At 49.0% G+C, this 121,896-nt stretch overlaps 2 protein-coding genes and 2 long non-coding RNA genes across 5 annotated transcripts; 1 reads left to right on the forward strand and 3 right to left on the reverse strand.

Annotated features, from left to right (window-relative positions):
- Positions 1 to 2,296: 2,296 nt before the first annotated feature.
- LOC142826090 (uncharacterized) lies at positions 2,297 to 9,574 on the reverse strand. The gene is made up of 3 exons (XR_012900368.2): positions 7,079 to 9,574; positions 3,840 to 3,903; positions 2,297 to 3,241 (listed from the first exon to the last, which is right to left on the reverse strand). It is a non-coding gene; the product is annotated as an uncharacterized LOC142826090 (long non-coding RNA).
- Positions 9,575 to 49,258: 39,684 nt separating this feature from the next.
- Positions 49,259 to 75,131, reverse strand: COLGALT1 (collagen beta(1-O)galactosyltransferase 1). Its single transcript, XM_075902456.2, has 12 exons — positions 74,920 to 75,131; positions 70,690 to 70,800; positions 68,901 to 69,018; positions 60,093 to 60,227; positions 59,736 to 59,940; positions 58,494 to 58,613; positions 56,890 to 56,966; positions 56,559 to 56,665; positions 55,800 to 55,932; positions 54,170 to 54,297; positions 53,255 to 53,461; positions 49,259 to 51,713 (listed from the first exon to the last, which is right to left on the reverse strand). Exons 1-12 carry the CDS (start codon positions 75,129 to 75,131, stop codon positions 51,446 to 51,448), a joined length of 1,821 nt encoding a protein of 606 aa, XP_075758571.1. The 3' UTR covers positions 49,259 to 51,445.
- A 195-nt stretch (positions 75,132 to 75,326) lies between these two features.
- Positions 75,327 to 105,503, forward strand: LOC112547350 (uncharacterized). Of its 2 annotated transcripts, none has more exons than XR_016348171.1 (3): positions 75,327 to 75,439; positions 87,859 to 88,054; positions 100,472 to 105,503. It is a non-coding gene; the product is annotated as an uncharacterized LOC112547350 (long non-coding RNA). The 2 variants fall into 2 exon arrangements; XR_016348172.1 differs by lacking the exon at positions 100,472 to 105,503 and adding an exon at positions 89,501 to 93,422.
- NIBAN3 (niban apoptosis regulator 3) lies at positions 77,030 to 117,410 on the reverse strand. The gene is given in 17 exon segments (XM_014578201.4): positions 77,030 to 78,200; positions 78,203 to 78,355; positions 78,358 to 78,419; positions 78,421 to 78,592; positions 81,653 to 81,764; positions 82,871 to 82,978; positions 83,204 to 83,320; positions 83,448 to 83,606; positions 84,256 to 84,443; positions 84,844 to 85,006; positions 85,528 to 85,632; positions 85,726 to 85,841; positions 87,606 to 87,773; positions 88,869 to 88,983; positions 89,431 to 89,562; positions 95,121 to 95,251; positions 116,847 to 117,410. Coding segments are annotated over 17 exon segments (2,391 nt in total). The 5' UTR covers positions 116,902 to 117,410; the 3' UTR covers positions 77,030 to 77,865.
- Between the last annotated feature and the right edge of the window lie 4,486 nt (positions 117,411 to 121,896).

The raw sequence follows: 121,896 nt of genomic DNA on the forward strand, positions 1-121,896 counted from the left end.
ACTTTGCTACCTTCAGAGGGTCCCTTATCCCGCATCTCTAACACAGGACGTAGGCCCATCCCTGAGGCAGATGGTGTGGGCAGAGGGGGGTGGGATCAAGCCCACCATTCTGTGCTCCCCAGACAAATCCCTGCCCTATCCCTGAGTTCACTGGAGATCTCACTCTGTCTCCCTGCCTTCAGTGGGTCCCTTCTCCTGCCTTCCTAATGTGGGAGCCAGCTCCATCCCTGGGGGGGGGTCTATGTTGGCTGTTTGGCCGCTCCCAGGGTGGGTGGGATGGGCCCACGAGCCTGCCCTGCCAGGTGAAAGGGTCTCAGATAGCCTCAAGCAGCAGCTCCCAGAAGTAATTGCTGACCAGAAGCCCTGCCTGAAGTGGCTCTGAGTGGCCTTAAATGCAATTCTGCATCCAATCAGTGTGGAGCTTTAGTTTGAAATCGCTAAGTGCTTTTTGAAATAAGCCTGCAGTGTAACCATACCCTAAGGGTATGTCTTCACCGCAAGTTTCGTTCGGAGAAAGCTATTCTGGAAGATATCTTCTGGAAAAGCTGATTTTGGAAATAGCACATCTACATTAGGGGAGCTTATCTCAGACTAATTTTGAGGCTTCCCAGTAGTGTGGACGCTCTATCTCGATTTAGCGCCCCAGGATGCACTGGAAAGGACTAACTTTAGAATGAGGTGCTATTTTGACATAGCAGCAGTGGAGCATCCACTCGCTCACCCGCTGCTGAAAAAGCTTTTTCAGAAGAGGCGTTTTTCCGACACTGGTAAACCTCATTCCATGAGGAATAAGCCCTCCATTGTTTCAATTTTCTTTTGAAATAACGCAATTGCTGTGTGGATGCTACTGTTGTTCTGCCAGAATAATGTCCCTTATTCCAGAAAAATGGTACAGTGTAGACACACCCTTAGGGTATGTCTACACTGCAGCACTAATTGGAACTAACTTAATTCAAATTAGTTAACTCGAACTAAGCTAATTCAAATTAGTGCATCTAGACCTAAAAACTAATTCGAATTAGCATTTTGCTAATTTGAAATAGCATATCCACATTGAGTGGACCCTGAACCGAAGTTAAGGCTGGCCAGAACCAGTGCTTCCAGGGCATCAGGTTAGGACTTAGAGTGTGGAGCTGCTAGCCGAGGATTGTGCTTAAAGGAACCCGACCCCCACCCTGGACAGACAGTTCTCAGGGTTCCCCACTTGCTTGTCTACCTCGATGAGGGACAGCAAAGCAGTCCTGTCTTGGAGGCACATCAAAGCACTTGGCCATCAACCTGGCTGCACTTGCCGCAGGCTGCCATCCAAGGGGATCAATTGGGAGGCTGTCAGGATCCAGGAGGCCCTGCAGGAGAGCTTCCACCCCGAGGAGCCCGCAGAGTCACCCCAGTGCTCCCCATCGGGGGCTCATGCCCCATTCCTCCCTAACCTCCTTCCACTTACCCTTCCCTAGCCCCCTTCCTGATGTAAAAAATAAATGACACGTGTGTTGTTAAATAAAGAGAGTTTCTATTTTTGAAAACTGAGGGGTGGGGATTAACCTCTGGGGAGACTGGGAAAAGGTGGTGGGAGAGGGGAGGTGGAAACCTGGGAGGAGGGAGCTGGAAGGGGGAAGCCAGGGGAAGGAGGAGGAGGGGAAGTATAAAACTATGGTATGCCATATCTTCAGTACTGTGGTCTCCTCACCTCAAAAAAGATATTTTGGCTTTGGAAAGGGTTCAGAAAAGGGCAACTACAATGATTAGGGGTTTGGAACAGGTCCCATATGAAGAGAGGCTAAAGAGACTGGGACTTTTCAGCTTAGAAAATAGGAGACTGAGGGGGATATGATAGAGGTCTATAAAATCATGAGTGGTATGGAGAGGGTGAATAAAGAAAAGTTCTTCATTAGTTCTCATAATAGAAGGACTAGAGGACACCAAATGAAATGAATGCAAGGAGTGGTATTCCCTGAGCAGCAGCCACGGCCTCCCTGAAGCCCAGACAGTGTGCAGGCCACCATCCTGCCCCCCTCCCCATGGCCAAGCAGCACAGACAAGTGCCAGGCCACAGTTGGGGTTCCCGCAGGTTGCTAAGAAGCCTGAAGCTGTGTGGCAATTCCCAGGGTCCCAAACCCCTGCCTGTACCTGGCATCAGTGTCTGTAGGAGCAGGTGGTTCCTCGCAGCCATGCGGGTGCAGGGGTAGGACGTCCCTCCCTGAGGTCGGACGTCCCTCCCTGAGGTCAGCCGTGTGTGTGTCCCCCTCCCCCCAGGATGTGATCAGCATGACATGTCACAGTACTGCACCATCCGCTTTGCTCCCGCCTCCACTGCCCTGTGTGTGATGGACCCTCACAGCACTCACCTGATGTTCCCTCCCCGGTGCCCAAAGTTGTCTGGGCAGGAACAATAGAGATGAAAGGTCTGGCAGGAGTGTCCACCAGGGCTTCTACCCGGAGGCCTTTATTTTCGACAAAAAATCTTCCCCGCGTCCACACTTCCCTTTTTTTGACAGATCTCTGTCAAAAATAGTGTTATTCCTCATAAAACGTAAAATGAGATTTACCGCTGTCAACAAAACCGCCGCATTCTGTTGATTTACTGTCGACAGAACGCGGCGGCTGTCTAGACACAGGTACAGATTTTTCGAACAATCCCTGTAGTCTAGACACACCCCGAGTGTCAGAGTTGCTGCATTACAGAATTGTGCATGCATTGCCAAAAGTGGCCATCGAGTGTCACTGTTGCTCTGTTGTGGCATTTTTACACTAGGCAGTTAGGAGTTATGAAATAACAGGCTAATGACTCCTGTTTGTGATGAGGAATAACCCTCATGTAGAAATTGTTATTTTGAAATGTCTTCAGTATATATGCTCAGCTGTTCTTATTTAGAAATAACTACTCCCCAGAGTCATTCAAAGTAATTACTCCCCAGTGCTTCCTGAGACTCTAAATCAATGTAGTACGTCAACATTAGGGGAGCCTGACTCAGACTAATTTCAAGGCTTCCCTGTAGTTTGGATGTTCTATTTCAAAGTAGTTAGCTTATTCTGACATAAGTGTGCAGCGTAGACATTATTCAAAATAATTTTAAAAGATTCAAGGTATAACTGCCTAACTAAGTACTGAGGGAAAACTGCAAATTTCCATTTGCTCTTAGTCTGCATTGCGCTAGCTGGCTTCCAGCCCTAGTGATGGGCTCAAGGCTTTAGTCTCTGCCACAAGTCAGCCATTCTTTCATGAATCCAATGCCACTGAGAACTGAAAAGAGAATGAGAGGAGACTTGTAAACTCAACCACCACTAGTGGTCAAAACACAGACATAAACATGTGCATCACCTAACTGCTGGTCACTGGAGACCCCTTCTTTATTCCTCTCCGGCCTATCCAGGTCCTAAAATGCTCATAATTTATAAGAAACTATGACCATCTCCACTTCACCACACCCTCAGTCCACTATACCCACACCCTACCCAGAATACTCTGGTCCTCTGAGGGACGTGATGATTGAGCAAGCAACTGGAGAACAATGTGATGATGTCCAGTGATTACACGGACAGATGCTCTGTAGTTTGTCGTCCCTCCCTCCACATCGCTGTATTTGAAGGGCAGCGACCCACGTGCAGCTACTTACAGAGAGGAAAGGACAATCCCAGACAATTACCAGCCACGGGCAGAGCTCTGCCTTCCCCAGGATCTGTCCCATGGAAATCACAAGCATCTCTGCTCGCAAGGAGGCACCTCGCTGCACAGACACTGGCTGAAGATAATTTCACAAAACATACACCAGCTCCTACACCGTCACGAGAGAGCTCCTCAGCTCCACTGTCAATAGGAACAACAGGTGACTCAGACTCACTTCAGGCAGATGCCCCTCATCTAGCTGGATCTCCAGAGTGGCTCCGATTGCCTACAGCAGGCCTCTGCAACAGCAAATAACCCACGGAAGAAGTATCACTGCCAAAAATGCTACAGCTGCATGAGAGCGTCCAGTACCTGCCTCTCTCTCCAACCCTTTCTACAACATGGCTGTTCCGCTACAAGACACAGACTGAACACCGATGGGTCAGTTGGCTGTAGCTCCCCGCTGACATCAGGATTATGCCAAGAGACCCACTCATCTTCCATGCACTTGAGTCCAAGCCAGTAAGAATGCAAACACACCTCACATGCCGCTTCCTCTCTTTTTTCTGTTGTGTTGGCTAACACGGATTCATATGCTCTTGTGTTGCCCAAACGTCCAGTTTTGTGAGACCCCTTTTTAACTCATTCCTACCAGCTTTGGATTAGGGATGTTAAAGACGAGTCTATCCCCATAAGCAAATGCTTATGGGATAGTTGTCTGTTGACTAGTCAGCTAGTCGATTCCCCACACCTTGCTGCCTCTCTGAGATTGAAGTACTCCTTCCCCCCTGCCCCCGCTTTCTAAGTGGCAGCACTGCATGGCTGAGCTGGGGATCAGCTGTGCGGCAGCTGCCCCTTTGAAAAGCCACCTCCACACGTTTAAAGGGGCAGACATGGACCCAGGGGTCAGCTGAGAACTCCCTAGTTGATCCACAGCTCTGCGTAGCATTTCCCCAGCTAGCCCCAGGTTCCACACGGCATGACCTGGGGCTCCTCATGGCATGCAGCACGGCATGGAGCCTGGGGTCAGTGGGGGACTCAGAGTCCCCAGCTGAACCCAAGCTCCATTACTTTGAAATGCACAAGAGTCCCTGCTGGGCTCTTGTACTTTTCAAAGGAGGAATGGGGAAGTGCCTATCGACTTTGATTTAGTCACTATTTATCCCTTTAGTCTCTCCTTTTTCAAGAACATTTGTGAGACGTTTAATAGCAGTGGTCCAAATGCAGATCCCAAAAGCATAACACTCATTCCTACTCTCCCCGTCATAGTCACCAGGCTGCTGGTCAGTCCTCATGGTTAAGGGGTTATCCTAGCCAGATATTTGGTCAGCCAATAACAATGCAGGTAGGGATTTCAAACTGGGAACAAAGGAATTTTTAACTTTTTCCTCCTCTGTCTGAGGCAGAGTGGGTTCTTCCAGGTAACAGGGAGCTGCGAGGCTGTCTCGCTCTCTCTAAGAAAAGTCTTTTCACAATATGTAAGTAGGGCAAAGTTTAATTAATCTATCATGTTTTTAATTGTTTTATGGTTTGGGAATTTCAAATTGATGTTAAAAGTGTTTTTTTTCCTCTTTTGTAATGAAGCTTTCTAACCCACAGAATTGTCTCTGGCTACGTCTAGACTGGCATGATTTTCCGGAAATGGTTTTAACGGAAAAGTTTTCCGTTAAAAGCATTTTTGGAAAAGAGCTTCTAGATTGGCACAAACGCTTTTCCGCAAAAGCATGCTTTTCCGCAAAAAAGCCCTGATCGCCATTTTCGTGATCGGGGCTTTTTTGTGGAAAACAAAGCTGAGCTGTCTATACTGGCCCTTTTGCGCAAAAGTTTTGCGCAAAACGACTTTTGCCCGAATGGGAGCAGCATAGTTTTCCGCAAGAACACTGACAATCTTACATGAGATCGTCAGTGCTTTTCCGGAAAAGCAAGCAGCCAGTGTAGACAGCTGGCAAGTTATTCTGGAAAAGCGCCTGAATTTCCAGAATAAGTTGCCAGTATAGACACAGCCTCTGAGTATACAAATTGGTGGCCCTTACCATCTAGCTACCTTAACTATACTTGCAACGGTAGTATTGTTTTGATAATAAAAAGTTTGTTTTCTTTTCTAATTAACCTGCTATAGGTTTATTTTGGTGTCCTAGTTTTATCTGTAAGCTCTCTGTCTGACTGTCTGGGAGTCAGCTAGCACAGACTGCAGCTTATTTTTCTCTTTTCTTTTTCAAGCTCTGAGGGGAAAAAGAGCTTGAGGTACCCCTGAGGTTTTAGGGAGGAGTTTCCCAAGTGATCTCATCCCTAGTTTTCTTGGACTACTTGGGTGATGGCAGTGGATATTCCCTAAAATTTGGGTTTTAGGATTTTGGGGGGAAGTTTTTGTACCAAAGCCTGGAGAGATCAGGTTTTGGGGTACTTTTGCGGGCCCCTGCTCCTGCATTTGTTGTGCCAGAGTGGGTTACCCCCCCCATCTTTTATGGGGAGTACCCAGCAATGTTTTTATGAGGATCTAACAATACTTCAACTGCTTGAATGTCCGTCCATTTGTTATAAAGAACGAGAGGGGCGGGGTGATTTAAGCATAATAAAGTCCATGCCCCAAAGACAAAGCCGCATCAGCTCAAACTCTGTTGCATTTAAGAACTGCCTCTGGAGTTAGGACATGGGCTTTAAGCACACCTCATGTATGAAATCCAGGGTTTCAAACTCAGGAGGGGGGCTACTGCCCTCCTACCCCATTTCTCTACCCAATTCTACACCCATAGGACCAAGGGCACCTACCCCCCTCAAACAATGGTGCCCTTGGCCTTATGGGTGGAGAAAGGGCAGGGTTAGGAGTGCACATTGCCATGGGCTGGGGGTGTTAAAAGGAAGAGAAAGGAGGGGTTGAGGGATCCACTGGATGGACGGGTGGACTGGAAGGATCAAGAGCGTGTTGGGTTGGGGGCCGTTAGGGAGGAGGAGGAGGGTGGGTGAGGGGGTCCTTATGTGTTGAAAGATGAATGGGGCGAAGGTAGGGTGAGGGTTGAGGTGAGCTGGGAAGGTGGCTGTGACGGACCGGGCCAGGTCTTGGCACAGCTGAGGGCGTCCGCTCAGGGCGAATTGCTCAAAACTCGGGGCTCCTTACAGCCCCAGACTGGAAGCCTTTCCCAAATAGGCCATAAACCGGTCACACTGAGTGCTTTAGCGGCCAATCTGGCCAGCCAGAAGCCTCACGAGCAAAACCCCTCAGACACCCCAGCTCTCCCTGTGCCACAATTAGCCCCGGGCCTGCACACAGGTGAGGGGGTTGTAGAACCCAATCTCACCTTCCCTGAACGGGTCTTTCCGGTCCCAAAGAACCAGCCACAAATCCCCGGTCAGTTTACACTTTGGATCTTACCCACAAGATCACGCTGGGCCAATCCTTTAGAATCTAAAATCTAAAGGTTTATTAATAAAAGAAAGAAAAGCATGAGAGTAAGGTTGTTAAGGAGAATACATTACATGCACCAGTCACCGAGTTCTCGATGCAGGCTCTCAGCAGAGATGTTATAACTGCTATCTTAAAGGTCTCTGGTGTTCATCCTATGTCAGGATGGGTCAGCAACCCTCCTCGGCTCTCTGTTCCTTGCAAGGCTGCATCTAGGATCAGTAGCAGAATTGAAGACAAGATGAAGTCCGCCTCATGGCACTTGTATATTTCCCCGGTACCTTCCAAGTGGAGCAGGTCACATGGTCGAATGACTTAGCTCTGTTTCATATGTCAGCAGCCATTTTGCCCTGGCTGGGTTGCATGTTCCCAGACACAGTCCTCAGGTGAGTATTGGGCACCTTGAGAGCCATTGTCCCTGGACCAGTGCTAATTAGCATACTCATTCAACGGACAATCCTCCTTTACAACAGGCAGTGCAGGCCAATATCAGCACAGACTCCATATTCATAACTCCACACACAGATATCATACAAGTACATGAGTGGCATATACAGAATCAGTAGAACATGAGCTTTCATTTGACATCTCGCATGGCCCCCTTTGTATAGACTTTGGAGCAAACACCTCCCCCCAATTGGTGCAACAGTGATCTGGCTGCTCCCCTTAAAATCCAGTAACGTGACACCCAGACAAAAGACCAGAGCCTCTGCTTTCCTATTCCTTTGAGGCCACTCCCTACCACCCACTGCTCCGACTTAAGGACAAAAGCAATTGTGTAACTGTTTAACTTCAAAAATATCTCACCAAATGTAGTGATTGGGCAACAAAATAGCAAATGAAATTTGATGTGAATAAGTATAAAGTAACGCACATTGGAAAAAAATAACCCCAACTATACATGCCATATGATGAGGGCTAATTTAGCTACAACTAATCAGGAAACATATCTTGGAGTTATCGTGGATAGTTCTCTGAAAATGCAGTATGCGGTCAAAAAAGCAAATAGGATGCTAGTAATTATTAAAAAAGGAATAGAAAATAAGATGAAGAATATCTTAATGCCCCTATATAAAACTTCTGTACACAGTGTTCAAGATGTGGGCATACTATATGTGGTCTCCTCACCTCAAAAAAGATACTGTACTTTGGCATTAGAAAAGGTTCAGAAAAGGGCAACTAAAATGAAGTATAAAACTATGGTACGCCATATCTTCAGTACTGTGTACAGATGTGGTCTCCTCACCTCAAAAAAGATATTTTGGCCTTGGAAAGGATTCAGAAAAGGGCAACTACAATGATTAGTGGTTTGGAACAGGTCCCATATGAAGAGAGGCTAAAGAGACTAGGACTTTTCAGCTTAGAAAAGAGGAGACTGAGGGGGATATGACAGAGGTCTATAAAATCATGAGTGGTGTGGAGAAGGTGAAGATAGAAAAGTTCTTTACTTGTTCCCATAATATAAGAACTAGAGGACACCAAATGAAATGAATGGGTAGCAGGCTTAAACCTAATGAAAGAAAGTTCTTCACACAGCGCACAGTCAACCTGTGGAACTCCTTGCCAGAGGATGCTGTGAAGGCTAGGACTATAACAGAGTTTTAAAAAAAACTAGATAAATTCATGGAGGTTACATCCATAAAAGGCTATTAGCCTGGGGGAAGGAAGAAATGGTGCCCCTGGCCTCTGTTTGTCAAAGGCTGGAGATGGATGGCAGGAGACAAATTGCTTGATCATTGTCTTTGGTCCACCCCCTCTGGGGCACCTGGCACTGGCCACTGTTGGCAGACAGGCTACTGAGCTAGATGGCCTTTTGGTCTGACCCAGTATAGCCATTCTTATGTTCTTATCAGTATCAGAAGTGCACCGATGGATACGGAGCACGTAGCTCCGCGGGATCTGGTGCTTCTGGGGCGATGACTTAAAAGCCAGCTCCCCACGCGCACAGGCTCTCACCTGCCCCCAGCCCTTGCTGACTCTGTATTAGAGACAGCAAGGGGGAGGGAAGCGTGTGTAGTTGTCAGGATTAACCGATAAGCCCAGGCTTATCAGTTAATCGTATACACGACTATACGCTAATATCCCATTCACCGACTGTCACTGTTAGCATTTCTGTAACGCAGTAAGTGCACTGCCGGGAGCAGGTACGCCTTGAGAGGCCTCCAAGCTTACCCAGTACATGGAGAGACCTTTTCTCAAAGGCCCAGCTTCTGATGGGTTTGGTCCTCCTTCTGGGATGCCACCGGATGTGCTGGGATTTCACTGAGACTACTTGCTCCACTAGCCTTGCCTGCCTCTCCCTGTTTTGCTGACTTAGGCTCTCTGGCCTCTGGGCCAGGCTGGGATGCACCAAGTGTAGAAACACAGAGTCTGCAAACAGCTCTATACAGTAAGGCTTAGCTAGAAAATCGTCCAGCACTCAATTGCAGTTCCCCTCCGGAAAGTACACCCAAAATAATATTATCTGACGCGGGAGAGAAATCACTACAATGCAAGCTCATACGTTTGCCCATCCCCTCAATGAGGAGTAACATACGCACAACTTCTCCCGCTCCCCTCCTGCTGTTAGAAATTACACAAAACTACATTTGTTTTATTAAAATCTAGCTTTAACAGTTGAGAGATTGCTGTTGTTTATCAAAACAAAAGAAAGCACGCATACCGTGTATGGGTGTAGGCATGGATGCAGGAAGGGCAGCATTAGGAGTACAGGTTGCCATGGGATGTGGGTGTAGAAAGGAAGAGAAGGCGGGTGGGACCCAATGGATGGGAGGATGGACTGGAAGGGTCTGGAGTGTGGAATGGCATGGGATGGGGGGTTGTTGAGAAGGAAGAGTAGAGTGGTTGAGGGAGTCCTTACATGCGGAAGGAGGGCTGGGGGGAAGGTAGTGATGGGGGTCACATGGCAGGCGGGATGGGAGTGTGGGGGAGGGACTGTGGGTTTGGAAGGGAAGAAACGGGGCTGAAGGGTCCTATAGATGGGGGAAAGGTAGGGATAGGGATAGAGTGTGGGATGGAGAGTGTTCTAGGGAGGAACCGATTCCTCTGCAAGGGTGGCCGAAAAAGCCCAGCGTTAGCTCCCACTCACTAAGGTCTGTGGCTGTGCGAATGCTATCCTTTAGCCCTTTCCCCCCCTCTCGCCTATGTATCGGGTCCTCTACAAGAACACTGAGTCAGTCAGCCATGACGTACCACCGCTCTCCCTTGCGCGACTGGCGTACCTGCAGAATTCCCGTTGGCTCCTGAACCCTTAACCCTTGGAGATGATCACCTGGAATGCCTGCAAGTGTGCTGTACAAGGACAGGGCAGAAGTAGAGCAAGGACAAAGACACAGACAGAAACAGACAGACAGAACGTATTGGCCAATACGAGAGAGCAACAAGAGAGAAACACATGAGAGGCAGCCAGAAACCTTACCACCTTGCGTCTTCCTCCTCGAGCCAAGCGTCTGCTGAGAAGGACACCGTGTTCCAGAGAAACCAGCACCCCTGACAAACGGGAGCCCTGTTTCTCCCACTACCAAGGAAGCACCTCGGGAACCTCCGCTCGGACTCGCTGTCTAAGCAAACGTGACTTCCCTCCCTAGACTCGAGTGAGCCGTAAGTTGAGGGATTTCCAGACCCGACACTTATCTCCCGGTCAGCGATGGCTGCTCCGCTCCCAGCCGGACGGTTCTCGCCTCGCTTCGACCAAGCTCCCGAGCTCGCTGTTCTCGTTTCCGTTCCATCCCCAGACGGGAGGACACCGGGACGGTTGACTTCTTATCGCTCGCTACCGAACACAGCAGAGGGGAAAAAACAAACAAACAACTTAGCTTTTCAGTCCGCAAGGACGCGGCATCGCTTGTCCTCCCACCATCGGCCACCCCCGCCCGCTGCCGCTACAGGAACGGGGAGTGAAAGGAGGCCTTGAATCTCTATCCACGCTCAGTTGAACCGCCTACTGCCCCTTCACCAATCCCCAAGCCACCAGGCTCCGTGCCCCAGTAGGAAGCTCTCTGCCTCAGAAGAAACATGCTGCGAGGACGCTTGAAGATTTCAAAGCACGCACCTCTTACTCACACAGAGCCATGGGAAGGCCGAACGCTGAGGACCCTTCACGTGTTCCGAGAATCACGTCCAGGCAGCTCAAGTCCATCTCGGACGGTATCTTCTCAGCCCACGGCCCCGCACCGATTCCTCGGCAAGGGTGGCCGAAAAAGCCCAGCGTTAGCTCCCACTCACTAAGGTCTGTGGCTGTGAGAATTCTATCCTTTAGCTCTTTCCCCCCCTCTCGCCTATGTATCGGGTCCTCTACAAGAACACTGAGTCAGTCAGCCATGACGTACCACCGCTCTCCCTTGTGCGACTGGCGTACCTGCAGAATTCCCGTTGGCTCCTGAACCCTTAACCCTTGGAGATGATCACCTGGAATGCCTGCAAGTGTGCTGTACAAGGACAGGGCAGAAGTAGAGCAAGGACAAAGACACAGACAGAAACAGACAGACAGAACGTATTGGCCAATACGAGAGAGCAACAAGAGAGAAACACATGAGAGGCAGCCAGAAACCTTACCACCTTGCGTCTTCCTCCTCGAGCCAAGCGTCTGCTGAGAAGGACACCGTGTTCCAGAGAAACCAGCACCCCTGACAAACGGGAGCCCTGTTTCTCCCACTACCAAAGAAGCACCTCGGGAACCTCCGCTCGGACTCGCTGTCTAAGCAAACGTGACTTCCCTCCCTAGACTCGAGTGAGCCGTAAGTTGAGGGATTTCCAGACCCGACACTTATCTCCCGGTCAGCGATGGCTGCTCTGCTCCCAGCCGGACGGTTCTCGCCTCGCTTCGACCAAGCTCCCGAGCTCGCTGTTCTCGTTTCCGTTCCATCCCCAGACGGGAGGACACCGGGAGGGTTGACTTCTTATCGCTCGCTACCGAACACAGCAGAGGGGAAAAAACAAACAAACAACTTAGCTTTTCAGTCCGCAAGGACGCGGCATCGCTTGTCCTCCCACCATCGGCCACCCCCGCCCGCTGCCGCTACAGGAACGGGGAGAGAACGGAGGCCTTGAATATCTATCCACGCTCTGTTGAACCGCCTACTGCCCCTTCACCAGTCCCCAAGCCACCAGGCTCCGTGCCCCAGCAGGAAGCTCTCTGCCTCAGAAGCAACATACTGCCAGGACGCTTGAAGATTTCAAAGCACGCACCTCTTATTCACACAGAGCCATGGGAAGGCCGAACGCTGAGGACCCTTCACGTGTTCCGAAGATCACGTCCACGCAGCTCAAGTCCATCACGGACGGTATCTTCTCAGCCCACGGCCCCGCACCGATTCCTCTGCAAGGGTGGCCGAAAAAGCCCAGCGTTAGCTCCCACTCACTAAGGTCTGTGGCTGTGCGAATGCTATCCTTTAGCCCTTTCCCCCCCTCTCGCCTAAGTATCGGGTCCTCTACAAGAACACTGAGTCAGTCAGCCATGACGTACCACCGCTCTCCCTTGCGCGACTGGCGTACCTGCAGAATTCCCGTTGGCTCCTGAACCCTTAACCCTTGGAGATGATCACCTGGAATGCCTGCAAGTGTGCTGTACAAGGACAGGGCAGAAGTAGAGCAAGGACAAAGACACAGACAGAAACAGACAGACAGAACGTATTGGCCAATACGAGAGAGCAACAAGAGAGAAACACATGAGAGGCAGCCAGAAACCTTACCAACTTGCGTCTTCCTCCTCGAGCCAAGCGTCTGCTGAGAAGGACACCGTGTTCCAGAGAAACCAGCACCCCTGACAAACGGGAGCCCTGTTTCTCCCACTACCAAGGAAGCACCTCGGGAACCTCCGCTCGGACTCGCTGTCTAAGCAAACGTGACTTCCCTCCCTAGACTCGAGTGAGCCGTAAGTTGAGGGATTTCCAGACCCGACACTTATCTCCCGGTCAGCGATGGCTGCTCCGCTCCCAGCCGGACGGTTCTCGCCTCGCTTCGACCAAGCTCCCGAGCTCGCTGTTCTCGTTTCCGTTCCATCCCCAGACGGGAGGACACCGGGAGGGTTGACTTCTTATCGCTCGCTACCGAACACAGCAGAGGGGAAAAAACAAACAAACAACTTAGCTTTTCAGTCCGCAAGGACGCGGCATCGCTTCTCCTCCCACCATCGGCCACCCCCGCCCGCTGCCACTCCAGGAACGCGGAGAGAACGGAGGCCTTGAATATCTATCCACGCTCTGTTGAACCGCCTACTGCCCCTTCACCAGTCCCCAAGCCACCAGGCTCCGTGCCCCAGCAGGAAGCTCTCTGCCTCAGAAGCAACATACTGCCAGGACGCTTGAAGATTTCAAAGCACGCACCTCTTATTCACACAGAGCCATGGGAAGGCCGAACGCTGAGGACCCTTTACGTGTTCCGAGAATCACGTCCAGGCAGCTCAAGTCCATCACGGACGGTATCTTCTCAGCCCACGGCCCCGCACCGATTCCTCTGCAAGGGTGGCCGAAAAAGCCCAGCATTAGCTCTCACTCACTAAGGTCTGTGGCTGTGCGAATGCTATCCTTTAGCCCTTTCCCCCCCTCTCGCCTATGTATCGGGTCCTCTACAAGAACACTGAGTCAGTCAGCCATGACGTACCACCGCTCTCCCTTGCGCGACTGGCGTACCTGCAGAATTCCCGTTGGCTCCTGAACCCTTAACCCTTGGAGATGATCACCTGGAATGCCTGCAAGTGTGCTGTACAAGGACAGGGCAGAAGTAGAGCAAGGACAAAGACACAGACAGAAACAGACAGACAGAACGTATTGGCCAATACGAGAGAGCAACAAGAGAGAAACACATGAGAGGCAGCCAGAAACCTTACCACCTTGCGTCTTCCTCCTCGAGCCAAGCGTCTGCTGAGAAGGACACCGTGTTCCAGAGAAACCAGCACCCCTGACAAACGGGAGCCCTGTTTCTCCCACTACCAAGGAAGCACCTCGGGAACCTCCGCTCGGACTCGCTGTCTAAGCAAACGTGACTTCCCTCCCTAGACTCGAGTGAGCCGTAAGTTGAGGGATTTCCAGACCCGACACTTATCTCCCGGTCAGCGATGGCTGCTCTGCTCCCAGCCGGACGGTTCTCGCCTCGCTTCGACCAAGCTCCCGAGCTCGCTGTTCTCGTTTCCGTTCCATCCCCAGACGGGAGGACACCGGGAGGGTTGACTTCTTATCGCTCGCTACCGAACACAGCAGAGGGGAAAAAACAAACAAACAACTTAGCTTTTCAGTCCGCAAGGACGCGGCATCGCTTCTCCTCCCACCATCGGCCACCCCCGCCCGCTGCCACTCCAGGAACGTGGAGAGAACGGAGGCCTTGAATATCTATCCACGCTCTGTTGAACCGCCTACTGCCCCTTCACCAGTCCCCAAGCCACCAGGCTCCGTGCCCCAGCAGGAAGCTCTCTGCCTCAGAAGCAACATACTGCCAGGACGCTTGAAGATTTCAAAGCACGCACCTCTTATTCACACAGAGCCATGGGAAGGCCGAACGCTGAGGACCCTTTACGTGTTCCGAAGATCACGTCCACGCAGCTCAAGTCCATCACGGATGGTATCTTCTCAGCCCACGGCCCCGCACCGATTCCTCTGCAAGGGTGGCCGAAAAAGCCCAGCGTTAGCTCTCACTCACTAAGGTCTGTGGCTGTGCGAATGCTATCCTTTAGCCCTTTCCCCCCCTCTCGCCTAAGTATCGGGTCCTCTACAAGAACACTGAGTCAGTCAGCCATGACGCACCACCGCTCTCCATTGCACGACTGGCGTACCTGCAGAATTCCCGTTGGCTCCTGAGCCCTTAACCCTTGGAGATGCTCCCTGGAATGCCTGCAAGTGTGCTGTACAAGGACACGGCAGAAGCAGAGCAAGGACAAAGACACAGACAGAAACAGACAGACAGAACGTATTGGCCAATACGAGAGAGCAACAAAAGAGAAACACATAAGAGACAGCCAGAAACCTTACCACCTTGCGTCTTCCTCCTCGAGCCAAGCGTCTGCTGAGAAGGACACCGTGTTCCAGAGAAACCAGCACCCCTGACAAACGGGAGACCTGTTTCTCCCACTACCAAGGAGGCACCTCGGGAACCTCCGCTCGGACTCGCTGTCTAAGCAAACGTGACTTCCCTCCCTAAACTCGAGTGAGCCGTAAGTTGAGGGATTTCCAGACCCGACACTTATCTCCCGGTCAGCGATGGCTGCTCCGCTCCCAGCCGGACGGTTCTCGCCTCGCTTCGACCAAGCTCCAGAGCTCGCTGTTCTCGTTTCCGTTCCATGCCCAGACGGGAGGACACCGGGACGGTTGACTTCTTATCGCTCGCTACCGACATAGCAGAGGGGAAAAAACAAACAAACAACTTAGCATTTCAGTCCGCAAGGACGCGGCATCGCTTCTCCTCCCACCATCGCACCACAGCCTCCCACCATCGGCCACCACCTCCCGTTGCCGCTACAGGAACGGGGAGTGAAAGGAGGCCTTGAATCTCTATCCACGCTCAGTTGAACCGCCTACTGCCCCTTCACCAATCCCCAAGCCACCAGGCTCCGTGCCCCAGCAGGAAGCTCTCTGCCTCAGAAGAAACATGCTGCCAGGACGCTTGAAGATTTCAAAGCAAGCACCTCTTACTCACACAGAGCCATGGGAAGGCCGAACGCTGAGGACCCTTCACGTGTTCCGAGAATCACGTCCAGGCAGCTCAAGTCCATCTCGGACGGTATCTTCTCAGCCCACGGCCCCGCACCGATTCCTCTGCAAGGGTGGCCGAAAAAGCCCAGCGTTAGCTCCCACTCACTAAGGTCTGTGGCTGTGCGAATGCTATCCTTTAGCCCTTTCCCCCCCTCTCGCCTATGTATCGGGTCCTCTACAAGAACACTGAGTCAGTCAGCCATGACGTACCACCGCTCTCCCTTGCGCGACTGGCGTACCTGCAGAATTCCCGTTGGCTCCTGAACCCTTAACCCTTGGAGATGATCACCTGGAATGCCTGCAAGTGTGCTGTACAAGGACAGGGCAGAAGTAGAGCAAGGACAAAGACACAGACAGAAACAGACAGACAGAACGTATTGGCCAATACGAGAGAGCAACAAGAGAGAAACACATGAGAGGCAGCCAGAAACCTTACCACCTTGCGTCTTCCTCCTCGAGCCAAGCGTCTGCTGAGAAGGACACCGTGTTCCAGAGAAACCAGCACCCCTGTCAAACGGGAGCCCTGTTTCTCCCACTACCAAGGAAGCACCTCGGGAACCTCCGCTCTGACTCGCTGTCTAAGCAAACGTGACTTCCCTCCCTAGACTCGAGTGAGCCGTAAGTTGAGGGATTTCCAGACCCGACACTTATCTCCCGGTCAGCGATGGCTGCTCCGCTCCCAGCCGGACGGTTCTCGCCTCGCTTCGACCAAGCTCCCGAGCTCGCTGTTCTCGTTTCCGTTCCATCCCCAGACGGGAGGACACCGGGAGGGTTGACTTCTTATCGCTCGCTACCGAACACAGCAGAGGGGAAAAAACAAACAAACAACTTAGCTTTTCAGTCCGCAAGGACGCGGCATCGCTTGTCCTCCCACCATCGGCCACCCCCGCCCGCTGCCGCTACAGGAACGGGGAGTGAAAGGAGGCCTTGAATCTCTATCCACGCTCAGTTGAACCGCCTACTGCCCCTTCACCAATCCCCAAGCCACCAGGCTCCGTGCCCCAGTAGGAAGCTCTCTGCCTCAGAAGAAACATGCTGCGAGGACGCTTGAAGATTTCAAAGCACGCACCTCTTACTCACACAGAGCCATGGGAAGGCCGAACGCTGAGGACCCTTCACGTGTTCCGAGAATCACGTCCAGGCAGCTCAAGTCCATCTCGGACGGTATCTTCTCAGCCCACGGCCCCGCACCGATTCCTCGGCAAGGGTGGCCGAAAAAGCCCAGCGTTAGCTCCCACTCACTAAGGTCTGTGGCTGTGAGAATTCTATCCTTTAGCTCTTTCCCCCCCTCTCGCCTATGTATCGGGTCCTCTACAAGAACACTGAGTCAGTCAGCCATGACGTACCACCGCTCTCCCTTGTGCGACTGGCGTACCTGCAGAATTCCCGTTGGCTCCTGAACCCTTAACCCTTGGAGATGATCACCTGGAATGCCTGCAAGTGTGCTGTACAAGGACAGGGCAGAAGTAGAGCAAGGACAAAGACACAGACAGAAACAGACAGACAGAACGTATTGGCCAATACGAGAGAGCAACAAGAGAGAAACACATGAGAGGCAGCCAGAAACCTTACCACCTTGCGTCTTCCTCCTCGAGCCAAGCGTCTGCTGAGAAGGACACCGTGTTCCAGAGAAACCAGCACCCCTGACAAACGGGAGCCCTGTTTCTCCCACTACCAAAGAAGCACCTCGGGAACCTCCGCTCGGACTCGCTGTCTAAGCAAACGTGACTTCCCTCCCTAGACTCGAGTGAGCCGTAAGTTGAGGGATTTCCAGACCCGACACTTATCTCCCGGTCAGCGATGGCTGCTCTGCTCCCAGCCAGACGGTTCTCGCCTCGCTTCGACCAAGCTCCCGAGCTCGCTGTTCTCGTTTCCGTTCCATCCCCAGACGGGAGGACACCGGGAGGGTTGACTTCTTATCGCTCGCTACCGAACACAGCAGAGGGGAAAAAACAAACAAACAACTTAGCTTTTCAGTCCGCAAGGACGCGGCATCGCTTGTCCTCCCACCATCGGCCACCCCCGCCCGCTGCCGCTACAGGAACGGGGAGAGAACGGAGGCCTTGAATATCTATCCACGCTCTGTTGAACCGCCTACTGCCCCTTCACCAGTCCCCAAGCCACCAGGCTCCGTGCCCCAGCAGGAAGCTCTCTGCCTCAGAAGCAACATACTGCCAGGACGCTTGAAGATTTCAAAGCACGCACCTCTTATTCACACAGAGCCATGGGAAGGCCGAACGCTGAGGACCCTTCACGTGTTCCGAAGATCACGTCCACGCAGCTCAAGTCCATCACGGACGGTATCTTCTCAGCCCACGGCCCCGCACCGATTCCTCTGCAAGGGTGGCCGAAAAAGCCCAGCATTAGCTCTCACTCACTAAGGTCTGTGGCTGTGCGAATGCTATCCTTTAGCCCTTTCCCCCCCTCTCGCCTATGTATCGGGTCCTCTACAAGAACACTGAGTCAGTCAGCCATGACGTACCACCGCTCTCCCTTGCGCGACTGGCGTACCTGCAGAATTCCCGTTGGCTCCTGAACCCTTAACCCTTGGAGATGATCACCTGGAATGCCTGCAAGTGTGCTGTACAAGGACAGGGCAGAAGTAGAGCAAGGACAAAGACACAGACAGAAACAGACAGACAGAACGTATTGGCCAATACGAGAGAGCAACAAGAGAGAAACACATGAGAGGCAGCCAGAAACCTTACCACCTTGCGTCTTCCTCCTCGAGCCAAGCGTCTGCTGAGAAGGACACCGTGTTCCAGAGAAACCAGCACCCCTGACAAACGGGAGCCCTGTTTCTCCCACTACCAAGGAAGCACCTCGGGAACCTCCGCTCGGACTCGCTGTCTAAGCAAACGTGACTTCCCTCCCTAGACTCGAGTGAGCCGTAAGTTGAGGGATTTCCAGACCCGACACTTATCTCCCGGTCAGCGATGGCTGCTCTGCTCCCAGCCGGACGGTTCTCGCCTCGCTTCGACCAAGCTCCCGAGCTCGCTGTTCTCGTTTCCGTTCCATCCCCAGACGGGAGGACACCGGGAGGGTTGACTTCTTATCGCTCGCTACCGAACACAGCAGAGGGGAAAAAACAAACAAACAACTTAGCTTTTCAGTCCGCAAGGACGCGGCATCGCTTCTCCTCCCACCATCGGCCACCCCCGCCCGCTGCCACTCCAGGAACGTGGAGAGAACGGAGGCCTTGAATATCTATCCACGCTCTGTTGAACCGCCTACTGCCCCTTCACCAGTCCCCAAGCCACCAGGCTCCGTGCCCCAGCAGGAAGCTCTCTGCCTCAGAAGCAACATACTGCCAGGACGCTTGAAGATTTCAAAGCACGCACCTCTTATTCACACAGAGCCATGGGAAGGCCGAACGCTGAGGACCCTTTACGTGTTCCGAAGATCACGTCCACGCAGCTCAAGTCCATCACGGATGGTATCTTCTCAGCCCACGGCCCCGCACCGATTCCTCTGCAAGGGTGGCCGAAAAAGCCCAGCGTTAGCTCTCACTCACTAAGGTCTGTGGCTGTGCGAATGCTATCCTTTAGCCCTTTCCCCCCCTCTCGCCTAAGTATCGGGTCCTCTACAAGAACACTGAGTCAGTCAGCCATGACGCACCACCGCTCTCCATTGCACGACTGGCGTACCTGCAGAATTCCCGTTGGCTCCTGAGCCCTTAACCCTTGGAGATGCTCCCTGGAATGCCTGCAAGTGTGCTGTACAAGGACACGGCAGAAGCAGAGCAAGGACAAAGACACAGACAGAAACAGACAGACAGAACGTATTGGCCAATACGAGAGAGCAACAAAAGAGAAACACATAAGAGACAGCCAGAAACCTTACCACCTTGCGTCTTCCTCCTCGAGCCAAGCGTCTGCTGAGAAGGACACCGTGTTCCAGAGAAACCAGCACCCCTGACAAACGGGAGACCTGTTTCTCCCACTACCAAGGAGGCACCTCGGGAACCTCCGCTCGGACTCGCTGTCTAAGCAAACGTGACTTCCCTCCCTAAACTCGAGTGAGCCGTAAGTTGAGGGATTTCCAGACCCGACACTTATCTCCCGGTCAGCGATGGCTGCTCCGCTCCCAGCCGGACGGTTCTCGCCTCGCTTCGACCAAGCTCCAGAGCTCGCTGTTCTCGTTTCCGTTCCATGCCCAGACGGGAGGACACCGGGACGGTTGACTTCTTATCGCTCGCTACCGACATAGCAGAGGGGAAAAAACAAACAAACAACTTAGCATTTCAGTCCGCAAGGACGCGGCATCGCTTCTCCTCCCACCATCGCACCACAGCCTCCCACCATCGGCCACCACCTCCCGTTGCCGCTACAGGAACGGGGAGTGAAAGGAGGCCTTGAATCTCTATCCACGCTCAGTTGAACCGCCTACTGCCCCTTCACCAATCCCCAAGCCACCAGGCTCCGTGCCCCAGCAGGAAGCTCTCTGCCTCAGAAGAAACATGCTGCCAGGACGCTTGAAGATTTCAAAGCAAGCACCTCTTACTCACACAGAGCCATGGGAAGGCCGAACGCTGAGGACCCTTCACGTGTTCCGAGAATCACGTCCAGGCAGCTCAAGTCCATCTCGGACGGTATCTTCTCAGCCCACGGCCCCGCACCGATTCCTCTGCAAGGGTGGCCGAAAAAGCCCAGCGTTAGCTCCCACTCACTAAGGTCTGTGGCTGTGCGAATGCTATCCTTTAGCCCTTTCCCCCCCTCTCGCCTATGTATCGGGTCCTCTACAAGAACACTGAGTCAGTCAGCCATGACGTACCACCGCTCTCCCTTGCGCGACTGGCGTACCTGCAGAATTCCCGTTGGCTCCTGAACCCTTAACCCTTGGAGATGATCACCTGGAATGCCTGCAAGTGTGCTGTACAAGGACAGGGCAGAAGTAGAGCAAGGACAAAGACACAGACAGAAACAGACAGACAGAACGTATTGGCCAATACGAGAGAGCAACAAGAGAGAAACACATGAGAGGCAGCCAGAAACCTTACCACCTTGCGTCTTCCTCCTCGAGCCAAGCGTCTGCTGAGAAGGACACCGTGTTCCAGAGAAACCAGCACCCCTGTCAAACGGGAGCCCTGTTTCTCCCACTACCAAGGAAGCACCTCGGGAACCTCCGCTCTGACTCGCTGTCTAAGCAAACGTGACTTCCCTCCCTAGACTCGAGTGAGCCGTAAGTTGAGGGATTTCCAGACCCGACACTTATCTCCCGGTCAGCGATGGCTGCTCCGCTCCCAGCCGGACGGTTCTCGCCTCGCTTCGACCAAGCTCCCGAGCTCGCTGTTCTCGTTTCCGTTCCATCCCCAGACGGGAGGACACCGGGAGGGTTGACTTCTTATCGCTCGCTACCGAACACAGCAGAGGGGAAAAAACAAACAAACAACTTAGCTTTTCAGTCCGCAAGGACGCGGCATCGCTTGTCCTCCCACCATCGGCCACCCCCGCCCGCTGCCGCTACAGGAACGGGGAGTGAAAGGAGGCCTTGAATCTCTATCCACGCTCAGTTGAACCGCCTACTGCCCCTTCACCAATCCCCAAGCCACCAGGCTCCGTGCCCCAGTAGGAAGCTCTCTGCCTCAGAAGAAACATGCTGCGAGGACGCTTGAAGATTTCAAAGCACGCACCTCTTACTCACACAGAGCCATGGGAAGGCCGAACGCTGAGGACCCTTCACGTGTTCCGAGAATCACGTCCAGGCAGCTCAAGTCCATCTCGGACGGTATCTTCTCAGCCCACGGCCCCGCACCGATTCCTCGGCAAGGGTGGCCGAAAAAGCCCAGCGTTAGCTCCCACTCACTAAGGTCTGTGGCTGTGAGAATTCTATCCTTTAGCTCTTTCCCCCCCTCTCGCCTATGTATCGGGTCCTCTACAAGAACACTGAGTCAGTCAGCCATGACGTACCACCGCTCTCCCTTGTGCGACTGGCGTACCTGCAGAATTCCCGTTGGCTCCTGAACCCTTAACCCTTGGAGATGATCACCTGGAATGCCTGCAAGTGTGCTGTACAAGGACAGGGCAGAAGTAGAGCAAGGACAAAGACACAGACAGAAACAGACAGACAGAACGTATTGGCCAATACGAGAGAGCAACAAGAGAGAAACACATGAGAGGCAGCCAGAAACCTTACCACCTTGCGTCTTCCTCCTCGAGCCAAGCGTCTGCTGAGAAGGACACCGTGTTCCAGAGAAACCAGCACCCCTGACAAACGGGAGCCCTGTTTCTCCCACTACCAAAGAAGCACCTCGGGAACCTCCGCTCGGACTCGCTGTCTAAGCAAACGTGACTTCCCTCCCTAGACTCGAGTGAGCCGTAAGTTGAGGGATTTCCAGACCCGACACTTATCTCCCGGTCAGCGATGGCTGCTCTGCTCCCAGCCAGACGGTTCTCGCCTCGCTTCGACCAAGCTCCCGAGCTCGCTGTTCTCGTTTCCGTTCCATCCCCAGACGGGAGGACACCGGGAGGGTTGACTTCTTATCGCTCGCTACCGAACACAGCAGAGGGGAAAAAACAAACAAACAACTTAGCTTTTCAGTCCGCAAGGACGCGGCATCGCTTCTCCTCCCACCATCGGCCACCCCCGCCCGCTGCCACTCCAGGAACGTGGAGAGAACGGAGGCCTTGAATATCTATCCACGCTCTGTTGAACCGCCTACTGCCCCTTCACCAGTCCCCAAGCCACCAGGCTCCGTGCCCCAGCAGGAAGCTCTCTGCCTCAGAAGCAACATACTGCCAGGACGCTTGAAGATTTCAAAGCACGCACCTCTTATTCACACAGAGCCATGGGAAGGCCGAACGCTGAGGACCCTTTACGTGTTCCGAAGATCACGTCCACGCAGCTCAAGTCCATCACGGATGGTATCTTCTCAGCCCACGGCCCCGCACCGATTCCTCTGCAAGGGTGGCCGAAAAAGCCCAGCGTTAGCTCTCACTCACTAAGGTCTGTGGCTGTGCGAATGCTATCCTTTAGCCCTTTCCCCCCCTCTCGCCTAAGTATCGGGTCCTCTACAAGAACACTGAGTCAGTCAGCCATGACGCACCACCGCTCTCCATTGCACGACTGGCGTACCTGCAGAATTCCCGTTGGCTCCTGAGCCCTTAACCCTTGGAGATGCTCCCTGGAATGCCTGCAAGTGTGCTGTACAAGGACACGGCAGAAGCAGAGCAAGGACAAAGACACAGACAGAAACAGACAGACAGAACGTATTGGCCAATACGAGAGAGCAACAAAAGAGAAACACATAAGAGACAGCCAGAAACCTTACCACCTTGCGTCTTCCTCCTCGAGCCAAGCGTCTGCTGAGAAGGACACCGTGTTCCAGAGAAACCAGCACCCCTGACAAACGGGAGACCTGTTTCTCCCACTACCAAGGAGGCACCTCGGGAACCTCCGCTCGGACTCGCTGTCTAAGCAAACGTGACTTCCCTCCCTAAACTCGAGTGAGCCGTAAGTTGAGGGATTTCCAGACCCGACACTTATCTCCCGGTCAGCGATGGCTGCTCCGCTCCCAGCCGGACGGTTCTCGCCTCGCTTCGACCAAGCTCCAGAGCTCGCTGTTCTCGTTTCCGTTCCATGCCCAGACGGGAGGACACCGGGACGGTTGACTTCTTATCGCTCGCTACCGAACACAGCAGAGGGGAAAAAACAAACAAACAACTTAGCATTTCAGTCTGCAAGGACGCGGCATCGCTTCTCCTCCCACCATCGCACCACAGCCTCCCACCATCGGCCACCACCTCCCGTTGCCGCTACAGGAACGGGGAGTGAAAGGAGGCCTTGAATCTCTATCCACGCTCAGTTGAACCGCCTACTGCCCCTTCACCAATCCCCAAGCCACCAGGCTCCGTGCCCCAGCAGGAAGCTCTCTGCCTCAGAAGAAACATGCTGCCAGGACGCTTGAAGATTTCAAAGCAAGCACCTCTTACTCACACAGAGCCATGGGAAGGCCGAACGCTGAGGACCCTTCACGTGTTCCGAGAATCACGTCCAGGCAGCTCAAGTCCATCTCGGACGGTATCTTCTCAGCCCACGGCCCCGCACCGATTCCTCTGCAAGGGTGGCCGAAAAAGCCCAGCGTTAGCTCCCACTCACTAAGGTCTGTGGCTGTGCGAATGCTATCCTTTAGCCCTTTCCCCCCCTCTCGCCTATGTATCGGGTCCTCTACAAGAACACTGAGTCAGTCAGCCATGACGTACCACCGCTCTCCCTTGCGCGTCTGGCGTACCTGCAGAATTCCCGTTGGCTCCTGAACCCTTAACCCTTGGAGATGATCACCTGGAATGCCTGCAAGTGTGCTGTACAAGGACAGGGCAGAAGTAGAGCAAGGACAAAGACACAGACAGAAACAGACAGACAGAACGTATTGGCCAATACGAGAGAGCAACAAGAGAGAAACACATGAGAGGCAGCCAGAAACCTTACCACCTTGCGTCTTCCTCCTCGAGCCAAGCGTCTGCTGAGAAGGACACCGTGTTCCAGAGAAACCAGCACCCCTGACAAACGGGAGCCCTGTTTCTCCCACTACCAAGGAAGCACCTCGGGAACCTCCGCTCTGACTCGCTGTCTAAGCAAACGTGACTTCCCTCCCTAGACTCGAGTGAGCCGTAAGTTGAGGGATTTCCAGACCCGACACTTATCTCCCGGTCAGCGATGGCTGCTCCGCTCCCAGCCGGACGGTTCTCGCCTCGCTTCGACCAAGCTCCCGAGCTCGCTGTTCTCGTTTCCGTTCCATCCCCAGACGGGAGGACACCGGGAGGGTTGACTTCTTATCGCTCGCTACCGAACACAGCAGAGGGGAAAAAACAAACAAACAACTTAGCTTTTCAGTCCGCAAGGACGCGGCATCGCTTGTCCTCCCACCATCGGCCACCCCCGCCCGCTGCCACTCCAGGAACGCGGAGAGAACGGAGGCCTTGAATATCTATCCACGCTCTGTTGAACCGCCTACTGCCCCTTCACCAGTCCCCAAGCCACCAGGCTCCGTGCCCCAGCAGGAAGCTCTCTGCCTCAGAAGCAACATACTGCCAGGACGCTTGAAGATTTCAAAGCACGCACCTCTTATTCACACAGAGCCATGGGAAGGCCGAACGCTGAGGACCCTTTACGTGTTCCGAGAATCACGTCCAGGCAGCTCAAGTCCATCACGGACGGTATCTTCTCAGCCCACGGCCCCGCACCGATTCCTCTGCAAGGGTGGCCGAAAAAGCCCAGCGTTAGCTCTCACTCACTAAGGTCTGTGGCTGTGCGAATGCTATCCTTTAGCCCTTTCCCCCCCTCTCGCCTAAGTATCGGGTCCTCTACAAGAACACTGAGTCAGTCAGCCATGACGTACCACCGCTCTCCCTTGCGCGACTGGCGTACCTGCAGAATTCCCGTTGGCTCCTGAACCCTTAACCCTTGGAGATGATCACCTGGAATGCCTGCAAGTGTGCTGTACAAGGACAGGGCAGAAGTAGAGCAAGGACAAAGACACAGACAGAAACAGACAGACAGAACGTATTGGCCAATACGAGAGAGCAACAAGAGAGAAACACGAGAGGCAGCCAGAAACCTTACCACCTTGCGTCTTCCTCCTCGAGCCAAGCGTCTGCTGAGAAGGACACCGTGTTCCAGAGAAACCAGCACCCCTGACAAACGGGAGCCCTGTTTCTCCCACTACCAAAGAAGCACCTCGGGAACCTCCGCTCGGACTCGCTGTCTAAGCAAACGTGACTTCCCTCCCTAGACTCGAGTGAGCCGTAAGTTGAGGGATTTCCAGACCCGACACTTATCTCCCGGTCAGCGATGGCTGCTCTGCTCCCAGCCGGACGGTTCTCGCCTCGCTTCGACCAAGCTCCCGAGCTCGCTGTTCTCGTTTCCGTTCCATCCCCAGACGGGAGGACACCGGGAGGGTTGACTTCTTATCGCTCGCTACCGAACACAGCAGAGGGGAAAAAACAAACAAACAACTTAGCTTTTCAGTCCGCAAGGACGCGGCATCGCTTGTCCTCCCACCATCGGCCACCCCCGCCCGCTGCCGCTACAGGAACGGGGAGAGAACGGAGGCCTTGAATATCTATCCACGCTCTGTTGAACCGCCTACTGCCCCTTCACCAGTCCCCAAGCCACCAGGCTCCGTGCCCCAGCAGGAAGCTCTCTGCCTCAGAAGCAACATACTGCCAGGACGCTTGAAGATTTCAAAGCACGCACCTCTTATTCACACAGAGCCATGGGAAGGCCGAACGCTGAGGACCCTTCACGTGTTCCGAAGATCACGTCCACGCAGCTCAAGTCCATCACGGACGGTATCTTCTCAGCCCACGGCCCCGCACCGATTCCTCTGCAAGGGTGGCCGAAAAAGCCCAGCGTTAGCTCCCACTCACTAAGGTCTGTGGCTGTGCGAATGCTATCCTTTAGCCCTTTCCCCCCCTCTCGCCTAAGTATCGGGTCCTCTACAAGAACACTGAGTCAGTCAGCCATGACGTACCACCGCTCTCCCTTGCGCGACTGGCGTACCTGCAGAATTCCCGTTGGCTCCTGAACCCTTAACCCTTGGAGATGATCACCTGGAATGCCTGCAAGTGTGCTGTACAAGGACAGGGCAGAAGTAGAGCAAGGACAAAGACACAGACAGAAACAGACAGACAGAACGTATTGGCCAATACGAGAGAGCAACAAGAGAGAAACACATGAGAGGCAGCCAGAAACCTTACCAACTTGCGTCTTCCTCCTCGAGCCAAGCGTCTGCTGAGAAGGACACCGTGTTCCAGAGAAACCAGCACCCCTGACAAACGGGAGCCCTGTTTCTCCCACTACCAAGGAAGCACCTCGGGAACCTCCGCTCGGACTCGCTGTCTAAGCAAACGTGACTTCCCTCCCTAGACTCGAGTGAGCCGTAAGTTGAGGGATTTCCAGACCCGACACTTATCTCCCGGTCAGCGATGGCTGCTCCGCTCCCAGCCGGACGGTTCTCGCCTCGCTTCGACCAAGCTCCCGAGCTCGCTGTTCTCGTTTCCGTTCCATCCCCAGACGGGAGGACACCGGGAGGGTTGACTTCTTATCGCTCGCTACCGAACACAGCAGAGGGGAAAAAACAAACAAACAACTTAGCTTTTCAGTCCGCAAGGACGCGGCATCGCTTCTCCTCCCACCATCGGCCACCCCCGCCCGCTGCCACTCCAGGAACGCGGAGAGAACGGAGGCCTTGAATATCTATCCACGCTCTGTTGAACCGCCTACTGCCCCTTCACCAGTCCCCAAGCCACCAGGCTCCGTGCCCCAGCAGGAAGCTCTCTGCCTCAGAAGCAACATACTGCCAGGACGCTTGAAGATTTCAAAGCACGCACCTCTTATTCACACAGAGCCATGGGAAGGCCGAACGCTGAGGACCCTTTACGTGTTCCGAGAATCACGTCCAGGCAGCTCAAGTCCATCACGGACGGTATCTTCTCAGCCCACGGCCCCGCACCGATTCCTCTGCAAGGGTGGCCGAAAAAGCCCAGCATTAGCTCTCACTCACTAAGGTCTGTGGCTGTGCGAATGCTATCCTTTAGCCCTTTCCCCCCCTCTCGCCTATGTATCGGGTCCTCTACAAGAACACTGAGTCAGTCAGCCATGACGTACCACCGCTCTCCCTTGCGCGACTGGCGTACCTGCAGAATTCCCGTTGGCTCCTGAGCCCTTAACCCTTGGAGATCATCACCTGGAATGCCTGCAAGTGTGCTGTACAAGGACAGGGCAGAAGTAGAGCAAGGACAAAGACACAGACAGAAACAGACAGACAGAACGTATTGGCCAATACGAGAGAGCAACAAGAGAGAAACACATGAGAGGCAGCCAGAAACCTTACCACCTTGCGTCTTCCTCCTCGAGCCAAGCGTCTGCTGAGAAGGACACCGTGTTCCAGAGAAACCAGCACCCCTGACAAACGGGAGCCCTGTTTCTCCCACTACCAAGGAAGCACCTCGGGAACCTCCGCTCGGACTCGCTGTCTAAGCAAACGTGACTTCCCTCCCTAGACTCGAGTGAGCCGTAAGTTGAGGGATTTCCAGACCCGACACTTATCTCCCGGTCAGCGATGGCTGCTCTGCTCCCAGCCGGACGGTTCTCGCCTCGCTTCGACCAAGCTCCAGAGCTCGCTGTTCTCGTTTCCGTTCCATGCCCAGACGGGAGGACACCGGGACGGTTGACTTCTTATCGCTCGCTACCGAACACAGCAGAGGGGAAAAAACAAACAAACAACTTAGCATTTCAGTCTGCAAGGACGCGGCATCGCTTCTCCTCCCACCATCGCACCACAGCCTCCCACCATCGGCCACCACCTCCCGTTGCCGCTACAGGAACGGGGAGTGAAAGGAGGCCTTGAATCTCTATCCACGCTCAGTTGAACCGCCTACTGCCCCTTCACCAATCCCCAAGCCACCAGGCTCCGTGCCCCAGCAGGAAGCTCTCTGCCTCAGAAGAAACATGCTGCCAGGACGCTTGAAGATTTCAAAGCACGCACCTCTTACTCACACAGAGCCATGGGAAGGCCGAACGCTGAGGACCCTTCACGTGTTCCGAGAATCACGTCCAGGCAGCTCAAGTCCATCTCGGACGGTATCTTCTCAGCCCACGGCCCCGCACCGATTCCTCTGCAAGGGTGGCCGAAAAAGCCCAGCGTTAGCTCCCACTCACTAAGGTCTGTGGCTGTGCGAATGCTATCCTTTAGCCCTTTCCCCCCCTCTCACCTATGTATCCGGTCCTCTACAAGAACACTGAGTCAGTCAGCCATGACGCACCACCGCTCTCCCTTGCGCGACTGGCATACCTGCAGAATTACCATTGGCTCCTGAGCACTTAACTCTTGGAGATGCTCACCTGGAATGCCTGCAAGTGTGCTGTAAAGGGACACGGGAGAAGCAGAGAAAGGACAAAGACACAGACAGAAACAGACAGACAGAACGTATTGGCCAATACTAGAGAGCAACAAGAGAGAAACACATAAGAGGCATTCAGAAACCTTACCACCTTGCGTCTTCCTCCTCGAGCCAAGCGTCTGCTGAGAAGGACACCGTGTTCCAGAGAAACCAGCACCCGTGACAAACGGAAGCCCTGTTTCTCCCACTACCAAGGAAGCACCTCCGGAACCTCCACTCGGACTCGCTGTCTAAGCAAACGTGACTTCCCTTCCTAGAACCGAGTGGGCCGTAAGCCGAGAGATTTCCAGACTCGACACTTATCTCCCGGTCAGCGATGGCTGCTCCGCTCCCAGCCGGACGGTTCTCGCCTCGCTTCGACCAAGCTCCCGAGCTCGCTGTTCTCGTTTCCGTTCCATCCCCAGACGGGAGGACACTGGGAGGGTTGACTTCTTATCGCTCGCTACCGAACACAGCAGAGGGGAAAAAACAAACAAACAACTTAGCTTTTTAGTCCGCAAGGACGCGGCATCGCTTCTCCTCCCACCATCGCACCACAGCCTCCCACCATCGGCCACCACCTCCCGTTGCCGCTACAGGAACGGGGAGTGAAAGGAGGCCTTGAATCTCTATCTACGCTCAGTTGAACAGCCTACTGCCCCTTCACCAATCCCCAAGCCACCAGGCTCCGTGCCCCAGCAGGAAGCTCTCTGCCTCAGAAGAAACATGCTGCCAGGACGCTGGAAGATTTCAAAGCACGCACCTCTGACTCACACAGAGCCATGGGAAGGCTGAACGCTAAGGACCCTTCACGTGTTCCGAGAATCACGTCCAGGCAGCTCAAGTCCATCTCGGACGGTATCTTCTCAGCCCACGGCGCCCGCACTGATTCCTCTGCATGGGCGGCAGAAAAAGCTCAGCATGAGCTCTCACTCACTAAGTTCTGTGGCTGCGGGAATTCTTGCCTTTAGCCCCATGGTCACCAACCAATAGATCACGATCTACCGGTAGATGTTGAGGCTGTAAGAGTAGCTCTTCAGCCCTCTCTGAATTGCGTGCGTGCGCAGTACATTTACATTAGATTTCCTCATTTGAGGAGCAGCTACTCACCGAGCAACAACACAGGTGAGTAGCTGCAAGGAATGGTGGGAGCTGGGAGGTCTGGAGGGCTGAAACACCCCAGCCAGCTGACTGTGGCTTTCAGCAGAAAGAGGCTGCCCCGCGCTCCAGCTGATCGGCGGCTTCTCCTCTGCCCCTGCCCACGTGGGGCTTGGTGCACCCTGGCTGAGCGCCATGACCAGCTCTCTGGGCAGCCGCTTCTCTTCACTCCAGCCTGGCTGCCCTGCGGTCAGTCCGGAGGGAGCGCGGGTCGGAGGCTTCCCTCCGTGGCTGGTGTAGGGAACTACCTGCCACCAACCTTGTTTCCTCTCCTCTGCCCCAAACCTGTCCCCCGCCCTCCTGGCCCCGTTCCCTCTCCCTTGCCCCCCCCCACGCCGCTGTCTAACCCTTCCCCACTCTGCAGAAACTTGTCCCACGGCATCCTGCCCCCCCTGCAGGAAACGGTTCCCTCTGGCACCCTGTCTCCTACTGCAGAAACCTGTCCCCCGCCTTCCCCACTACAGAAACCTGTCCCCCCCAGCACCCTGTCTCCTACTGCAGAAACCTGTCCCCCTGCCTTCCCCACTACAGAAACCTGTCCCCCCCCAGCACCCTGTCCCCTGCTGCAGAAACCTGTCCTGGCACCCTGCCCCCTCTCCCCTGCCCCCACTGGCACCTTGTTCCCTGTCCCAGAACCCACTAGCACCCCTCCCCAGTATTGTCCCCTGCTCCCAAAGGACTTTTCTATGGGTCAGTGACCCCTGACTCAAGGCAGGTTCCCTGCCATTCTCATAAATAAAGACAATGCAGAAACTTTTTGTGCTTAACATAGTATTTTATTTAAAAAATGGAGCTTGGCCAACAAACCCCCAATTGGAGCCAAGCCCCCATCTGGCCACAAACACTCCTGCACTCCCCCTTCCCCAGACCCTAGATCTGAGCCTATGAAACACTGGAACCCCCTGCCCTGAGCCCTTCACATACCCCAACCCAAATTCCTGCACCCTCACATCCACAAGCCTGTGACTTGCTTAGTATCCCAACACCGCCCAGCCTGGAGCCCCCTCCCCGAGCCAGTGTCCCCTTCTCCACCTCCTCCTCCATCCAGATTTCCTCCCAGAGCTTGCACCTCTTACCCCTTCCCACACCCAAATCCCTCATTCCCACCGCAGAGACTACACATCCTGTCTCAACCCAGCGGGGGTACGGCTAGACTGCAGGAGTTTTTCAGGATTCTGGAGATATCTCAGAAAAACTCTTCTGCATCCAGGGTTGCGTTTGTTCTTCCGCTTTTTTAGTGGAAGAGCAATCAGGCTCTTTCGGTCACCCCTATATTCCTCTTTCCCCAAGGAATAAGGTGGCTTCCAAAAGAAGGGTTTTTTTTTCTGACATTTGGTCCAGTCGAGACAGGCCAAATGTTGGAAAAAGCTCATTCTACAGAAGAATTGTTTTTTTAAAGAAAAGTAGCAGTATAAGGATTGGGGACAGCAAGTGATGGAGAGGAGGAGAATAGAGAGAGCGGGGCTTCAAGGAAGGGGCAGGGCATTAAATCTTGGCTTGCTCTGTCATTTAAAAGTGATCTTGGGTGTAAAAAGGTTGGAGACCACTGCTTTAGACCCCCCCCCCCTCCGCCCCTCTGTATCGGGTCCATTACAACAATACTGAGTCAGTCTGCCATGACGCACCACTGGTCTCCCGTGCTCTCCCTTGCGCGACTGGAGTACCTGCACAATTCCCCTTAGCTCCTGGGCCCTTAACCCGTGGAGATGCTCACCTGGAATGCCTGTACGTGTCCTGTACAAGGACACGGCAGAAGCAGAGCAAGGACAAAGACACAGACAGACAGAACGTACTGGCCAATACGAGAGAGCAACAAGAGAGAAACACATGAGAGGCAGTTTGCGTGGGAGGGGAGGGGTTGAATACACTTGGTGGTCAGGGAAGGGGGTGCAGGTTGAGGAAGGGGTGTTGAATGGACTGGGGGTGGGAAAGGGAGTGCAGGTTAGGCAGGGGCTGTTGTATGGACTGGGGGTGGGAGAAGAGGGTTGCAGGTTGGGCAGAGGGTGTACAATGGCCGGTGGGAGGGGAAGGTAGTGCAGATTGGGCAGGGGGTGTTGTATGGACTGGGGGGTGGGGGAAGAGGGTTGCAGGTTGGGCAGGGGGTGTAGAATGGACTGGGGGTGGGGAAGGGAGTGCAGATTGGGCAGGGGGTGTTGTATGGACTGGAGGGGTGGGGGAAGAGGGTTGCAGATTGGGCAGGGGGTGTTGTATGGACTGGGGGGTGGGGGAAGAGGGTTGCAGGTTGGGCAGGGGGTGTAGAATGGACTGGGGGTGGGGAAGGGAGTGCAGGTTGGGCAGGTGGTGTTGTATGGACTGGGGGGTGGGGAAAGGGGTGCAGATTGGGAAGGGGGTGCAGAATGGACTGGGGGGTGGGGGAAGAGGGTTGCAGATTGGGCGGGGGTGTAGAATGGACTGGGGGGTGGGGAAAGGGGTGCAGATTGGGCAGGGGGTGCAGAATGGACTGGGGGTGGGGAAGGGAGTGCAGGTTGGGCTGGGAGTGTGGAATGCACTGAGGTGGGAGAAGGGGGTGCAGGTCAGGCAGGGGGTGCAGAATGGACTGGGGGTGGGGGAAGAGGGTTGCAGATTGGGCAGGGGGTGTAGAATGGACTGGGGGGTGGGGAAAGGGGTGCAGATTGGGCAGGGGGTGCAGAATGGACTGGGGGTGGGGAAGGGGGTGCAGGTTGGGCTGGGAGTGTGGAATGCACTGAGGTGGGAGAAGGGGGTGCAGGTCGGGCGGGGGGTGCAGAATGGACTGGGGGTGGGGGAAGAGGGTTGCAAATTGGGCAGGGGGTGTAGAATGGACTGGGGGGTGGGGAAAGGGGTGCAGATTGGGCAGGGGGTGCAGAATGGACTGGGGTGGGGAAGGGGGTGCAGGTTGGGCTGGGAGTGTGGAATGCACTGAGGTGGGAGAAGGGGGTGCAGGTCGGGCGGGGGGTGCAGAATGGACTGGGGGTGGGAAAAGGGGTGCAGAATGGACTGGGGGTGGGGGAAGAGGGTTGCAGATTGGGCAGGGGGTGCAGAATGGACTGGGAGGTGGGGAAGGGAGTGCAGGTTGGGCTGGGAGTGAGGAATGCACTGAGGTGGGAGAAGGGGTGCAGGTCAGGCGGGGGGTGCAGAATGGACTGGGGGTGGGGGAAGAGGGTTGCAGATTGGGCAGGGGGTGTAGAATGGACTGGGGGGTGGGGAAAGGGGTGCAGATTGGGCAGGGGGTGCAGAATGGACTGGGGGTGGGGAAGGGGGTGCAGGTTGGGCTGGGAGTGTGGAATGCACTGAGGTGGGAGAAGGGGGTGCAGGTCGGGCGGGGGGTGCAGAATGGACTGGGGGTGGGGGAAGAGGGTTGCAGATTGGGCAGGGGGTGTAGAATGGACTGGGGGGTGGGGAAAGGGGTGCAGATTGGGCAGGGGGTGCAGAATGGACTGGGGTGGGGAAGGGGGTGCAGGTTGGGCTGGGAGTGTGGAATGCACTGAGGTGGGAGAAGGGGGTGCAGGTCGGGCGGGGGGTGCAGAATGGACTGGGGGTGGGAAAAGGGGTGCAGAATGGACTGGGGGTGGGGGAAGAGGGTTGCAGATTGGGCAGGGGGTGCAGAATGGACTGGGAGGTGGGGAAGGGAGTGCAGGTTGGGCTGGGAGTGAGGAATGCACTGAGGTGGGAGAAGGGGTGCAGGTCAGGCGGGGGGTGCAGAATGGACTGGGCGGTGGGGAAAGGGGTGCAGATTGTGCAGGGGTGCATAATGGACTGGGGGTGGGGAAGGGGGTGCAGGTTGGGCAGGGGGTGCAGAATGGATTGGGAGGTGGGGAAGGGGGTGCAGGTTGGGCTGGGAGTGAGGAATGCACTGAGATGGGAGAAGGGGTGCAGGTCGGGCGGGGGGTGCAGAATGGACTGGGCGGTGGGGAAAGGGGGTGCAGATTGTGCAGGGGGTGCATAATGGACTGGGGGTGGGGAAGGGGGTGCAGGTTGGGCTGGGGGTGTGGAATGCACTGAGGTGGGAGAAGGGGGTGCAGGTCGGGCGGGGGGTGGGGCGGGCAGACGTGAGCAGGGCCTGAGTAGCGCTGCGGGGACGTCCTGAGATGCAGGTGGGGGCGGAGAGAAGCTGGAACAGGCTGGGCGGGGCTATGCCGGGGGGCGGGGCTATGATAGGGGCGGGGCGGACGGCGACATGCCCCGGGAGGCCGCACTATGAGAACTACAAGTCCCAGGATGCGTCGCTGACACGTGGAGTGACACGAACGCGGGACCAACCGCGTCGCTCCCTCGTCAATGCCCCGTTGTGATGTCACTTCCGCTGCACCCGCCCAACCGAACAGCGCCGAGCCTGCGCTGGCCCTGCAATGGCCGATGGGAGCTGCGGACTGGGGCACTCAGTTTCCCACAAGCCACTGCGGATACTTTCCCTACTCCCCCTCATCCCGCCCCTCCCCATTGCTGGGCGGGGCTCCTGCCTCAGAGACTCCAGCGTCCGCCGGTGATGCCCCGCCCCCACTCGGGAGAGGAGACCCCGCGGCAAACCATCCCTCCCCCAAACTCCTCCCCGCCCCGTGCAGTCTGCTCTCCCCCACCAAACTCCTCTCCGCCCCGTGCAGTCTGCTCCCCTCTCCCGACCAAGCTCCTCCCCGCCCCATGCAGTGTGCTCCCCCCTCCACCATACTCCTCTCCACACATTGCAGTCTGCTCCCCCCCACCAAACTCCTCTCCGCCCCATGCAGTCTGCTCTCCCCCACCAAACTCCTCTCCGCCCCATGCAGTCTGCTCCCCCCACCACCAAATTTCCCAGCCGGCTTGTGCGGGGACGGGCAGCGGGACAGGCTGATGCTGCTGTTGCCTTCGAAAGTGCAGCGGGGAGCGTGAGGCGCGTTGGGGGGGGGCTGGCTCTGCTGCGTCCCGTTCACAAGCCCAGAGGGGCCGCGCGAGGGTTTTCCGGAGACCCCGAGGAGTTTCCTGCCGCTCACTTCTGTGTCCCAGCTGAGTTCCTGCCGGTCAGTGGCCCCGCCCGCAGACCAGGCCCCGCCCCTGCCTGGGACCCGTTTGTGTGCGACACAAACCCACGTGTCACTCGCTGGACCATTCAGTGCGCCAGCCTGACGGGAGCCGATAGGATGTGCCCCGCGTTCCATCATTTGCATGCACCACACCAAAGCAATGACGTCACTAGCAGTGCGCTGCTGTTCGTAGGTGGCAGCGGCGTCTTCGCACCAAGCCGGGCCACGAAGCAGCGGGCGCAGCGCTGGGGGCGGAGCTACAGGGGAGCGGCCCGGCCCGGCCGGGTGGGGTGCACACTCTGGTGCCCAAGGGCTGAGATCCGGGCGGGGCAGCATCATGCTCTGACCTCGCTGCCACCTCCCGCCGCCACTCCCTTGGGGCCGGGTTGCACAGTCCAAAAGCCGCTACCGCTCCTATGGTGCCACGAGGCCGCAGTGGCAGGAGGAGGCTCTCTCATATCTCCCAGCAGCAAAGGGGGGGGGGGGGAGAGAGGGAAGGAGTACTTCCAAATGGCAGAGTCCTCTGGGCTACGTCTACACTGGCCCCTTTTCCGAAAGGGGCATGCTAATTTCACAGGTCCTACTTTGAAGTAGGAATAAGAGATCCTCCGGAAAAGGACTTTTTTCCGGAGGATCGGGGCCAGTGTAGACGTTCTTTTCCGGCTTTTCTAAAAGCCGGAAAAAAGCGGCGGACATTTTTATTTAAATGCCACGGGGGATATTTAAATCCCCTGCGGATTTCCCTATTACGACCTGTGAAATTAGCATGCCCCTTTCGGAAAAGGGGCCAGTGTAGACGAGCCCCTGGAGTTTCCACTACATGCCTCTGACGAAGTGGGTCTTTGCCCAGGAAAGCTGATGTTCCAATAAATCATAAGGTGCCACAGGACTTCTCTTTTTTTTAGGGATGTTAGATATTGGGTAATTGAATACTCATGTAACCACAGCGACTGTTAGCAGTTACACAACTATTAAATAGTCCCCGAGGGCAGGGGCGGCAGCCAGTGCACTCTGGCTCCATTCCAGGGAGCCCCCTGGCCATTGCTGCTGCCTCACTGTGGGATGGCAGGCGGGGTTGGTCCACAAGGGCAGCTAGTTTCAAAACCAGCTTCCTATGCAAACCAGCTGCCTGTAGCCCCACATGGCTGCCTCTGATACAAAGGTAACAGCACAGGATGGCAGCAGTTCCTGTCCACCAGGCATCCAAACGGCTGGTAGACAGAGGCTGCTTGCCAGATCAGCCTCTGCCCACAGGGAGCTTGGCCCCCCTGTGGACATAAGCTGCTGCCGCTTGGGCTCCATGGAATGTGGAGCAGCTTGCCCCCGCCTCTGATACAGGCAGCAGCATGGGCAGGCAGCTCTGCGAAGCCAGCACCACCTCCTGCCCCCTCTTGCCTCTAGAAGACAGGTGGATCCATGAAGCCACCACACACAGTGCTCATGCATATCAGCTCCCACCTGCCTCCTCCCACCATACCACTTCCTCTGTATCAGAGGCAGCAGCACAGAGGTGGGGGAGCAGGCCAATCCAATACTTGTGGGGCACATGTCACGAATCATGGCTAGTGTGAATGATTGGCATGACTGAATTAACAGTAAGTGAGCTGAAGAGAGGCCATACTAAGGTTCGAGTCAGTGCCCTGGAGGATTATGGTCTTGTTTACAACTTTGGGAGAAAGCACTGTGTGAAAGAAAAGACTGTGTGCGCCGAGGAGACAAAACAGTATAGGAGGAGGCAATGTTCCCAGAAAAGAAGGAGACACAAAGGAGAGACCTAGTCAAGGACATTCTCTTGTTTGTCACTTGTGGTGAGGCAAACAGAATTGGGTGATGCAAGCAGGGCACCTCAAGGCTGCTAAATTGGGTTAGAGATTAGATTTTAGACTGTTAACTATTCAAATTAAACATTGTTTTTAACCTGCCTTTTAATTGCTAAGTACTAGCAATTACTGTGATGCTGTTGCAAAAAAAGCAAATATGATTCTAGGTTGTATCAACAGGTGTGTTGTAAGCAAAACTCGTGAAGTCATTCTGCCGCTCTACTCTGCACTAGTTAGGCCTCAGCTGGAGTACTGTGTCCAGTTCTGGGCGCCACATTTCACGAAAGATGTGGAGAAATTGGAAAGGGTACAGAGAAGAGCGACAAGAATGATTAAAGGTTTAGAGAACATGACCTATGAAGCCAGGCTTCATGAACTGGGCTTGTTTAGTTTGGAAAAAAGAAGATTAAGGGGGGACATGATAGCGGTTTTCAAATATCTAAAAGGGTGTCACAAGGAGGAAGGAGAAAATTTGTTCCTCTTGGTTTCTGAGGACAGGACGAGGTGTAATGGGCTTAAAGTGCAGCAGGGGAGGTTTAGATTGGACATTAGGAAAAAATTCCTAACTGTCAGGGTGGTCAAATATTGGAATAAATTGCCAAGGGAGGTGGTGGAATCTCCCTCTCTGGAGATATTTAAGAACAGGTTAGATAGACATCTGTCAGGGATGGTGTAGACGGAGCTTGATCCTGCCTTGAGGGCGGGGGGCTGGACTCGATGACCTCTCGAGGTCCCTTCCAGTCCTATTATTCTATAATTCTAGACAGATATATCACTTTTATAACTGCTCCTGAATTGCTTGCAATAAAACTTTTAAAGGTATATTTGAGCTACTGTGGATTTTTTCTTCTGTGAAGCTGACCCAATGCGCCTTGTAGTGTGGCATGATCAACTGTACAACCGTGCCCTCTTGTGACAAGCTGATTTAAAAGCTGGCTCCCCACAGGCATCAGCTCACGCCCCCTGGCAGCGGATGAGAGGGGAGAATGCGTATAATCGACAGGATTAACCAATAACTTTAGGCTTATTGGTTAATTGTGTAGTCGTCTGTACATTGACATTCCTAGAGAAAACCACTAAATCTGTGTGGAGAAATCCCTGGGGAGTGGGTCTGGCCCACAAAAGCTCATCATCTAATAAACCATCTTGTTAGTCTTTAAAGTGCTACATAGTCCTGTATTTTGTTTCAGCTACACCAGACTAACACGGCTACATCTCTATCACTATGTGATATTATACTTTGTATTAAGATCTTGTCCTTTTAGATATATCTTTAAGTGTTCTTATAGAATCTCTGTAACATTTCTCCTATAACTTTGTATTTATATAGATCTTGTAAGAAAAAAATGCCTTTTGAGCTGTCCCCTTTCCTTGATTGCCCTGTTGAAATGAATGAGGTGTGAACGGAGAATGAAAGGTGAGCACCTCCAGCCAGAGCTGGAGCCTTGGTATAGCTGCTTCTGGGGCGGGGCCCCCTGCAACTCTGTCCCCACCTCCCCCACTGCTCTTCCTCTCTCACTGCCCTCTGAGCCCCGTGCCAGCTCCCCCACCTTTGCTTCCCCACATGTTGCTGGCTCCCTGGCTCCCACTCCCTGCAAATGGGGGGAGAAGCCTGGGACAGACCTTGCCCTGCACACAGCCTGCCCCAGGATGTGCGCTCCCTAGAGGGAGGAAGGGCCAAGTCTCACCTTCTACTCACGAGGGGGTGAGGCGCTGCCTGGGACAAGGCCCTGGGTCCTTATAAGGTGTGTGGGGGGGGAACCACTCTGGTGTCACTATGATGGGAGAGAGTCTCTGGGAACAGTGCCACTGGTGGGTAAACCTGTCCCACCCAGCCCCGTTCTCCCTCTGCCTGTCTCCCTCTGCCAATCGACTCCGGGCCCTGTTCCCAGGGGACGTGATTGGAGCACGTACCTGGGCACCTTCCGGTCACGGTTCCCAGTCGGTTGCTGTCAGGCCATGGACTGAGCAACATTACTTCCAGTCCGTGGGACGGCGCACATGCGGTGCCGGCATGACGTGAGGCCGCTCCTTGTTGCCCTGCGCCGGACACGAGAGAAGCAGCTACCACGCGACAGTTAGAGCCTCGTGCTGTAATGGGCTGCAGCAGTTTCACTCTTCCTTGCCTCTCCTGTTGCATGCTCCAGCTGGGATGGGACGGGTGTCGCTCTCCAGGAGCGACCTCTGCCAGGGCACCGTCTGACTGAAACACGTCAGACGCACATGCCCATGCAACAGTCACACGCCCCACCAAAAGCTCACACGCAGGGATGCGTGCACACGCACAAACAGGAATTAACAGGTTAACATGCCTGAGAGCCCACTCATGCGTGCACAAACACATGTGTGGATACTCATGCACTTGCTCAGATGCACACACATGCGTCTGCACAATGTGCCTGCAGCCAGGCATGCACGCACGCACACGTGCAACTGGACACTAGCACATGTGTGCATGTACGTAGACATCCAGGGACACACACACTCGCACTCAAACATATGCACGTGAGCATGCAAGTCAAGTAACAGTAGCCTAGAAAGACGCAACAATTTCAAACTCAAAAGCCAAAGATTAGATCAATTAGAAGAGAACCATTCCCATAAGGCACTTCTCTGTGCAGCTGCAAGACAAAGTCTTTATTTCAATCCCAGTTTTGACAACTCTCAGCATGCGTAACGCTGGGTCAATTAGCAGCCTACTCACTTAATGGGTCTAGGTTCATATGGAAAACTAAGTATCGCCAGCCAGGAGACTGGGGGAGGGAAGGGGGGGGGGAATAACGACATTTTTAAAACTACAAAATTAGGTGTTCTGTTTCTGCAACTTTGGTAGTTCATATTTTCAAGTTCTTCCATCACAAGCCAGAGGGCCTTTTCTCAGGGACCCATGCCACGCTTGCAAACGTCTGTGTGGCCCTCCCTTGATACTTACCTTGAGCCAATTGCTATTTGCTCTGCTTCCACAGATCCCTGTCTGGTTTCCATCTGCTGACAGGGTCTCGGGGGATGGCTCCTTTCGGTCTCGCTTAGGCCACCTCAGGTGTGTGGAAAGGACAGACACATGCGTCACCTGGCTGCTGCTCGCTGGAGCCCAGTGTTCCCTCTAAAATTTCCTCTCCAGGAGCGGAGTGAATTGTGTCTCATGCTCCAAGATCGAGGTCACGTGCCCTTCTTCGGATGCCTGCCACCCACGCGAAGACATGTCTTGTCTGTGTTTTTAAAACGTTCTGGAAGAAAGAGTACTAACACAAGTGAGAATTAACAAGGTGCGTGACTGTAAATATTTGTTTGATATGAAGTCAAATAAAAGGAAAATTAATACTGCAACATTTTCAGTGGCCAACTTCCTCTCCCCTCCCCTCCCTCCTCCAGCTGGCCTAGATGATCTCTCCGGGTCCCTTATGGTAAAACCCGCCCTGGGACCCTGTGCTGAGGTGACAAGTTCTTCACAAGATACTGGGTATATAAACTTTCCTCCTTTAACATACACATATCAATGTTGTCTCCTCAGGATTGTCTTGAAAAACTGTATGTTTGCAGACTCCAGCCACACGAGCTGATCTTAGCTCACATGACCACTAGATACAGGGTTTTGGTCATTCTTAGGAACTAAGATTCCTAATTTCCTTTTAGCAGCTATTCCCTAGTGTTCGATTGCGCTATAGTTGTAGTTCAATAGAGGAGAGGAGGAACAAGATTAGCACACTTTCCTAGTTGGAAATCCAAGGAGAAGAAAGGGGAGAATTGCAAATCAAGACGCTCTTAAGGTATCTGAAAGCTACTTTGGTCTGGGCAGGTACTCAGTGGTACCAAGGCAGACTTTTCTGTGTCTCGGTTGTCTAATGCCACACTAAAACAAGTCTACCACACCGAACGAAAGAGCGGACAATTACATGAAAGGGAAAAAAGGTGGCTTGGAAGAGAATTTGCTTCCGGACAAAAACAAGAGACTGCGGTGGTTAAAGAAGAATGGGAGGCATACCTGTGCATAAACCAATTCACCAGAAACCTTCTGAACAACCAGTTCAGTCACATGTCCTACAGGGACAAGCACCTTAATGACGGTAGCCCTGACATTTTATTTTGCAGACGATTCTACTTGTGGAAGGGCTGCTGGAGTGAAACTTGAGGTCCAGCAGGAGGAAAGTTTGATTTTCTAGTACCAAATAGAAACAAATAATAGAACAAAAAGGCTAAAAGATGCCTAAAGGCAGAGATAGGGTCCAGAATGACTTAAACAAATTGGAGGATTGGGCCACAAGAAATCTGATGAGGTTCAACAAGGACAAGTGTAGAGTCCTGCACTTGGGACGGAAGAATCCCAAGCATAGTTACAAGCTGGGGACCAACCAGTTAAGTAGTAGTTCTGCAGAAAGGGACCTGGGGGTTACAGTGGATGAGAAGCTGGATATGAGTCAACAGTGTGCCCTTGTAGCCAAGAAGGCTAATGGCATATTAGGTTGCATTAAGAGGAGCATTGCCAGTAGATCCAGAGATGTCATTATTCCCCTTTGGTGAGGCCACATCTGGAGTACTGTGTCCAGTTCTGGGCCCCCCACTACAGAAGGAATGTGGACACATTGGAGAGGGTCCAGCAGAGGACAACCAAAATGATTAGGGGGCTGGAGCAATTGATCTATGAAGAGAGGCTGAGGGATTTAGGTTTCTTCAGTCTGAAGAAGAGACCATGAGGGGGAATTTGATAGTAGCCTTCAACTTCCTTATAAGGACACAGAAACCCAAGGCAACCTGTTCTCCAAACTCTCACTTTCAGACGGGGTGGGGAACCTTATTCGGGGAGGGGGAGAGGCACACACTAGTAGGGTGGTCAGATGGTTTCAGCAAAAAAAAAAAAAAGCACCAGGAAAATTTTTGTTGAGGAAAAAAAACCAACCAACCAACCAAACAAAAAAAACCCACCAGGAACATTTTTGTTGAGCAAAATCCAGTTGTGACCCCTTTAATTAGTCAGCCAATCTCCCCACCTCCGGCTTATTTCTGCTGGGCGCCGAGTCAGGAAAAGCTCATTACTTAGAAGGTGGGTGGGGAACCTAAGGCCTGGGTGCTTGGGGTTCCGTCCACTGTTGCTCCCCTCCCCACCCCGCGGGGCTGGAGCGCACAAATCGACTGGTCTGGGCCCTGCAATGCTCTGGCCGGCCAGGGGAATGTTTCTCCGCTCAGCTGGGGGCCAAGCAGGGTTTTGTCTCTCACTTGTTTGCCCCCCCCAACTGATTTTGGCCCCTGACTCCCCAAAGATCCTCCCGTGAATTCTCAGCCACTCCACCCCCCTCTCCCCACACGCCCCCCACCCACGATGCTCTCGGCCTCTGCAGGAGGCACAGCCGGGCACTGGGCAGCACTGCGGGCAGCCAGAGCCAGGAGCATCCCCCCCCCACAGCGCTCCCCGCCGAACTGCCCTCCGCCCCCGGGAGACACGCCCGAGCCCCCGGACACAGGGGGAGATTCAGCGGGCACCCGGCCCCGCCCCGCGGGGAGCAGGGCTCAGGCCGCCCCGCCCCCCCGTGTGCGTGCCCCGCCCGTGGGAACCACCCCCCGAGGGCGCGCGGCTCCCCGGCGGACTCTCCCGCGCCCCGCTGGCCTGCACCCCGCCAGACACCCACGTGACTGGAGCCCGGGTCAGCTCCCGCGCCCCAAAGGGGGGGCCACAGCCCCGTTCCCCCGGCACCACGTGGGGGGGGCGACACGCGGCCGGGGAGGGGGGATTACAGGGGCGCTGCTCCCTGGGGAGGCTGCAGCGCCGGGGAGGGGGGGGCAAAAATCGCCCCCCCGGCCGCCCCGCCGATGTCCAGCCTGGGGCCCGAAGAGAAGCAGGCGGCGGCGGCGGCGACGCTGGGCGGGAGGGGGCTACACGTCACTGCCAGCTCTTGCCCCGCCCCCCCAGGCTCCGCCCCTCAGCGCCGCCCGCCCCTGCGTTCTCCCGCGCGCTGGCCCCTCCCCCTCCCTCCCAGTGCCAATCACCCCCGGCCCCTCCCCCTCCCTGCTGCCCCCTAGTGCCAAGCGCCCCCGGCCCCTCCCCCTCCTGCCCTGTCAGTGCTAACCACCCCCCAGCTTCTCCCCCTCCCAGCTGCCCCCCCAGTGCCAAGCAACCCCCTGGCCCCTACCCCTCCTGCCCTGTCAGTGCTAACCACCCCCCAGCCTCTCCCCCTCCCAGCTGCCCCCCCAGTGCCAAGCAACCCCCTGGCACCTCCCCCTCCTGCCCTGTCAGTCCCAAGCACCCCCCAGCCCCTCTCCCCCTCCTGCCCTGTCAGTGCCAAGCACCCCTAGCCCCTCCCCCTCCTGCACCGTCTGTGCCAAGCACCCCCGGCCCTCACCCCCCTCCTCCCTGTCAGTGCCAAGCACCCCTTGGCCCCTCCCCCCCGCCCTGTCAGTGCCAAGCACCCCTCGGTCCCTACACCTCCCTGCTGCCACCCCAGTGCCAAGCACCCCCTGTCCCCTCCCTGTAGTAAAAACTAAGGCTACGTCTACACTGGCCCCTTTTCCGGAAGGGGCATGTAAATTTCAGCAGTCGTCGTAGGGAAATCCGCGGGGGATTTAAATATCCCCCGCGGCATTTAAATAAAAATGTCCGCCGCTTTTTTCCGGCTTTTAAAAAAGCCGGAAAAGAGCGTCTAGACTGGCCCCGATCCTCCGGAAAAAGTGCCCTTTTCCGGAGGCTCTTATTCTTACTTTGAAGTAGGAATAAGAGCCTCCGGAAAAGGGCACTTTTTCCGGAGGATCGGGGCCAGTCTAGACGCTCTTTTCCGGCTTTTTTAAAAGCCGGAAAAAAGCGGCGGACATTTTTATTTAAATGCCGCGGGGGATATTTAAATCCCCCGCGGATTTCCCTACGACGACTGCTGAAATTTACATGCCCCTTCCGGAAAAGGGGCCAGTGTAGACGTAGCCTATGTGTGCTTCTTCCCCTCCATTGCTTAAGCTTAAAACCCTAACCCCTAACCCTTGGCCCTAGGCCCTTAACCCTCACCCTCAACCCTAAACCACAACCGCAACCCCACCCCTAACCCTACCCTTAACCCTAACTACAACCCCTAACCCCTTAACCCTAAACCCTAACCCTTAACCCTAAACCCTACCCCTAATCCCTAATCCCAACCCCTAACCCTAACCCTTAACCCTAAACCCTAAACCCTACCCCTAACCCCTAATCCCAACCCCTAAACCCTAACCCTAAAACCTTAACCCCAACCCTAACCCTAAACCCAACCCTAAACCCTAACCCCTAAACCCTAAGGGTATGTCTACACTACCCTCCTAGTTCGAACTTGGAGGGTAATGTAGGCATACCGCACTTGCAAATGAAGCCCGGGATTTGAATTTCCCAGGCTTCATTTGCATAAGCGGGGCTCCGCCATTTTTAAATCCCTGCTTCTTCGAACCCTGTGCCGCGCGGCTACACGCGGCACGAACTAGGTAGTTCGAACTAGGCTTCCTAGTTCAAACTACCGTTACTCCTCATTCCACGAGGAGTAACGGTAGTTCGAACTAGGAAGCCTAGTTTGAACTACCTAGTTCGTGCCGCGTGTAGCCGCGCGGCACAGGGTTCGAACAAGCGGGGATTTAAAAATGGCGGAGCCCCGCTTATGCAAATGAAGCCCGGGAAATTCAAATCCCGGGCTTCATTTGCAAGTGCGGTATGCCTACATTACCCCGCTAGTTCGAACTAGCGGGGTAATGTAGACATATCCTAACACCCTAATCCCTGGCTTTAGCCCTAACCCTGGCCCTAACCCTAAACCTAAACCCTAATCCTGGCCCTAACCCTAAACGCTACCCCTGATGCCTAACCCTAAACCCCTTAACCAGTTAACCCTAACCCCTTACCCCAACCCCAAACCCTACCCCTAAACCCTAACCCCTAAACCTAATCCCAAACCTCAAACCCTAAACTCTAACCCCTAAACTCCAACCCCAACCCCTTAACCCTAAACCTACCCCAACCCTTAACCCTAACCCTAAACCCTGAACCCTAAACCCAACCCTAACCCTAAACAATAACCCTAACCCCTAAACCCAAACCCAACCCCCTAAACCCCAACCCTAAACCTTCAACCCTAACACCTTAACCCTACCCCTTACCCCTAACCCTTAACCCCAAACCCTTAACCCCAACCCCTAACCCTAAACCCTTAACCCCAACCCTAAACCCAACCCCAACCCTAACCCTAAACCCTAACCCCAACTCCAACCCCAACCCTAAACCCTAACCCTAAACCCTTAACCCCAACCCTAACCCCCAAACCCTACCCCTAACCTCTTAACCCTAAACCCTAATCCTTACTCTAAACCCTAACCCTAAACCCTCACCCTAAACCCTTATCCCTAAACCCTAACCCCCGGTCCTGGCCCTAACCCTAACCCCTAACCCCACCCCTAACTCCTAACCCCTAACCGCAACCCTAATGCCTTAACCCTAACCCTTAAACCCTACCCCTAACCTCTAACCCTAAACCTAACCCCAACCCTTAACCCTACCCCTAAATCTAATCATAAACCCTACCCTTAACTCCTATACCCTAAACCCTAACCCTTAACCCTAACCCACAACCCCAAACCCAACCCTAACTTTAATCCTTACCCCTAATCCTAACCCTTAACCCTAAAGCCAACCCTAACCCTCACCCTAACTCTAAAGCCAACCCTAACCTCAACCCCTAACCCTAAACCTAAGCCCTAGTCCCACCCCTTACGCCTAAACTCCTAATCCTTAACCATTAACCCTAATGCTAACCCTAAAACGCTCTCTAAACACTAACCCTAACCGTAAACCCTAACCCTTAGCCCTAACCCTACCCCCCCCCAACCCTAAACCTACACTTAAAACCCCTAACTCTACCCCTACCCCTGAACCCTAATCCCGGTCCTAAACCTACCCCCTACCCCTAAACCTAACCCCTAAACCCTAACTCTACCCCCCCAACTGATTGTATGTGTTGTACGTATGTGGCGCCCCAGAGGTCCACTGATTGTATGTGTTGTACCTAGCGATGTTTCCAGTTTGTCAACCTCGCGGAGCCCTGGCGATGTCTCGCGGAACCTCACTGCCCTAAGCAGTGAAGGCTGTTCCCCTACATTTCTCACTCTTCCACTTTTTCTCCTTGATCTAACACCTGCTAAGTGTCCTTAGTTCCTGGATCCTGCTGTAAGATCTCTACAGAGATGGAGGAAAAGGATATCTGCCCTTAAGCAGGGTACATATGCTTTCCAGTGAAGGAAAAGGCTTCTTCCTACTTGTTTAGTAGTCTGCGATATTTTAAAAAAAAGTTTGAGACAGTACAAATAGAAAAACAGAGCTTTCTGCATTATTACAAGTATCACAGGGGTGTCCGTATTATAGTCCATATCTGCAAAAAAATAACAAGGAATCCTGTGGCACCTTAAAGACTAACAGATGTATTTGGACATAAGATTTTCTCAGACAACAATTCTTCCACATCATCCATCTTTAAATTCTCGCTCCCTTTTTGTTCCTTTCTTGCCACACTGCCATATCATTAATTTGTCATAGCATCATAGCATAAGGCTGTGAAAGCTTTACAGCAGAGGTGGGGAACCTAAGGCCTGGGGGCTGGATTCAGCTCCCCCCGCCCAGGCTGAGGGTCCCTCTCCCCTGCATTGGAGAGCCCATGCTGGCACTTCAGCCCCCCTGCTGCCGCCCCGCAGGGCTGGAGCACACAAAAATCTGCTAGCCTGGGCCACACTAAGGTCTGATATATGAGGGGAAAGTGGGAAGTGTCTTTTTCCTTCTCAGGCAGGGGCCCCATGAGTGAGGATTTGTTTTGGTTTTTTTTTTTTTTTTGCTTCTCAGTTGTGTGCAGCTGCCAGATGATTTTTCTGTGGGCCTATGGCCCCCAACCTAGTAAAGGTTTCCCACCACTGCTTTACAGAGCTGAATAATGCAGCACTTTGTAGCCATGGAACCCCCTTGTTCAAATGACCCTGAAGTAGGAAAAGAATTTAACTTCTCAGAGAACTGTTTCTTCCACTGCACAACTTTAAAGTCTTCATGCTGCATATTTCATACAATGAAAACTTTACAGAGCTCAGTGACACACTTACAACAATAGCCAGGATGAGCAACTTGCTATGAAATTCTTCTGTACTTTAAAATCCAAAGTTATTACTACAATTAATAATTCATTAAGTTATCCAAAATCTAAAGTCATTCGGTTCCCTTCCTTGCACTCCTAGGCAGCCTCTGCTATGGATCCCACAGACTGAGCCCTTTTTGAGTCCCTGACAGATGGTAAAGTAAACAAGTAGAAGTTTGATTCTCTTCATAGAACTGTTTCAGAGACTTCCAGTATTCCTCACACTCTATCCCGTTCTGCTCTGTCCAGTGCCTCTAAACCAGGGGTGGGCAATAATTTTTGCCCGGGGGCCACTTCAAAAATTTTTTAAGTAGCCCTGGGCCACAGCCTAAACAGGAAGGGGCAGGGCATCTCACCTCAGACCATGATTGGTCTGGCGGTGGGGGAGCCCCTTTGCCCCCCTCTTCCCACTAGGCACGCTCCAATCAGAGTCTGGGGGCAGGGGAGCGCAGGAAGCCTCCTCCTGCCCTGTGAGGAGCACGTGGCACTTTGAAGTGCCATGGGCTCCTCACAGGGCAGGGTGAAGGAAGCTTCACACAACTCCCCTGCCCCCCAGGCCTTAATTGGCCTGGGGGCAGGGAAGCAGCAGGGCCTCCACGGGCCAGATCCAGGCCACGGAGGCCCTTTTGCCCACCCCTGCTCTAAACTCATATGTTTAGCTGTTTCTAAAGCGTGATAGTATTACTCTATCATTAACCCTAATCTTCAGAGTTTTCGGGGGCCATGGCTCCCTCTGGACAGTGTCACTTTCCAGAGCCCAGAATTATTGCCCAAGCTGAAACGAAACAGTGCATTTCCCTTTCTGGCATGGACTCAGTATTTGCTTAGTATCCAGTACCAAAGAATGCCATAAGCATATACATGGAGAAAAGCTTTCAGGGTTAGGGTTGAGGGACAATTGTGTAGCCATTGAACCTGAGTAATTAACAAACATGGAGTCAAACTTGGCCCCAGGTAGAAACCAGATTTTTTTGATGGGTCGTAATAGTACTATCTGCCTCTATCACACGGCTTTTAAAGATTTTGGGTAAGTGCAATATGAGTACAGCAGAAAATTCAGCAGGTGTTCAAAGTATGAAAAGGAGCTAAAGTACACATACAAATGCTTGCTTGGGGGAGGGGAATGGAAATTCATGTCTATTCATCTTTCAAACTGCAAGTGCTTTGGGACAGTGCCTTCGTTACCCATAAATTGCCAGCACAGATTTGCGTATCATATATTTTCCTGGGACTGTGAGTTCAGCTCCCCGTCTTCTTCCCAGCTTGCCACAAACACAGCTTCCAATTTGGAAGAGGTAGATGAGGACCCCAGAGCTGTAGTTCTTAGTGCAAACACCCCACTGATATGCATGGAGTAGTTCTTTCCTTTCTGAGCCATGGTTCTCCGGCTCTTTGCAGACTTGGGCACATATAGGCACCAGTTCTGCCTACTTATTTTTCCCTTTGATATTTTCATTCCTTCTGCTCCTTGTTTCCCACCCCTTTCTCTTTTTTCCTTCTCCCCTCTCCCCTATTTATTTTAGGTCTGCACATCCTAAACTCATAACTCCAGTCATCTGAAGAAGTGGGCTCTGCCCACAAAAATTCATACCACCATCTAGATGTTGTTAGTCTATGAAGTGCTACCAGACTGTGGTGGCGCATTGGGTACAGCACCCCGTTCACAGCAAGATGAGACTCCGCCAGCCAGTAGAATAGAGAGGGTTTATTGCTTCTCCAGGATATAACACAGCATATATGCGATGTGGAAATAAGTCAGGGGCTGCCAGTCTTAGACCCCCTGGGGTAGGGGTGCACAAGCCCCTGAACTCCCAGCACTCTGCTTAGTCTGTTCTCTTCATGTTTTCCCAGCCAAGACTGCCCCTTCTCCAAGCCACACCCTTCCTTTGTTCAGACCCCTTCCCTGGACAGCTAAGAACCCGGTTGGGCCATGGGTGACCCCCTGTTGGGCAGTGCACACAGATGCAGGCCAGTAGGGGTCACCCACAGCCCAAGCATAGCAACCAGTAAGTGGACAGGACTCCCACTGCTCACACAGACCTTTTGTTGTTTTTTAAGTTTATCCTGGTCAGACTAACTCGGCTACCCCCTGAAATCACCGTATTGAGTTATGGTAACATCACATTTTCAAATTCTTCCATCATATGGGCTAGAAGGTTACGTTGTGGCTGTTGATATTTGATGAAGCCTGAAGGGCTGTTCTAATCAAGCAATTCCAGAGCCAGGTCCCTAGGGAAAGTCCCACAGTAACTATGCTTAAACCTTCCCCTGTATGTATGTTCCATGCAGCAGAGTAAGGGCTGCCAAGCTCACGCAGAATACAAATGCCCTGCTAGCAATGCCAGGGCTGTCAGGAGCATAGTGGGAGCAGCTTATTCCCTCTATTCCTGGCCTAGCACCAGGACTGACATTCTAGCTTCAATCCTGTGTGCAAAGAAAGTGCCTTCTCTCAAGCTCTAGTGCCCTCATCTCCTTAATGATGAACAATACAGGGTTGACAGGTTAGAGCGGGATCAGGGGTCAGGCATCCCTATACCACCCCAGTACTCTAGCCCCTGTTCCCTGCCTCCAGAGCTCCATTTGTCCCACAGCTTGCCAGGGTTGCATAAATACCAATTTTCACAGTAGATTTAACATTTTCCACAGTAACAGATTTAATTGCTAACAAGTCAATTACAAAACCAAAGCATACAAGACAAGACACAGAGCACCTTGTGTTTCTATTCTGTTTTGTTCCAGTAAGGAATAGACACAACTGTACATTCTTTTTATTATTGCATCTGCAAAGAAACCTTACATAAATAATGGTACAATGATTTGAACATGTACATATGCATAGTTAATTAACTTTAGGAAAAATTATCAGAGCTGACATTAGCAAAAGTTAGTGGATGCAACTGGCCACCAAAAAATGTGTTGCGAGAAACCCTGTTTTGGCTATGCAGAATATAGACTTTGGTCCTGTTGGCATTTCATCAGTCTAACCCTCAGCCGTAATCACGCAGATGAAACAGGGATTAGAGGGCCAGACACAATAAATTACTCACTGAAAGTCTCCCCCTGAAGGAGAAAAATAGATACAGGTGAAAGCAGGCAGTCACTCTGTCTTCCTGCAAGACAACACAGCTTCTTTCCTAGAGGATCCCTCAAGCCAACATTGTGGAAGCTGCACTGGAAACTGGAAGCACTTTGCTAGAAGTAGATCTAATGCTACTTCAGGATGAATCTGACTGGAAACACCAAGCACGGGTTGAGGATTCATAGCCTCTCTTCTGGTCACAGCTACGAATGCACCCACCCCAGCAATGGCTATACCTTTAATAGTCTATGGAAAGTCAGTGTTCTCATGTCAGCTCCTAGGACAGGGACTCAGAATGGTCAGTACCAGACCTCCCTCAGCACAAACCATGAAGTGACAGGACCACAGAGACCAGGCTCTTCTAATTTCTAGGGCTCCTCCCAGTCATGGGTTACACAGCCCAAGGAAGCTTGTACCACTGCTGCCTAATTAATCAATAGAAGATTTCATGTTCTAGGACTATAAAGCCAGCCAGAGATAAAAATACAAGTTTGTGTTCACAGGAGGGAAGCTCTTGCTCTGCTCCTTCCCTTACATTCTGGACTGTTTGTGAAGGAGATAGTTGAAGTTTTTATCAGAGTAGGACCTGGCACCATCTCACTCTTTCTCCCTGCATAAATGCAAGGGACTATTTAAGGGTCATAAAACAGGGATCCCAGAAATCCATCTGCTGAGGGAGAATGTGGAATTTGTGTTTTTACATTTTGAGATAAAAACCTAAATTTTAATGGAAGTACAACTCTCATTTTTTCCATATGCACAACTTCCCCCTCCTGTGGTTGAGTTTTGAATGCACTTGACATTCACATAGCTAAAACATACTGCAATAAACTGCTTGTGGCATACAGAGATTACTCAGTGTATAGCGGGGTCATGTTTCAATGCATTTCCAATTTCACATTACCCTGTACCCATAATTTATGCAAATATGTTGAAAACTTTAAAAGTCAAATCTCCCTTAAATACCATCTCACTGAGTTTGATAAGGACAAACTGAATGTTAAGGACAACATTCTGCTCTGTATTGTATGCAGCAACAATGCAGAAGATGTTCTAAAGCAGACAATTGTAGAACAGAGTAAACTTTAAACTGAATCAAAAGAAATGAAGAAAGCTGAAACAGCAGAGCGATTGACAACAGTAAAACATTTTACAACTATACATATATCAATAAACATTGTGTTCAACTGATATCTATATTGTGGCTAGGGAAGCTAAAGTTCAGCATCTATTTTAAAAATCTAAGCCTCCCCCCGCAATTTATTCGAGAATTTTGTGTTTAAAAAAACAACATAGAAAACTAAGATCCCTGCTCATGATACCCCTTACTACTGCAGACACACATGGCAACAGAGGCAGGAAGACCAATGTCTTATCAAATACCAATTTCCTAAACCAAAGAATAAAACCCCATTACAACGAGCCACTGTGTAAGGATCTATGCTGTACCGGAGTAGTGGCTGATTTGATGGACAGAGCAAACCTGACTTTCATCAGCATCCCCTCACAGAGTTTTGCAATAGCAGAGGCCAGCAGAACTTCAGCCATAACCCTCACTGGCTTTTGTCATCTAAGTGACTTTCTCATTATATTTTTGGACATAGAATGAAGCCTCAGTAATCTCTATGGAAGGACGTTGCTATACCTTTTTTCCTGCTTTGTATCCCTGCCCCAACACATACGTTTCCTGATCACCATCAGTCCCTTCATCCATTCACTAGAAAGGGCCTGATCTGGTCATAGCTCATCCCGGGCTGTACTGTCAAGAGGTGACTGGAGCACGTCTGAGTTCTTGGCTTCCTTGCTGAGTTCCTGCTGTTCTTTCATTTTCTGGGATTTGGCACGGTCCCAGTCAGTTTTTACTCTCTCATTATTCCAAACCACAGAGGTCTCAGTGTCACTGATGTAGCCATCATCGCCAGTGTAATGTGTTGGATAAACCAGCAGTGGTTCCACCGAAAAGGCCAGCAAATTCCGATTTTCAAAGTGTTCCATGTATTCAGAGCTATTTAGAAAAAAAAGGGGGGGGGATGGTCATGTCTTCTATGCTTACCCTACAATTCATCTTCAGCCTCCCACCACAGTGCATTAATCCCTCTAAGTACCCTGTTTTGCTCCAGATACCCCTCATCCTCCTACCGCTCACTGTAGCATTCAAACCACATACCAGCTTACTGAAACTTCTCCCCCACAATCCCTCCAGCCCTCTCCAAAGAAAGGGACATTCATCTTTCAAGAACTTTTGTCTTTCCCTAAAAGGACAGCAGCTGTGGAACACATGGCAGATCTTACAATTCCTACTAAATAAGTATTTTAGAGCCCTCTGCAAACCTCTAAGTAGCTCCAGCCTCCTGGGGCATAGTCAGGCTGCAGAACACAGACTCTGCCATGTGGGAACAAGCCTAGGGCAGTCAGGGAAACACACTGCTTGGACGAGGCAGCATTGAGCAAGACGCTCTTAAGGTGTGAAGTCAGCTCTCACTGACAGGGCTGGGTGGCCCACTTGATCATCAGTCCCTTCATACAAGAACAGTCATACTGGATTAGACTAAAGATCCATCTAGCCCTGTAATCTATCTTCTGAGACAGGAGCCAGTGCCAGGTGCCCCAGAAATCACAGTAAGGTGATCAAGCCAGCCAACTAACAATAGGCTTCAGCACACTTGAGTCCTTACTGCCTATGAGTGAGTGAGAGATCCATTCAAGCAGTCTCAGGAACTCCAATAGCCCATCCTAGAGCCAACCAAAGTTTCTGGCATTTAAACAAATGGATTTTTTGTCAAATATATAAAACACTGCAGGAAGTGTCTTCTTTTTACACAAGTTTCTCAGGTATTCATCAAAAAAACGATCGTGACGAAGACAAGGAGTTCCGATAGTTCAAAAATACCCAAAGAACTTTAAGAAAAATATCAAGAAAAATACTAGTTATCATTCTAATTTTTCATGGGAACAATAACTATTTTGAAACCAGTTCTAGTTACAAACTTCCTGCAACAAGTTCTCATGCTGCTTCCAGGAACAAACAGGATAAATGCTGTATTCTCAAGTGCACTCCATACGCTACTACTGGGATATGCACGGCTTCATTGTCAAGTCCAGAATAGGGATGTGAAAATTTAACCATTTACACAGTTAACTCATGAGCCTTGGCTCATTGGTTAATGTGCATGGTTACATGCAGGAGTAGCGGAGGTGGGAGCCAGTGCATGTGGGAAGCTGGTTTTAAGACAGTTCCCTGCACAGACTGGATCCCACCTGCCCTTCCCAGCATGTAACCGCTGAAAATTTCAGCAGTTACATGATTATAATTATATGCATTTTAACATCCCTAGTTCAGAACACAGGGGGTTTTCTCTGGTAAGCGCGATCTACAACTAATGCTGAAACAGCAGCAAAGAGTGTGTTTGTTCAAAGTTCTGTTTTCAACAGGCTTCTCAATTCAGAATATGGTGCTCCAGGAGCCCCTTCACACACTGCCCATCCTATAGGTTGATACACGCTTCTTCCCCCAGCACTAGGCCCCAGGATGCACTGCAGACTCACACAGGGTGTTTATCAAACATGACCGGAAGGAATTCATCCACAGGCAACATCTTGGAGAGTGGCTCAGCTGCCAGCAGCTTCTGGGCACCCTGTAGTGAAATCACATAGGCTAGAGTCCAGTAGGAATAATCTGCCTCCACCAGATTCCGCACATGAGGCACAGACTTCTCTGGATGCTCCACCTGCATTCGTTTCCTTCCAATGTAACTGGGGGAAGATAGACAGCAGCACAAGGATGAGTCTTTTGAAAAGTTATGCTCTAGCTAAAGCAGGAGATAGAGCCTCATGCAGGAAAAGATGGGTGGAATTCCCCTTGACTGTTTTGCTGGAAGTCAGATTAGATGATCGTCAGAGTCCCTGCTGGCCTTAAAAATATCTATCAACTCCTCATGCATGGAATCAGTGACCACAGGTGGAGAGCAGAAGTGGCAAATGCCCTTGTAGCACAGGGAAGCCACTTCCAGCATAAAAATAAAGCCACTTCCTGGTTAACATGGCATGTGATCCTTGCTGATGCTGTGCTTGTGGCACAGGAAATCTTATGTAGTAATCAGCGGGTGCGCCTATGATCTGAACAGAGCACAGCTCAGCATTCTCAGCAGCACCCAGGCTGAGCCTGAGAGTTGTAATAGGGAAATCAGTGATCTCTATTCCCAGCTATCACTGTTTCAACCTTTCTTTATTCAATGCTCTTTCCAAAGTCATTTCTTCCTAATGCTTACATTAGGCAAGTTAATAATAATCAAAAGGGCATATTCCCTCCCACTGTGGAATTCCCAGGGTTAGGGTCCCCCTTTACTCTTCTCTCTTTTGGATTGCAAGCTCTTCGGGGCAGGATTTATGTATTGTACAACATAAAGAGCTCAGGGATGCCTTGTAGAACATCTATATAGTATTTTAATCTTCTGCACTTACATCAGGTCCCAATCCAGACCTTCTTCTTCCAGGTCATACATCAGATTCATCAGCCGTCGTTTAAAGAATATTTCAAACCGCAGGTCATCCTCAAACACAATTGATTTCTCCAATCCTCGCTCCACAATCTAGCAATTTGGCAGAACAGAATTGCCACAGCCAAATCAGAGAACCATAAACTCCTGTTCTCCTTCACCCCACTCCCCATGACATGTAATTTATCACCTCCTTTTACAGCACAGGTATCTATTGACTTCTAGTGCTGAGGAATTAGCTCTCTCTTGCCTCCCAACCTCTTCAAATATATTCTCTTTTACCACCTCTAGGCATACCTAGCCATCATTCATGAGTAAGATTCAGATTTTTTGTTATTTTTAGTAAGTCATGGACAGGTTGTGGATAATTAACAAATTCATGGAAGTCTATTGCCTGTTTGCAGCTTTTGCTAAAAATAATGGGGGGAGGCCTGCTTGCAGGGGAGGGACAACTGAAGCCCAAGCTGGGAAGGGAGAGCACCCGAGCTCTGATGCAGCATCCCCTGCCACCTGTATAGGCTGAGAACTGTGGGCCTCTCCACTGTGGCTGAAGAGGAAAACATCATGGAGGTCTCTGAAAGTCATGGAAACTGAGACCTCCATGACAGAAACAACTGGTGAGGGGAAGCTCAGAGACCCCCAGCCATGTAACTACTCCCTCTGGTCTAAGGAAGGGCTGAAAAAAACCCTCCACTCCAGGCCTCAACTCTCCACCCCTACTCTGCCCCCTGCCCCATTCCCTTTCCATACCTTTTCCCCAATAGAGACTACTCAGGAGACTAGGACGGATGGGGATCTGAAACCTGCAACAGGGGTTTGCTCCCTCTCCCTGCACTCACTGGCAGTGGTGGGAGGAAGCAGAGCAATGCAGCTCCAGCTGCATCACTCCACTTCCTGCTGGTGGATGCAAGGGCGTCCTGCCCCATCTCCTGGAGTGGTGCACCGGAAGAGCAGAGCGAGCTGGTTTGCCTTGCTCCACTTCCCCCACTACTGCTGGTGAGTGTATGGAGCTAGACCTATGCTGCAGATGCTAGTCTCCTCTTCCCTCTGCATTATTCCTCCATCCAGCTGCTGGCCAGCCCTTCCCGTCCACGGTATTGTGTGGGGGGCAGAAGGGGGCACAAGGGATCACACACACACCGCCCCATCACCTTTACTCCATGATATAATCTTATCCATAACAATGAATGAGAACTGCAAGACTTTTCTCAACATGTAGAGTACAAATATCCCTACTGTGGCTCACACAGTAACCCAAACGCCAGCACAAGGCACTACCTCTAAACTTCTCTCACCCAGCTGAAATAACAGTATCAGCAAATGAGTTCCTGCTCCCTGCAGGGATGATGAGAGTCCTTGGACGGCCCTAAGCATCAGCCATCCCCACCTCCTGCCCCCACGACTCTATGTCTCTACTTATCCTTCATATTACAGAAAACCCTGCTGAGCAGCGGGAATTCTGGCAATGGGAGTATCATAGCTGGAACAGAAATCCAAAAGTTCCTGGCCTGGCTATTGCATCCAAAGAAAAGAAGTGCCCTGAAGGGGTCAGAGGCACCAAGATCCTAGGAACTCTCCTGAGAGTATAGACTTACCTCCTTCCAGATCTTGTAGTGACTAAGGAAGCAGCCCAGCTCCCCTTTGGTAAGTGGACGGCCATGATATGGGTCCTTATATCCTGGCAGCATCTGAATCCCCATGGCTTCCACCTGACTGCTGTTCATGGCTCTGCAGACAAACACAGTGCAGCTAATGCCTCCTTGTCAGCATGAAGCAGCACCTGGCTTTGCTCTGCTAATGCTCACAAATGCAGCTTCCCTCCTCAAGGAATCATCTCCAGGCCACTTTATTGTAGGCCTCTCTCTTTGCAGAACTGATGATGGGAAACAGAAGATGCTCATTCTCATAGCCAGTTTACAAAGAATAGAGACATGCAGGTCATTACAACAGCTGTTCTGGTACCAGCTCAGGGCACTACACAATTATTATCTTGTTTCCTCACCCTGATGTGGCTTGTGTGCATAGGCACAGAAGATATTACTAGATGAACTATATAGGTTATTTACTCAACAGCCTCTTTGTCCATTCACAGGGTGGGATAAAGGGAGGCAAAGCCATACCATCCACAAGGGCCTTCATACGATAGAGGACTTTGCATTAAGTGACTAGGAAACACTGACACCCACAGCATCTAGCTCCTCCTCCTCTTCACCAAGCTCTGCTTCCCCCTCATTTCCGAGAGACAGCATTAGCGCCTCCTCTATAAGTCCGCCTCCAAGAATCCCCATTGGCATATCCTAGATCCTTATTATCAGGTGTTGGACTGGACATGTGTGTTATCTGGGTGCACTCACTTTCCATCTACAGCCTCAATGATTTTGCAGTCAATCTGCTGCTCATACAGCGTCCGCAGCATTCTCTCTCGTCGATCAGCCCTGTGCTTTAAGTTAATCATGAAAACCTGAGGAAATAAAACCCATGGCAATGAATCTGCAGGAATGTTTCTACCAAACCCTGGCAGGCAAGAATTCAACTGCAACCTTGGTGCATCCTGCACTGAATACAAGGGAAGAGATACCCTTCAGCACTGCAGCTCAGGCATTAGAGTCTGCAAGCTCAGCTTGTGCAAACTAAACGACATCTCATCTCAGTAACATGCCCGCATGGAGCAGAGTTCTGACTCACCTCATCAAAGCCCATCTTGTCAGGGATCTTGGGCAGGATGGACAGGTATTGTGAAGATTCTACTGGGGAGTTCTTCACTAAGGGAAAACCGAGATGATGAATGTAAATGGGTTTCTGTAAGATATTGTTGTCCAGACTCAAAGCAGAAAGAACCTCTCCTAGTGCACATTACTCCAAATGGGGGCACAGCTAGTGCACTGGGAACAGACCTCCAAACAAAATTACCACAAAGTAGCCAGTTACCAACAATCTACTGGGACTTGAGAAACAAAAGGATCCTCTAATTTTCTATTCCACAACTGATCTCCTACATCCCTTCTTGCTACTAGTCTTCCACCAGCGCCCAGCATGGATGCTTATGCTTATCAGTCCTGTTGACTGACATGCTCCACTGTCTTATTTATTATTTTCTTTAGGCTTTTCATCTTGTAGGAAGAGGTTCCCCAAAAGGAAAAGTTAAAGAGTGAGTTAAAAGCATTCAGGCAATTACAGAATGTTTGCAGGCAGATTTGAATAGGAAACTGCTGTCTTTACAGAAATATTCTGTCTCTAAAGGTAAGGAGAATACCAGTTTGTGCAGCTGAAGATAGCTGTGTGCAGCCAAGCGGGAGGGGAACCAGAGAAATAAACCTTTGGCACCAAATTCTCAGATTTGTAAAAGCTATTTTAAAAAACAGTTATCTTGTGACCTGGGCAACCCCTCTTGCATTACTCAAAGGTATAATATTAAAATGGCCAGGAATCAGCCCCCATGTGCTGATAGTGAAGTATGTGACTTTTCCCTTTAGTAAAAGAATCTTTGTGCAGCCAAGACTGATACAAAGAGATACTGTGAGTCTACCTAGGAATGTACCCAGGGGAGAAAGTATGGAGTCCAGCACTCTTCCTATTACTGTAAACAGCACAGTTCAGAGCACTTCACACACAACTGTGTAGGTGAGCACTGCCAGTGCTTCTTTTGTTAAAAAAAAAAAATCTGGTTACTCCAAGGGAAAGTTGTTGAACTCTGAAGGTGTTGGTACTGCGTCTGGAGGTGCCGGTACTGAATACCGGGCAGTACCATTACAAAGAAAGCACTGAGCACTGCCATACAGATCCTGCAGACACCAGAGGCCAAGGAGGGCGGGTAGGGGGGGAGAAATTGAAATAGGCGCCTATGTGGCAAGCTGCAATGACAGGAGACGAGAGGCCTCAGAGGTTAATGGAAAAAGCTACAGAGTGAAGTCAGAAAGAAACACTCTCTGTTTTTAAGTAGGCAGACAGCAACCACAGGAGCTGAACAAGTTACCCAAATGTCAACAGGCAAGACACCATGCTGCTCTCCCATTGCCTGTAGCAGACATGAGCTGCTCCAAGCATGACCAAGGGTGTTGTGGAATCACTTGAGGTAGAGCTTCCATAGAAACTACCATTCTAGACATTCTGCTTTAACAGTTCTTCACCATCTTTTCCTCCTTCTGTCCAGCCAGCAGGTTTGGGGAAACTGTTGCTGAATCCCCAGGACAGAGGCAGGTCCCAAATTCAAACAGTCAGAAGTAAGAGGGAATAAGGAAAACCATCCAAGCTTATGCATATTCTGGCTTCTGCTGGAATTCAGCCCTTACCCATGATCTCCAGCTGCACGTGCATGAAGCTTTCCACCTCATCCCGCATGGTGCTGTGGGCTCTCAGTGGCACTGGCAAGAAGCCATAAATCTCTTTGTTGCATACAAACATCTGGATTTCTGAAGTTAAAACACACAGTGAACAGATACTAGTAGATCACTGCTCAAAACCCACTTTTGCATTACATTGGTGTGACCAGAGAAGCAACTAAAAGCAATTCTTTAAATAGACCAACACTAGTAAAAGTTTGCCAGATTTCCCAGCAGCAAGTTTGAAAACCAGAAACAAAATCCTCCATAAGCCTAGAAGAGACAGAGACTACATTTTCTCTCTCTCTCTCTCTCTCTCTCTCTCTCTCTCCCTCCCCATTTGTATGCATTTGTCTTGTTTGGTGTTAAAAGAAATACTACTTTCAAAGGTGCATCCAGAGCATCTAAACCAGGGGTGGGGAACCTTTTTTGGGTCAGGGGACGCTGATCCACAGAAAAAAAAAAATCAATCCAGGGCTGCACACCAATGAGAAGCAAAAAAACCAACCAACCAACCAACTCCTCATTGATGTGGCCCCTAAATTAGGAGAAAGACACTCTCCATATTCCCCTTACACAGCAGAGCTGGGGGGAGGGGGGCAGCCAAGTAGAATGTGTGTGCTCCAGCCTCTGGGGCCAGATCCAGGCAAGCCATGAGCCGCATTTGGCCCCCAGGCCTGAAATTCCCCATTCCTGATCTAAACCAGTGGTAGGCAGCCTGCACCAGCAGACTTCTCTCATGGGCCACAAAACAGTTTACATTGAGCACGTGCAGGCACCACCCCACATCACCTAGTGGCTGCCATTCCTGGACAATATGATCTGCGGGAAGCAGCACCCAGCATGTCCCTATGATCTGCTACTCCCTACAGTTCCCATTGGCCAGGAAAAGCAAACACGGTCAGTGGGAAATGCAGGAGACCATGTCCACAGATGGTCAATGTAAGCAAACTGTCCTGTGATCCACTAGCAGATTTTCCTGTTGGGCCACAGGTTACCCACCACTAATCTACATTAATGTTTTCTTTTCTCTCACTACCCCACTATCATTCAATACCATCCTTTTGACTAATCCTCACCAACACAGCAGACAACCTCATCCCGCTGCAGAAAACAATGACTGAAGGCTTCGCATATGTCAATCCACAGCAGAGCTACTCACCCAGAGTATGCTAGCAAGAAGCCCATGAGCAGCAATATCCATTAACTCACCTGCCTGCTTGCAGGAAAATGCAAAGACAATGATGTCATCAAAAGACCAGGTGTAGTCTGGGTGTGGTGGGTAGAAGGCAAGGTCCCGGGAGGCCTCTTTCCGCAGGTCAATCAGGAAAGTGGAGTGCACCATGGGGACAGCAAAGCATCCACGGCGCTCTCGTTTTCGAATGGGAATGTAGGCAGGAGTGCGTTTGTAATAACCCTACAAAGGAGAAAAAGAGATTCTTGCAGGAGTCCTTATGAGAGGGGGCAGCAGGGAGCTGCTTATGCATGCAATGGATCCTGTGGGCAAAGTCCTGCTGTACATAGGGCTTGGGAAAGGAACACAGGTCAAAAGCTCAGGCTTCCTCCTACCTGTGAGGTCATTCCACACCAGAAGTTAGAATAGGCAGCACGAGAGTCCAACATGGGTGCCACAACAGTTTTGTTTTCTGCCATCAGCAGACCCAGAGTGTCTGGGTTTGTCAGGAGATTATCTGCATCCACAAACTGCAAACAGGAAAGAGAGACAACAAGCAGAGTCAATTCTAATACAGACAATCCAGTCCCGATACCAGCCAGGTGCTCTCTACCTCAAGCTGTTGCTGTATAAATCCTTCAGAGGGGTAAGCCAAGTTAGTCTGTAACTGGAAAAATTTTAAAAATGAATAGTCTAGGAGCTCCTTAAGACTAACAAAACATGTTTATGGTACCATGAGCTTTCATGGGTACAACTCACTTCTTCATATGAATGGAGTATTAAAAGTCCAGTTCCAAAATAAATAGGAGATGGGGGGGGGGGGGGGGAAGAAAGGAGGAAAAAATAGCGAATTAGAGTGTTCATGTTACAATAAGAACAATTTACACCTTTTCTAAGTACCCACTGTTTGGTTGGCTAAGTCTTTAGGATGTGGAAGGTACTTAGGAATAAGAGATCCTCCGGAATAGGGCTTTATTCCGGAGGATCGGGCCAGTCTAGATGCTCTTTTCCGGCTTTTCTACAAGCCGGAAAAAAGCGGCGGACATCTTTATTTAAATCCCGCGGGGGATATTTAAATCCCCCGCGGATTTCCCTATTACGAAGTTTAAAATTAGCATGCCCCTTTCGGAAAAGGGGCCGGTGTAGACGTAGCCAGTGTGTGTGTCTGTAGTACACACTCATGTCCTGACCCAACACATGTGCGTGTGGAGTGGGTGGTGGTGTTAACACTTTGTAAGTAGTAAAAAAAGTAATTTTGGTTTTTGACTGGTCTGTGCATTTCATAACTTTCATTTCTCTCTTACGCTTAAATTTAATTATTTGAGTAGTGAGTTCTAAAATGCCTAATCTGTCATGGCTGGAGTAATTGTCCCTATGGTAACTGCTGCTCCTGGAAATGGCTGGCATGTCCCTGCAGCCCGAGAGAGGCAGAGCAGGGGTTCTTCACATGCTGTCTTTGCCTGCAGACACCACTCCTATTGCTCTCATTGATAAATAATGGGGAACTGAGGCCAGTGGAAGCTGTGGGCTCAGTGCCTGTAGATGGGGGGCGGCACATGGCACCATGGAGCCATTGCTGTACATGCCAGCTGCATTTAGGAGTGGTGCAGGGCAAGGGCAGGAATGAGCCATCTCAGTTAAATGATGCCCAAATACAGCCTGCTCCCTGAACCCGTCCCAGCCCTGAACTTCCTCCTATACCCAACCTCCCACCCCAGATGTGAGACCCACTGCACCCAAACTCCTTTCCAGAGCTTGCACCCTGAAACCCTTCCTAGACCCCAATCCTCCACCCTGAGATAAGCCTGGAGCCCCTCTCACACGCCAAACCCCTTGGCCCAACCCCAGTCCCCCCACCCCAACCCCCTAATCCAGCCTGGTGAAAGTGAGTGAGGATGGGAAATGAAGGGAGATGGAGCGAGCAGGGTGAGGCTTCAGAGAAGGAGTGAAGCAGAGGTACCAGGGCTGTTTGCAGGGATAGGTTCCCAGATTATTATGATGGAAGTGTGCTACGCAGTTACTGGAAATAATTTGTTTGAGCTTAGAGGGTTGCCTGTAGGCAAGGACTGGCCTTTCCCCCCAAGGCCTGTGCAAGCGAGGGGTCATTTTCCAGGACAGGTTGTAGATTGTTGAGAATGCATTAGAGGGGCTTAAGTTGTGGGCTGTAGGGGTACATCTAGACTACAGGTTTTTGTCGACAGAGGCTTTGTCGACAGATACAGATGTTATGTTGACAGAACTCGGCGGTAGTGTAGATACAGGTATACTTTTGTCGACAAAACCGTGTAATCTAGACACATCCTAGGTGATGACAAGTGGAATTCTGTTTTTTCTTCTTGGCCGGTATTGAAAGAGTTCGCGTCTGGGTACTCTTCTGGTTCTGTTGATCTGTGTTTTCACTTCTCCGCGTGGGTATTTCAGTTTTAATAATGCTCTATATAGATCCTGTAGGTGTCTGTCTGTCTATGGGACTGGAGCAAATCAGGCTGTATCTTAGGGTTTGGCTATAAACAAACTGAGAAATGTGACTTGGATGGAAGCTGGAGTCATGAAGGTAAGTGTAGTGGTTGGTAGATTTCTGGTATAAGTTGGTGGATATATGTCTGTCAAATGCCAGCAATGGCCCTCTGCCATGTATATTGGCCAAACTGGACAGTCTCTATGGCAGTGGCCTTCAACCTTTTTAAGCACAAGTTCACTTTTCCAATTTAAGTGCAAGGTAAGATCACCTCAAATCCAAATTTTCTTGCCCCACTTCCTTCCCACCCTTTCTGATTATGAATATGTATATAACCTGTGGAATACATGTGAGGTGTGAGTGAGAAATAACCAATCCAAGGCAGTTTAGGATCTCTGACTTTTAAGGCCAACAACAACCCTGAAAGCAAATAAATTAACTGAGAAGAGGCCAGTAGAGCTCGCTCTCTCTCTTGGACAAGATGTAACATCACAGCAGAAACCTGAGACCGGCCCAGAGAAAGTAAAGCCTCCTGCAGATCTGAAGGGACATTACGGTTGAGTCTCTGGGAAGCTGATGCCTGATCAGCACTCCAACCACCAGCTAAATCAGAAGTAATCTACACTGCACTTGCAGCCTGCCTCCAAACTACCAGCCTGAATGTATTGTGTGGGCGTATGAGAATCACCTTACTCTTAAGGATCTGTACCGATAAACACCACCAAAAACAATACTGCTTCAGCCCACCCTCCGTCTGGGTTTGTTCCTCAGCAGGTCTAAGGAAGTGCAACAACATCTACACAAGCAATATAATCACTGGACCCAAGCTCATCAGCCACTACATCAGGGGCTCATTTAACTGCATATCCACTAATGTGATCTACGCTATCAAATGCCAGCAATGTCCCTCTGCCACGTACATTGGCCAAACTAGACAGTATCTATGGGAAAGAATTGATGGACACTAATCAGATATCCAAAAAGGAGGGGGTAGGCCTGACCTCAGCAAGCAGGCTTTAAAAGCCAGAGGCAGAGCAACCAGGGGAGCGAAGCAGACAGGGGCGTTTGAAAGATGGAGGCCTACTACGGTCAAGAAGACCCGCAACACTGGTGCCAGCACTGCTTCTGTCTCCTCCATATGCACTTGTAGCCAGACAGGCCACCTGACCATGGATGTCTCTACCCAGATCCTGGTGTGGTTTTGCAGGGACTGTGGCTTGCAATTCCCACTTACTGATATCCAGGCTAGGGGGACCATCCAGTGTGAAAGGTGCCCGCTGGTGGAAACTCTCAGGCAGCTGGTGGAAGAGCTACAGAAGGTGGCTAGATTGAGGCGCAACTGAACCCACAAGCAATTCCTGGATAGTATTCATGTGGTGACAGCTGAGGTAGCTGTCCCAGGACACAAGACTGCTGACACCACTGGTGGAGGAGGAGATGACTAAAGGTGGACACTGGCAGCGGGTTACTTCTGACAACAGGCAATGCTCCACCCCTGCTCCCATCCCTCTCACCATGGTACTAGGAAACTGTTATGCTCTTCTTGATACAGGAGATAAGGATACACCCCCTACAGCAGAGGAGGAGAAGCCTCGTACCCCCAAGGCTGGGAGACCTGCTGCCACCACTGAGAGGAAGAAACGTAGGGTAGTGGTGGTCAGAGACTCTCTTCTGATGGGGACGGAGGCACCCATCTGTCACCCTGACATGTCATCTTGGAAGGTATGCTGCCTGCCGGGTGCCCATATCTGAGACATTACGGCGGTATTGTCACGGATTATCCGGCCCTCTGACTACTACTCCATGCTACTCATCCATGTGGGCACTAAGGATACTGCAAGGTGTGACAGTGAGAGGATCAAGAGTGACTACAGGGTTCTGGGAGTATGGGTAAAGGAGTTCAGAGCGCAGGTGGTATTCTCTTCGGTCCTTCCTGTCAAAGGCAGGGGCCCTGGCAGAGACACGTGCATGCTGGAGGTGAATGCCTGGCTGCGAAGATGGTGTCACCAGGAGGGTTTTGGCTTCCTTGACCATGGGATGCTATTCCAGGAAGGACTGCTAAGTAGGGATAGGGTTCACCTTTCGAGGAAGGGGAAGACTGTATTTGGATACAGACTGGCTAACCTAGTGAAGAGGGCTTTAAACTAGGTTCGACGGGGACAGGTGACTAAAGCCCACAGGTAAGTGAAGAACATGGAGACCTGGGAGATAAGTCGGAAATGGAAGGGAGTGTGGGCTATAATAGCAGAGAAAAAGGAGTTGCAAGGCAGAACTGGGAGGCAAGATCAAATCCGTATCTAGGATGCCTATATACGAATGCAAGAAGTATGGGTAATAAGCAGGAAGAACTGGAAGTGCTAATAAATAAATACAACTATGAAATTGTTGGTATCACAGAGACTTGGCGGGATAATACACGATTGACAGGGCTTGACAAATCCGCTTATCTACTCGCCCATGGCGAGTAGTTGCAGCCAGTCGCCCCATTCACCGGCGGTTCGTGCATGTTGAGTGCAGTGCAGTTCAGATCTCACACATGCGCAGTGCAGGGCTGGCGAGTGGTTTTCACCACGATCGAGCCCTGACAATTGGAATATTGGTATAGAAGGGTACAGCTTACTCAGGAAGGATAGGCAGGGGAAAAAAGGGAGGAGATATTGCCTTATATATTAAAAATGTATACACCTGGACCGAGGTAGAGATGGATGTAGGAGACTGATGTGTTGAGAGTCTCTGGGTTAGGCTAAAAAACAAAGGTGATGTCATGCTAGGGGTCTACTACAGGCCACCTATCCCAGTGGAAGAGGCTTTAAAAAAAAAAAAAAAAAAAAAAAACTAAATATCATCCAAAGCGCAGGTGGTGGTGATGGGGGACTTCAACTATCCAGACATATGTTGAGAAACTAATACGGCAGGGCACAGACTATCCAATAAGTTCTTGGACTGCACTGAAGACTTTTTATTTCAGAAGGTTGAAAAAGCAACTGGGAGGAAGCTGTTCTAGATTTGATTTTAACAAATAGGGAGGAACTAGTTGAGAAATTGAAAGTGGAAGGCAGCTTGGGTGAAAGTGATCATGAAATCAGAGTTCATGACTCTACGGAACGGTAGGAGGGTGAACAGCAAAATAGAGACAATGGATTTCAGGAAGACAGATTTTGGTAAGCTCAGAGAGCTGGTAGGTAAGGTCCCATGGGAAGCAAGATTAAGGGGAAAAACAAATGAAGAGAGTTGGCAGTTTTTCAAAGGGACATTATTAAGGGCCCAAAAGCAAGCTATTCTACTATGTAGGAAATATGGCAGAAGACCACCTTGGCTTAACCAGGAGACCTTGCATGATCTAAAAATAAAAAAGGAGTCATATAAAAAGTGGAAACTAGGACGAATTACAAAGGATGAATACAAGTTTGATGACGCGTCGGGGTTCCCCCGACTCCTGCACCCTCGCAGTGGCACGAACAGACTCCACCAGCCAGTAGGATTGAGGGAGTTTATTGCTTCTCCAAGGATGCAGCACAGCACAGATGTAATCTAGTTACAGGGCCAGGCCTAGGATGCCTCAGCCCCCCTTGAGATGGGGGGGAAGACTGGGCCCCTAAATCCCAGGCCCCCTTGTTTAGGCTGCTTCCTCCATGATTCCAGACAGAAACTGACTCTCTTCTAGCCCTGCTCCCCCAGACAGGAGCTGGTCTCCGCCTTTCTCCCTTTGTCTCTCTCCCTGGGAGGCAACCTGTCGGACAGGTTGTGAGACCCTTGCCTAGTGACTCATCCGCTGTCCTGTTGGGCCGTGCTACAAACAGCCGCCAGTGGAGGTCACCTACTGCCCAAACCCAGCAACCAGCAAGGCACCACCATACCACACTGGGTTATAGAGCAGACAGCACGCCTCCACTACTTCACAACAAGTAAACAATACAGTATGCAAGGGCAAGATTAGAAAGGCAAAGGCACAAAACAAGCTCAAACTAGCTACAGACATAAAGGGAAACAAGACGACATTCTATAAATATATTAGAAGCAAGAGGAAGACCAAGGACAGGGTAGGCCCACTTCTCAGTGAGGAAGGAGAAACAGTAACAGGAAACTTGGAAATGGCAGAGATGTTTAATGACTTCTTTGTTTCAGTCTTCATCAAGAAGTCTGATGAAGGAATGCCTAACACAGTGAACACTAGTGGGAAGGGGGTAGGTTAAGAAGATAAATTTTTTTTAAAAAGAACAAGTTAAAAATCACTTAGAAAGTTAGATGTCTGCAAATCACCAGGGCCTGATGAAATGCATCCTACAATACTCAAGGAGCTGATAGAGGAAGTATCTGAGCCTTTAGCTAGCATCTTTGAAAAGTCATGAAAGACAGGAGAGATTCCAGAATATTGGAAAAGGGAAAATATAGTGCCCATCTATAAAAAGGAAAATAAGAACAACCCAGGAAACTACAGACCAGTCAGTTTAATTTCTGTGCCAGAAAAGATAATGGAACAAGTAATTAATTAAAGAATTAATCTGCAGACACCTGGATGTTAATAAGATGATTGGTAACAGCCAGCATGGATTTGTAAAGAACGAATCATGTCAAACCACTCTGACAAGAAAATGAGTCCTATGGATAAGGGACAAGTGGTAAACGTGGTATACCTAGACTTTAGTAAGGCATTTGATATGGTCTCACAATAATAATTCTTATCTATAAACTCGGCAAATACAACTTAGATGGGGCTACTATAAGGTGGATGTGTAACTGGCTAGATAATAACTACTCTCTGAGAATAGTTAACTGCTGGAAAGGCATAACAAGCAGGGTTCCGCAGGGGTCTGTTTTGGGACCGGTTCTGTTCAGTGTCTTCATCAACGATTTAGATATTGGCATAAAGAAGACGCTTATTAAGTTTGCAGATTATACGAAGCTGGGAGGGGTTGCAATTGCTTTGGAGGATAGGGTCATAATTCAAAATGATCTGGACAAACTGGAGAAATGGTCTGAGGTAAATAGAATGCAGTTTAATAAGGACAAATGCAAAGTCCTCCACTTAAGAAGGAACCATCAGTTTCACACATACAGAATGGGAAGCGACTGTCTAGGAAGGAGTACTACAGAAAGGGATCTAGGGGTCATAGTGGACCACAAGCTAAATATAAGTCAACAGAGTGACACTGTTGCAAAAAAAGCCAACATGATTCTGGGATGCATTAACAAGTTGTGATCAAAATATGAGAAGTCATTCTTCCACTCAGCTATGCTGTCTACATTGTTCTTTGGCTTCCCCACCAACCAAACCAGTACCCCTACACGTCAAAAGGCAAATATATATTTTTACATTTCACATGAAATTTGAAAATTAAATTTTTTTTATGGTAGTGTCTTCAATCTTTTTATACCCAAGATCACTTTTTAAATGTCAGGGCAAGCCCGAAGATCCCACCCCTTTCTAGAGGCCCCACCCTCTCCCTTTCCCTCCTCTCCATCATTTGCTGTCCCCAGCCCTTACTCACTCTCACTGGGTTGAGATGGAATGAGCAGGCTCTGAGGTGGGAATGAGGATTTGGGTGTGGGAAGGGGTGAAAGGTGCAAGCTCTGGGTGCAGGAAGAGGCGGAGAAGAGGCTTCTGGCTCAGGGAAGGGGCTGTTGGGGTGCTGAGCAAACAGGTTTGTGGATGTGAGGGTGCAGTTCAGGGCAGGGGTGTTGGGAGTATGATGGGCTCAGGACGCAGATTTGCAGTGTGTGGATTGTGCAGCAGTGTTGTAGCAGAAGACTGAGGATGTGAGACGCTCAGGATATGGCTGGACCATGAATGCTCCTAGACCAAAGAGCCCACGAGCCTAACGGTAGGAGGACCAACAGCCCAGCCAGGGGCAGCGGGGCCAGAGCCCCACAAAAGTGCAGACGCCAGTCAACCCCAGCAGCCTGCAGCAGCATGGGGCTGGAGGCTGAAGAAGCCTGGCTGACCGCAGCAGTGCAAAGCGAATGCTGGAGAATCTTAGCTGCCTGCAGCAGCACATGGTTGGAGATCCGAGAACCCCAGCAACCTATGGCAGCACAGGGCCAGGGGCTGGTTAATCCCCGGCAACCTCTGGCAGCGCAGGGCTAGGGACTGGAGAAGCCCAGGACATCCATGACAACCCAGGGCTGGGAGCCAGCAGCAGCAGGCTGGGCAGCCTGGCTGGGGAGGCATAGAGGGAGCCAGAGGCATGGGGCCAGTGGCAGGGGACACCTCCCCTGGTCTGGAAAATTCTCTTATTCAGGACCATTCTGGTCCCAATATTGCCAGATCAGGGAGATCCAACCTCTATATATTTGTTAGTCTCTAAGGCAGCAGGGTGGGGGGCGGGGGGGAACCTAAGGCCCAGAAGCAGCCCCCAGCTTCCCTGGAACCGGCCCCCAAGGCTCAGAGCTCTTCCCCAGCACTTCAGCCCCTCTACTGCCCCTCAGAAGGCCTGAAGCACACAAAATTTACTAGCCTGGGCCTTCCTAGGCTCTGGTGTATGAGGGGAATGTGGAGAATGTCTTTCTGCTTCTCAGTCGGGGAACATGACAATGAGGGTTTGTTTGGGGGTGTTTTTGCTTCTCACTTGTGTGTTGCCCCTGACTGATTTTTCTGTGGGTCAGTGGCCCCTGACTCAAAAAGGTTCCCCAATCCTCCTCTAAGGTGCCACAGGACTACTCGTTTTCAGAGTGCACTTGATTTGAAAACTGAAAATCACTGGACCACAGTACCAAAGGGTCTCATAAGGCAGGGAGATTTTCTTACCAAGATGTAGTCAGCCCACATGTCCCTGGCAGATTTCAAGGCTGCTTGTCTGAGCTTCATCACATGCTCATAGCGAGAATTTGACCAGTGCTTTGGTCCTTCCTCATCCGGATAGGACCTGCCAGGAATTAAGCCATAATTAAAGTTGTAGCTGCATTCCACCTTCCCTACAAGTTACATGACATGGATATGCGGAACTAAAAGGATAGCTGGAATGAACTGAGCACAAGTGTCATAATTGAGAGGTGAAAGGCAAGCTAACTGCAGAAACCACCTTGCCCTCTTTTAGGCACAATGCAGCCCAAGCCGCCTTCTATCAAAGAACTAAGGGTATGTCTATACTAGCTCGTTAATTCGAGCTGGGTAGGCAAATCAGGCAACCGGAGTTGCCTACCTAGCTCGAATTAACGAGCTAGTGTAGACATACCCTAATAGACTTCCTATTTGGTTAGGGAGTCTTCTCCATAGACAACAGCAAGATTTCTGCTCAGTAATGTCATGGAGGCCCTTAAGACTCTAAGAAAAGGGAAGGTATTCGATAGACGTATTTTATTGGTCTGCATGGACCCAATTCAATGCCTGGGCTAACACTGCACATAGAGGATATTCTGTAAGCGACTGATATAGCAGTCGATTGTTCTCACCCACCAGTTTATGAGCATCTCTGAACAATCCAATATCAAACAGCAGCCAATCAAATCCACCACAAACAGTGATTCATATCAGAGCCCTGACCTGCTCTCCAGCACACTGATCCCAAGTGACAAGGACCCTGAATCTTTTACCACAAGACAGATCAGATAAGGAAGCATTTAATGCTGTCTCCTCAGGGCCTGCAGGTTTTGAAAAGGGCAAACTGATTTTTTTCCATATATATTAAATAAATAAGAACAGTGAAGAATTTATATGGGCCTCAAAAGCATTTGGAGACTCGATCTGTTCAGTAATTTACAGACGGGTCTGCAAGGCTGTATGACCGCGATGGGCCTCTAATAGTTACAAAGCAGAGCAGCTTGACTTTCCTAATTGGAGCAAATGTTGCATTAACTATCTTCCCATCCCTGCCAACCATTCCCCCATCAGAGAGCATGTCCGAGAGACCAAGGGAGGCCACTGGTGGAGAGGGAGTCAGGGCATTTCATGAGGACAAAGGTGGCTCAGTCATTCTCTCATCCCCACTTAGGCTATGTCTACACTGCATGCGCATTCTTGAGCAAGTAAATGTACAGTATGGCATCAGAACAGAGAGCTTCTTGTGCAAGAGTTATTCCTCTTCCCACAAGGAATAAGAGCTCTTGCGCAAGAAGGCAGTGTGGACGGGCAAAATGGCCATCAGAGCTTTCTTGCGCAAGAGAATGTCTACACTGCCATGGACGCTCTTACGCAAAAGCACATCTCTTGCGCAAAAGCACCTGGCTGTGTGGATACACTGTTGCGCAAGAACTCTTGCGCAAAACAGTTCTTGTGCATGAAGCCTGAAGTGTAAATGTAGCCATAGAGTCCAGTGAGGCCAAGATGAAACTTAACAAAAATAGTCATATGCCTCAAAGAAACAAGGATTATCAACAAACTCTATCTTCTTTCTGGTCTAGGGCCAGCCTTTCACAGACCCAGGCTAGGTCCTTTCCAGCATCTCCCCTCCTTTAACCAAGAAGCCAACCTTTTAATTTACCCTTCTGCTGAGGAAATAAATAAACTTGAGCAGCTGTCTCTCTTCCCAGTGAATGCAGATTCATCAGCAGGTAAAGTTAGCCAGGTGCCGGTAACAGTCTCTCAAGCAGGGTCTCACCTGGGCTCCTCCATGGGCCTCCATTCCACAGAGTGATAGAAGGTCTGCACATTTATCAGCCACTCTCGTAGCACAGCTGTCGTGTTGTCAACATTGTGGTCTGTTGCCACCCTGAAAAAACCCCCCAACAGTGACACTAAGTAGGGGCATTCTGGCCCTTTCCCCCATGCCCTGCAAGGGAAACTGGAGCAATGTAGGGATGTAATAGTGTAGTTGATTAGAATCATAGAACTGGAAAAGTCCTCAGAAGGTCATCAAGTCCAGCCCCCTGCTCTAGGCAGGACCAAGCCCAACTAAATCAACCCAGCCAGGGCTTTGTCAATCCAAGACTTAATCTCTAGGGATGGAGACTCCACTACTTCCCTAGGTAGCCCATTCCAGTGCTTCACCACTCTCCTAGTGAAACAGTTTTTCCTAATATCCAACCTAGACCTCCCCCACTGTAACTTGAGACCATTGCTCCTTGTTCTGCCCACCACTGAAAACAGCCTTTCTCCAGCATCTTTGGAACCTCCCTTCAGGAAGCTGAAAGCTGCTGTCAAATCTCCCCTCACTCTTCACTTCTGCATACTAAATAGACCCAACTCCCTCAGCCTCTCCTCATAGGTCATATGCTCCAGCCCCCTAATCATTTTGGTTGCCCTCCGCTGGACCCTCTCCAATGCGTCCACATCCTTTTCGTAGTGGGGGGCCCAGAACTGGACACAATACTCCAGATGTGGCCTCACCAGAGCCGAATAAAGGGGAATAATGACATCTCTGGATCTGCTGGCAATGCTCCTCTTAATGCAACCTAATATGCCATTAGCCTTCTTGGCTACAAGGGCGCACTGTTGACTCATATCCAGCTTCTCATCCACTATAATCCCCAGGTCCTTTTCTGCAGAACTACTACTTAGCTGGTTGGTCCCCAGCCTGTAACAATGCTTGGGATTCTTCCGTCCCAAGTGCAGGACTCTGCACTTGTCCTTGTTGAACCTCATCAGATTAAAGCTTATAGGTTCATGCTATAGACTACACACATTCCTCTCTCCCCCTCTTCCTGCCAGTAAATTTTTTAGTAGGCTGGCCAGCAGCCTGGCTCAGTCCCGGCTTGTGACAGGCTCGGGACCTACCCTTGCTGCTGCTCTGCATTTAAAGTGTATTAGGAGCTGGGAGGTCAGGCAGCCTGGCTCACACTGTGTCCAGGAGCTCCGACGCCCCCAGACAGGGACTACTGCAACCTTCTCAGAGGCAGCAGCACAGGGCAACAGGCAGCCAGTCCGCTTGGGGAGCTGGTTTTTAAATTGGCTCCCCTCGCAGACCAGCTCCTGCCTGGCACCCCGAACTACTGCCTCGGATACCCCGGCTGCTGCCCCTGCCCCCAGGGACTATAAAATACTTGACTAACTGATGAAATTTCATGAGGTTAGTCAATTAACCAACTTAACATCCCTATTCCTTTTAAAAAAAAAAAATAATGGAGATTACCTATCTCCTAGAACTGGAAGGGACCTTGAAAGGTCATTGAGTCCAGTCCCCTGCCTTCTCAGCAGGACCAAGTACCATCCCCGATGAATTTTTGCCCCAAATCCCTAAATGGCCCCTGCAAGGATTGAACTCATAACCCTGGGTTCAGCAGCCCTGCCCATGATGACTGGGGCTAGCCACAAACAAAGGCTGCTCCAATAGCACCCCTCTGTGGGGGATCACAGCAGGGAACAAGGGCTGCTGGACTCAGTTTGGCTCATGCCAGGTCCAGGACCTTTTCCCACTATGACTCTGAAGTTTAAGTGTAGTAGGAGCCGGGCTGTCTGCCTGCCCAGCTCTTACTATATTTAAGCTGCAGAGCAACAGCGGGCAGTAGCTTGGTGCAAGCTGTGACTGAAGCTTCCTCTGTTATCAACTAATCATGTAGTAGATAGAATCCCTAGTTTGCAGTAACTCCTTGGCTGCGTCTAGACTGGCATGATTTTGCGGAAATACTTTTAACGGAAAAACTTTTCCGTTAAAAGTATTTCTGCAAAAGAGTGTCTAGATTGGCACGGATGCTTTTGCGCAAAAAGTGCCTTTGCGCAAAAGCATCCGTGCCCAGTATAGATGCGCTTTTGCGCAAGAAAGCTCCGATGGCCATTTTAGCCATCGGGCTTTCTTGCGCAAAAAATTAAGGTGCCTGTCTACACTGGCCCTCTTGCACAAGTATTCTTGCACAAGAGGGCTTATCCCTGAGCGGGAGCATCAAAGTATTTGCGCAAGAAGCACTGATTTTGTACATTACAAAGTCAGTGCTCTTGCGCAAATTCAAGTGGCCAGTGTAGACAGCTGGCAAGTTTTTGCGCAAAATCTTGCCAGTCTAGATGCACCCCTTTTGTTTCCTTCTGTTGTAGGGCAAACACCAGTGGGAATTTCAGAGCAGGTACCTTCCCTGCTGGCAACACCACCTGCCCAGCTCATCCATGTAACAGCCATGTTCTACTCATGTCTAGTGGCACTGAGCCCTGGCTAGACGCACATGAAACCGTTAAAGCCCAGACACTATGGTGGCAAGTGTTTCACAGGGGCCAAAGTGGATTTAAAGTGCTAACTGGCAGCCTAGAAAAGGTAACTGAACCATCATAAGAACATAATAGTATGATAGTGGTTGAACAGGAAACAGCCTGGGGTCTCGCTGGACTTCTGCCTGTTCTCAAGACAGGCCCCAGCAAAGTGCAAGTGAAAGCAGGTGAAGATAGTCACTTGCGTCTCACCAGCTCCCAAAGTCACTGCAGGGCCCCTAGTGCAGCAAGGGGAGAAAATCCAAGGTGGACCCAAGCCACGCCAGCCATAGGCATTGAGTTACATGAGACCATGGTGCCCAGACACCAGGAATAGCCCTGGCCCAGGGCCCCTGATCCACCAACATTTGAGTCTGGGTCTCTTCCCCAGTCCAGTCTGCCAGCCTGCACACATCCCTAGACTTGCCTGCTGCCCGCATGCAGCGACATCGCCCTATCCCAAGAGCTGTAAGTGCCAGCAGCTGTGTAGAGTGAGCAGGCAGGAAACTGCTCTAGCCTCACTGTGCTGCCAATGGTAGTCGTAGTGGTGATGGCGGGGGTCCCCCAGGTAAATCTAAATCACTCAGGAGCAGCAGGCAGGCTGTAGAGACATAGGGAAGAAGGGGGAACTTGCAGGGCAGCAGAGTAGAGAGCCCAACCCCTCACGAGTGACTGCCAGAGAGAATGTCTCAGATACACAGCCCATCCTAATGTATTCTCTACTCCCTCCCAGAGTTTACACTCTCCCCCCACACTTCTTCTGGCCCCAAATTCCCAGAGCCTACAACCTTTGCCCCCTCCTGCACCCAAACGTCCTCCCAGAGTCTTCGCTTCTTTCTGAATGCCAATCCTCTGTCCCACCCAGAGCCTGAACCCCAGCTGCCCTTCTTCACCCACATTCCCTCAGAGTCAGTTCCCAACCTTTTCCAAATGGGTACTCATTTTTACAATTCAGGAAGACTTGGTGACCCAAAGCAATTAAAAAATGGGGAGAAAAGAGAGGGCAGAGCCACCTGGGAAGACACTTGGCAACCCTTTTTAAATGTAATGGCGACCCATATTTGGGTCCTGACCCATAGATTGGGAAACCCTGGTCTAACCCCTCCTGCCTCCCACCCAAGCTCCCTTCCAGAGACTTAAGCAGGTGGGGGGGACAAGGAATTTGGGAGGGGGAAGGACCCAGGATCGGGGCATGCTAATTTATGCCAACCTACTGCTGCTGCCTGAGCAGGGGACAAGGAGAGGCAGGAAGGAGCCAGCCAGGCCCCATGGATGGGGCGAGGCAAGGGACAGGTATGGGCGGGGAGGAGCCAGGCAGGCCCCAGGAGCAGGAGAGGGAGGAACCAGACAGGGCTCAGACAGGGTGGGGCAGGAAAGGATAGGGAGGAGCCAGGCAGGCCCCAGGAGCAGGGCAGGGGACAAGTAGATGGAGGAGAAGCCAGGCAAGCCCTAGGTAAAGGGTGGGGCATGGAGAAGCAAGGGGACAGGTAGGAGGGGGAGGAGCCAGACAGGCCCTGGGGGGGCGGGGCAGGGAGGAGCCAGGCAGGCCCCGGGGGGCGGGGCCGGGGCCAAGCACGTGCAAAGAGGAGCCAGGCAGGCCCCGGGGGGGCGGGGCAGGGAGGAGCCAGGCAGGTCCCGGGGGGGCAGGGCCCGGGCCGGGGCCAAGCACGTGCAAAGAGGAGCCAGGCAGACCCGAGGGCCGCTGCGGGGCTCTCACCACAGCGCCGTCCGCTCCTTCGGGTGCCGCAGCCGCTCCAGCGCCCCCAGCGCCGCGGGCAGCGAGTGCGCCGCGTTGCGGGCCAGCAGCGCCACCAGCACCCGCGGCGCCTGCAGCGGCGACTCCGGGCTCCAGCGCTCCTCGGGGAAGTAGGCGCCGCCCGGGCCCAGCAGCAGCAGCAGCAGCAGCGCGAGCCCGGCAGCCGGCGCCATGGCGCGGGTGGGCGCTCTGTACACGGCCCCTCCGACGGAAACGGCGCTTAAAGGAGACGAGCTGGCACGAGCCGCAGTCCCTGCCCGCGGCACCTCCCCTTTAATGGCCGTTCTTACACGCCGACCGGAAAAGTTCCAGACACGTCCGAGCCGAGTCTTAAAGGGACGTGGCCATCCCCGCCCCTGTAGGTGTCCCGCCCAGCCGTTGCCGTGGGCACCGGAGCCGGCGTGCGAGTGCTGGGTCCCAGCCCCGGCCTGGGCGCTGCGTTACCCCCAGGCCGGCCAGCAGCGGCGCGCTCTGTCCAGCCGTAAGGAAATGCGCCCGTGGGACCGGCCGCTGGGAGGAGCAGCCCCGGGTGCTGGGTCTAGGCCTGCTCCCTGCAGGAACGGGCTCCTGGAAAACTGCTCCGCCGTCCCGGGCAGCGCCTCTGCCGTGCACAGCACCGCTGTGGGGAGACGGAGCGTGGGCTGGGGGGGACTCCGGCCCCGCGCTGCCTGCAGGCCAGTCCTCACCCCTTAGCCGAACAGCGGAATAACCCATTGGGTAGTCAACCACTATAGTGCCTGGGGCCCCTTGCCACTCCTTGCTGCTGCCTCCAATGAAAGCAGCAGCGTGGGGTGCCCAGCAGGAGCTGGTCTGCGAGGGGAGCCAGTTTAAAAACCAGCACCCCTCACCGACTGTGGCTGCCTGTCGCCCCATGCTGCTGCCTCGGATACAGAGGCAGCAGCAGCCCTGATCCAGGGGAGAGTGGTCTGTGCTCCCAGACCCGGTGTGAGCCAGAACTGAGCTGGGCTGCCTGCCAGCCTCGCTCCTAATCACTTGTGTGCGTACAAGGTGTGCTGGATGTGCCCAGGCACACCCTAGTGTCTTAGAAAACCAGACACCTGGCAACCCTATCAGACAGTACGGTTTTTTGGGGCTCTGTCCTTTAAAAAAATCCAGAAAATACCAGACATGTGCAATGTCCGGTATTTTCTGGTTTTCCGACTGGGCACCCGGAAGCCTGGTGGGGGGAGTAGCTGGGAGGTGGAGGGCCATTGGTGCTGGGAGCCCTGGTTGGCATGTGAGGAGGAGGGGCAACCCGGTCCGTGCTCCTGCGTGCTGGTCAAGCGCATGGTGGAGCCGCAGCTGGACTGACTCGCACTTCACCTGGACCATGTGGGGGGCGGGAATGCCCTGGGATCTTCACTGCCTGGGTCAGTCCCACTCCCCGCTGGCTGATATGCTCCTCCCTCCCCATCCCCTCCTGGCCAGCCGGTTGGTTCTCCCCAACTTCTCCTCCCAATCTTCCCTGGCCAGCCCTGCTGCACCCGCCGCCAGCCCTGCTTCCGGCAGCCAGTTCTCCCCTCCTCTCCTGATCTTCCCCGGCCAGCCCCACTGCACGCCCCCGCCAGTGCTGCTTCCAGTGGCCAGTTCTCCCCTCCTCCTCCTGAGCTCCCCCAGCCAGCCCTGCTCCCGCTGGCTGCCCCCCTTTCCTCCCGATCTCCCCCGGCCAGCCCTGCTCCGCCCTCCCCCCACCGACCAGCTCTGCTTCCTGTCGGCCACCCCTCCCCTGGCCAGCCCCGCTTCCCTCCCGGCCAGTCCCTCCCTCCTCCCCGTCCCATGAAGTGTGTCTGGTATTTTTTTAAGACTACCTGGTAACCCTATAATGTCTCCAAAAAAAGTAGCTTTGCATTTTAATTTAATTGCATGATACGCTCTTTTAGTTTTAAAGTATGGATTTCTGTATTATGCAATAAGCGCCAAATTGCACATGTAAAAAGCAAACTAAGTAGTACAATGTCCCATACTTAAGTTTGTATTTTTTAAGTAAAGTTTAGTTGTTAATTTAAAAAAAAATAAGTTTAGTTAAGTTTTAGTTTCTTTAGTTTGTTTGATTAATAAAAATAATGTCCTTTGATTGAGTATTAATGTTCACCTTAAAAAAAAAAAAAATTCCTGGGTGCACACCCTAATGAAATGTGCTGCGCACACCTATGCTCCTAATACACTTTAAATACAGAGCTGCAGCAGGGGTAGGTCCCGGACTCATCACAAACCAGGACTGAACCAAGTTGCTGGCCAGCCTGCTAAAAATTCTTCTTGGGCAAGTGTGGGGGGGGGGGGGGGGGAGGAAATACATGTAGGCTGTGTCTACACTGGCCACTTATTCCAGAAAATCAGCCGCTTTTCCGGAATAACTTGCCAGCTGTCTACACTGGCCCCTTGAATTTCTGGAAAAGCACTGACGATCTACTGTAAAATCATCAGTGCTTTTCCGGAAAAACTATGTTGCTCCCGTTTGGGCAAAAGTCCTTTTCTGGAAAACTGTTCTGGAAAAGGGCCAGTGTAGACAGCACAGATTTCTTTTTCCGCCAAAAAGCCCCGATCGCGAAAATGACGATCGGGGCTTTTTTGCGGAAAAGCGCGTCTACATTGACACAGACGCTTTTCCGGAAAAGCATCCTGCCAATGTAGACGCGCTTTTTCCGGAAATACTTATAATGGAAAACTGTTCCGTTTTAAGCATTTCCGGAAAATCATGCCAGTGTAGATGTAGCCGTAATGTATGGCATTAATCTATAAGATTTTGCTTATCGGTTAATTGACATTATTACATCTCGAATCCAAGTATCTAGATCATGTGGAGAGGAAGCATCATCACCATGTTGATGCTGTGATGGGTCTGTAGGTATACCAACACTAGCCAAGACTGGAGGGGCCTGAGTCAGAGCCTGGCAATAGGATGTAACATTAACCACATTCCTCACATGGACCCTCTTGATCCTGGAATAACTTTCTGTATTTTTGTTTATTCTCATCATTCTGGCCTGCTCCTTTAATCCAAGATGGATTAAACTCTAATTCTTCATCACCTTTCTCCAACATCGCCCTCCCACATTCCTGCTGTTTCTTCGCAGCAGGAACTTGATCTGCAGAATGTTCATTTATTATGTTCTGTGGCTCATGTGGATCTTTACTCCTTGCACAAGAGCTCCATGACTTGTCATTATCTTTTTTTTTATTCAGGTCTCCTGCCCACATATTGTTTTCAGTTTCAGGCTCAATTGCGGTCTTCTCTACAACACATCTGTAGGCTCACTAATACAGCTACTTTGCATGTCTGGTTCCAAGGCCACCTTGTATCTCCAATTACAACCATCAAGCAACACCCTCAAAGGTTTTTCTGCTTCTCTATGGCAATGGGAAATTACTGGGTAGATTTGGTCTTTATCTTTGGGGTGTTTGCAGCTGAACTTCCTTTATATTTCCATGCTTTCTTGTCTGAAGTGGTCTCGCTCACGTGACGGGATGAGATTCATGGTGTCAGATGTGGCATTACCATCTAAAGTGCCTGTCCTTATTTCAGAGTGTCCCTGGGCTCTGCCCTGCTGCAGTAAGTTGTCCACATTATCCAGACCACAAGAGAAGCTGTCACTATAAAAATTATATCTCTTCTGAGTTGAAGCTTCTTTCAGGGCTGAAACAAAGAACAGCAAGTGAGAGAAAGAAATACCAAATCTTATTCTGCTCTCTATCCCTGCTGCTTCCATATTGTGCTTATTCATAGTCACGTGCCTGCACAGCACACACCTCCTACATTAATATTCCATCTGTCCCATGTCATAATTCTTATGAGCTCTTCTTGATATTTTTGTGTCCCCAGGGGAAGCCAGGTTATCCCCCAGCTCTAGCGTGGTAGCCAGGGTTAAGTCGTAGTGACTGCTCTTGAGACTTTGAAAACTCCACTGGCACATGCTTTATCTGGCTTGTCCCCCACCAAAAACATATTTGGAGAATTAAAAGTGGGCTTTGGGATTGGTTTGATCAGAGGAGCTTATGCAAGCAAGCAGATGGGCAGGATGCCTGGCTTTCAAATGATCACATTTACAATTTAGCCAGAGCATAAAAGCTCTCTTGTTTTTTTACACTTGAAAAGCAACCAGCACTATGCAGCCCTTCAATGACAACATGGCTGTAAAATGCATTTCCTCCACACTATCCCGTGGGAAATGTTTGGACAGCAGTCAGAGTGGGAAGAAAAAAAAGATGGAAACTGGCAGAAGTAAGGTATTTCAACACTGGAATACTGGATCTTACCACAAACAACATATGGAAAGTCCTTTAAAATAGGAAACCACAAAGCTGTCTATAGATGTCTGACTGTCAGAGCATTCCCATGCCAGAAAGCAATTGGTTTCCTGGTATCTAGCAGTGAGTTTCAGCTGGCCTGACCAGCTCAGGTGTGCTCCAACTCTATTGCTATAATCTGTATCTAAAAGGTGTCATGTCATAGGCATGATGTTTATAAGGGCAACCCACAGTGCTGCTGGAATTATGACTAAAATGTGTTGGGTTGTGTCATGATCATGAGGGTTAGCCAGCAGCCTGGGGACTAAGAGGTTAACTATGTCCCTTACCTAGCCAGGTGGAGTGGCCAATAGGAATGTAGGTAGGAATTTCAAACTGGGACAAAGGAATTTTTGGTTTTTCCCTCCTTTGTTCTGGACCGTTCTCTCCCATCTATTGAGGGGGACAGACACTATGTCTCCCTCCGAAAAGACTGTTTCTTCACTTTCTGTAAGTAGGGTAAAGTTTAGATAAATCCATCAGGTTTCATTGTTTTATGGTTTGGGTATGGGATCTGCTGTCTGTGCACTTTTTAAAAGATGTTTTGGCTTTTCTTTATAACTAAGTTCTAGACTATGGAGTTCTTCCATGAGTATATTATTGGTTACTTTTCCATCTAGCTATTATGCTTGCAACAGGAAGATTGTGGTGATAATAAAAGTTTTCTCTTTTCCTATTATTAACCTGGTATTGGTTAATGGTGGTGACCTGCTTTTTACTTTAGGGGTGAGATTTTCCTAAATGGTCTCTCCCCTGGTTTCTTCTATTAATTTGGGTGGTGGCAGTGGAGATTCTGTCCCCAAAATCTAGGGTTTTAAGATTTTGGGGGGAAGTTTTATACCAAAGCCTGGTAGATAAGGTTTTGTGGTGCATTTGCTGGCCCCCACTTCTGCATTTATCGTGCCAGAGCTGGGAAGATGAAAAACAATTCCCCCCTCCTCCCCCCAAAGAAATGCAGTTCCACCTGTATGAATGCATCTCCCATGTAAAGCAAAGTATGAGCAAAGAAAAGCACATCTGTATGCTAGACAAATAGCCATCAGGAGAACAAGTTGGGAAAATGATCACTTAATTTCAACAGGGTCTAGAGACAGCACCCCCACAAAGACTTTCTGCCTCCTGAAGCAGGGACAATTAACTTTGAGAGAGACTTTTCAAAGGTTTACAAGACTATACAGCAAGGGGAATAGAAACCATAAGTTATTCTTCCCCTGAGGAGACAAGGAAAAGCAACACTTTGCACTCTGTAGGGATCCTGACTAAGCTAGTCAGCTGTTGCAGGAAAAGGAAGACTGATGAGGAAACTACCTTGAACAAAGAATGTAGCTTGTTAAGGTAGATCAGTGGTCTCCAACCTTTTTGGGTGGCGGGCGCCGCGTGTGACTGTCGGGCTCTCCGGGGGGGGTGCTGCACGCCCGGGGGCAGGGCCATGCATGCACCGGGTGCCCGGGGATGGGGCCATGCATGCACTGTGCTCCGGGGGGCACCGCATTGGGGACCACTTAGGTAGATCTTAGTCATTAGAAAGCATAGTTGTCTTGCATTTGTTTGTAATTGTCTTTTTCCCTGTAACTGAACCCTCTTAAAACCTCTTTTTTGATGGAATACACTTACTTCACTTTTTACCAAACCCAGTGCTGAGGCTGAAATGATTGTCAAGATTACCAGCTTTTGGGTCTGTTTCTTTCAAGGAGTCCTGAGTGGTCCATGTGGGGGATGGACATTGCAGGGAGACTGTTTGGGGGAAATTCAGGCCTGGGGGGAATGTTGGGATCATTTTACAAACTCTTAACGGGCTGGTGCAAGCAAGGTATGGCCTAAATGCTTGTCAAACCAGCTGTTGGTGTCAGGGGTATGAACCACAGCTCCCCAGCATTTAAAGCACTCAAAGTTGGAAGGCAGGTGGTAATAACCCCCTACTGGTGTGAACTGAACACCAAAATTGTTGGGATATGTACAAATTAATAGGGGTCTGGAATGGCTATACATTAGCGGTAAGGGGTCCAGCCAAAGCAGGAATTGTTTATTCTTTTTGTTTTTCTGTTTGAAAAGATAGATACAGAGTAGATAGATGGGGTCTGTCCAAAGCAGGCATTTTTTTAATATATAGTGCCAAATTATTGCTCACTCAAAACATTATATGGGGGGGGGGGAGTCCAAAAAAAGCCCAAGTATCTGCAATAAAAAGGTCTGTTTACCCCCATCCACTCCTGGGTCGCCTGTTTCTTCTCTAACAAAAACATCACAAAATGCTTTAAAAAAAACCCTGACAACAGTCAGAAGGAATGTTACAGGCCTGGTAACTGTAAACATTTTTGGCCAGGATAACCTGTCCTCTCTTTAGCAGAGGATAAATACCAAACAGTGCAGACTTTGGTCTGTTTTAGGATGGAACCCAGTTTCTACTCACCTTTGCTGACTGCTTCCTGCAAAACAGCCAGAACCATTTCTTCATAAATATTTTCAACATTGATGATGCCACTGAAGTCGGCAAACACATAATTTTCATATTTGGACAGCTTCTGCCAAAGGTGGTAAAAGAGAGGGGAAATCAGCCAATACCAGTTATAGATACACCTCACACACATAGATAAGCAGGGCCAGCCTTGGATTACATAGCAACCAAAGTGAACCAAAATTCGGAGTTCTGCTCCATCTTGGAACAAATGGTCATCTGAAATTCCAATAGCACCCATTAGTGGCTGGCCCTGCACAATGTAGTGTGTGTATTTATAGGTTCAGAAGGAAAGTGGAGCCACAGGGCTGGTGTGTTTAAACCCTGTTTGCCTGAAGCTGGGAATGAGTGACAGGAAATGGACAGCTTGATGATTGTCTGTTTTGTTTATTCCCTCCAGGGCATGTGGCATTAGCCACTGTCAGAAGATAGGATACTGAGTTAGATGGACCTTTGGTTTGTCTCAGTCCAGCCATTCTTATGGTTAAACAGCCAGAAGGGGAAGTATTCACTGGAATTAGTTCAAGCTCCCCAGAAATCTGGGGGAAAATTAATGAAGTTCAGGATCAAGTTTCCCAGACTTCTGATGACTAAAGACCAAATTTAAATCTCTTCAGGACACAGTGCCTTCTATCACCAGACCACTGACATGTACCAGGACTGCCTTCAAAGGGAGTCAAACTTAACCATTATCTGGTACAAGGTACTGAGTTAGGCTGGTAGCAGCGCAGAAAAACAACAAAATGGAAGAGGAGATTTTGGGGAATCATTTACATGGCTGGAAGAGTCATAAAGTGAAATAGAAGTCGATTCATTAGCCTCTGGAGGGAGTTAAACTGACTGCTTGTTAAGAGTGCCCTACATTTTGGTGGCACTGAAGAACCTGTAATACTGCCTAAGGCCTCTCCTCTCTTCAGAGTCTCAATCTTGCCATACTGGAAACCTATAACAAAGGGTCAGACTAAATGATATAATCACCCCTTCTGGTCTTAAATTCTATAAAAGACATTAAGGGGAAAGAGGATTCTCCCATTAGTCCGCTGAAGTTGACTGGGCTAGCAAAGCATTTCTGAAAAATAAAAGGTATTAGTTTGATAAAATAAAATCAGCTTGGAAGAGCATCAGTTCACACATGAGGTTTGGGTCCCTTCATCATTCAGAATCAGACCTCACCAGTTTACATATGGGCTCCAGATTCTTCAGCAGAAAAGGAAGGAAGATCTGAACCAACCACTCTTGTGCAAACTGCTTCTGGATGGAACTGCTGTCATAGTCCAATTTCTGAAAACCAACCACAACCAAATTTCAAAAGGAAACAGCAGAACAGTCAGGAAACTTCCCCACGACCTCTTCGGCATCTATCTATCTATCTTCAGCAGTTAGGGACTGGGAAACACGAGGAACAAAGTTTTCAAGGCAGCGTGCAGAGCACGAGCGCCAACAAGTGCAGACAGAGTAAGATCCACAGAAACAGGATTTTACACAAACAGAAGTTAAGAGCGTCACCTTCAGCACACGATCCTTGATTTTTTTCAGAGTCTGGGTGATTTGGCTGTGGTTGGTGGCCAAGCTCAGATGTTGCTCTGAAAGCTGCTGGAATGTATGAACCGAATTCTGCATTAGCTATAAAAGACAGAAAAAGATCAGCTCAGAGCGGAACACATAGGGAATGAATGCACTGTCCCTTCTCTCTACCTTCACTAACAGGTTGCCTCCACCCAGACTGTTTTCTCAAAGTATCACCACTTACCTGCTGCATGAGATTTTGTGCTTCAAGGATTAAACATGCCACACCATGAAAGCCAAATCTCTCCTTCAGTCCTTGCAGACTGTTCTTGTAGAGATTAGCCTTCTTGTAACATCGCTCCATGAGTCCAGGTTTCCAGGGCATTTTCCCAAGTGAGAGAACCTGTGTCAGACCAGCAGTTAGCTAGTGAAAGTCTGCACAGCACCTAGAGGCAATGAAAGCCTGCCTAAATGCTAAGAATAAATATTACATGCAAAGGGGTCTCCATCCCAAGCAACGTAAAACTGAAAAGAAGGCATCTCCTTGCAGAAGAACATTGACTACTTGTTTTTGGAGCCATGTTTATCCCACAATACCTGTTTATGGGTGATTCATGAACATGCAGTAGAATACCCGAGCAGACTGAGTCAAGTGCTGACACTATATTCTCATTTAACAAAGTGGCCTCCCTTTATCAAGCTGCCTCTGTGGTGAAGTCAGACTCCAAACAGCATATGGCACTGATCTGAATGAACTGCCTTGTGGGAGGTGAAAGTTGCAAGAGCTCACCATCCTCACAATTATCTCCTTTCTAGTTGGGGATCAGGGAGCCGTTTTCCCCCATTATGCAGTTCTGCACAATTTAGATGCATTTTGCAATGAGGAGGTGATTATAAGTGTTCTACAGAGTACTGAAGCAGGTGAATCACTAGTGTTCCCTGGGTCTAGGGGACAAATGGAATTAAGTTGCCATCCTCAATATTGAAAGCGGGATGTAAGGTGTTTTCCAGGGGAACAATAAAATGGTCCCTCTATCAATGTTATGTCTTACCTCTTCCTGCAAGTTGGTGATCGGCAAACTCTGCACATTTCTAATTATCTCATCAATTTTGTCTGTGAAGAGTGAATGCACCATGTCAAACCCTAAGCTGATGGGGTGTATGAGTTCCTCCATCACACAGTCCAGGTGAGGCTCTATTCCTTGGCGACAGCAGGATTCTGCTGGGCTCTGGACCACCACTGCCAAGATGGAAACTCCTCAATTAGCCTAACAGAGTCACAGTGGAACTCAGGTTGCCCTGGACTAATTAGACTTAAGTAGAAGACTGCAGGGTTTTGGAATATGAAATGCTCATCCATCCACCGATCCTTTATTTCGGATGTGCCCATCCCCTCAATTTCTGTCTATCTAGGGTACCCATCACAATAGCTTCTCATCATAAATACAGTAATCAAAGTTCACACAGCATTATCTAAAACAGTAAGAAAATGAACTTGTTACCAACCCAACCTCTCCAGGGGAAGCTAATGCTGCACACACAATCTCAGAATTTCAAATACAACAGAGAGAGTTAGAATGCCAAAGCAAAGTAAATCCCATGGATTAATAGAAGAAAACCATATACCACCCCCCTTCAACCTTGGAGTTTTCTAGATATCTGATCCTTTAAAGTCAGCATCTGATCCAGATCAGGGCGAATCTTCTTTTCCAACTGCAAATGGAGTTTCTCATTTTCCCTCTGAAAATTCAGGAATTCGTTGGAGACCTGGCTGAGGACCAATGTATAAACCTCCTCCAGGAACTGACCAGCCACAGCAGGGCCCAGATCAGCATAAGGGAAAGAGAAAACAGGGGGAAAATAAAGGCATCATACAGGCTATATGCAGAGACCAGAAGTTTCTGGTGATGCTGCTGAATGTACAGTCCTCGTTAGTGCACTAACCAGATACAAACGCACTAACCTATCTTGACTCATCTGGAGCCATGTGACCCAACACAAATGCCAATCCAATCACCCCTCGGGCATCATTTAGCAGCTACATGCAGACACGATTTACTCCCCAGAAATACCATGTTTAAAAATTTATACAACACACTGCATAACAGGCAGCAGTTTCATAGGACACATGAAATGAAGAGTCTGTGAGCTGGATATTGAGAGCAATAGCTAGCAGAGATGTTCTTTGCACCACGTCAAATAAAGTACAAATTCCTAACATGCTCTCCCCATGCATAGTCTAAAAAGTTAGCTGAATCTTGCTTGTTAGTTCCTGAAACATCACTTTTGGGATTTCAGGTGTAAGCATTGTTCTGTGGACTTACCTGGCACCAGGACTGTTTCTTCCTGCTTTCTGATCCTTTGAGATTTGGGGAGATCTGAGACTGCAGCACTGGAAGCAAATCCTCCATCAGCACATTACTAAGAATCTAAACCCAAAGAAAAAGACCATCTTCACTAAGTTAACAACACAGACCATGCATTAAATACTACAGCTTGGGAATGCTTGGCACTTTACAAACCTCAGGTTCTGTTCCCAGGAAGAAATCCCCTGCTCCGTAACTACCCTTCTCTTGCCTGTAAAACCGCACAGCTTCCAAAAACGCCTCTACTTCAAAGGAATCCTGTCTGTGTAAAACTGAATTGAAATACCAGTTAGTTAGTCCCAGCAACATTTAACTGAGGTTAATCAGAAAAGCCTGATCCACTCTCAGCAAAGTCAAATCTGGCTGCATAGAACAGCTTGCTGGTGACGAGCATTGCTTAAATGACACAACGATAAGTGCTATAAAACCTATGAGAGAGAATAACATTATGCGACCAACAAGGGTGGTGTAGGAGTCTCTGAAAATCTCTGTGGCTCTGAGTGCACCTGCCTCTCCCTTTAAAGAAATGAAACCCAAACTACCTGAAGTGGCTCAAATTTAAAACCATAATTTTAATCCCAGGACGTAGGAAACATTCACTTTCTTTGGACTTACATCAATACCACATCTCAGAGGGGTAGCCATGTTAGCCTATAACTTTAAAAACAACGAGCAGTCCTGTGGTATCTTAGAGCTAATACATTTGTTGGTATCAAGAACTTAAACCTCCAGTGCATCACTGACAATCTACAACCTATTATCAGCCATCACATACCACACCAGAGTCACACTTACCCAGGAACTTACCTCTGCAACAAACCCTGCCAACTCTATCCACATAGCTATACAAGCAACACCAGCATAAGACCTAAGTGCATAAGTCACACCATCAGGGGCTCATACACTTGCACATCCACCAATGTGATACAGGAGTGGCCTAAGGCGGGCTGCGGTAGCTGGCGCCCCAGGCGGAATGCGCAATTGGTGCCCCCACCTGCATGGCCCTCAATGGCGTGATGTCATCATTGGGCGCCCCGTTGAAGGTGGCGCCCTAGGCAACGGCGAGTTGGCCTATACTCACGGGTGTCCCAGATGTAATATATGCTATCAAGTGCCAGCGATGACCCTCTGCCATGTATACTGGCCAAACATAATAGTGTCTGTGCCAAAGGATAAATGGACACAAATCAGACATCAGGAATGGTAACACACAAACTTCTAGGGGAATATTTAACCTCCCTGGACATTCAATAATGGGTGTAAAAGTGACTATTCTTCTACAAAAGAATTTTATCCCCTAATTACAGAGAGAGACATCTGAACTGGAGTTCATTTACAAGTTCATCACTATCAACTTAGGCTTGAATAAAGATCTTAAGTGGTTAATGCACTACAAAGGCAGTTTCTCCACCTTTGATAGTCCCATTTTCACATCACATGCTCTGAACAGACACATCCAGCCTGACTTAATTAGCTTAATTAACACTGGTTTACAATTCACGCAGACTGCTCCCCCCACCACTGCTGCCTCTGTATCAGAGGCAGCAGTGCAAGGGGGAGGCAGGAGCCGGTGCTCTGGGAGAGCCAGTTTAAAAGTCAAGCCCTCATGAGTACCAGCTCCTGCTTTCTCCCCCTCCCTCCTGCGCTGCTGCCTCGCTATCAGAGACAGCAGCGTGGGAGGTGCAGATGGCTCCACAGAAGCTGGTACTCACGGGAAGCTGGCTTTTAAATAGGCTCCCCTGGAGCACCAGCTCCAGCCTGTCCCCTGTGCTGCTGCCTCCTCTGATATAGAGACAGCAGTGTTGGAGGGAGCTGGCTTGATAGCTGATTTCCTGCGTATACTGGCTCTCGCCTCCCATCCCTGCTGCCTCTAATACAGAGGCAGCAGAGGGGAGGGTATGTTTAACAGTGCTGGTTAACCGATAAACCCAGGATTATCAGTTAACCATGCACACAGGTCATAGCGAACTCCTACTCTCAGCCTCATATGCAGATGTTGCCTCATGTCTAATAATGCAGGAACTTCCAGATGTTACCTGTGCTACAATATCGGATCCCATCTCGAAACATGGATTTCCAGGTGTGCTGGGATTCTACAGAGTTTGTGCAGAAACAGAAGGACTTTCGGAATGGATGGTAAAGGAACAGCAGAAACTCTTCCGGAGGCTCATTTAAGGGGTCTTGGTCCCAATGTGGGTAGTCAACTTGAAAAGGAAAGCACAGAACATGTTTCCAACAGTGACTGTTAGAATCAAATGTTTCTTGAAATAATGTGTTATGTCTCCACAGCTCTTAATGATCCTGGTGTCTCTCCCTGGTGCCCAACCCAGAGGACAGCTGCCATTTTACTGCCAGAAGGAATGCCTATCTACAGCTAAGGCAGCAGAGGGAACTACATATTATCAGTACTTGCCAAGATTCAGCCTATAATTGGAGACATCTAAATGCACTGAGTGAGGCTGAACACCTGCACGGTCACTTTAAGGTATTTTCATTTTACTGGTTCATATTTACTAGAAAATATTGTGTCAAATCAGCACACTAAAGATGTTCCTATTCCACCGTTAACAAAATCTGTTCAGAAAGTGATTGCTGAAGCCTCACTTCCTTTCTCATGGACTATTTCAGCAGATAGGAAAGATTCCTGCTTCATTAGCAATTTTAATGTGGATTGAATAAAATAAAATGATCAGCTATTTACATATTATGATAACTAGATGGAACTTTTAAGGCACATTGCCAGTTTCTATACAGACCTGGCAAGTGGAGAAAGAGAACAGAACAGCTGTCTCAAATGGAGTGCAGGGATTGGCAACATCTTGCTGCATCTGCTTCTAATTTCATGTCACTTCACCATGAAACCTGGGTTCTTCATCTGGCTGAATAAAACCCTGTAACCCACTAACAGTACTAACTGTATTTATTCTAAAGAGAGAAAAGGGGGGACAGAAGAGCATGGTAAAAAGGAAACAGGTTTAAACAGCATGAGGTCCTAAAAAGCACATCAGTATGTTTGGTTTATTTTGTGATCTCTAGCTTTGAACAGTGCAGTAGTCCCTTGAGCAATGGGGCCTCTGCATATGTATAATCAATGTTCTTCTATAAGGATGGCAAAGTCCATCACATAACAAAAAATAGAAAGTTTAGAATTCAGAAATGGAGCTCTTTCTATTTAGAGCTGGTGTTGCTGAGGAGTTCTTGAAGTTGCTGTCCTGAATAATGCTATGAGGGGGCAGTAAGACTCTTTGCCCTTTCTATTTCCTGACACATTTCTCAAACAGGGCACATCACAGACTTACATACTAATCCCTGGCAGAGACTATTGATCAGTCTTGTGTATTTACTCAGCGAGGTCACCAGCAAGTATCCGGATAAACTAGTGGATCCTCTGGGTTTATTGTCTTTCCCCTGGGCCTGGAAAAGAAATCCAAACAGAACTATCTTCAGGAGGGCTTAAGGGCAGAATTCCTCACACAAACCTGGCTGCTAGGATTTAGGGTCTGAAGTGACTGACATCAAGTCTCTCTCGCTCTCTCTAAATGTCACTCATTGACAGTAACGGCCATTTTTGAGTGTGGAATTTAGTAGCTGTTTAACAAACTCTACACATCCATTTTGGAGAGGAAACAAAGGAGGAGAATTTAGTCCTATAAGCCAGAAGGAGGAATTTTAGGGAGGCAGAACATAATTTTCCGGAACTGTGCGGCTAATTGTCCTTTAAGAAGGCAAACCCATGTTCAGACGTCTGGGCATACAAGTATTTACAGGAGACTCATCTGAATGGGGTGATAATATGCAAGATCTATATACACTTTATAACCCAGGAAGTGGGGATAAAAGCAACTGAAGCAGCACATTTACCTCTTTACTATCAAACCACTCCAGGGTGCAGTTTCCCAGCAAAATGAAATAACTCTTTTTCCACTTGCAGGTGTCCCCATTATACTGTGTCAGGACTCCTTCATGCAGAAGAGCAACAGGTGGTATCTGGAGCTGTGAATGGATAAAGGAGGACAGGATAGGGCTAACCCTAAGTCCCAGTGACAGTGCAGATGCAACTGTAAACTCTTTGGAGCAGAGACCATGTCATCTTCTGTGTCTAACCCTGACCCAGGCCTTTGGCTGTTACTCTAAAACAATATAAATAATAAGAACATAAGAATGGCCATACTGGCTCAGACCAAAGGTCCATCTAGCCCAGTAGCCTGTCTGCCGACAGTGGCCAGCACCAGGTGCCCCAGAGGGGGTGGACCGAAGACAATGATCAAACGATTTGTCTTGTGCCATCCATCTCCAGCCTCGGACAAACAGAGGCCAGGGACACCATTTTATCCCCTAGCTAATAGCCTTTTATAAAGATGTCTAAATAATGAGACAAGTGAATGACGACATCTAGTGGCCACTGGCAGCAAATAAAACACCTACATTAACTTCTATTTCTCTCCCTCCCCCTGTAATTTCAGTCAAAATAGCTCTTAAGGGGGGGGTTACAAAGTCTTTCAATCTAATCCAGAGGACAGGTAACAATTTATCAGCTCCATCAGTATATAAAAAAATTATAAAACTGCATGTACTATAGAACTGCAGTGATATAGCTGTGTTTGTACCAGGATATTAGAGACAGGCAGAAGTGTTAATAGTCCATCAGACCATGAATGGTCTCTTGCAACATGTATTAACTCCTTATGCTTAACAATTTCTTACACCTTGTATTTATTCATGATGCTCTGAGTACCTTTCCCAGACCTGAAGCAGAACTCTGTGTGAGTTTCTCTCTTTGCAAATTGAAGCAGGTGAATGAAAGTATGAGCAAGTAACAGTGAATGGCAGGTTTTTAAACTTCCTACTAGCAGCAGGGCTGCATTGAAGATTAGCACTTGGGAGTTGCCAGCTCCTATTCCCATGCTTAAGCCACCAGAGTATACACATCCTCATGCTTGATCCATTCAGCAACACAGAACTGTGTGTCAGAGATTAATCATACTAGAGCCCTAAAGGATCTCAAGATGCTAGAGAGAATGGAGGATGAAGGCAAAGTTGTTTTCTGATCAGGGAGAAGGCAGCAGCTCAAGATGTTTGGGGAAAAAGAAAAAGCTCTCCTAGAACACTAATAACAGCCATACATTGCACTTTCACAGCTCCTACATTAGTTAGCAAGGATCAGAGAGGGAAGGAGAAGGAAAGGAGGGATGGTGTGCAAGAAAACCAGGGATGGTCTAGACAGTATTTGGTCCTGCCATGAGGGCAGGGGACTGGACTTGATGACCTCTCGAGGTCCCTTCCAGTCCTAGTATTCTATGATTCTATGAAAATGTGGCCTTTTGAATTCTCTGAAACTTTAGTCAGTATTTGAAATGTGAACTTAGTAGTGCCATCACTGGCCTCCAGCATGCAGAAACTGCCCTACACCCCAAACACACACAGAGGTATGAATCAGGAACTGCTTTTGTATTTTTAAATATGTTCCTAAAAAACTATGTCCAGGGCATGAGCAGCCAAAGCCCCTACTGTTAGGTCAGTGATTCACATGCTAGCAATTACTTACATGTGTAGCCAACAATATTAGTTACTAGCAAAAATACCCAGCGTCGCCCGGGGAAAGTATAGTAAAAGGTGTGATAAATGAACTATGTCAATGACATGAACATAGTATATTTTACTGGAAATACTTTTCTCTCATATATTACTTTAAGAAATTTACATAGCTAGTGATGTGCTTACAAAACGCATTTACATTTAACTCATTTGTTGATAACAAAAGGTGTGGTGAATGAACTATGTAAATGACGTTAACATAATGTATTTTATTGGAAATACTTTTTCTTATATCATAGGGAAAGGATCTCGTAGTTGCAGTTTATGTGATACACTTAACAGAAGAGTCCAGCAAATGCCTATGATGAGGCACTACGAAAAGCTAATTAGTGGCCCCGTTGGGGCTCTGGGGGACCCAATTTTGAGATATAATCAATCCAGTTATTGAAGTTAGGAAATCAGTAGTATCCATTCAAAATTTGGTGTTTCTAGCTGTTACCGTTTCAGAGATCTAAGCTAATTATCAGTGGGCCCAATTGGGGCTCTGGAGGAACCGATTTCCAGATATAACCAATCTAGTTATTTAAGTTAGGAAATCAGTAGAATCCATTCAAAATTAGGTGTTTCCCAGCAAATGCCTATGATCAGGCGCTACTAAAAGCTAATTAGTAGCCCAATTGGGGCTCTGTGGGAACCAATTTCAAGATATAACCAACCCAGTTATTGAAGTTAGGAAATCAGTAGTATCTGTGCAAAATTTTGTGTTTCTATGATCAGGTGCTACTAAAAGCTAATTATCAGTGGGCCCAATTGGGGCTCTGGAGGAACCGATTTCTAGATATAACCAATCCAGTTATTTAAGTTAGGAAATCAGTAGTATCTGTTCAAAATTTGGAGTTTCCCAGCAAATGCCTGTAGAAGCTGTAGAAACCATTTCATATTTAGCTAGAAGCCATTTTGTATAACAGAAACCATTTCAGCTTTTCTCTCAAGCACGTAGACCAGAGTGAACTTTCTGTCACCCCGTGAGAAGAGGCCTACAGGATGGGCTATTGGTATGTGTTAATTGGGCTGGTTGGGTCAGGAGATGTACTCCCTCGTTCCTGTCCGCCATCTTGCTGATAAAGCTTTGTTTTTCCAAGTTTAATTAAGGATTTCTGTAATTGGATGCCCTGACGTCGGACTGTTTGGCTAAGGGTATAAAGATACTAAGATTGATTGTATTAGCCAGCCTTACTGAGCCTGGCTTTGCTGGGACCACGTTTGGCTCATGCTGTGCTTTATTAATTAATAAAGCTGTTTGTTAGCTGCTTAAACAGAGAGGAGCATTTTTTTTGCTTCGACAAGCCTATGATCAGGCACTACTAAAAGCTAATTAGTGGCCCAGTTGGGGCTGTTGGGGACCCAATTTTGAGAAATAATCAATCCAGTTATTGAAGTTAGGAAATCTGTAGTATCCATGCAAAATTTGGTGTTTCTAGCTCTTACCATTTCGGACATCTTTTGGGACAAACAAACAAACATTCAGAAATATTTATAAGAAGATTATTCAGTTATTGGGTGATGTTAAGATTATGTTATATATAGTTGTATGTTAGAGTTTATTTGTAGGGTGCTAAAAGTATAAAAGATAGCTCCTCTAAATACCGAGCTATGCACTAAACATGAGTCAGAGAAGCTGAAATGCAAGAACCCGTAGGCTGATGCCTTCAGGACTTTGGCTTAGCTATTTTAGGCCTTTGAGACAAGAAATCATGACATGAGTGACAGGAAAAATAACCCTATGCCCCAAAAAGATGCTAAACATACTGTAAAGGTGTATCTGTCTCAGACGTGTTTTAAATATAGGATACTGGTTGTGCTAATGAGAATAAAGAGAACTTACCCAGCCTACAGAAAATTGGGGTCTCGTCCAACCCTAACACTGTTGTCAAAGATGTGAGTATATTTGTAACTTGTGCATAGGTCTGTATGGAATTTCTATATGATTGGGTAATCATACCCGTGTCACACTAATAAAACCTAACAGACTAGACTTTGTACTGGTGAATGTATAAGTGGTCTCCACCTTTGGTTTTTATGTGTTCCTAGAAACTCTAAATGTGAAGCAATTAATGGGAGATCTTTCACTCTGTTAAGGCTGAAACTGTAGCTATCAGACCTGACTCCATGGTGGTTTCACAGCAAAATTTACTTTAAATACAAGGCTACACATGAGACTGCTAGAGCTTAGAACATAAGAACGGCCATACTGGGTCAGACCAAAGGTCCATCTAGCCCAGTAGCCTGTCTGCCGACAGTGGCCAGCACCAGGTGCCCCTGAGAGGATGGATCAAAGACAATGATCAAGCAATTTGTCTCCTGCCATCCTTCTCCAGCCTCTGACAAACAGAGGCCAGGGACACCAATTCTATCCCCTGGCTAATAGCCTTTTATGGACCTAACCTCCATGAAATTATCTAGCTTCTCTTTAAACTCTGTTATAGTCCTAGCCTTCACAGCCTCCTCTGGCAAGGAGTTCCACAGGTTGACTACACGCTGTGTGAAGAAGAACTTTCTTTTATTAGGTTTAAACCTGCTACCCATTAATTTCATTTGGTGTCCTCTAGTTCTTCTATTATGGGAACTAATAAATAACTTTTCTTTATCCGCCCTCTCCACACCACTCATGATTTTATATACCTCTATCATATCCCCCCTCAGTCTCCTCTTTTCTAAACTGAAGAGTCCCACTCGCTTTAACCACTCCTCATATGGGACCCGTTCCAAACCCCTAATCATTTTAGTTGCCCTTTTCTGAACCCTTTCTAAGGCCAAAATATCTTTTTTGAGGTGAGGAGACCACATCTATACACAGTATTCAAGATGTGGGTGTACCATAGTTTTATACAGGGGCAGTAAGATATTCTGTGTCTTATTTTCGATCCCTTTCTTAATAATTCCTAACATCCTATTTGCCTTTTTGACAGCCGCTGCTCACTGTGTGGAAGTTTTCAGAGAACTACCAACAATAACTCCAAGATCTCTTTCCTGATTTGTCGTAGCCAAATTAGCCCCCATCATACTGTACCTATAGTTGGGTTTATTTTTCCCGATGTGCATTACTTTACACTTATCCATATTAGATTTCATTTGCCGTTTTGTTGCCCAATCACTTAGTTTGGTGAGATCTTTTTGGAGTCCCTCACAGTCTGTTTCTGTCTTGACTATCCTAAACAGTTTGGTATCATCCGCAAACTTTACCACCTTACTGCTTACCCCTTTCTCCAGATCATTTATGAATAAGTTGAAAAGGATTGTTTCCAGGACTGACCCTTAGCGGACACCCACTAGTTACCCCTCTCCATTCTGAAAATTTACCATTTATTCCTACCCTTTGTTTCCTGTCTTTTAACCAGTTCTCAATCCAAGAAAGGACCTTCCCTCTTAGGAACGAGCTGTAGACTCCATGGGTACGTCTAAACTACATGGCGCCGTCGAGGGAGCCATGTTGATTTGTTTGTTCGGCAAAGGGAAATGAAGCCGCGATTTAATTTAAATGGCTGCCGTGCTGAGCCGACAAACAGCTGATCTGCTGTTTGTTGGCTCAGCGCACTAGTCTGGACGCTCCCCTGCCGACATGAAAGCCCTTTATCGACCTCCCAGATAAACCTCATCCTACGAGACATAACGGGGAGGTTGATAGAGGGCTTTCAGGTCGGCGCGGGAGCATCCAGACTAGCGCGCTGAGCCGACAAACAGCTGAGCAGCTGTTTGTCGGCTCAGCGCGGCAGCCATTTAAATTTAAATGAAGCCGCAATTATGTAAATCGTGACTTCATTTCCCTTTGCCGATCAGCCTAATCTACATGGCTTCATCGATGGAGCCATGTAGTTTAGACACACCCCAAATTACAACAACCACTAAGAGAATAGTTGTTTCTAGGGAAATGGAGCTGTGAAAAGGACACTGATGCCCTTGGGATTAGGTTTTTGTAGTGGGAGGAGCATGTTATATACCGGAGATATCATACTTACTTTGCTCTGCAGCAGCTGTAGAGCAGGTTTGCCTTGTGCGTCCAGCTCCTTCGAGATCCGTCTCAGAAAGGTGGTTGCAAGTTGCCGCTGAAAATAGGGCATGAAATTCTTCACTGTGGCATCCGTACGACCTGAGGAGTGAGATCAGAGAGGATCATGGTGTCTCAGTGCTCTCTCAAGGGAGGAGATACAGGCTTCCGTATCTAACAGGCATTGTTCTCATACCCAATAGCTTGTGAATTACTAGTGTGGGCCCCCAAGGATGAAATCACCAACTGGATCAGATCCAGATCCAAACCTCTCCAAAGTGCATAAGTATCGCGATGTGGAAGTTCTACTCTGGGCAGTTGCTACACATGTTCCAGACTCTCAGGACAGCCAGATTCTGACAGCAATTAATGCTCATTGGAAGAGGAGTCAGAATAAACAACATGCAGAGAACCAATGCTGCTGAACTCTTTGACTAAAGAAGTGCCTGGGCGGTGCACACTAAAGGCCTTTATGGCCCTCTCATTGCTAATAGAATCATACAATCATAGACTACTAGAACTGGAAGGGACCTCAAGAGATCATCAAGTCCAGTCCCCTGCCCTCAAGGCAGGACCAAGCACCATCCAGATCATCCCTGATAGATGTATGTCTAGCCTGCTCATGTTTTGTTAGTCTATAAAGTACTACCAGACCATTTGCTTGCTGTTTTTTTCCAGAGATGGAGATTCCACAATCTCCCTAGGCAATTTATTCCAGTGTTTAACTTCCCTGACAAGTCAGGAAGTTTTTTCTAATGTCCAACCTAAAACTCCTTTGCTGCAGTTTAAGGCCATTGCTTCTTGTCCTATCTTCACAAGCTATGGAGAACAATTTCCCCCCCTCCTCTGTATGGCACCCTTTTAGATACCTGACAACTGCTATCATGTCCCCTCTCGGTCTTCTCCTGTCCAAACTAAGCAAGCCCAATTCCTTCAGCCTTCCCTCATAGCTCACGTTTTCTAGGCCTTTAATCATTCTTGTTGCTCTTCTCTGGGCCCTCTCCAATTTCTCCACATCTTTCTTGAAATGTGGTGCTCAGAACGGGACACAATATTCCGAGGCCTTATCAGTGCAGAGCAGAGTGAAGAATGAGTTTTTGTGTCTTGCTCACAACTCTATTAATGCATCCCAGAATCCTGTTTGCTTTTTTTGCAACAGTATGACACAGTTGATTCATATTAAGATTGTGGTCCACTATGATCCCCTAAAACCCTTTCTGCAATACTCCTTCCTAGACAATCACTTCCCATTCTGTGGCTGTGTCTAGACTGGCCAGTTTTTCCGGAAAATCAGCCACTTTTCCGGAAAAACTTGCCAGCTGTCTACACTGGCCGCTTGAATTTCTGCAAAAGTACTGACTTCCTACTGTAAGAAATCAGTGCTTTTTGCGGAAATATTATGCTGCTCCTGTTCGGGCAAAAGTCCTTTTTGCGCAAAACTTTTGCACAAAAGGACCAGTGTAGACAGCTGAGATTTATTTTGCGCAAAAAAAGCCCCGTTTGCAAAAATGGCGATCGGGGCTTTTTTGCGGAAAGGGTGTCTAGATTGGCCACGGACGCTTTTCCACAAGAAGTGCTTTTGCGGAAAAGCGTCCATGCCGATATAGACGCTCTTTTCCGAAAATGTTTTAACGGAAAACTTTTCCATTAAAAGCATTTCCGGAAAATCATGCCAGTCTAGACGTAGCCTGTATGTATGAAACTGATTTTTCCTTCCTTCCCCTTCTCTTCTGCAGATTAAATAAACCCAGATCCCTCAGCCTCTCCCCATAGGTCAAGAGCTCCAGCCCCCTAATGAGGAGAAACATTGCCAGCAGATCTAGAGAAGTGATTATTCCCCTTTATTCGGCACTGGGGAGGCCACACCTGGAGTGTTGCATCCAGTTCTGGGGCCCCCACTATAGAAAGGATGTGGACACATTGGAGAGGGTCCAGTGGAGGGCAACCAAAATGATTAGGGGGCTGGAGCACATGACCTATGAGGAGAGGCTGAGGGATTTGGGCTTATTTAGTCTGCAGATGAGAAGTGTGAGGGATGATTTGATAGCAGCCTTCAACTCCCTGAAGGGAGGTTCCAAAGAAGCTGGAGAAAGGCTGTTCTCAGCAGTGACGGATGGCAGAACAAGGAGCAATGGTCTCAAGTTACAGTGGGGGAGGTCTAGGTTGGATATTAGGAAAAACTATTTCCCTAGGAGGGTGGTGAAGTACTGGAATGGGTTACTTAGGGAGGTGGTGGAATCTCCATCCCTAGAGGTTTTTAAGTCTTGGCTTGACAAAGCCCTGGCTGGGTTGATTTAGTTGGGATTGGTCCTGCCTTGGGTAGAGGGCTGGACTTGACCTCCTGAGATCTCTTCCAGCTCTATGATTCTAAGCATTTTGGTTGCCCTCTGCTGGACCCTCTCCAATGTGTCCACATCCTTTCTGTAGTGGGGGATGGGGGGCCCAGTATTGGACACAATATTCCAGATGTACCCTCACTAGTCACGTATATAGTAGCCCAATGTCTGTGACTCTAACGCTGAAATGCTGGCTGTTCCCTCTGGGCGGCATTGTTGCCTTCCTGGCTGTTCCCTCTGGGTGGTGCAGTTGCCTGAGTCATGTCCTTCGCCTCCTGCCATGGCACTCGGCTGACTTCTGTGACACTCAGCTGGGCCGTCGCGGGGGAGCAAGCGGCCATTTGGGTGCTGCATGGGGAGCGTGGGGCCCAAACAGCCACTTGCACCACTTGCTCCCCCATGGCGGCCTGGCTGAGTGGCGCAGAACTCAGCCGAGTGCCACAGCGAGAGGGGAAGGGGGGCGGGGCGGTGATGTACACAGCCGGAGGCGGGGCCTAGCCCTGTGTACGTCACCGCCCCGCCCACCTTCACCTCCCGCCATGGTGCTCAGCTGACTTCTGGGCCGCTCAGCCAGGCTGCCGTGTGGGAGCAAATGGCGCAAGCGACCGTTTGGGCTCCGCGGTCCCCCATGTGAGAGGTGGAAGGGGGAGGAGAAGAGACAGAGAGAGAGGCAGGAGGTGGAGGAGAGCTGAGAGAGAGAGAGACATGGAGTGAGAGACTGGAGGCTCAGGAGAGAAGACCAACATGGAGGAGAGACCTGAAAATCCTGTCTTATGACGGGCTAATTGGCTAATACTGAATAAAGGGGAATAATCACTTCTCTAGATCTGCTGGCAATGCTCCTCCTAATGCACCCTAATATGCCATTAGCTTCTTGGCTACAAGGGCACCCTGTTGACTCATATCCAGCTTCTCATACACTGTAATCCCCAGGTCCTTTTCTGCTGAACTGCTACCTAGCTGTTGGAGTTGAAAGTTTTATTCTTTTTATATTTGTATTTTATGTTTAATAATGTAGCAATGTAAGGTAACATACTACCACATATTTAATACGCATTGTATTAAACTAAACCCTTTTGTTAAGTATACATTTCTTTGTTTTAAAGTTTAGTCAGTTTAGTAAGTAAAGAAATAGAGTTTGGTATTCTGTCTATATTAATGAGACTAGAAGAATGTTGAAGGCTGAAGTCTTAATTGTTTGATTTACAATGCCTTTTGCTTTGCCCAATATGAGATACTGTTGTATTATGATTTTCTTTGAAAGTCCTTGTAGAGATTGTTTGTGTGTGAAAGTGGTATGTACGTGAACATAAGAACGGCCATCCTGGGTCAGACCAAAGGTCCATCTAGCCCAGTAGCCTGTCTGCCGACAGTGGCCAGCACAGGTGTCCCAGAGGGGGTGGACCGAAGACAATCATCAAGCAATTTGTCTCCTGCCATCCTTCTCCAGCCTCTGACAAACAGAGGCCAAGGACACCATTTCTATCCCCTGGCTAATAGCCTTTTATGGACCTAACCTCCATGAAATTATCTAGCTTCTCTTTAAACTCTGTTATAGTCCTAGCCTTTACAGCCTCCTCTGGCAAGGAGTTCCACAGGTTGACCACACGCTGTGTGAAGAACTTTCTTTTATTAGGTTTAAACCTGCTACCCATTAATTTCATTTGGTGTCCTCTAGTTCTTCTATTATGGGAACTAATAAATAACTTTTCTTTATTCACCCTCTCCACACCACTCATGATTTTAAATACCTCTATCATATTCCCCCTTAGTCTCCCCTTTTCTAAACTGAAAAGTCCCAGTCGCTTTAACCTCTCTTCATATGGGACCCGTTCCAAACCCCTAATCATTTTAGTTGCCCTTTTCTGAACCCTTTCTAAGGCCAAAATAGCTCTTTTGAGGTGAGGAGACCACATCTGTACATAGTATTCAAGATGTGGGCGTACCATAGTTTTATAAAGAGCAGTATGATATTCTGTGTCTTATTTTCTATCCCTTTCTTAATAATTCCTAACATCCTATTTGCCTTTTTGACTGCCACTGCACACTGTGTGGAAGTTTTCAGAGAACTACCCACAATAACTCCAAGATCTCTTTCCTGATTTGTCATAGCCAAATTAGCCCCCATCATACTGTACCTATAGTTGGGGTTATTTTTTCCAATGTGCATTACTTTACACTTATCCACATTACATTTCATTTGCCATTTTGTTGCCCAATCACTCAGTTTGGTGAGATCTTTTTGAAATTCTTCACCATCTGCTTCTTTCTTGACTATCTTAAACAATTTAGTATCATCCGCAAACTTTACCACTTCACTGCTTACCCCTTTCTCCAGATCATTTATGAATTAGTTGAACAGGATTGGTCCCAGGACTGATCCTTGGAGGACACCACTAGTTACCCCTCTCCATTCTGAAAATTTACCATTTATTCCTACCCTTTGTTTCCTGTCTTTTAACCAGTTCTCAATCAATGAAAGGACCTCCCCTCTTATACCATGGCCATGTAATTTACACAAGAGCCTTTGGTGAGGGACCTTGTCAAAGGCTTTCTGAAAATCTAAGTATACTATGTCTACTGGATCTACCTTGTCTGCATGTTTGTTAACCCCTTCAAAGAACTCAATAGATTAGTAAGACATGATTTCCCTTTACAGAAACCATGTTGACTTTTGTCCAACAAATTATGTTCTTATACGTGCCTGACAATTTTATTCTTTACTATTGTTTCGATTAATTTGCCTGGTACTAAAGTTAGACTTACTGATCTGTAATTGCCAGAATTGCCTCTAGAGTCCTTTTTAAATATTGGTGTCATGTTAGCTATTTTCCAGTCATTAGGTACGGAAGCCGATTTAAAGGATAGGTTACAAACCATAGATAATAGTTCAGCAATTTCCCATTTGAGTTCTTTTAGAATGCTTGAATGAATGCCATCTGGTCTCGGTGATTTGTTAACATTAAGTTTTTCTATTTGTTCCAAGACCTCCTCTAATGACACTTCAATCCAGGACAGCTCCTCAGATTCATCACCCACAAAGGACGGTGCAGATTCGGGAATTTCCCTAACATCCTCAGCCGTGAAGACTGAAGCAAAGAAATCATTTAGTTTCTCTGCAATGGCTTTATCGTCCTTGATTGCTCCTTTTATATCTCGATTGTCTAAGGAGCCCACTGTTTTTTTAGCAGATTTCCTGCTTCTAATGTACTTAAAAAACATTTTGCTATTTCTTTTTGAGTTTTTGGCTAGCTGTTCCTCAAAATCTTTTTTTGCTTTTCTTATTACATTTTTACACTTGATTCTGTTAGCTGTATCTCTTTGAACAGAATGGAGAAGGTCTTTAAGGACACTACTCCCGACAGTTAATTTGTAACTGAGCTCATCCACTAGGGATGGTATTTCAGGTGCGTGACCCTCAGCCGTATCTGATCACTGGTGAGTATCAGAACTTAGATTAATAGGACGCGTGAAATAAAAACTTAAGACATGGATTTAAACTGAAAACCACAGGACTATATTGTTTAACAGAAATTTTAACAACAATACCTCTAATGAACATAGAAGGGGGCAGTCCCCACTTATTCTACATAGACCAGGAAGGGCAGTCCCTCCAGGTCCCTATACCTACTTTACAGAGTCTGTGGCGAGTAGGGGCGATTGATGTGATGCTGGCGACCTACGACCCTCGGGCTAATTGAAAGCCTTCAGGGAGGAACTACCAGGCGTCCCTTGTCAGATGATCCTGGCACTTGGCGACCTACAATCCTTTGGCTAATTGGAAGCCGCAGGAGAGGAACAACCAAGGTGATCCCTCGAAGTACAGGTTGAGTTCGGTGATGGTCGGTTCACCTTCCATGAAGCCTCTGGTCTCCGGATCCTCTTCCTCGCGCTTCGGAGTGACAGGATCAGGCGATGGAAGCTAGACTCTATCCTAACCCTATCCTAACCTTAACCTAAAATAAAACCCTATTCTAAAACGTGACGAGCCCGACAGACAAGCACGATGACTGCCGACACGCGTTGACCGACACAACCTGCCGTACAAACTCGACGACGAGAGCTAACCTAGCTAACTACTAAACTAACTAATCCTAACCTAAGTGAGAAGGTCTGACCTTCCGTCAGCCTAACTCACAGAAAAATACTAGATTATATAGACTGGAGGGAACATAGCCTTCCGCTAGCTTCTCCAGATAAAGCTTTACAAGACCTTTTGCATATGCTCACTCACTCTCTAAACCTAAAGCCTATACCGACGGAACAAAGAACCCGACGCAGCTAGCCCCAAGGTTAAGCCCAGGGACCAGAACGAACTGCTGCAGAACTAAGGCTTAAATAGCCTAGGTTCATACATATGCATGAGTGTTCCGTTTCAAAATGATTGGCTCATGGAAAATGCTCTTTGAGCATGGTTCAAAACCATTGGTTGACACATGGCTCATGAATATTCATGTTTTATTCAAATTGCAACAGGCAAGTTAGTTATTATTTCTAAATCTCAACGGCTACCTGTGGACGAGACATAACCCATATCTGAAATGGATGACCAGAGAAAATTCTCTTGTCTCAAAATGGAGTTTTAGACTCCATTTTGAGATGACAGTACTTTGCCTATATTTAGATTTATTTGCGTTTCAATGAGTGAATAAACATTGATAACATCAGTCCTATGATGTATATATAAACATTGTACAGATATTCACAGGGTAAACTCATAGTAGGTGTTTTCCATTTGCATTCAATCAATTCATATTGTTTACATTTTTCATGAATATATCAGTTCTGCCTTACAATTTGACAGTGTTTATGTTCCTTTCTATTTATCTCACTAGGATTGGACTTCCACTTCTTGAAAGATGCCTTTTTGTCCCTCACCTCTTCTTTTACATGGTGGATAAGCCATTATGACGACTCTTTTTTAGGTCTCTTACTATGTTTTTTAATTTGGGGTATACATTTAAGTTGGGCCTCTATTATAGTGTCTTTAAAAAGTTTCCATGCAGCTTGCAGGGATTTGGCTCTAGTCACTGTGCCTTTTAATTTCTGTTTAGCTAACCTCCTCATTTGTGTGTAATTCCCCTTTTTGAAATTAAATGCCAGAGTGCTGGACTTCTGAGGTGTTCTTCCCACCACAGGAATGTTAAATATTATATTATGGTCACTCTTCCCAAGTGGTCCTGTAATGGTTATCTCCTGGACCTGATCCTGCGCTCCACTCAGGACTAAATCGAGAATTGCCTCTCCCCTTATGGGTTCCTGTACCAGCTGCTGCAAGAAGCAGTCATTTAAGCCATTGAGAAATTTTCTCTCTGCTTCTCTTCCTGAGGTGACATGTATCCAGTCAATATGGGGATAATTAAAATCCCCCGTTATACAGAGTTCTTTATGTTGGTAGCCTCTCTAATCTCCCTCAGCATTTCAATGTCAGTATCGCTGTCCTGGTCAGGTGGTCGATAATATATCCCTACTGCTAAATGATTATTATTGGAGCATGTAATTACTATCCATAGCGATTCTATTGAACATGTTGATTCATTTAATATTTTTATTTAATTTGATTCTACATTATCTTTCACATACTCCGCCACCCATACGGCCTGCTCTACCCTTCCGATATATTTTATATCCCAGTATGATTGTGTCCCACAGATTTTCCTCATTCCACCAGGTTTCAATGATGCCTATTATGTCAATCTCCTCCTTTAATACGAGGTACTCTAGTTCACCCATCTTATTAGTCAGACTCCTAGCATTTGTGTAGAAGCACTTTAAAAATTTACCACTATTTGTCTGCCTTTCCCTGATGCATTGGATTCCTTTATATGTGGTTGTTTGTCTGCTCTGGCCCATGGATTGTCCTCTCCCCTCCTCTCTTTCTGACTACAGCTTAGAGAATCTCTATCAATGGATTCTCCTCTAAGAGAAGTCTCCATCTGATTTATGTGCTTCTCCACACCAATCGGCTTTCCCCATCTCTTAGTTTAAAAACTGCTCTACGGCCTTTTTAATGTTTAGTGCCAGCAGTCTAGTTCCACCCTGGTTTAGGTGGAGCCCATCCTTCCTATATAGGCTCCACCTCTCCCAAAAGTGTCCCCAGTCCCTAATAAATCTAAACTCCTCTTCCCTACACCATCGTCTCATCCATGCATTGAGACTCTGAAGCTCTGCCTGTCTACCTGGCCCTGCGCGTGGAACTAGAAGCATTTCCAAGAATGCCACCATAGATGTCCTGGATTTCAGTCTCTTTCCTGTGTCAAGATAAAGGTGTGAAGGTTATCCTCAGAGCCAGATGGCCAAGAAAAGAGGGGTGAAGCGTGGGTGAAGACAGACTTATCGGCGTCAGAGGGACCATCAGTGTGTGCCCATGGTCAAGACCTGGTCAAATTGGCAGACTGATGACCCTAAAGTGAAGCTGGCACCCCTGAGAGACGATTGATTACAGGATGAGCCTCTTGGAGAAGTTTTGGGAATAACTGACATCAAAAGATAACACACCGGTCAAAGACTGACACTGCAGAATCCATAGCCTTCAACAGAGAAAAGGGATTATAAAAGCAGAGTGCTTTGCCATGGAACTTTGGGTTCGTCTTACCACCAACTCCAGGAGAGCATTGGATGGCGACCGACAAGGGCCCTGCTTCCCCTCTGATTGATCTAGCTGGCCACTAGACTGATCCAGACTCTGGACTGGTAACTATAACATCATCTGGCGGGACTGTCTGTATGGTGTTTGTGTGTGTGAGTGCATGAAAAGCATATGCTACTGTTGTATTCTCAATAAATGCAGCATACTGCCTTTTCCTCTATAAAAGATCTTGTGCGCTTCGTTTAAGCATAACATACCCCGTCGGTCACCAGCCTGTAACAACATTTTGGATTCTTCCATCCCAAGTGCAGGATTCTGCACTTGCTCTTGTTGAACCTCATCAGATTTCTTTTGGCCCAATCCTCTAATCTGTCTAAGTCACTTTGGACCCTATCCCTGCCCTCCAATGTATCCACCTTTCCCCCTGGCTTAATGTCATCCGCAAACTTGCTGAGGGTGCAATCCATCCCCTCATCCAGGTCATTAATGAAGATGTTGAATAAAACCGGCCCTAGAACTGATCCTTGGGGCACTCCACTTGAAATCAACTGCCAACCAGACATCGAGCCATTGATGTCAGGACCTGTTAGACCCGACAATCTAGCCACCTTACGGTCCATTTATCCAGTTCATATTTCCTTAACTTGCTTGCAAGAATATTGTGGGAGACTGTATCAAAAGCTTTGCTAAAGTCAAGGAATATCACATCCACTGACTTCCCCAATGTTCACAGTGCCAGTTACCTCATCATAGAAGCTAATCAGATTCGTCAGGCATGACTTGCCCTTGGTGAATCCATATTGACTATTCTTGATCACATTCCCCTCTTCCAAGTGCTTCAGAGTGGATTCCTTAAGGATCCCCTCCATGATTTTTCCAGGGATTGAGGTAAGGCTGACTGGTCTGTAGTTCCCTGGATTGTCCTGCTTTCCTTTTTTAAAGATGGGCACTACATTTGCCTTTTTCCAATCATCCAGGACCTCTCCTGATCTCCACGAGTTTTCAAAGATAATGGCCAAAGGCTCTGCAATAACATTTGCCAACTCCCTCAGTGCCCTCGGATGCATTAAATTCGGACCCATGGATTTGTGTATGTCTAGCTTTTCTAAATAGTTCTTAACCTGTTTTTTTCCACTGAGGACTATCCACCTCCCTTCCCTTACAGAATTGCCTAGTGCAGTAATCCGGGAACTGATCTTGTCTGTGAAGACAGAGGCAAAAAAAGCATTGAGTACTTCAGCTTTTCCCACATCATCTGTCACTACGTTACCTCCGTCATCCAGTAAGGGCCCAACACCCTCTCTGATCACCCTCTTATTGCTAACATGCCTGTAGCTACCTTTCTTGTTACCCTTCACAACCCTTGCTAGCTTCAATTCCAGTTGTGCTTTCACCTTCCTGATTACTCCTCCCCTGCATTCTTGAGTAATATATTTAGACCCCCTCCCTAGTCATCTACCCAAGTTTCCACTTCTTATAAGCTTCCTTTTTGTATTTAAGCTCACCAAGGATTTCCTCAGTAAGCCAATCTGGTCGCCTACCAGATTTGCTTTTCTGACTGCGCACCGGGATGGTTTGTTCCTGTGCCTTCAATAAGGCTTCTTTAAAATACAGCCAGCTCTCCTGGACTTTTTTCCCCTTCATGTAAGCATCCCAGGGGATCCTGCCCATCAGTTCTCCGAGGGAGTCAAAAGTCTGCTTTTCTGAAGTCGAGGGTGTGTATTTTGCTGCTCTCCTTTCTTCCTTTGGTCAGGACCCTGAAATCTACCATCTCATGATCACTGCTTCCCAGGTTGCCACCCACATCTACATCCCCTACTAGTTTCTCCCTGTTCGTGAGTAGCAGGTCAAGCTGATCATGGCCCCTGGTCGGTTCCTTCAGCACTGGTACCAGGAAGTTATCCCCAACATACTCCAAAAACTTCCTGGATTGTCTGTGTACTGCTGTATTGGTCTCCTAACAGAAGTCAGGGTGATTAAAGTTCCCCATGAGAACCAGGGCCTGTGATCTGGAAGCTTCTCTTAGGTGTCTAAAGAAAGCCTCGTCTTCCTCATCCACTTGATCTGGTAGTCTATAGCAGACACCAACCACAACATCCCTGATGCTTCCACCTCTAAACTCAACCCATAGACTCAAGAGGCTTTTCTCCCTCCATATACTGGAGCTCTGAGCAATCATACTGCTCTCTTATGTACGGTGCTACTCCTCCTCCTTTTCTCCCATCTGTTCTTTCTGAACAGTTTAAACCCTTCCATGACAGTGCTCCAATCATGTGAGTCATCCCACCATGTCTACGTTATTCCAATCAAATCTTAGTTCTTTGACTGGGCCAGGGCTTCTAATTCTTCCTGTTTGTTTCCCAGACTTCTTGCATTCATGTACAAACACCTTAGATAACTAGCAGATTGCCCTACCTTCTCCATTTGAATCAGGGGTCCTCCTTTGTTGTTCCTTCCTCCTTGTGTTTCTTCCCAGTATCCCACTTCCCCACTTACCTCAGAGCTTAGGTCACCAAACCCAATGAACCTAGTTTAAAGCCTTCCTCACTAGGTTCTTTCCATCTTCAGTGTTGTTTCATCAAAGGATCATAATAAGGTTGCCAAGAAGTTTAGCTTCATACCACCCTGTGATGTAGCTTAGTGTAATCTTGCAGTGGGGAAACTGAAGCAGAGAAATGTGAAGAAACCTTTCCATGATCACCCACAGTTCAGAGAACCGAGGTTTCCCCACTGCCAGGACCCTCTAACCCAGGGATGGGCAAAAGGGCCTCTGCGGGCTGGATCCGGCTCGCCAAGCAGGTGGATCTGGCCTGCAGAGATCCTGCTGCTCCCCCAATTAGGGCCTGGGGAGCACCCGAAGCCTTCTCCGCTCTGTGTCTGCCCTGCTAGCAGCGTGTGGCACTTCAAAGCACCACGTGCTGCTTGCAAGGTGGGGGCAGAGCAGAGGAGGCTTTGCACGCTCCCCCGCTCCCAGACCAATCAGGGCCTGGGGACAGGGGAGCTGCATGAAGCTTCCTTCCCATGGCACCTTGCAAGGTGGGAGGAGGCTTCCTGTGCCCCTCCCCCAGGCCCTGATTAGCCTGGGGGTGGGGGAGTGTACCAAGCCTTTTCCAGGGCATGCGTGCCTAGTGGGAGGGGGGGGGGCAAGGCAGTTCCCCCACCCCCAGACCAATAATGGTCTGGGGGTGGGGTAGCCCTGCCCCTTCCTGTTTAGGCTCCGCCCCTTCCTATTTAGGCTCCGCCCCTTCTGGGGTGGCCCAGGGCTACTTCAAACGTTTTTGAAGTGGTCCTTGAGCAAAAGTTATTGCCCACCCCTGCTCTAATCACTGGATCACACTCCTGAACTGCTCTGCTTCTGTGGGAAGCAGAAGGGAACCAAAGCCTCCTATGAAAATGGCACACAGTGAAGTGTTAGGAAGATGACTTCTGAATGTTCAGACGGTCTAAGGAATCTTATCTTTTAATTGCATATATACTACTGCTTCTCTAAAAGGATTCTCTCCAGTCTAGAAGGGGAGATTAAATCATAAGAACAAATTTCTTAACAACTGAGAAGCTGTTAAAAGGTCACAGCTGCATTCTATTGTGACCTCAGGCAAAGCTGACAATGCTGCCACAGTATGAATTTCTGCAGATTTCCTGTGGTACACTCCCCAGCCCACTCCTTTCAGCCTGGAGACTCATCAAGAGGCAAAGAGAAAATTGTGGTTCATGCAGCGAGCAGGGGAAAGAATGAAAACAGCATAAAAACAAGACTTTTCCCACCCTCTCTCACACATGGGACCATTTATATAGGAGCCCAGAGGAAGGTACTTGGAGGCCATTCTCACTTGTCAGACTAATTTGGTGTTTGCATATTCTAATGGATTTACTATGGAAAAGAAAAGTAATCAAATCCTAAATTAGATTGTCTCCCCCACCACCTAAACGTGACCTCAGTGAGCACCCAGTCAGCACTAGCAGTTTTCCAAAAGTTCATAATAAGCTTGCCAGCTGCTGGAGGGTGGGAGTGGGGGAAGACAACTACACTACTGCTTTTATGGAGACCTTGAATTTGATGGTATCACTAAGGCTGCTTAAATGGACCTGATAGTGGAATATCCAGGACAGCCAATGACTGCAGTGAAGATTTCAAATCCCCTTTGGTACAGTAGCTGTGCCAAATCAACACAAACAGCTTTAGTTAGAGTAATCTCATCTGTGATCCAGCACAGCTGACAACTAATGAACCTTCTTTTCCGTCACCATATGTGTTGTCATACGCACCTCTGCAAAATGAATGCAGACTGCTACCAAAACAGAATAGCAGCATTTTACAACTATTTTGCCTGGGTGTAATGACAAGTTATCAGGTCCAACAGATGCAACTGACGTAGGTTAAACAGAGCCACCTCCTTCCAATCCCAAAGTCAAACGCAAAAATATTAGAAAGTTGTTGTAAAGCAGGTTTTTTCTGATCATGGCCTTCGTGTATAGCCCATCCTGCCACACAAGGCCCCTCACAGAAAAACCAGACCGTGAGATACTCAGAGGAGCATGGGCAGCACAATGCAGCTTTCTGTAAATGGAATTTAACCTTACAGGCATCCTGGGACTTACAGGCTCTGAAAAATAGGGAGGTGAGCATGAAAAGATAGAACACAGCTGCAAGAGACAAATAAGACTCTCTTGACTGGTCCTTGAAGGTACGGAGGAAGGCATAGGGAGATAAGATGCAACTGCCATGCACACTGACCATGCCCACAGCCAGCACTGTCCACGGGGCCGTCAGGTGGGCATCATGAAAAATCCTATAGGGCAATATTTCACATTACCAGCCTATCAGGCCCAGCCAGGGAACAAATCCTAATAAGGTACCGGATATCAGGTTATGTTATAAAAGACCCTCAACCCCTTGTTCAGCGAGGTTCCGAGTGTTGAGGGCACATGTCTTTTTTTTGCCCGGCTGAAGGATTGATCACCCTGAGGCTGCCTCCTCACCCTTCGAGTCAAAGATAGGGGTGCGCGAGTCCTGAGTTTTTGGTGTGTCTTCATGTTGTTATCGTTGCTGGATTTGTAAGTATTGCTTAAATATATTAGTTACTGGTTTAGTTAACAGTTGAATCATGTTAACTTCATTGTGTAATTCTGTAAAGTGTAACTGAGTTCTATTAACCATACTGTGTAAATTGTATAATCTTGTGTTGGGTAGTGGTGGTGTATTTAGGCTAAGTATAAGTGTTAAAAATAGTAACCCAGGAGTTGTTAAGTTGTAGAGGTAGATTAATAACTAACTCCACCAGCTGCCTAAAATAACCGTAGAGGGGCTGGCTGTGGACGAAGTTTTTATCATCATTATATTGGCTTTGTTTTTGTATTTTTTGCTTGTATGCTGCGCTGCCTTAAGAGAATTAGAAACAGTCATTTGGTATAGTTAAATTGTAATCAAAGAAGTTTGTAATTAGTTAAGTATAGCTAAGTTTAGGTTTTTCCACCCTGTATAAGCATTAGGTAATTGCTTGTTTTTTAAAATCATTTGAAAATTATTTGGTTTTGATAAAAGAATCATTCCATTTAATAAAAACATCATTTGTTTCACCATCCTCCAGTAGTTTTCACTGGGTAGTTGGCTTTAACCCTTGAGGCTCCCACCACATCACCAAACCAAGGTGTAACAAAAGTGAGCACATTAAATCAGAGGGAAAGCACTTGAAACCATTGAGGCCAGGAAAATGGGCCTCATGAAGGTGCTCTTGATAGTGCAACCACTTCCAGCAGGTCAAACCATTACAGCAAATTGCACAGTTAAGTAGAAGCTGAGATTTAGATAAGGGCATACAGCATAAAGTTTGAGGATGACACCAAGCTGGGAAGGGTTGCAAGTGTTTTTGGAAGACAGGGTTATAATTCAAAATTGTCTGGACAGACTGGAGAAGTGATCTGAGGCAGAGAGAAGCAACCCAGGCTAGTGAGTGGGCTGCATGAGTGGCTCTTCTGAATCTCAGTGGGCCGCAAGATTATTGTAATCAAGATGGTCTCCCAGGATAGGGTAGTTTTGCAATTGTGCTTATATTCCTAGAATTTGCAGGGGGTGCTGATTGAACAACTGCAATGCTTTGATTGGATGCAGGGTGAGCGCATGGCTCTCACAATAGCATGTGTAATCAGCAAGTACCTCACTTTATGTGCTCTTGCTTTACATGGATGTCACATTTATAATATCAGTTAAAAAAAACTATGCAGATGAAAACCAGTAGAATCTAGCAACCCTATGCATAGGCAATGGTAAACAAAATGTCGTCTGCATTCTACATAGAATGCTGGAGAGCTGCATGCGGCCCTTGTGCAGCAAGTTGCTCACCACTGGTCTGAGGTCAACGGGATGAAATTTAGCAAGGAGAAACGTAAAATACTCCACTTAGGAAGGAACAATCAGTTGCGCACACACAAAATGTGAAGAGACTGTCAAGGAAGGAGTATTGCAGAAAGGGATCTGAGGTCATAGTGGAACACAAGCTAAATACCTGTTTCAAAAAGGCAGCAAACATAATTCTGGGATGTATTAACAGGAGTGTTGTAAGCAAGATACAATAAGTAATTCTTCTACTCTATACTGATTAGGCCTCAACTGAAGTACTAAATCCAGTTTAGGGGGCACCACATCTCAGGAAAGATGTGGACAAATTAGAGAAGGTCCAGAGAATATCAACAAAAATGGTTAGGAATTACTTCCTGTCATGGTGGTTAAACACTGGAATAAATTGCCTAGGGAGGTTGTGGAATCTCCATTAGTGATTTTTAAGGTTAGACAAACATCTGTCAGGAATCTTCTAGATGATGCTTGATCCTGCCACGAGTACAGGGGAGTGGACCCAATGACCTCTAGAGGTCCTTTCCAGTTCTAGTATTCTATGATTGAGTTCTCCCCAACTCCAACATTTTATGGGAGGATTTCTCATTTTTTAAATTTCCTGTGGTCTCATTCACCCTACCCAATGAGATGATGCAACAGGAGAAATCTCAGTCATTAGAAGGACTTATCTGAGAACTCTCTAACAAAGTGACTCATTGATAATGGACAAAGTTCAGAGAAGAGTTATGATAATGATTAAAGGATTAAAAAAATGCCTTACAGTGACAGACTCAAACTACACTATCTTTAGACCCCTGCAGGGATACAAAATGGGTATCTGTATCTGCAAAAATGATCCCATGGACAGCCACAGATTTGCAAGGTTCAAGATACAGATTTTGTATGTGCATCCCTATCTGCGAAAAATGAGCCATACATATCCACATCCATGTTATATCATGCTGATACCTGCTGATATAAAGCAGATATCCATGAATTTGCAGGGCTCTGTTTATCTTAACTTAGAAATTAAGTAGTGACATGATCACAGTCTAAAAGCATCAATATGGGGAACAAATAGTTAATAATGGGCTCTTCAGTCTAGTAAAGAAAAGTCCAACATGATCCAATAGTAGGAGGCTGAAGATAAACACATTCTGGCTGGAATGCATCTCCTGTTTGAATACCCTGCCTATGCTGGGTGTTTCTCCCTTTGTATGGTCCCTGAAAGATGGCTCTGAGCCATACAGTAATCTACATTTTGTTTTCCCTGTGGTTCCATGTATTAACAGGTGAGTTGTGAGCAAGACACAAGAAATCATTTTCCGCTCTACTCTACACTGATTAGGCCTCAGTTGGAGTATTGTGTCCAGTTCCGGGCACCACATTTCAAGAAAGATGTGGAGAAATTGGAGAAGGTCCAGAGGAGAGCAACAAGAATGATGAAAGGTCTAGAGAACAAGACCTGTGAAGGAAGACGGAAAGAATTGGGCCTGTTTAGTTTGGAAAAGAGAAGATTGAGGGGGAACATGATAACAGTTTTCAGGTAATCTAAAAAGGTGTCACAAGGAGGAAGGAGAAAAAATATTCTTCCTGGCCTGCAAGGATAGGACAAGAAGCAATGGGCTTAAACTGCAGCAAGGGAGGTTTAGGTTGGACATTAGGAAAAAGTTCCTAACTGTCAGGGTGGCTAAACACTGGAAAAAATTGCCTAGGGAGGTTGTGGAATCTCCATCTCTGGAGATATTTAAGAGTAGGTTAGATAAATGTCTATCAGGGATGGTCTAGACAGTACTGGGTCCTGCCATGATGGCAGGGGACTGGACTCGATGACCTCTCAAGGTCCCTTCCAGTCCTAGTATTCTATGATTCTATGAAATACGGCACAAAACTAACAGTGAGAGTAATTAACCATTGGAACAATTTACTAACATTGTGGTAGAGTCTCCCTACTGACAATATGTAAATCAAGGTCAGAATTTTTTTTCTAAGAGATCTACTCCAAGAATTATTTTGAGGAAGTTCTATGCTCTGTGTTATAGGGGGAAGGAGAGAAGGGGGCAGATTATCATAATGGCATTACAGTCTACACATCTATGATGTGCTAGTGTTTAGCGAAACCATAATACCTTAGGGTATGTCTACACTAACTCGTTAGTTCGAGCTAGGTAGGCAAATGAGGGCAACCAGAGTTGCAAATGAAGCCCGGGATTTAAATATCCCGGGCTTCATTTGCATTTTCCCGGGCGCCGCCATTTTTAAATCCCCCTTAGTCCGAACTCCGTGCCCGCGGCTACATGCGGCACGGAGTAGGTAGTTCGAATTAGGATCTCTAACCCTTGTAAGATCCCTGAAAGATGGCTCTGAGCCATACAGTAACCTACATTTTGTTTTCCCTGTGGTTCCATCATTATTACAAGGTTGATTGTGATTATGGTTAATATTGTGAAGTAAACTATAACTAACTAATTTCAGAAGAAACCAGATAAAGGCTCCGAAAGGGAAGGCAGGTACTCAGCACCTCCCAGCAAAATAAAATAACTTAGATGTCCTCATAGTGATAGAAATGTAGCCGTGTTAGTCTGGTGTAGCTGAAACAAAATACAGGACTATGTAGCACTTTAAAGACTAACCAGATGGTTTTTAGATGATGAGCTTTCATGGGCCAGACCCACTTCCTCAGATCAAATAGTGGAAGAAATAGTGGTTGTGACTATTTTCTTCCACTATTTGATCTGAGGAAGTGGGTCTGGCCCACGAAAGCTCATCATCTAATAAACCATCTGGTTAGTCTTTAAAGTGCTACATAGTCCTGTACTTTGTTTTAGATGTCCTCAATGGCTTCTGAACAGAGATTGTAGCTACTTGCAGCTCCACTGGAAATCAGTCACTGAGAGGGCAGCAAAGTATACAGTCTACAGTCCATGCTAACCAGGGTTGCTGGCTTGACAGAAAAACAGGAGTCAGGACTCTATGGGTATGTCTACACAGCAAAATTATTTCGAAATAACTTTACCAGCGTTTACACAGCCAAACCACTATTTCAAAATTAAATCAAAATAGAGCGCTTATTCTGAGTCTGGTAAACCTCATTCCACGAGGAATAACACCAAATTCGAAATAGCTATTTCAAAATAAGTGCTGTGTAGACACATCGAAATAGGAGGCCTCTAGCCTTCCCAGGGTGCCCTGGTGGCCACTCAACCAAGAACTCTCAACCAAGAATACCTCTTCCTCCCTCCTCCCCAAAGCCCTTAAAGGGGTTGACTCTGGCCACAGTGCCTGTGCCAGCTCTAAGCCTGCCAGCCCAGAACCAGCAGTCACTGCCCCGACCCAATGGCCCCAAAACATGAGCCAGCAAGCCACCGGCAGCCACCCCTCCACTGCTCCCCAGGAGCAGTCTGCTAGCTCCTAGGAGCCTGCCAGGGCCCGGAGAAGGCGGGCACCTTCCCAGTCAAGGGTGGAGATCATGAACCTTATTCAGGTTTGGGGGGGATGCCCCCAACATCCACGATCTCCGCACTAGACGGAGGAATATGGCCATCTATGGCAGGATAGCTGCCAGCCTGGCCACCAAAAACCACATGCAAACCCAGGAACAGGTTCACATGAAAATCAAGTTGGTCTGGCGAGACTCCCCAACCCTAAGCTTCCCCTCCCTCTTCTTTCCCTTGCTTCCCCCTTCCAGCTCCCTCCTCCCAAGTTTCCCCCTCCCCTCACCCACCCTCTCTTCTCCCCTCTCCCGCCTCCTTTCACCAGTCTCACCAGAGTTTCATTCCCCGCCCTCCCAGTTTTGTTAAAGAGAGTTTGTGTTCATGAAAATACATGTATTTTATTTGACATCAGGAAGCGGGGTTAGGAAGGGGTAAGTGGAAGGATGTGAGGGAGGAATGAGGCACAAGCCCCCAGTGGGGCAGACCAGGGAGGCTCTTAGTGCTCCTCAGCGTGGAAGCTCTCCCACAGGGCCTCCTGGATACTGACAGCCCTGATGGACCTCCCGGATGGCAGCCTGGCTCACGGCAAAACGTCCACAAGAAGCACCACAGTGCTCAGGGGCATCTCTGGCTCCATGTTGCAGAGTACTATGGTATCCCGAGTGAGGGCAATCAGAGCATGCAGAGACAAAATGCTTTGCGGTCCCTCATCGAAGTAGGCAAGCAAGCAGAGAAAGCTGAGAACTGGCTGTCCGGGGAGGTCCCTTTAAGCACAGGCCTCAGATAGCCTCAGGCAGCAGCCACACAAAGTAACTCCTGACCTGATGACCTGCCAGCCTTAAATGAGATTCAGCATCCACTCAGTGTAGACGCGCTATTTCAAAATAGCAAAATGCTATTTAGAAATGCATTTTGTGTGTGAATTAACTATTTTGAAATAAGATATTTTGAAATAACGCTGTAGTGTGGACATACCCTATGACAGGCGAACCTAAGACAGAAACTTCAGCTAGCTAATCTGCAGTGGAATTCTGCTGTCAGCCTCACAGGTGGCTATTGCTTAGATGGGAAAGTGATCCACTGTGGAAGACAATTCCTCCATCACCTCCCTTATGGAGATCACTATGTTTAAAATAACAGAGGCTAAACCTATGTCAGAGAAAGAATAACTCCCACAAGACAGACAAACTAACTATAGGTACCCCTTGCATATCTAGGAAGGAGTTAATGGAATTGCATTAAAGATATATCTTGCCCCTTGATGTTTGAGGAACATTCCAACATCTATGTTTATACATTAGGTAAATAATCATTATGGTCAACATCACCCTGGTCACTTCAGCTTTCTCTTTCTCGCTGTTTACTTCATTCACCCTCCACAAGCAGACAGAAGTTTTTAAAAGTAATCAGTGAACTAGCAGTCATTTGGATTAGACACCAAAAATGAAAGTGCTGTCCAGGTATGGTCACTAGAGGTCCTGTGTGCGGTTTGCATGAGTCCAGGTATTAACAATAGAGTCCTGACCAAAATGCAGCTTAGACCATGACACCCTGTCTGCTCAAACTCGCTCAGGCAGGGTCACAAATATAAAATAAGAACAGCCTCCAACACCTACCCTGCTACAATCAGGCAATCACATGGGATACTCCCATCTGGGCCTAACAGATGCTCCTTTTCAGAGGGAACCAAAAACCCTAAGGTGCCTGCCAGTTCGTCTCTTCCTATCCTACATTACTGTGGTTAATGGTTCTGTGCCCTGTTAAACTCTGATTGTCAGTTTCCCCATCTGTAAAATAATAAAAGTAATTCCTTAGTATTAAGAATACCAACCTTTCAAGGGAATTATGGGACTTGTACAAGCCTACCAAGGCTTAATGAATGCTTACAAAATACTGTACTTTTAGAGCCAAGTATCATCACAGTCTTGCTTTGCTTCAGCCCTAGGTGCTTGTTCTGGTCCACTGGTAAAAGATTTATCTATACGCAGTTTGTAAAACAAACACCTGAGCGAGATCGTCTCCAGCATTAGAGAAATAACCTTGGGCAGAATAGAGCTGCAGCAGTTACTGCATTATTAAAAATGTGGTTCCTGTTACTGTCTACACTATAAAAGAAAGCTTGTCTTAGTTGAACTGTAACCAGATTCTCAGACATGGTAGTTTTGTAGTGTAGAAAGGTCCTGAAAACACAACAAGCTGTTGGCTCAGATTGCGATTAAGCTATTTTCACAAATTCTCCTGCTGTCCTCATAAGCAGACAGAAGCCAAACTGATACCAGGATGGGAACCTTAGTAGATACTCACATATGATGCCGAGTTGTGATGTACAGTTGGAGCAATGTTGTCAGAGGTGATACCTTTATTGGTGCCAGTGTTCATAAAATGCTCATTGGGTCTGCTGGCAAGCATGGATTCTCAGCACCACATATTATAGCTTGGCATAAATGTGAGTATTGCTATCTTATTGATGGCCACACTCCAACTTTTGAATTCCTTGCTGCTATGGTTTACGTGAGATTTGACCATTGTGTAGAACATTGTAAAACCATATTTCTTTCCAGACTTAAGGTCTTGATCAAGCAGGCATCAGTTCAGACACTTTGGAAGGCTGTTATAACTACCACTCCCAACATGGCTCTCGGACTTTTTTTTTCTTTCTTGTGGTTGCATTTCTGAGAATAGATGGGAAGCATTCTTTCTAAGCTTTCCTTCACAGAAGTCAGAGTCAGGAGTAACCACTATATTCAAAAGATGCATAACATACAGTAACTTGTTTGGGATATGTATGTTTCAGCTGGCTGTTGTTCACTTGATGCAATTTGACCCACCTTCTCCCATCCTCTTTGTACAGCATCCCTATACCGGGACAGATTTATTATCATCTACTATAACCCATGTCAAGCAACCTGCAGACACCTAGATTAAGTTTATACAATGAAATAATTGAATAGTTTTATTTTTAAAAGGAACCACCACTCTGGAAATGGTAATTAAAGCATTTCCTTACCTCTCAGGTACCTACGCTGTCTTCCATCCAGTGGACTGGAATACCTTCCTCCCATCTTCTGCTTTAATATCTTGCCCGTTTCCAATGCTTCCTTTCACAGTCCGGGGCAGAGAGGAGATTGTAAACTGATTTTTTTAAGCTCCAAAAGGAGCAAAGATTGTCTTTTATGTCACATTCGCCTCCAGATCATCAGCTCATAAATATTCAAATAATGTTTCTGTCTCAGAGCAGTCCCTGCACCCACACCCTTATACACAAACAGGCCTTAAAGGGGAAGCAGCACTGCCCATATTCTGACATGGAAACAGCCTCAAAATATCACTAAGCTTTTAATGTTAAAAGGATTATGGATGTTTGAAGGGTCTATTTTTGTAAACCTCGTGTCTTTTGTGTCTGTGCTTGATAAACCCCAAGCTCATATAGACAAGCTCATATAGCCTCCCTCTTGTAAGAGTGGAACAAGCTCACAGAACATGGACATTATGGAACTAGAGATATTAACATTTATTTTTGTAAATGTGTAACCACAGAATTTTCAACGGTTACACACAGGGAGCAGGCAGGAGCTGGTGCTCTCCCAGCTGCTCCCCCATCCCCACCCCACTGCGCCTCTGTGAGAGGCAGCACTGAGGGGCAGGCAGCTCCATAGAATCATAGGACTGGAAGGGACCTCGAGAGGTCATCGAGTCCAGCCCCCCGCCCTCAAGGCAGGACCAAGCTCCGTCTACACCATCCCTGACCGATGTCTATCTAACCTGTTCTTAAATATCTCCAGAGAGGGAGATTCCACCACCTCCCTTGGCAATTTATTCCAATATTTGACCACCCTGACAGTTAGGAAATTTTTCCTAATGTCCAATCTAAACCTCCCCTGCTGCACTTTAAGCCCATTACTCCTTGTCCTGTCCTCAGAAACCAAGAGGAACAAATTTTCGCCTTCCTCCTTGTGACACCCTTTTAGATATTTGAAAACCGCTATCATGTCCCCCCTTAATCTTCTTTTTTCCAAACTAAACAAGCCCAGTTCATGAAGCCTGGCTTCATAGGTCATGTTCTCTAGACCTTTAATCATTCTTGTCGCTCTTCTCTGTACCCTTTCCAATTTCTCCACAACTTTCTTGAAATGTGGCGCCCAGAACTGGACACAGTACTCAAGCTGAGGCCTAACTAGTGCAGAGTAGAGCGGCAGAATGACTTCACGAGTTTTGCTTACCAACACATCTGTTGATACAACCTAGAATCATATTTGCTTTTTTTGCAACAGCGTCACTCTGTTGACTCATATTCAACTTGTGGTCCACTATGACCCCTAGATCCCTTTCCGCCATGCTCCTTCCTAGACAGTCGCTTCCCATCTTGTATGTATGGAACTGATTGTTCCTTCCTAACTGGAACACTTTGCATTTCTCTTTATTAAACGTCATCCTGTTTACCTCTGACCATTTCTCTAACTTGCTAAGGTCATTTTGAATTATGTCCCTATCCTCCAAAGAAGTCGCAACCCCACCCAGTTTGGTATCATCTGCAAACTTAATAAGTGTACTCTCTATCCCAATATCTACATCATTGATGAAGATATTGAACAGTACGGGTCCCAAAACAGACCCTTGAGGAACTCCACTTGTTATCCCTTTCCAGCAGGATTTAGAACTGTTAACAACAACTCTCTGACTACAGTTATCCAGCCAATTATGCACCCACCTTATCGTGGCCCTATCTAAGTTATATTTGCCTAGTTTATCAATAAGAATATCATGCGAGACCGTATCAAATGCCTTACTAAAGTCTAGGTATATGACATCCACCGCTTCTCCCTTATCCACAAGGCTCGTTATCTTATGGGAGCCAGCACCCCACATGTACCAACTCCTGCCACCACCCCCACACTGCCTCTGATACAAAGGCAGTAGGGGAAGGTGCATGTAACCATGTGGGTTAACTGATGAGCCCCAGTCTTATGGGTTAATCGTGTACACAAACACACAGTAAGATCCCTAGATGGAACCTTGTTATAAATGAAGAATGAAAATCCAAGATTGAGTCAATAAACTACCAAGTACAAATTGCAATTCCTGTCCTACCAAAACCTCTGCTTACAAACCTGAATAAGAGCTGTGTGTAAGCTTGATTCTTTCACCATCAGAAGTTGGTTCTATACAAAAAAAAAAAAAAAACACCTCCCTCACTTTGTCTCCACTTACTATGAAGTAATGCTGTGCAAAGGAAACAAAAAAAAAATTCTGAGCGTTGTATTGCACCAGAATTCAGATGCTGAAGAGCCATGTGCTATAACAGGCTATGACAAAGTGATTTATCCACAGATGCCAAACGCTCACTTAGGGCGTTCTCTCACTCTATACCCTTCTGTACACCATCCACACAGAGCATTTCAGTAAGTCAGGGGCTTCCTCCAGCTGCCCCAAAAAACAGAGATAGTTCATCTGCAAACTAGGCAGTAGTGACTGAATTTAGAAATTCCTCAGAGACTTTTCTAAAGTATTTCTGAAACTGAAAACAGCATCTATTTAAAGACTGATTTCACATGGAAATGCCACAGATCAGTGCTCAGCACCTGCTCTCGATTCTCAGTTCCTTTCTGTAGTTTGTTTCTCCAGATTAAGATAAACACAGTAACCTTCAATTTTTAACATTATGTGGCAACCAATTTTCAGTGGCCTCCTCCAGGATATGTAGAAACAGGAAATTCTCCACCCTCTTTAAGCTGAAACATTCAGCACTTATGTTAACTTCTGTGCTAGATGTGCTTGAAACATGGCACAAAAGTAGGGATAATTAAATAAATATAAAAGACTAGAGAATCACCAAAAAAGCAATCCAGGACCACACAGCAAGTGTGCAGGAGAGACATGCTTCCAACGTTCTATAAAAACATCACACACAACATTGGAGGATAAGATGAAAAACTTGTTGCTTCATTCCATTAGAGGAATTGTTTTCAGACACTTTCTTAGGATTCAAGTAACTAAAAAATTGCTTTATCTAGCTTGTAAGAACCCTGAGTGAGGACATGTGCATTTCATGTCTAAAAAGCTCTGTGTTACCAAGAACCAAGATCCTAGATGCTTTAAAATCCCCTTCAGCACATGCGCTGTATATTTATTTCCAAACTTCCTCCAGAATCAGAAAAGCACAAATATGACTTCACCTCTTTTTTAGTCATTGAACCAGCTCCACATCCCAAGGAGAGCCTCACTTTATCATGCAGCTTAAATAAATCCTTGTTGAAATAGGTAGGGTGCATATTTTCTGTGAAGCATTAAAGGAGTTGGAAAAGTGACTTACACAGCTGCTTAAAGAAACCACGTGCTTTACAAATACAGTTGTCTGACGTGCCTAATCCTGGAAGGTGCTGTGTGCTTTTCAGTCCAACAAAAGTCAATGGCATTCAATGCTTCACAAATTAAAAGAGCATAACATCTAGCACAGAAGCGGACAGGGGACTGCAGATAGGGGAGTTGAAGAGGGAGAGCAAAGCGACCCCACCGCCGAAGAGGCTACCCGGTGAGAGTACAAGCTGTGGTGTGAGTGTGTGCCTGTGCCTGACTGTTTGAATTTTACAGTTTGAAGTGTGAATTGAGAGTCTGATTCCAGGTGAGTGCTAGCAGTTTCAGTTTCAGCTTCTGTGGCAGTTGGGACTGAGAGCCTGCCATTGTTCCCTTGATTGCCTCTGATTAGCCTCAGGCTCAGCCTTCCCCTGTGTGACTCAGAAGGGGGCAGGCCTGACCTAGGCAAGCAGGCTTTAAAAAGCCAGAGCAGTGCGACCAGGGGAGCGAAGCGGACAGGGGACTGCAGACAGGGGAGTTGAAGAGGGAGTGACTGATGGTGATGAAGCCCCGAAGCGCTTGTGCCAGTACTTCTCCTGTCTCCTCCACCTGTGCCTGTATCCAGACAGAGAACCTGAGCATGGATGCCTCTACCCAGGTCCTGGTGTGGTCTTGCTGTATTTGTGGCTTGCAAGTCCCACTGAGTGATCTCCAGGCTGGGGGAGACAACCATTGTGAAAGGTGCCTGCTGGTGGAATCTCTCAGGCAGCAGGTGGCAGAGCTACAGGAGGAGGTGGCCAGGCTGAGGAGCATTCGAAGCCATGAGGAATTCCTGGACAGTATTCCTGTGGAGTCCACGGAGGTCACTGTCCTAGGATGTGGGACTGTTGACCAGCCACTTATGGAGGAGGCAGTGGTGCAGGGTGAGCACTGGCAGCTGGTTACTTCTGGCAGCAGGCAGTGTTCCACCCCTGCTCCTAACCCTCCCACTGTGTTGTTACATAACCGTTACACTTTACTTTCAGCAGGAGACAAGGAGTCACCCCCCACAGTGGAGGAGACCAGGCCTTGCACCACCAAGGTTGAGCAGTCTCCTGCCACCACTGCGAGGAGGAAACGTAGGGTAGTGGTTGTTGGAGACTCTCTTCTGAGGGGAACGGAGGCACCCATCTGTCGCCCTGACAGCTCATCTCGAGAGGTATGCTGTCTGCCAGGGCCCCGTATCCGAGATGTTACGGAGGCATTGTCGAGGATTATCCGGCCCTCTGACTACTACCCCATGCTACTCATCCACGTGGGCACAAATGATACTGCCAGGTGTGACACTGAGCGGATCAAGTGTGACTACAGGGCTTTGGGAGTACTGGTGAAGGAGTTTGGAGCGCAGGTGGTATTCTCTTCTATCCTTCCTGTCAAAGGTAGGGGCCCGGGCAGAGAGAGGTGCATCCTGGAGGTGAATGCCTGGCTGCGACGATGGTGTCACCAGGAGGGATTCGGCTTCCTTGATCACGGGGTGCTCTTCCAGGAAGGACTGCTTGGCGGAGATGGAGTTCACCTTTCCAGGAGCAGGAAGGCCTTGTTTGGACACAGACTGGCTAACCTTGTGAGGAGGGCTTTAAACTAGGTTTGTCGGGGGCAGGTGAGCAAAGCCCACAGGTAAGTGCTGAATGTGCGGGACTGGGAGATGGGTTGGAAATGGGGGGGGACTACAGCCTATAATGGCAAGGAGAAAGGAGGGTCAGGGCACAACAGGGAGGCAAGATCAA

The sequence above is a fragment of the Pelodiscus sinensis genome, chromosome 31 (assembly GCF_052426305.1).
Source record: "Pelodiscus sinensis isolate ZL-2025 chromosome 31, ASM5242630v1, whole genome shotgun sequence".
In the NCBI taxonomy this organism is placed as follows: domain Eukaryota; kingdom Metazoa; phylum Chordata; order Testudines; family Trionychidae; genus Pelodiscus; species Pelodiscus sinensis.

Bases quoted from the DNA above. Each gene is read 5' to 3' on its own strand.
- COLGALT1 (XM_075902456.2), bottom strand. From the start codon at position 75,131: ATGGCGCCGGCTGCCGGGCTCGCGCTGCTGCTGCTGCTGCTGCTGGGC. The intron at 59,941-60,092 runs GTAGGAGGAAGC...TCTCCTTTGTAG, and splicing joins GGTGTGGAATGACCTCACAG to GGTTATTACAAACGCACTCC. The intron at 54,298-55,799 runs GTAAGTCTATAC...CCAAATTGCTAG, and splicing joins ACTACAAGATCTGGAAGGAG to ATTGTGGAGCGAGGATTGGA.